Here is a 121,896-nt window from a genome sequence, read left to right as displayed (position 1 = left end):
CAAATTCCTAACCCACATAATTATGAGACAAAATAAATCAATGTTTTAAGACACTAATTTTGTGGTGGCTTTTTGTACATCAATGGATAACTAAAACACTACCTACCTAATATCTAGCTGACAAATATCAAGAATTTTCTACAGAAAACCCACTATCTGCTCAATACTCTAACAAGAAGCTTTTTTTTAGAAAATATGAAAATTAATAATTTAGGTAACCAAAGATATCTCAAAATAAGTTTACTTATCACACTGGCCTTTGTTAGGACTCTCTCTTCCTCACTAGATTATAAACTCTGTAAAGGTGAAAAACATGTCTGTCATAGTCCCAGTACCTAGCACAATGTCTAGCATAGAAGAGAAAGAATATTTGCATTTGCTTATATTCAGAATTGTGAGAAGATCCCAAATAAACCCAAAACTATCATAAACAGCAACATCTAGAAGTTTTAAAAGTGTGGTTAGGAGTTCAAGGTCATAAATTTAATTTCTGCAGATCAAATACCTTAAAAAGAAAAAGCTAGGCCGAGTGTGGTAGTTCATGCCTGTAATGCAGCACTCTGGGAGGCCAAAGCGGGGTCGGGGGGGATCACCTGAGTTCAGGAGTTCAAGACCAGCCTGGCAAACATGGTGAAACCCCATCTCTACTAAAAATACAAAAATTAGCTGGGCATGGTGGTGCACACCTGTAGTCCCAACTACTTGGGAGGCTGAAGCAAGAGAAGTGATTTAACCTGAGCCAAGATCACTCCACCGCACTCTAGCCTGGCGACAGAACATGACTATGTCTCAAAAAAATATATATGCAAAAATTTGCCAGGCATGGTGGCGCACTCCGGCAATCCCAGCAACTCGGGAGGCTAAGGTGGGAGAATTGCTTGAACCCGGGAGGCTGAGGTTGCAGTAAGCTGAGATCGAGCCACTGTACTCCAGCCTGGGTGACAGAGCTCTCACCCTGTCTCAAATAAAGAAAGAAAAAGAAAAGAAAAGGCTTTGCACCATTAGCAACCTAATTTCAGCCAGTCATTTCATTATGCACATGTCATTGATCACAAGAGGGCCAGGAAACAAAGTATGCAAAGGGCTAATCCAGCACTACCGTGACTGTAGATGGGGAAGAAAAAAAAGAAACCCTCAAAAATGGCAGCAAATTTTTTTTATTCTCTTATTTAAAACACAGAATATTAAGAACAAAGTAGGCTGGGCATGGTGGCTCACACCTGTATCCAAGCACTTTGGAGGCCAAGGCAGGGGGATCACCTGAGGTCGGGAGTTCAAGACCAGCCTGACCAACATGGTGAAACCCTGTCTTTAATAAAAGAATTAAAAAAAAGAGAGAAAAAGAAAAAAAGAACAAAGTACAGAGGCAGTGGATACTCTGAGAGCAGAGATAAGAATATGGGCTATTACACCTTTCAAGCTGGAGAATGCTGAATACAAAAACCTCATCCTAATTTATTCCCTAAGAAAGCTGATCCTGCAAACTGGGGATAAAGGGGTTATAAAATTTCAAGACAAGATTACTACTTTTCAAAGTAAAAGCCAAGTTAGAACAATAACCAGAGTATAAGATAAACAGGAGTTCACACAAAGAAGTCTGGCACCTACAGTTCTAAGAGAAAGACTGCAAAGGAAACTACAGTGATAAAGTGGAATCACAGAGTATATTATCTCTAATTAACCACCTGACAAATTGAAAGCAAATAATTCAACAGAATGAAGATCAATACAATTAAAATTATACAAGGTCTCTTTCTTCCTAAGAAGCCAAAATTCCAGAAATAAACTGCCAACAGGCAGAACCTGCACCTCCACTGCACACGTGCAGCGGCATTTGTTTTTTATATATAAACTCAAAATAAGACCAACTTCTATATACAGTATATCACAAATGGGCTAACAATTTTACATGTTTTGAAGATACATGTAAATAAATTCTAATTACTGCTATTATAATAAGGGGGGAGAAGTGAAGAACCAGCTTTCCTGCTACAGATTTTGCTCACTAGAGCTTTCTAAAGTAACTCACAGCGATGCTACCTAATGTCTCACACATGAGAAAGCTTGTGCTCAAAACAAAGTGTGATCAAAACTGGAAATAGAAAGCCTTAAGACTCAAATTTAAGACTGACAATTTTCCTTATTCCCACTTACCTCAGAAGGATGAAGAAAAAAAACAAATTTTATCTGCAAATTATTCTGGAGAAAACAGTGCACTGAGAGCACAAGAACTCCTAAAAACTAAAGGAAGAACAAGGAGGAAAGCACTAAACCAAGAAGAAACTGAAGCTCAATTTTTTGGTTCCAAGCTATCAAAAGACCAAGAAGGCTACTCTTAAATGTACACAAATGGCAAAAGATTTCCTATTGGCAAGCAACAACAACAAAAGAAGAGTAGCTTCTGATGGAAGAAATTTCACAGAGGCAAAAACAGCTTAACCCCAGAAACGGGAACTGAAACCAGCTGCCTCAAACAGACCTCATGACTTTGGCAACAACATACCTTTCATCCACCAACAATATCAGCAGGCTGCAGTAGGGCCGATTTCAAATCAGAAAGGATCGCATCCTTCTATTCACTGCACAGTCTTTGAGAGAGAGTCCAACTCCTTCCCTGGAGCACCACGTTGCCCCCAATACTTCCTGGAAACCCCTGGAGCTACAGCAAGAGTATTGTTTTTGTTTTTGTTTTTTGAGACGGAGTTTCGCTTTTGTTACCCAGGCTGGCATGCAATGGCGCCGTCTCCACTCACCGCAACCTCCGCCTCCTGGGTCCAGGCAATTAAAAAAAAAGAAAAAGAAAAAGCTGGGCCGGGTGCGGTGGCTCACGCCTGTAATCCCACCACTTTGGGAGGCCGAGGTGGGTGGATCGCGAGGTCAAGAGATCGAGACCATGCCGGTCAACATGGAGAAACCCCGTCTCTACTAAAAATACAAAAAATTAGCTGGGCACGCTCGCGCGTGCCTGTAATCCCAGCTACTCAGGAGGTTGAGGCAGGAGAATTGCCTGAACCCAGGAGGCGGAGGTTGCGGTGAGCCGAGATCGTGCCATTGCACTCCAGCCTGGGTAACTAGAGTGAAACTCCGTCTCAAAAAAAGAAAAGCTTTGAGAACTAAAACCCATGAATCTTCACAAGTCCTAGGACAGATGTGATTACTCGTCAGACAAATAAGAAAAACAAAATCTGGAAGAGGTTAAGAAATTCATCTAGATTCACAGATGAGTCAGGAGCCAAAGCAGGATTTGAATTCAGGCTTTTCCTTCAAACTGTATCAGAGCTACACTCCCAGTCCTTGCTTGGCTCAGTAGATACTGTGTTCAGTGTTTTCCAATCTGAAGAGTCAGCCCAGGTCAGGTTCTTGGCAGACTGAAATAGGGAAAGAAAAAATTTCCCTCAAGGCTTCAAGAAAAGAAGTCAAATTATTAAATGCAGAGTTCTTATGCTAAAAGGCCCAGATGCCACTCTACCATGACAATCATATTTCTTAGCCAATCAAAAGAAGGCATTAGATTTAAGAACCTAGTTATTTAAATCTGAGTAGATGCTGGATTCCATTTCCCAAACGTTCCAAATAAAGAACACTTAAGGATGTAGAGGGATGCAAAAGCACTGATACATAACCAACAAGCATTTATTAAACAGATATTATGTACTCGCTGCTGTTCTAGGCACTGAGGATACTCTAGTAAATAAGAACGTTCTTGCTCCCAAAAAGCTTATGTGATTTTTATATAATTAAGTATTAATAATACCTTCAAGTACTGTAAAAGGCTAGAAAGAAAAGGTGAAAGAAAACACACACACACACACACACACACACACACACACACACCATTTTACCTACAGTGGCCAGAGAAAGCCTCTCTGAGATGACATTTGAGTTAAGACCAGCATCTTGAATACAAGCCTTGATTGTTCTGGATAGTGAACATTTGTCTGATTATAAAAAAAAAAAAAAAAAAAAAGAAATACAAGCCTAGAGAACAGTGGCAAGTGAAAAAAATATTTCAAGGAGAATGAAGAGCACCAAGTACTAAGGTCCCTAGAAGGTACACTTAGTACATGTGAAGGCCAGAAATAAGGCCGGCATGGCTGGAGCACTGCTAACAAGGGAGAGAACAGACACAGGCTGGTACCAGCAGACCGTGATAAAATTTGGATTTTATTAAGTGTAATGGGTTACTATTAGAGGATTTTAGCCAAGAAGGTGACAAGATGATGGAAATTTGGGCCAGGGTTTTAACAATGTAAGAGGTGAATAGTCATACTCAGAATACATTTTGGAGAAACAGCTAAGGGAATTACAGATGTACTGTCTGTGAGCTGTGAGAGCGAAATTAAGAGTAATTCCTGTTTTTGGCCTAAGTCCCAAGTGGGTAGTGGAGCCATTCACTGAGAAGGGTTCTACTATATGTGTATGTTTGGGGGTGAGGGAGCAGATTAAAGGGAGAAATCAATAGTCTAGGATTTCTTTCTATTTTTCTATGAATATGAGCCTGAGAAAATATTTATTAATTCAGGAGAAACTTAATTTTTTCCTATAAATTAATATATAATAAATATAGGCTGCACACGGTGGCTCACACCTGTAATCCCAGCACTTTGGGAGGCCGAGGCAGGTGGATCACGAGGTTAGGAGATCAAGACCAGTCTGGCTAACACAGTGAAACCCCGTCTCTACTAAAAATACAAAAAATTAGCCGTGCATGGTAGCATGCGCCTGTAATCCCAGCTATTCGGGAGGCTGATGCAGAACTGCTTGAACCTGGGAGGTGGGAAGTTTCAGTGAGCCAAGATCGTGCCACTGCACTCCAGCCTGGGCAACAGAGTGAGACTATCTCAAAAAAAAAAGGCCAGGCACGGTGGCTCACGCCTGTAATCCCAGCACTTTGGGAGGCCAAGGCGGGTGGATCACGAGGTCAAGAGATCGAGACCATCCTGGTCAACATGGTGAAACTCCATCTCTACTAAAAATACAAAAAATTAGCTGGGCATGGTGGCGTGTGCCTGTAATCCCAGCTACGCAGGGGGCTGAGGCAGGAGAATTGCCTGAACCCAGGAGGTGGAGGTTGCGGTGAGCTGAGATCGCGCCATTGCACTCCAGCGTGGGTAACAAGAGCGAAACTCTGTCTCAAAAAAAAAGAGAATAAGAGCAATCTTAAAGCCTTCTTAAGGACATGGTACATGATAGAAAAATGCCAGTATTTATCCAGTTACATATGAACTGATAAAGACAATTGATAGAATATAACACATATACTTAAAGCAACATTTGCTACACATTTGGTAGTGCTACACACTTTATCTCATTTTTTCCTCACAATGATACTATGATTAGTAGATGGGTACTGTTATTCCCATTTCACAGATCAGAAAACTGGGATTACAGAGGCTGAATGATTTACCTAAGTAAAGGAGTGATTCAAAATCAAATCTGTTGCCAAAAAAGCAGTATTGTACAGTGCTCTAACCATTATACATACTGCTTCTATAAAATATAGAAAAAGAAAAAAACTCTTTTCATGTCCTCACACCTAGAAAGTCAAAATTATAAAGGGCTGATACAAGAGACAAGAATAGGGAGAAAGAATTTGTAAATCTGAATGAATCTGAGTCAGAACACTGTGACTCATGCCATAACCTTGGACAAATTCTTTAACATCCATGCCTCAACCTATCTATCTAGAAAAGGAGCTAACCTCTCCAGAGGTAACCATTATTTGCCTCCGAGTGGGCTATGAATAGTAATTACTATTTATAATAATAATAATATATACACAGATCAGATGAGACAAGGAAAACTATACCATTATTATTATTGCTTTGATACTACAGCAGAGCACCAGAAATCATGGTAAATAAGTTATGTGCAAGAAGACCGGAGAGTGTGAGTACTCTACAAATAAATCACGGACAGATGAGGTGGCTCATGCCTGTACTCCCAGCACTTAGGGAGGCCAAGGTAGGGAGACTGCTTGAGTCCAGGTTTCAAGACCAGCCTGGTCAACATAGCAAAACCTCAACTGTACAAGAAAAAAAAAAAAACCACAAAAATTAGCTCTGCGTGGTGGCATGCATCTGTTGTTCCAGCTACTCAGGAGGCTGAGGTGGGAGAATCACTTGAGCCTGGGAGCTGAAGGATGCAATTGTGCCATTGCACTCCAGCCTGGGAGACAGAGGAAAACCCCCTCTCGAAAAAAAAAAAAAGAAAAAGAAAAGGAACTATGTGTTTTTTTACTTCTGTTTTCCTTTTTCTTTTAATTAAGAAAATCAATATACACCATATGAATTAGTAACTGAATTCTTGGGCATTTACCCAGAAAAAAGATAACTTATGTTCACACAAAAACTTGTGTATCATCTGGGTGCAGTGGCTCGCACCTGTAATCCCAGCAATTTGGGAGCCTATGGCAGGCAGATCACTTGAGCCCAAGAGTCTGAGACCAGCCTGGGCAACACTGCAAAACCTTGTTTCTTTATTAACTAAAAAAATTAGCTGGTGTGGTGGCATGCACCTGTGGTCCCAGTTAATCAGGAGGTAGAGGTGGGAGGATCACTTCAGCCTGAGAGGCAGAGGTTGTAGTGAGCCAAGATCATACCAACCATACTCCAACCTGGGCTCATAGCCAGATTATGTCTCAAAAAAAAAAAAAAAAAAACTTGTATACAAATATTGACAGAAGTTTTATTCATCATAGCCAAAAAAAAATTAGAAGAATTCAGATTTTTTTTCTTCAGAAGAGGTCTCCCTCTGTCGCCCAGGCTAAAGTGGGTGGCATGCCCAATGGCTCACTGCAACTTCCACCTCCCAGACTCAAGTGATCCTCCCACCTCAGCCACCCAAGTAGCTGTGACCATAGGTGTGAGTCACCACACCCAGCTAATTATTTTTTCTGTATTTTTAATAGAGTTAAGAGTTTCTTTCTTTCTTTCTTCTTCTTTTTTTTTTTTTAAATAAAGACGGGGTTTCACCATGTTGGTCAGGCTGGTCTTGAACTCCCAACCTCAGGTGATCCACCCATCTTGACCTCCAAAGTGCTTAGATTACAGGCGTGAGCCACCACACCCGGCCGAGATAAAAGTTTCACCCTGTTGCCCAGGCTGGTCTCAAAGCAATCTGCCCACTTCAGCCTCCCAAAGTCCTGGGAACACAGGTGTGAGCCACCGTGCCCAGCCAGATGTCTTTCAATGGGTAAATGATTAAACAAACTATAGTACATCCAACCCATGAAATACTATTTAGCAATTTTAAAAAGTGGAACTGGCCAGGCATGGTGGCTCACACCTGTAATCCCAGTACTCTGGGAAGCTGAAGCAGGTGGATCCCCTGAGGTCAGAGTTCAAGATCAGCCTGGCCAATAGGGTGAAACCCCATCTCTACTAAAAATACAAACATTAGCTGGGTGTGGTGGCGGGTACCTGTAATCCCAGCTACTTGGGTGGCTAAGGCAGGAGAATCACTTGAACTCGGGGGGTGGAGGTTGCAGTGATCTGAGATCAAGTCATTGTACTCCAGCCTGGGCGACAAGAGCAAGACTCCATCTCAAGAAAAAAAAAAAACTCCCACTGCTTCACTTGACTAGTTTTAAAACAAAGAAAAAAGAAAAGAAGAAAAAAGAGTGGATGGAACTACTGATAATATAACTTGGATGAATCTCAAGAGAATTATGCTGAGTGAAAAAGGCCAATACAAAAGGTTATGTACTATATAATTCCATTTATATAACAGTCTTAAAATGACAATGAGAGACATTAATAGTTGAAACACATTACAGACAGGACCAAGGCGGGTGGGGATTGAGTTACCTATCCCCTGAAGGCATTCTCTCTGGGTTTTCTGGGCAAAGCTTCAATGCAACTTTACTGTGAAACAGCCTTTGCAAAAATTTTAACAGTAAAAAAATCATGACAGTGAAACAGATCTGACCTAACTAACTCCATCTTGCCTTTAACTGCCCTTGGTTAAATGTGTAGGACAAGCTAACTTTGGGAGAAATTTAGTTTGTAGTTGAAATAATAATATCCCTTCTCAAAACTAAACTGCCTTTATAAAACGAATAAAAGGCCACAAGTTTAGGATTATGAGAGGGGCCTGAACTCCACTAAAATGTAAGCATATGAACCCAGGAAGCAGAGATTGCAGTGACTCAAGATCGGGACACTCTATTCCAGCCTGGGCAACAGAGTGAGCCGTATCTCAAGAAAATGAAATTTAAAAAAAAACATAAGCATATTAAATAGTTTTTTTTTGGGGGGCAGGGGGAGGTTGAGACAGAGTCTTGCTCTGTTACCCAGGCTGGAATGCAGTGGTCCCATCTCAGCTTACTGTGGCCTCCGCCTGCTGGGTTCAAGCTATTCTCATGCCTCAGCCTCCCAGGCACCTGGGACTAGAGGTGCACACCACCATGCCCAGTTAATTTTTCTATTTTTAGTAGAAACAGGGTTTCACCGTGGTGGACAGGCTGGTCTCGAACTCCTAACCTCTGGAGATCCACCCGCCTCGGCCTCCCAAAGTGCTGGGATTACAGGTGTGAGCCACTCCGCACAGCTTTATTTATTTTTTGAGAAAGAGTCTTGCTCTGTCTCCCAGGCTGGAGTGCAGTGAAGCAATCTCAGCTCAATGCAACGTCCACCTCCCGGGTTCAAGGGATTCTCCTGCCTGAACCATCCGAATAGCTGGGAGTACATGCAAGCACCACCACACCTGGAAGTAGGGTGGAGGGCAGGGGGTTGAGAAACAATTTTGAAATACAACAGAGCATTCTGTTCTTCATAGCATATTGTACTCTCAGGAGAAGGTATGTAACCAAAGCCTAACTTGCTGGGGGGTTTTATGAGAATCAACTGCCTAAACTGAAGGAAATACCCAACTCCAACCAAATTTAGCATCCCAGGTGACAGCAGAAAAATATCTAACTCCAGCCCCCTCAACTCACCATGTTTCACTTAAAAAGAGGGTATGGTCTATAAAACATACTGGTGCAGTTCACAGTCCAGAGGCACAGGTTCACCAAAATAACAAAACCTAACCATAGGACTGTAAAACAATTCCTACCTCCAACACCTTATCACATTACCAAAGCCCTATTTATAGCAATTTGTTACATACAGCGCATCAAGCAAAAACTGCAAGGCATACTAAAAGGCAACAATCAATCATCAATCAGGTTGAAGGATTATAAGACTGAAAATTTAAAACAACGGTAATTAGGCTGGGTGTGGTGGCTCACACCTGTAATCTCAGTACTTTGGGAGACCAAGGCGGGTGTATCATGAGGTCAGGAGTTCAAGACCAGCCTGGTCAATATGATGAAACCCAGTCTCATTAAAAATACAAAAAATTAGCTGGGTGTGGTGGTGGTATAGTTTCATTAGAATTGATACCAGTTCTCTTTGTATCTGACTGAATTTGGCTGTAAATCGATCCGGTCCAAGGCTTATTTTGGTTGCTATTTTCATTACTGATTCAATTTCAGAACTTGTTATTGTACTTTTCAGGCTTTTAGCTGATGAACTGTGGCAGGAGCAGCAGCAGACAAAACCTCTCGAACACTGAACTGAGAAAGGAGTGGCTTTCTATTTGGCCAGAAGCTGCAGCAGGCTAATGCCTTAATGAGTGAGCTCTCCAAGAAGCAGCTTCTTTCTCTTTTTATAGGCTCACAACTCTAAAGGGGAAACTGAGGCAAAACTGTGTTACTGTCCATTTGCCAAGTGACCTCACAATCTTTGGCTTCACTGATTTGCTAGTTTATATGCAGCGCACACAGAAATAGGCAGGGGAGGGGGCTTACAGAGACAAGACAAAGGCTTTCTTGAAATTATTAGTTGGCAGAGGTATTTCCAGGAGGGGGTCTGGGTTGTGTAAATGTGGAGGACGTGACCCAGTTCCAGGCTTTGGCCAGTAGTTATATTCTTTGCAACACTTTCAAGGCTTATAGATAGCTTAGACGCTGGGAACCAAAAAGTGAGTTATCTTCCCAGTCCTTGGGCCTCAAGGCCTGGTCAGTGGCATCAGCAAGTCACTTGACCATGGATTCCAGTTCTTTGGTATTTTATCTCTCTTTACCCTCCTTCTTATCTGGAGGGAGGAGGGGGAGGCCTGTGAGGAGGGAGATGGGGAGGAGGTCTTTCCTCATAAAACAACTGTAGTAAAGTTTCAGAATACAAAATCAATATACAAAAATTAATAGCATTTCTATATATCAATAATATTTCGGCTGAGAGACAAATGAACACTATACCATTTACAGAAGCTAGACAAAATTGAAGTGCCTAGACATACAGCAAACTGAAGAGGACAGCTGTTAAACACTGCTGAAAGAAATCAGAGATGACAAAAAAAAAAGGAAAAACATTTATGGCTCATGGATTGAAAGAATCAATATCATAAAATGGCCATACTACCTGAGTTAGGCTGTTCTTGCACTGAGTAATTTATGAGAAAAAGATTAAGCTGGCTCACGGTTCTGCAGGCAATACAGGAGGGATAGTCTCATCTGCTTCTGGAGAAGCCTCAGGAAGCGTCCAGCCTTGGTTCAAGGCAAAGTGGGTACAGTCACATCACATAGCAGGAGTGGAAGCAACAGAAAGAGAGAGAGAGAGAGACAGAGTTGGGGTGGGGCACCAAGGACATTAAAATGACCAGATCTCACAAGAAGTCTATCACAAAGACATCAAGCGATGAGAAATCTGCCTTCATGATCCAAACACCTCCCACCATTTACAATTTGGGATGTTGCTTATATACAAAGAACACACACAATGTTACTGTGGGAAACCCTGGAGAGCAGCACACAGTAGCATGGCAGACGGCAGCCATGCTGGCCCCACCCAGGTGCTGCCTGCTGCTTTCCACTTGTGCTGCTCACTCCCCCTGCCTGGGCAGTAGCTGGAGGCTTTGGGTGGAGCTTTCCTGCCGGAGTCTTTTTTCCCCCCTTCTTTTCTTTTGCTTGGCCACAGCTCTGTCCTTTTCTTACTCCTTTTATAAACACACACCTGATTGCCTTGCCAATTATTAATTACTGGGCAGGCAAAAAATTTTTTCTGTAATGCTGTTTGTTTAAGTCAAATTCCTATAGCTGTAGTATTTTCTTTGTCCTTTTTCCTATTTATTAGAGGCTTTTGTGCATGATTCCTCCCCATTTGTTCCCAAAGCTTTACATCCAGTGTGTTCCTTACCGAGTACTATGGGCCTTGAGAAACAGCAGCTTGAATTACATTCTGTACTTTTATCTGTTGAGCTGATAACTGCTGTCCCGTGATGAATCCCTAGCCTGAAACAATGCCTCACTAAGCTTGGCAATCCCCAGTGGGTACATGACTTACTGACTTCTTGACCTGACCGCACAGTCCTCTGTACTTTCTGGTCTCAGGAGGTCTGCTGTTCCTTCTTTGCAGCAGTGATCACATTAATCTGTTCCTTGTTTGAGCTCCTGCTGCGATGGCTATCACATCAGGGTCACCATCTAAGATGTCATCTACCACCTGCGGAAGTCTGGCCTGCAGAAGTCTGGCCTGCAGACCTTGACTTAATGACAGATGAATGAATGTACTCTCACACCATTACAGTGATGAGTGGGCTAGGGATGGCCATTGGCTGCTTTCAGAGGGTGAAATGCAACCCATCAACCATGATTCCCTCTCCATCATTGCATTTATTCAGTATGAATTGTACAGCAGAGGGTCTAAGTCAACACTCTTGTGGATAATTAACATGGTTAAAAGAGTGGTTTTATGAATAAAAGCTTTAGGTTCTGGGCCCAGAGTAAACACTATTAACAGTTAATTCCCCTTTGATCTCCCCCTGAGAGGACCACCCAGCAGAAAATTTACATGAGTAAACAGACTGGAGACAAAGGGATGTGGGGTAAGCAGACTTAAATTGGAAAAGCCTGGTCCCCATTTTCTCCCTAACTAATGGGCCTGCCACCTTCAGCCTGTCTCAATAAAAACTTTTAGCCTTCTAAAAGGCTTGAGACTAATCTATAACTTCCTAATATATCTTTAATATTTTGCCAGCCACCCTGAGTGAATATCAACATGCCATGGTGAGAATGCAAGGGGAAAGAGAAAGAGAGAGAGAGAGAGAGAGAGAGAGAGAGAGAGAGAGAGAGAGAGAGAGTCAGAGAGAGAGAGAGAGGGAGATGTGGGGAAGGTGCCAAACGCCTTTAAATGATCAGCTCTCATAAGAACTTACTTTATGAAGACAGCATCCAGCTATGAGAGATCCACCTTCATGGTTCAAACACCTTCTGCCAGGACCCACCTCCAGCATTGGGATCTGTAACTCAACATGAGATCTGGGCAGAAACAAATATCCCAACTCTATCATTACCCAAGCAATTTATTGATTCAATATTACTCCTTTCAAAGTACCAATATAATATTTTGCCAAATTAGAGAAAACCATTCTGAAATTCATATTAAAGCAAAAATGAACGAGGATAGTGAAAGCAATCCTAAGCATAAAGAGCGAAGCTGAAGTCATCACACTACTTGATTTCTCACTACTCTATAAGGCTACAGTAACCGAGACAGCATGGTACTGGTACAAAAGCAAACATGTAAACTACCAGAAAAAAATGGAGAACTCGAAAAGGAAGCTGCACATCTACAATCATCTGATCTTTGGCAAAGCTGACAAATACAAGCAACAGGGAAAGGATCCCCTGTTCAATAAACGGTTCTGGGCTGAAGCTAGACCCTGACCTTTCACAATATAGAATTATTTACTCAAGGCTGGGCATGGTGTCTCACACCTATAATCCCAGCACTTTGGGAGGCCAAGACAGGTGGATCCCTTGAGGTCAGGAGTTCGAGACCAGCCTGGCCAATGTGGTGAAACTCTGTCTCTACCAAAAATCCAAAAATTAGCTGGGCATGGTAGCACAAGCCTATAATCCCAGCTACTCCAAAGGCTGAGGCAGGAGAATCTCTTGAACCTGGGATGCGGAGGTTGTAGTGAGCCTAAATTGTGCCACTGAATACTAGCCAGGGTGACAAAGTGAGAGAGACTCCATCTCAAAATAATTAAATAAGTAAAATGATTTATTCAAAATGGATTAAAAATTTAAATCTAAGAACTCAAACTGTAAAAATTCTTCAAGAAAACCTAGGAAATATCCTTGATATTAACTTTGGCAAATAATTTTTGGCTAAGTCCACAAAAGCTATTACAATAAAACCAAAAATGGACAAGTAAGACCTAATAAAATTAGAGCTTCTGCATAGCACCCTGAACTATGAATAGAGAAAACAGACAACATACAGAATGGTATAAAACATTTACCCCAACTCTGCAGCTGACAAAGTTCTAATGTTTAGAATCTGTATGGAACTTAACAATAAAAAAAACAAATAATCCCACTAAAAATAGGAAAAGGACACGAACAGACACTTCTCAAGAAAAATTATACAAGTAGCCCACAAACATGAAAACATGTTTATCATCACTAATTATCAGAGAAATGCAAATCAGAACCACAATGAGATACCATCCCACACCAATCAGAATGGTTGTTACTAAAAAGTCAAGAAACAGCAGACCCTGGTGAGGCTGTAGAGAAAAAGTAACACTAATACACTACTGGTGGAAATATAGATTAGCTCAGGCACTGTGGAAAGCAGTCTGAAGATTTTGTAAAAAGCAGTCTGGAGATTTCTCAAAAAACTTAAAACAGAGCTACTACTGAACTAAGCAATTCCCTACTGGGTGTATACCCAACACAAAATACTTCATCCTACCAAAAAGCCACATGCTCGTGGACATTTATCACAGCATTATTCACAATAGCAAAGACATGGAAATGACATAAAGAAAGAAAATACAATAAAGACAGATTATTTGAAAAAATAAAAGCACTGATTTTTTCCTATTCTTGAATGATCTAACATATAACAGTTTGTTCAAAGGGACAGCAATGTATTTGATTATGTATGCTTATGTGTGTTGTAAACCAAGAGTATCTGGGACAAGTCTCAATCATTAGGATGGTACTTTGCTAAGGCTAAGGATCACCTGTGACACAGCCTCGGGAGGTCTTGACATGTGTTCAAGGTGGTTCTAGACATTTCAGGGAGACATGGAACATCTACCAATATATGTAAAATGTACACTGGTTCCATACAAAAAGGCAGGACAATTCAAACTGCTGAGGAGGCTTCGAGGTCATAGGTAGATAAGAGACAAACAGTTGCATTCTTTAGAGATTCTGATTAGCCTTTCCAAAAAAGTATCAGATATGGATTTCTATCAGCGAGCAGAGGGATGATCTTGAGTTCTCTGTCCTTTGTCCACAAGGAGTTTCCTTAATAATATATACTACTATAAACAATATGATTAATAATGTATATTAATATTAAACAATATATACTATGTATAATATATAAGGATACATATTACATCTATAAGGATATATAAAATATTATAAAGAATACAGTGCATATAAATATAAGAATATATAAAATATGGATATATAATGAGAATATATATGTAAGAATACACAATATATCTAAGACATATATAATATACAATATATAAGAATATATAATATATTTATGTATATATGTTCTTTTATAAAATACACTCACACAGTAAAAGGAAAGTGTAAAACTTAAAATCCAACAATCACCAAGCCAAAGGGAAAAGTCAAGCTGGGAACTGCTTACAGAAAACCTGTTTCCCATTTTAGTACATAATAATGAAGTATATATAATATATATTATATATATCCTTATATATATTATTCTTATACATTATATAGTCACACAATATATATTACATATGATATATATTACATAATATGTGTATATTATACATATATATGTATAACATAATATATATAATCACAATTAAAAGATACATAATACATAATGTGTATTATGTATAATATGTATAGTATAACATGTATTGTACATATATTATAATTACATAATAATTACATTTGGAGCTTCTGCACACCAAAAGCTCTTGATTCACCAGGAGAAGAACACACATTTCATCTCAAATTCACAAGGAACTGCTTAGGGAAAACCTGCCTCCCATTCTAATATACAATGAAGTGTATAAAATGAAGCATATAAGAATATATATGGACATATAATGACATATAAAAAAAGATGTAGACATTCTTTTATATATATAAATATATATGGATGTAAATATATATCCAAGAATATATATATGGGTATATATATCTGCATATATATATATGAGCTATACTGTACAATTTTTATCACATAATATAATGTAATATATATTTATAGATAATATATATTCATATAGTAACAATATATAAATATAATAAAAAATTTCTCTACTCCATTATAATATATAGTTATATATTATAAATATATACTTATGATTATATAATATATAATACATATATATAATACATTATAGAATACACCATTTTATATTTATAAACATATACACATATAATTATATACATGTTACATAATTATGTACATATATAACATACATATAATTATGAAATTATATAATATATACAATTTATATATTATATTATACATTATTAATATATATTTTATATTTATTACAATATATTTTATAGTATATAAATAAAATATATAAAATGTATAGTAATATATAATACATATATTAATAAATTTTATATTTTATAAACAACGTGATATATACATATTATACATTTATATACAATCTATAACATATATAAATTGGTAGTAGTGAACCTAAATAATGTAATAAAAATTACATATAAAATATATAATTTTACACATATTATATATATAAAATATGTAATTTTATATATTCATATCATATATATTTTATACATGATATAAATTATATAAAATATGTAAAAATATATTTTACGTTATATATTTATATAAAAATACATAATATATATATTTTATAGTATATATAATTACATAATAGATATATTAATACAATCTTATATATTTTTTATATATAATCATATACACTTCTAAAATATACTATTAATCTCTATTACATGATTATATTATATGTAACATATAACATATACATTATTCAATATATTATATAATGTATATAATATAGAGTTGAAATTCTTGTAAAAATATATGGAAATCCTTAGGGCAACCACTTAAACTAATGAAGTATATGGCATACTTTATATAGAATAATACATATTATCATTATGATTATATATTTTAATGTTATATTATTACAATATGTATGTTATATTGTCATATATGATATGTAACATATAACACTATTATATATATTATATATATTCTATTATACCCCAGTATATCTACATATACACATAATTGTATTAATATATACATATATTACACACACATATAACTACATTATATATAATTATATTATAGACATATAAAAAATTATACTTATATAACATATTATGCATCGTTATATATTTTATATTTTATGATATATACTTTATATTATATATTATATATTTTATTCTTATATATTTTATTAAAATATTATATATTTTATTATATGAATATAATATATTAATATATAATATATAATGAAGTACATATTAAATATAAAATATATACATATTATAAAACATAAAATGTATATCATAAATATATATTACACTGTATATATAATATATATTTTATATGATATATATTTTACTTAATATATTATATATTATAAAATTACATAGGATATATAAATTATAGCTGTATTATATATTGATATATATATGTATATATGTGCATATGTATATATCATTACATATAAGTATGTATATCATTATATATAACTATATTGTATATATAATATATACATATGTATATATGCTTATACAGATGAAATATAAAATGTATATATCATAAGTATATATTATACATATAATTTATTTTATATGTATATATTATATAAAACTATATTTTATATATATGCATATATACATATGAAATATATCATAAACATATATATATCATATAAAAATATATAAATATATATACATATGCATATACATAGCATGAAATATAAAATGATATATATTATAAATATATATTACATAGTATATATAATATTTATTATATATAAATATATATAATTTAATAATTATTTTATATGTATATATTTTATATTTTATGACAGTTTATATTATATATAATAAAGTATTCAGTATAATATATAAAATATATGCATATAATTATGTATAATTTAATTATATGATGTGTAATATATGTATATAATATGTAGATAAATATACTGGTGTATATTATATAAGACAATATATAATATATATAATTGTGGTGTGTTATATATCATATATGACAATATAATTATAACATATTACAATATATAATCATAATTATAATAGTTTATATATAAAGTATAATATATACTTCATTACTTTAAGTGGTTGCCCTAAGGGTTTTCATATATATTTACAACAATTTCAACTCTATTATATATATTATACAATAACTAATATATATGTTATATATAATTATGTAATAGATATATTAGTATATTTTATATTATATAAATTATGTATATTATATAAATATAAGATTGTAATATATCTGTATATAATTATATATATGTATATATTATATTAATGATATATATACTTAAATATATACCTATATATAATGATATATACAATTATATATAATATATATCATTATATAATATTCTTATATTGTATTACTGTATGTATAAATATTATATATAAGTGTATATATAATATATATAGTCATATCTATACCTTATATAATATATATAATTATGTATAATATACAATTATATATAATATTTTTATATATAAATATGTATTATATATAATTATATATGGCATATATAATATGGATATATAAGGAGATATGCATAATTTTATATATATTACTACTATATTATATGTAATTATATATATCTCCTCATGCATCCATATTCTTACATATGCCATTATATAAACTTCATTATATACTAGAATGGGAGACAGGTTTTCCCTAAGCAGTTTCCAGCTTGACTTTTCCCTTTGGCTTAGTGATTCTGGGGTCCCAATATTTATTTTCCTTTTACTGTTTGAGTGTATTTTTAACAGGAACATATATACATATATATTAAATATCCTTATATATATTATATATTCTCATATGTATTTCTTATATACCTTATATATTCTTATATATAATATATATATTCTTATATATACATATCCTTATATATATTATATTATATATAATTGAAGGATATATATATTCTTACACATATAATATATATTATATACTTCATTACTTTAAGTGTTTGCCCTAAGGTTTTTCCATATATATTTACAACAATTCAACTCTACTTTCAAATAATGCGATACTACTTCATGGTAGTGTGAGAACCTCATAAAACATGATCCTAAATCCTCATCCCTGTCTCTTGTAGCACTGCTATCTTTCAACAGAATTATACATAAGAATATATATATTATATCACATTATATATTTTTACATCTTTTATATTATGTAATATATAGTATACATTATAAAATGTTATATATTGTTATAAATGTATATTATGTATTATAATGTTATATATTTTATTATCTATATGATATATAACATTATGTATATATTTATATATTACATATATATACTTATTCATAATTCAATTGAAAGATAGCAGTGATACAAGAGACAGGGATGAGGATTTAGGATTATGTTTTTATGAGGTACTCACACTCCATGAAGTGCTATAGTATTATTTGAAAGCAGAGTTGAATTTGTTGTAAATGTATATTGAGAACCTTGGGCCAACCCTTAAAAAAGTAAATGAAATAGAACTAATATGCTAAGAAAGGAGAGAAAATGTAGTCATAAAGAGTGCTCAATCAAAACCACAGAAGGCAGAAAGGATGAAGGAGAAAAATAGAAACAAATAACAAGGGGAAAAAGTTTTTTAAGTAACAATTTGTTAGACAAGAGATATTAATCCCACTATATCCATAACCACTTTGAATATGAATGGTCTAAATGCATTAATAAAAACACAGATATGGTCAGAGTGGTTCTAAAACACGAATCGACTATACATTCTCTATAAGTAACCCTCTTCAATATAAAGACACATATAGATTAAAAGTAAATGAATGGTGAGAAACATACGTTGTGCTAACACTAATCCAAAAAGGAGCAGAAGTAGGTATTAGTTTTAGACAGAGACAACTTCATAGCAAGGAAAGTTATCTGGGAAAAAGAGGGGCATTAGATCGTGATGGAGGGGTCAATTCTCTAACAAGACACAACAATTCTCCGTGGATTTATACCTAATACAGTATGAAAATATGTGAGAAAAATGTTAGCAAGAACTGCCAGGAGAAGTAGAGGAATCCACCATTAGAGTGGAGACTTCAACACCCCTCTAGCAGAAGTGAATAGATCCAGCAGGCAGATAGTCAGTAAGCACATAGTCGAACTCAACAAAACACCATCAATCAAAGAAAAGAATGGACATCTACAGACCAATTCATTCACCACCAGAAGAACACACATTTCTTCTCAAATTCACAAGGAACACATCAAGATAGACCACATTCTGGGCTATAAAACACACCTAAACAAATTTTAAGGAATATAAATCGTATCACGTCTGCTCTCAGACCTAAACTAGAAACCAGTAACAGGAAGGTAACTAGAAAAAATCCCCAAATACTTAGACACTCAGCAATACACTTCCAAATAACACATGGGTGAAAGAAGAGATCTCAAGAGACATTTAAAAATATTCTTAGCTACATGAAAGCAAAACACAACTTTTCAAAATTTGTGGGAGGATGCAATAGTACTTTGAGGAAAATTTATAGCACTGAATGCATATATAAGACAAAAAGAAAGTTCTTAAATCAGCCATTATAATTTCCACTTTAGAAAATAGGAAAAGAAGAGGAAATAAAATCCAAAGCAAGCAAAATAAAAGAAATAATGAAAATAAGAGACATCACTAATTGAAATCACTAATCCTCATTTCAATCACTTTGTTGATTGAAAACAGGAAATCAACAGAGAAAATCAACAAAACCAAAAGCTAGTTATGTGAGAAGATCAATAAAACCAATAAGCTATCTAAGGAAAAGGAGGGGGGACACAAATATCTAATCTCAGAAATGAAAAAGGGAAATCACTGCATCACCTATACCCCTACTCCATGGACATTAGGTCAGTTCTGGAGATTTTTTCCTTTGATTGGTCCATGTTCCCCTGTTTCTTTGTATGCCAAGATATGCTTTGGCTGAGATTTGTCATTTAAAAAAATCAACTTTTTTCCTGATTGGCTTCATACAAGGTTAAGACCTTGTCTGGACAGATCTTCGAGACAGAAAATCAACCCGGAAACATCAGACTGAAACCTCACTGTAAAGCAAATGAGTCTAATAGATAATTCACAGTGAGCCTGGCTATGTATTTCAGAAGCTTCTCTAAACTTCCTTGGGATGCATCTTCTCTGGACGTGTGCACATATTTTTCCAATCAGTGATGTTTGCTTGTTTCTTTTTCAGCAGCTCATAATCTCTTGCTCTTTCTGGTGTCTGTATGCAGTCCTGCGGGTTTTCTGGTGCTGCTACAGGCTGCTGAGTTCTCCTTTATTCTCAGTGGCCTCCACTTATTCAAAGTAGGTGGATTCTCCTTTAGCACTCCAAGTCATGCAAGACAGAAATCAGGCACTCAGGTAGAACCCTGAAAAGCCAGATTGTCAAACTTCTGCTCCCTCTTCTTTCTACTCCCAAGGGAGAAGCCAAGAGTTGAACATTTTCTCCTGGTTACACGAAACAGTGCCCACTTGGAGAAAGAGCTGAAATTCAACAGCTTTTCTTACCCATTCCAAGGCAGCTGTTTTTGGTTTTGCACTTGCCTGGGGTGCTGATGATTTCTGGATTTTTCATAAAGCCATTTAGGTTGCAGTCAAGATGTCAGCCAGAGAGGACTGCAGTCATCTGACAGTTTGACTTGGGCTGAAGGGTCCACTTCTAAGATGACCCAGTCACATGGTCATTAGCTAAAAGCCTCTCAGTTCCTTGCTATGTGGATGTCCCCGCAAAGCTGCTTCAAAGTCCTCACCACATAGCAGTTGGCTTTTCCTAGAGCAGCTTATTCCACAGGAGGTGGAAGGAGAAAAGTGTGGTACCTTTCCTTACCTCATCTCCTAACTCACAAACTGTCACATCCACTTTTTTCTATTCATTAGAAATGTGCCCCTAAATCTAGAGAAGATTTAAGCTCCACCTCTTAAAGAAAAAAAATATTCAAATAAGGGTTAACATATTTTAAAACATACATAAAAGTCACCACAAATATTAAACTTTAGTCATAAACACGATCCAATCTACTGTTAACCTTATATATTATCAAATGATTTACAGATCAAGAGAATATCCAAATGCATTGGATTTTATATAGGCATTTATTTTATTACTTTAACATTTATAAAGATAATCTAAAATATGTACTTAAAAAATTAGGCAGTTTTTGGATTCCTGCCTTCTTTCTAGTTTTCTCTGTGTCAGAAGAAAACAGTTTATAATTTTCATTAAAGCCAGTAATTAATAAAAAGACTACAGTTGGCATAAGTCAATCTGAGGTCCACATTAAAAAATAAGCAATTATAAATAAAAAGACTACAGTTAGTATAGTAATTAGAAAAGATGAATATGTATACTGGCAAAGATAATGGTAAGGGAAGTTAATTCACAAAAATGGTAACTTAACATAAAATAGTCCATGTAACGTACATACTTTAAATTCAGGTATGATTAACTATACCTCAAAATTAAGGTTTTAATTTTATTATGCATTTACCTAATTTTCAACTTATGGATGTCTAAACATATAAAAATATACTGCCATTAATTTTAAAAGTCTGTATATGCTAAATAAGAATATTAATGAATTTATTCACTTTTTAAAAAGCCCATAAATGCAATAAAAGTTTTTATATAAATTATATACAAAGAGTAAAGTTATATTTTGAAATTTTTTTTATTGCATTTTAGGTTTTGGGGTACATGTGCAGAACATGCAAGATAGTTGCATAGGTACACACGTGGCAGTGTGATTTGCTGTCTTCCTCCCCTTCACCCACATCTGGCATTTCTCCCCATGCTATCCCTCCCCAGCTCCCCACCCCCCGCTGTCCCTCCCCTATTCCCTGCAATAGACCCCAGTGTGTTATATTATGACAAAATTATTCTGTGTTCAGATAAGAGAGATTCCCTTTTAACAACAAAATCGTGTGGGAACTCTGTATTTCTGTTAAACTCTTGATAGTTTTTGAATTTTTAAACAATATTCTAAGGTGAGTATTTAAAGATCATGGCTGCTGATTATTTAAAAATATTGTTCAGCATAAGGGACCTCTTCAAGGAAAACTACAAACCACTGCTCAACGAAATAAGAGAGGACACAAACAGATGGAGAAACATTCCATGTTCATGGTTAGAAAGAATCAATATCATTAAAATGGCTATACTGCCCAAAGTAATTTACAGAATCAATGCTATCTCCATCAAGCTACCATTAACTTTCTTCACAGAACTGGAAAAAACCACCATGAACTTCATATGGAACCAAAAGAGAGCCCGCATAGCCAAGTCAATTCTAAGCAAAAAGAACACAGCAGGAGGCGTCACACTACTGGACTTCAAACTATACTACAAGGCTACAGTAATCAAAACAGCATGGTACTGGTACCAAAACAGAGATATAGACCAATGGAACAGAACAGAGGCACCGGAGGCAACACAACATATCTACTACCATACAATCTTTGATAAACCTGACAAAAACAAGCAATGGGGAAAGGATTCCCTGTTTAATAAATGGTGTTGGGAAAACTGGCTAGCCATGTGCAGAAAGCAGAAACTGGACCCCTTCCTGACACCTTACACTAAAATTAACTCCAAATGGATTAAGGACTTAAACATAAGACCTGGCACCATAAAAACCCTAGAATAAAATATAGGCAAAACCATTCAGGACATAGGAGTAGGCAAGGGCTTCATGAACAAAACACCGAAAGCAATGGCAACGAAAGCCAAAATAGACAAATGGGACCTAATCAAACTCCACAGCTTCTGCACGGCAAAAGAAACAGTCACTAGAGTGAATCGGCAACCAACAGAATGGGAAAAAATTTTTGCAGTTTACCCATCTGACAAAGGGCCAATATCCAGAATTTACAAAGAACTCAAACAGATTTACAAGAAAAAACCAAACAAGCCCATTCAAAAATGGGCAAAGGATATGAACAGACACTTTACAAAAGAAGACATACATGAGGCCAACAAACATATGAAAAAATGCTCATCATTACTGGTCATCAGAGAGATGCAAATCAAAAACACATTGAGATACCATCTCATGCCAGTTAGAATGGCGATCATTAAAAAATCTGGAGACAACAGATGCTGGAGAGGATGTGGAGAAATAGGAACACTTTTACACTGTTGGAAGGAGCGTAAATTAGTTCAACCATTGTGGAAGACAGTGTGGTGATTCCTCAAGGCCTTAGAAATAGAAATTCCATTTGACCCAGCAATCCCATTACTGGGTATATATCCAAAGGACTATAAATCGTTCTACTATAAGGACACATGCACATGAATGTTCACTGCAGTACTGTTTACAATAGCAAAGACCTGGAACCAACCCAAATGCCCATCGATGATAGACTGGACTGGGAAAATGTGGCACATATACACCATGGAATATTATGCAGCAATCAGAAATGATGAGTTCGTGTCCTTTGTAGGGACATGGATGAATCCGGAGAACATCATTCTCAGCAAACTGACACAAGAACAGAAAATGAAATACCGCATATTCTCACTCATAGGCGGGTGATGAAAAATGAGAACACGTGGACACAGGGAAGGGAGTACTACACACTGGGGTCTATTGGGGGGAATAGCGGAGGGACAGCGGTGGGGGGGCAGCTTGGGAGGGACAGCCTGGGGAGAAATGCCAAATGTGGGTGAAGGGGAGAATGGCAGCAAAACACACTGCCATGTGTGTACCTATGCAACTATCTTGCATGTTCTGCACATGTACCCCAAAACCTATAATGCAATTTAAAAAATATTGTTCAGAATAATTGTATTTTCTTTATGGAACTGTGACTTACATTCATGTCTTGCTTCATCGAATTACTATTCTTGATGTTGTCTTTGCTTTACCTGGCCCTAAATATGCAATAATAAAATTGCTCCTATGTATTTCATGCCTATACTATCACAGCATTTCCAAGAATAACTCTGACTTATAAGAAAATAATGAGGCTTGTTTTGGCACCCTCCAAATTTAATTAACTCAAAAATGTTGTGAAAACTTTTATCCAATTTAAGACAGAGCCCAGAGAAGAACACCAAGGTCATTTCATTTTATGCCTGTGTTCTACCAGACTTCAAAAAAGAAATCATATGTGACTTAAAAATTTAAGAGCAAAAAAAAAGAGAAAACATTTAAAAACTCATATACGGAGGCTAACATCATCATGACTGGATACAAGGTAACTACTGAAAAAAGTTAATGTCTTTCTTTGATATATGCTATAAACAAATAGAAAAAAGAAAACTAGATAATCACAATGGGAAAAATTAGCTACTGAAGTCACAAAAATGAAGCAAGAAACGTAGAAGATACACTTGAAGTAGTCTAGAAAACTTTCATCAGTCTAAACCTAAACCTAAAACCTGAATTAGAAAACTTAAAAGATACAGATGACCTTTGTCCCAAAGTCTGTATCTAAAAAGACTGAAATTTTAATCAGATGGCAATTTGTGTGTGATTTGATAAAATGTTTCAAAGTTTATATAAAAAATAAGCCCATGTGAGAATAGCTAGCTTTGGCCAAAAGAAAATAAAGAGAATGACAGGGAGTGGAGGCCTGCTTCTACTGGTTATCAGAGGATAAATCCTAGAGTACTGTGCTGATACAAAACACATTCATGGCAGTAGTGGGACAGTCAGACATGACTTATACGTAAGAATTTCAAAGATAACAAACGGAGCATTTGAAATCAGTAGAGAATGGAATTGCTATGAGAAAGTTAGGTATGTGGAATTTGAGAAAACCAGTAATAAGCTTCAACTAACATAAAGACTTTGATATAAAATCATTACTACAAGAAAGTAATTCTTTATATCCTTGCAGTAAGCAATGCCTTTTACTTATGACATGAAATACAAATATCCTGAAGTTTAAAAATGAACTAATTTTGCTACCTAAAAAGTAAAACCTCCCTTTAAACAAAATATTGATAAATAATGTTAAAAGGCAAGTGACACACTGGAAGTATTTGCAATGTATGTATTAAAAATAATATTTAGAATATATGTAGTTCATTCAAATTACTAAGAACTTGTAAAACATAGTGGGAAAATGGGCAAGAATATAAATAGGAACTGTACAAAAGAAAAAGCACAAATCATGTATTCACCAATGCAAAGGTGCTTCATCTGTCTAACGGCCAAGATGTGTGTTATAATATAACACAAAATTGCCCCATCTCATTGGTATAATTTAAAAAACACATATCCAATACAGATATTTATATGTCACTTCAGTATTTTTATGATTATTACTTTTGTTATTCTACAAACAAATAAGTCTAAAAATGGAATAAGAAAACATATTGCAAATATTTATATGATATGGGTAGGAGAAACCTAAATAAGACCCCAAAGGCAGAAGTTTAAAGGGAAGACTAATAGGTTTATCCCTATGAGAATTTCAAAGTATTCTGTACGTTAAAAGGAATACTCAATTAGGAAGTGGACAAAGATGGAGGAAGAGAAAGCTTCACTGGTGGTAACCCCTAAGAGCAAGGACACCAACTTAACAACTATCTATGCAGGAAAAAACCCATCTTTGTAAGAACCAAAACCCAGGTAACAAAACTGCCTCAAGGGGTTGGAGCACCAAGCGAGCTTCAGGACTTGACCCTTGGATGGCATTTCTGGACCTGCCCTGGGCCAGGGGAGCCCACTGCTCTGAAGTATGAATCCCAGGCCAGGCAGCATTCACCACAAGCTAACTTAAGAGACCATGGACCTTAAGGAAATATCAGTGTCTGGCAGTTACTCCTTGTGGCTGGTGGTGGCTACAGATGAGGCTCCCCTGCCTTTGGAAAGGGAGGAAGGGCAGGAAGGACTGTGACTTGCAGTTTGAGGGCTAGCTCAGCCACAGTATAACAGAAAGCAGGTAGAGCTCTAACTGTTTTGACTCCAGTCCCTGACCCCCAGACAGCACTTCTGGACCTACCCAGGGTCTGGGAGAATATGCCACCTGGAAGGGAAGGATACAGGCCTAGATGGCTTTGCTACCTGCTTGTTGTAGAGCCCCAGGGCCCTGAGCAAACATATACAGTAGCCAAATAGTTAAGGCAGGCCTTGGGCAAGACCCAGCACCGAGCTGGCTTCAGGTCTGACCCAATGCAGTGAAAGTGGTGGTGGCCACAGGGGTGCTTGTGTCACTTTACCCCCAGGCTTTAGGTGGCTCGGAACAGAGACCATGACTCTGTATGTTTGGAAAAAAGTAAGGGAAGAGTACAAGAGTCTCTGCTTGGCAATAAAGAGAATTATTCTGGATCTTTCCCAAGACGATCAAGGTGGTACCACTATGAGTCTACATGAATCCACAACATTACTGGGCTTGGGGTGCCTTGTAAAGATTGTGACACCCAAGACATATAAACATATAAAGAGTCTTCCCAAGAAGGATGGCTACAAATAAGCCCAGATAGTAAAGATTACGATAAATTCTGAACTCAATGTGCAGACACAGATGAACACCTACAAGTAAGAAACCATGCAGGAAAACATGACCTCACCAAATGAACTAAATAAGGCACCAGAGACTCATTCTGGAGAAACAGAGATATGTGACCTTTCAGACACAGTATTCAAAATAGCTGTGTTAAAGAAACTCAAGATAACACAGAGAAATAATTCAAAATTCTATCAGATAAATTTAATAGAGAGACCGAAATAATATTTAAAAATCAAGAAAATAATAAGCAGCATCCAAAGAGGAAAGAAAGAAGTCAAATGGGGAAACAATTTCTTGCCACTCGGCGCGCCACAGCCCTACACGCCGCAGTGGAGGTGAGACTGGGGGGGGGAGTGGGGGGGGCGGGGCAGCGGGAGGACACGCGGCGCCCCCGGCGGACACCACAAGTCCCATGGCGTGCCGCGACCCCCGTGTCCCTGCCGCCCGTGCGCCTGCGAAAGTTTTTCGGCTCCCGCTGAAGGGCAGCGGAGCCCCCCACGCCCCTGCGCCCCACTCCGGCCGGGAGCCTTCACGTAAATGGGTCCAGTCCTGCCTCCCAGTAAGAAGTCAGAAAGCTCAGGAATTAGTGTCTCCAGTCGACTGAGTCAGTGTTACTGGGGCAGCGGTTTCTCCAAGGCCCTTCAAGAAGACGATGCCCTCGACTTTCCTCTGCCTGACACCCGATTAGAAGAGGGGACCATGGAAGATGAAGAGCTGACCAACCTGAACTGGCAGCACAAGAGCAAGAACTTGTTGAAGGGCTTTGGGGAGTCGGTCCTCAGGAGTGTCAACCCCGTCCAGGACCTGGATGATGACAGCCCTGTGTCCCCTGCCCACTCTGACATGCCCTACAATGCCAGGCAGAACCCAAACTGCAAACCCCCCTACTCTTTCAGCTGCCTCAAATTTATGGCCATCAAGGACTCTCCAACCAAGCGCCTGCCAGTGAAGGATATCTACAACTGGATCTTGGACCATTTTCCATGTTTTGCAAATGCACCTACTGGGTGGAAAGCCCAGGACCTGACAAATTCACTGCTGAATTCCACCAAACATGTAAAAAAGAATGGGTGGAAAAACTCAGTGAGACACAATTTGTCATTGAATAAGTGTCTTAAGAAAGTGGACAAGGAGAGGAGTCAAGAGTATTGGGCACATATACACCATGGAATATTATGCAGCCATCAAAATGATGAGTTCGTGTCCTTTGTAGGGACATGGATGAACCTGGAGACCATCATTGTCAGCAAACTGACACAAGAACACAGAATGAAATACAGCATGTTCTCACTCATAGGTGGGTGCTGAACAACGAGAACACATGGACACAGGGAGGAAAGCACTACACACTGGGGTCTGTTGTGGGGAATAGGGGAGGGACAGTGCGGGGTGGGGAGTTGGGGAGAGATAGTATGGGGAGAAATGCCAGCTATAGGTGAATGGGAGGAAGGCAGCAAATCACACTGCCACGTGTGGACTTATGCAACTATCTTGCATGTTCTTTACATGTACCCCAAAACCTAAAATGCAATTAAAAACAAAAACAACGTGAATGTACCCAATGTTGCTGAACCATATACTTAAAATGGTTAAGATGGTAAATCTTATATTATGCATATTTGCCACAAAAAAAATTAAGTTAAAAAAAAGGAAACAAAATATGTGAACAGCCCAGAAATAAAATTGCCTTATCTTTCAGATCCTGTATTTTCTGCATAAAACCTGTGCGTATTCTTCTACTGCTGCCTCAACTAATCCTATCTTCGCATTTGTGACATGTGCAAATTCAGATTCTAATTCAATAGCAGCTGAAAAGAAAAAGCAAGAACTATATTATTATTATTATTTATTTTAAGACAAGGTCTTGCTCTTTCACCTGTGCTGGAGTGCCCTGGTGTGATCACAGGTCACTGCAGTCTCTTCCTCCCAGGCTTAAGGAATTTTCTTACCTCAACCCCAAGTACTTGGAACTACAGGCATATGCCACAGCACCTTGCAAGTTTTTGTATTTTATGTACAGTCAGGGTTTTGTCATGTTGCCCAGGTTGCTCTCAAACTTCTGGGCACCAGTGATCTGCCCGCCTCAGCCTCCCAAAGTGCTGTGACTGCAGGTGTGAGCCAACATTCCTGGCCAAAGAATTACATTCTATATATTTCATAGGTAGCTAACTGTTAAGTCAGTAAAAAAAGAGTTGAGAACTTTTTCAGTGTTAATAAAAATAAAACATATATATGACTACAATGCTAAGTTATTATTAGATAATAATTTGCCAATAGTTGCCCACTGAATTAATGATCATTGAGGTTGAGTATCACAGTTTCCGGTTTTCTCATTCTTCACTCATTTATTCAGCAACCATGTGCTAAGGTACTAGACTATGACAAGCCCTGGAGTTACAAGATCAAGATGATACAGCCCAGCCCTGAGCAATCGTATGCTATAACCTGAAAAAGTAGACAAATAGGCAGTTTCCATGCCAAGCCATTGACACCCTGACACGTATAAAACAGGGCACTATTAGAACATAGGAGGGACACCTATCCCAGTTTTATCTCGATATTGTAGGCTTTTTGGTTGGAGGCATGGTTAGTGAGCGCCTGAAGGACATGAAAAAAAGATTGGCAGATAGAGCCAAGAAGCAAGCGCAAACAGCGGGAGGTAAAGGAAGAGCACTGGGGAGTTCTGTGCAGTCCAGTTTGGCTGGATGCTAGAACAAAGGGGCAGAATACAGTAAGTGGTGAGAGATATGCCTGAGGAACTTGACAAGAACCAAATGAACATGGGTGTGTATATTCCATGAAAAGGAATTTGGAACTTTTCCTGAGGGCAAAAGTAAACCAATGACACTGTAAATGACTGGGGATTTAAAGTGTTAACAGCTCAAGTGACTGCTTACAAACTATAACTGCCTCAGGTTACTAGATGAGACTGGGGTGTATTGGCCTTAAAAATCACTACCAATGGCTGTGCACGGTAGCTCATGCCTGTAATCCTAGCACTTTGGAAGGCCGAGGCCGGCCGGTCACCTGAGGTCAGGAGCTTGAGACCAGCCTGACCAACATAGAGAAACACCATCTCTACTAAACATACAAAATTAGCCGGGGTGGTGGTGTATTCCTATAATCCCAGCTACTTGGGAGGCTGAGGCAGGAGAATCGCTTGAACCCTGGAGGCAGAGGTTGCGGTGAGCCAAGATTGCACTCCAGCCTGGCAACAAGAGCAAAACTCCATATACTAAATAAGTAAATAAATGCATTTCTGAGTTGGCTGTGGGTTTGGGGTGCTCCCTGAGCCGTCTGTCCTGTTCCAAGATGCTCCAAATAATTATGAAAAATATGTGGCTCCCCATGAAGCCCACTATACCCAAGTTTACCAGGAGATTTGGGTAGGAAAGGGGCTGATGGGCTTCATCATTTATAAAATCCTGGCCGCTGATAAAAGAAGTAAGTCTGCAAAAGCTTCAGCTGCTGCTCATGGTCATCACTAACCAGCTTTACTTGGAGTACATGTGAAAGAAAATGTCAGTCTGCCTGGAAATTTGAGCAAGCTGTGTTAGATGCAGAGCGTGGAACATCACTGTACACTTCAACCGTTTACTTCATGGCATGAATGAATGCATCTGTGAGATGCATAAAAAAAAGAGAAGTGGGGAAAGATCTAAAATATACACCCTATTGTCAAAATTAAAAGAGCTAGAGGAGGGCTGGGCGCGGTGGCTCAAGCCTGTAATCCCAGCACTTTGGGAGGCCGAGGCGGGTGGATCACGAGGTCAAGAGATCAAGACCATCCTGGTCAACATGGTGAAACCCCGTCTCTACTAAAAATGCAAAAAAAATTAGCTGGGCACAGTGGCGTATGCCTGTAATCCCAGCTACTCAGGAGGCTGAGGCAGGAGAATTGCCAGAACCCAGGAGGCGGAGGTTGCAGTGATCCGAGGTCGCGCCATTGCACTCCAGCCTGTGTAACAAGAGTGAAACTCCGTTTCAAAAAAAAAAAGAGCTAGAAGAGTAAGATCAAATTCAAAAGCTAGCAGAAGACAAGAAATAACTAAGTTCAGAGAAGAACTGAAGGAGATAGCGACACAAAAAAACCCTTCAAAAAATCAGTAAATCCAGCAGCTGGTTTTTTTGAAAAGATCAACAAAATAGATAGAATGCCAGTCAAACTAATTAAAAAAAAAGAGAGAGGAGAATCAAATAGATGCAATTAAAAATGATAAAGGGGATATCACCATTGATTCCACAGAAATACAAACTACCATCAGCGATTACTACAAACACCTCTATGCACATAACAGTAAATCCAGAAGATTTGGATAAATTTCTAGACACTTACACCCTCCCAAGACTAAACCAGGAAGAAGTTGAATTCCTGAATAGACTAATAACAAGGTCTGATGCTGAGGCAGCAATTATTAGCCTACCAACCACAAACACCCAGGTCCAGATGGGTTCACAGCTACATTCTACCACACGTACGAAGAGGAGCTGGTACCATTCCTGTTGAAACTATTCCAAACAATACAAAAAGAGGGAATCCTCCCTAACTCATTTTATGAGACCAACATCATCTTCATACCAAAACCTGGCAGAGACACAACTAAAAAAGAAAATTTCAGGCCAATATCCATGATGAACATCGATGCAAAAATCTTCAATAAAATACTGGCAAACTGAATGCAACAGCACATCAAAAAGCTTATCCATCATGATCGAGTAGGCTTCATCCTGGAGATGCAAGGCTGGTTCAATATATACAAATCTATAAATGTAATGAATCACATAAACAGAACCAAAGACAAAAACCACATGATTATCTCAATAGATGCAGAGAAGGCCTTCCATAAAATTCAACAGCCCTTTATGCTAAAAACTCTTAATAAACTAGGTATCGATGGAATGTATCTCAAAATAATAAAAGCTATTTATGACAAACCCATAACCAATATTATACTGAATGGGCAAAAACTGAAAGCATCCCCTTTGAAAAATGGCACTACACAAGGGTGCCCTCTCTCACCATTCCGATTCAACATAGTATTGGAAGTTCTAGCCAGAGCATTCAGGCAAGAAAGAGAAATAAAGGGTATTCAATTAGGAAACGAGGAAGTCAAATTGTCTCTATTGGCAGATGACATGACTGTATATTTAGAAGACCCCATCGTCTCAGCCCAAAATCTCCTGAAACTGATAAGCAACTTCAGCAAAGTCTCAGGATACAAAATCAACGTGAAAAATCACAAGCATTCCTATACACCAATAACAGACTTAAAGAGAGCCAAATCATGAGCAAACTCCCATTCACAATTGCTACGAGAATAAAATACCTAGGAATACAACTAACAAAGGATGTGAAGGACCTCTTCAAGGAGAACTACAAACCACTGCTCAAGGAAATAAGAGAGAACACAAACAGATGGAGAAACATTCTATGCTCATGGTTAGGAAGAATCAATATCATGAAAATGGCCATACTGCCCAAAGTAATTTATAGATTCAATGCTATCCCCATCAAGCTATAGTGACCTTCAAAGAACAGGAAAAAAATCACCTTAAACTTCATATGGAACCAAAAAAGAGCCTGCATAGGCAAGACAATCCTAAGCAAAAAGAACAAAGCTGGAGGCCTCATGCTACCTGACTTCAAACTATACCACAAGGCTACAGTAATCAAAACAGCATAGTACTGGTACCAAAACAAAGATATAGACCGGGAACAGAACAGCGGCCTTGGAAGTAATGCCACACATCTACAACCATCTGATCTTTGACAAACCAGACAAAAACAAGCAATGGGGAAAGGATTCCCTATTTAATAAGTGATGTTGGGAAAACTGGCTAGCCATGTGCAGAAGGCTAAAACTAAACCCCTTCCTTACACCTTATACAACAATTAACTCCAGATGGATTAAAGAGTTAAACTAACTAACTCTCTAGAGTTAGTTGTTAACTCTTTAAAAACTAACACTATAAAGAACCTAGAAGAAAACCTAGGCAATATCATTCAGGACATAGCCATAGGCAAGGACGTCATGACTAAAACACCAAAAGCAATGGCAACAAAAGCCAAAACTGACAAATGAGATCTAATTAAACTTAAGAGTTTCTGCACAGCAAAAGAAATAATCATTAGAGTGAACCAGCAATCAACAAAATGGGAAAAAATTTCAGCAAGCTACCCCTCTGATGAAGGGTTAATATCCAGAATCTACAAAGAACTAAAACAGATATACAACAAAAAATACCAACCCATCAAAAAGTGGGCAAAAGATATGAACAGACACTTTTCAAAAGAAGACATTTATGTGGCCAACAAACACATGAAAAAATGCTCATCATCACTGGTCTTTAGAGAAATGAAAATCAAAACCACATTAAGATACCATCTCATGCCAGTTAGAATGGCGATCATTAAAAAAATCTGGAGACACATGCTGGAGAGGATATGGAGAAATAGGAACACTTTTACACTGTTGGTGGGAGTGTAAATAGTTTAACCATTGTGGAAGACAGTGTGGTGATTCCTCAAGATCTAAAAATAGAAATTCCATTTGACCCAGCAATCCCATTACTGGATATATACCGAAAGGATTATAAATCTTTCTATTATAAAGACACATGTACATGTATGTTCATTGTGGCACTGTTTACAATAACAAAGACTTGGAACCAACCCAAATGCCCATCAATGATAGACTGAGTAAAGAAAATGTGGCACATATACACCATGGAATACCATGCAGTCATAAGAAATGATGAGTTCATGTCATTGCAGGGACACAGACGAATCTTGAAACCATCATTCTCAGCAAACTGACACAAGAGCAGAAAACCAAACACCAAATGTTCACTCATAAGTGGGAATTGAACAATGAGAACACATGGACACAGAGAGGTGAAGATCACACACCAGGGCCCATTGTGGAACAGGGGACTCAGGGAAGTATAGTGGCAGGTGGGGAGATTGGGGAGCGATAACATTAGGAGAAATACCTAATTAGGTGATGGGTGGGATGGAGGCAGCAAACCACCATGCGTGTGTATACCTATGTAACAATCCTGCAAGATATGCACATGTACCCGAGAACTTAAAGTAAAATTAAAAAAAGAAAAAAAAAATCACTACAATAACCCTGAGAACCTGATGAGGCCTTTGTTTTCTGAGGACAGTTTCTGTGTGCTGGCTGACAGTCTCATAGGGATGGCAAAAGTCAAGTGTAGAGCCTGACTTCTTGAGCTTTTTTTTCAAGCTATGGAAGGTGATAATTCATGAGGCATAAGTATGCTCTTCGTTATACATGTTCGAGTTTTCACATCTTTCATTAGATGTGTGTAAGAGGGAATATTTAATGTAGTACCTATTAACCAAAGAATGAAAAGGGATGTCATTTGCAGTTTATTTCACACATATATTACTTAATCTAAATTTAATTTATAAATTTTGGTAATGGCCAGCTGTGGTGGCTCATGGCTGTAATCCCAGCACTTTCGGACGCCAAGGCCAGTGGATCACAAAGTCAGGAGTTCAAGACCAGCCTGGCCAAGATGGTGAAACCCTGTCTCTACTAAAAATACAAAAACTGGCCGGGCATAGTGGCAGGTACCTGTAATCCCAGCTACTTGGGAGGCTGAGGCAAGAGAATTGCTTGAACCCAGGCAGCAGAGTTTGCAGTGAGCTGAGATTGTGCCATTGCACTCCAGCCTGGGCGATAGGGTGAGTTTTTTTTTCTTGGTAACATACCTGTTACTCTTGCTCAACGTATATCTTTTTCCAGCTTCTGCTGCATCTGAAATAAGTCAAATATTATTTATAATGTCTAAGAAGAGACCTTATTAAGAAGTATCAATTACAAAATGTGGCCTTTATATAATACTTTAAGAGACTAAACCTAACTTGAAGATTGCTTTTAAAAAAATCACATATCGGGGTCCAAAGTGGCTCCCGCCGGAGGTCACGGCGCTTGCGAAGGCGAGGTCATCAGTTCAAGGCTAACCTGAGCAACCTCATAAGCTCAAACTGATTGGCAAAAAAAAAAAAAATCACATAAATTCATATTTTAAGTTTAGATAAAGGGGAACATATATGTGTTGTGCTGTTTAATCTCATAAAAGCAGAATTAATATTGGTCTGTTGAACAATGTCATTTCAAAAGTATGAGGTTTTCCCTTATTAGTACAAAGGTTAAACAATTCAACTCATATTTTACAATGAGTGCATTACTTTCCCATTCTTATCAAAACTCTGCACCTCATAAAAGTCTAATCAGTTTTTCACTTTAATGAATAGTTCCTTAAAATGAACTCTCCATTCTCCACTTGTATAAAATAATAATTTTAACGTATGTCCTTTACTATCGATTCGGCACAGAATCTTTAATACACACTTGAAGAAAGCAGTGTCGTTGTGATGGCATGTGAATTATTCCACTGGCAAAAGATTGAAAATATTATACTATTATGGTTAACATTTCTTTATTCATATGGACACAAAGATTTCAGAAAATTTACATGAAAACAAGAATAAAAATAGGTTAGAGCCAGTTTTCAATCTTAGTTTCATTAACTGATTCGTGTCTAGAATTAGAAACTAGGAAAACAATTTAACTGCACCTTTGATTTTGCAACTTTGATTTCTTTTCAGAAATTAGTATCCATTTTTGAAGGATCTGACAAGTTATAGTTATCTACTTAATTATGAAAGGTGTGGGAATATTTCAAACTTATTGTCAGTGTCTCTATCTAGAGTGCTCTCATTTAAATCTTTTGTAGAATAGGCACTCTCTCACTAAAGGCCCAGAAAGGGTCTGAGATGGTTTGTGGCGAGAATGATAATGATATCTAATGCCTTTATAAATTTTAGGTGTCAATTTTTTTTTGACTAACAGGTTAACCAATATTTTGAGCCTCCTTTCCGTAACATTTCTGTGACAAAAACATTATAAACAGGCTTTACAGAGTAAGTAACATTGTGACATGGTAAAAGCCCCATAAAACCGCATACCTCAACTATACCTCAGCTTTCTGTTGAAACTGCTCCCTGTAACCCTGATGTGACAGGCGAGCAGTCCAAACCCACACCATGTTGGCCCCTGCAACTTGTAATAAGTAACTAAGGTCTGTCATTTCCACCCTACCCAGACAATGTGTAAACTAATGCTTAACTTCCATGAACCACTTAAGTAACAATCGGAATGTCCAAAGCCCCTCACCCTCACCCTCAACCTCACCCTCACCCCCGCCCAGGAGGTGGTTTATGGGCATAAAAGGTCTTGACACCCTCCTTTCAGGGCCACGGGTTGAAGAGACGTGAGTCCTCCGTGGCCGCCAGCAATAAAGACCCTGCAATTTGGCATACTTTTGTCTTGGTGTTAACTTTCTGTTGTCGCTCTGGTATAACAACATGACAACAGCATTACCAGCCAGGCCTTATAAAAGAAGTAACTCAATACCAGATAAAGGGGGAAGCCTTTCTTCAAAGAACCCCTAGATATTGCCACCCATAAGCACTATGTAAAAGTACATTTTTACATAACTCAAACTAAAACACTCTACTGTAAAGTTATCTTTTCTCCCAAAAACTCTTCTGCTAAATCTTACCAGTGTAATAGATTGTATTATTTCTTTCTACCCCATTCACAAATACTTTCATACTACCTCAATTTTGTTAACATAAAAATGAGATACTCTCCTTAACAAATTGCTTACTTTTATACTGAAGAAATCCTAACTCTGTAGAGAGAGAATACTTTTGTATAACAACTTTAAATAAAGGTCATTTTATCTTCAAACTCAGAAATAGGTACATGGTAGAAGTCTCTGCCCCTTTCCACTCCCGGAGTGGTTTCCCCCTGCACCAATTCTCTTCCAGCCTTTCCCTGACCCTTGACTATTTCACCACATAAATGACAGTGGAGGGCAACAGCCTTTGGGAAAGAGATCCCAGGTCAGATGTGAAAGCAGAGAGAAAAGGGACAGACCCAGGACACAGGGAGGGAGTGCCTCTGGGACCCAAAAGCTTAGGAAAGGGGTCTTGAGTGTTAATGACTCCAGTTTTTTCCTGGCCAGTGAAAGGCCCAGAATATTGAGAAAAAATAGTTCCTAAAAAATCTTCCCTTGCATCAGATCTGCTTTTTATACTCTCTCATCACCATCTTGTAAAATAATACATTACCTCACTTTTCTGGTAAGTACTGTGAACAGAAAAAATATCTTGGGCCCCAAAATAACTAAGCTAAAAGGAAAACTCAAGCTGGAAATTGCTTAGCGAAAACCTGCCTCCCATTCTATTCAAAGTTATCTCTCAGCTCACTGAGATAAATGCGTATCTGACTGTCTCCTTCGGAAAGGCAAATCAGAAACTCAAAAGAATGCCACTGTTTGTCTCTCACCTATCTGGAAGGAAGCCCCCTCCCAACTTCCAGTCTTCCTCCCTTTGCTTCAAGTTGTCCCACTTTTCCAGACTGAACCAATGTACTTCTTACATATATTAATTGATGCCCCCTGTCTCCCTAAAATGTATAAAACCAAGATGTGCCCCGACCACCTTGATGTCATCAGGATTTCCTGAGGCTGTGTCATGGCATGTGTCCTCAACTTTGGCAAAAAAAACTTTCTCAATTAACTGAGGCCTGTCTCAAATTTTGAAGGTTCACAGTACTAATGAGAACATTATATTTGTATCATGCTTAACAATTTACAGATTTATTTAACATTCATTTTCCTTTTGTACCCAGTGGTACAATTTCATGACTGAAGCATTTGGATGCTAATCATCTTATTTTTTTTTCAGAAAAAGAAAACCTAAGCAAACAATATGATTAAAAATCTCAGCTAGCTGGGCTTTTGAAATCTATGTATTAAAACAATAATTTAATTCACTGCCTTTTAAGCTATTTGGCTGCAATGCTGTCTAAGAAACCACAGATTTGCTCTTCTGTGATATGTTAGAACATGAAATAGCCAGGTAAACACAACAAGGTCGAGGCCTCATTCCATGTGGGCCTATGCTAATTTTCTATGCATTTAGGAGATCATAAAAACACCAAAACTAAGCCAGGCCATGGTGGCTCAGATCTGTAATCCCTGGACTTTGGGAGGCTGAGGCTGGCAGATCATGAGGTCAGGAGTTCAAGACCAACCTGGTCAATATAATGAAACCCCATCTCCACTAAAAATACAAAAATTAGCTGGGTGTGGTGGTGTATGCCTATAATCCCAGCTGCTTGGGAGGCTGAGGCAGGAGAATCGCTTGAACCCAGGAGGCAGAGGTTCCAGTGAGCCAAGATTGCACCACTGCACTCCACCCTGGACAACAGAGCAAGACTCCATCTCAAAAAAAAAAAAAACCCAACAGGCTGGACGTAGTGGCTCACACCTGTAATCCAAGCACTTTGGAGGCCAAGGCGGGTGGATCACCTGAGATCAGGAGTTCAAGACCAGCCTGACCAACATGGTGAAACCCTGTCTTATAAAAAAACAAAAACCAATAAACAAAATAACAACAACAAAACCACTGAAACTATAAGCCAATGTGCATTGACTGAAATTTAAAAAAATAAAAATATACACAAAGAAAACTATTTTTGTTCATACAAATATTTTATGGATTTTGTAATTTTTATAAGAGGCAGAATCTTGCTATGTTGCCCAGGCTGGAGTGCTACAGTGTTACAGAACAATCATTACACACTGAAGACTTGAACTCCTGGGCTCAAGTGATCTTTCTGCCCTCAGACTCAGGTGTAGCTGGGACTACAGGTGTGTGCCACTGTGCTCAGCTTTTATAATTTTCCTCCAGTTGAAAAATAGACAAATGTAAGACAAATACCTTAATCTGAGTTAAGCATAGCTGAACTCCTTTTTTTTTCTTTACCAATTCTATAATTGACACAGCTTGTCATTCTTGGATCTATTTGGAAATCCTCAGAAATAGACTTACTCTGAGTGAAACTGTTGTAGTCGAGTGAGCATAGAAAGTCAACACCAAGACAAAAGCATGCCAGATTGCAGGGTCTGTATTGCCGGCGGCCACGGAGGACTCACGTCTCTCCAATCCGTGGCCCCGAAAGGAGGGTGTCAAGACCTTTTATACCTGTACAACCACCTCGGAAGTGAGGGTGAGGAGCGTGGGTGGAAGTGAGGGGCTTCGGACATTCTGAGGGCTAGTAGATTCTGTAAATCACCTCCTGGGTGGAGATGAGGGTGAGGGGCTCCGGACACTCCGAGGGCCAGGGGACTTCTGACATTCTGATTGTTACTTAAGCAGTTCACAAAAGTCAAGATAAGCATTTGTTAACACATTGTCTGCGTAGCATGGAGATTACAAGTCACAGGGGCCAAGATGGCATGGGTTTGGACTGCTTGCCTGTCACATTTAAGTTACAGAGAGCAGTTTCAATGGAAAGCTGAGGTTTGGTTGAGGTATGCAGTTTTATAGGGCTTTACCATGTCACAAAACCACATAGTTGAACTAAAAGGTTCCTGTTACTGGTCCATGGCAGATGTCCATGTGCAGCTTTAGATGGCATTTGGGGTAGAAAGAATAGAATTGATTCTCTTTGGTCACATTTGCTACTGAAGGACTCTTGACATCACTGCCATCTTGGTCGTCAAGTTATGGCTAGGTAGAGAGACATAACTGAGCTTTACTTTAAAAATTCAGTTATTTGTTTATTTCAGAATCACTATACAATTGCATAGCAATAGACACATTTTACAAAAATGGAGATTAAAACGCTGTAAGAGCAATAGCAATGACAGGTGTACTCGTGAGAAAATCACAAAACTTTTAACTTAAAGAACAGAGATTAATCAAGCGTTGCAGGTTTATACAACGTATTAAAAGTATTCACGCTGGATCTGTTTAAATAATAAACATCCATGTGTGGTTAGTGTGTGGATACCAATCATTCACATATGATGAGGGGTAGAAAACCTGAGACTGAAGCAGAAGTGGCCTGGAGAAACAGACCTCTCTCAAACACCGAACTGCGAAGGAAGAGGTGTTTATTATTATTATTACGGCCGGGAGCCAGGCGACAATTTGTCTAAATGACTACACTCTCCTAACAAAGAGAAGCTCTGCCTTTATATAGGCATATTCTCCAGATATTACACATGAAAGAATCTTAGGTTTACACCTTAGAAATTACAAGTGAAAGGGTCTTGGGTTTACAGCTTTAGAAATCACATATGAAAGGGTCTTGGGTTTACAGTTTTAGAAAGCACATGTGAAAGGGTCTTGATCATGGAGGAGTGGGATGGGGTTTTGATCTTGTTTAAGTAAAAGCAATGTCTTCTGGAGAGATTCCCCCACACCATGCCTGCTATTTACAGGAACCTGATTTAGTAGGCCAGTCAGCCATCCTTTTTTTCTAATGAAATGCAGTGTGGAGCTCATGGGGAAGGGGATCCTAGATGCCTGGGTCTCCTTGTCATGATGATGTAGAAAAACTTTCAAAGTGACCCCAGGCACACTAAACCCTTTAAAAGTGAACCCCAGGCAAACATAAAATCAATTAGTAAGACACGCACATCAAAGTATACCTTTGTTAAAATCTAACTTAATTGTGGTTTTTAAAGACATGTAAAATGTGTCAGTTTGGTTACCTTTATTGAATCAAGTTAACAAAGGAGTAATCTCCTGTGAATGAGAGCTCCGGGGATTCAAAAATCACTACAATTTCTGTCTCCTCTTTATGAACAGAGATAATGATTACCTTTGCTTACCACACACAACACAATTAAACAACTGAGTATTTCAGCAAGTAACATACCAGAATTATATCAGAAATCTAAACAGCAAAGGAAAAAGATAATATAACTAACCCTCGACATGAAGCTCTCCATGCTCTCATGTGAAGACCTGCTTTTTCCTTCAATATGTCTTCTGTTGAGACATTCACTAAGATTTCCAACAGAAGGTGACACTAGAACTGGCCTTGCAGTAGAAGCAGTTGCTGGATATCTGGTCTTCTCTTTCTCCACAGTAAGCTGGGGACTGACCTCTGCTGTCATCTCCATGGTTCTATGAAGATTACAAAAGACAAATGATTAGTATTTCATTTTTTCCTAAATGACTTCAAGTCTTCTAAAAGTTGCCATAAAAGTAAATGGAATATACTGTAAGCCATATTTTAACTCTGAAAATGTGTTAGAGCACACCTACAGTTACAGTTTTAACATAGTTCTAAAGAAGTACATATATTTCTAGGGGGAACAACTAGTCTGTTGGAAATGCCCCTAGAAATCATGTTGTACTCCTTAAATATATACAATAAATCATGTTGTACTCTTTAAATATATACAATTAAAAAGCTAAAAGAAAAAAATAAAAGCTAGAAATACTTGTATTTAGTAAACTAGTTAGAGATTTTTAAAAAACTATCAGTCAAAGACATTTTCAAACAACTGTTTTTACTGCCCTTGTACATTTCACCCAGTATCTGGAAAAAATTGAGCATTTGGCATTGAGGAATCATTCAAGGGGACTTTTCCTAGGGGAGAATAAGACAGCTGAGATCAATGAGAGCTAAAGCAGCATCAACGAAAATCAGCTCCTAACATTGTGGCCCATGCATCAGAGGTGGGGCCTGCCCTTTCTGTCTTCCACACACCCCCTCAGGCTGACCGAGGTGCTTTTTTTTTTTTTAATCACTTAGTAAGTGATACGTCCCTCCAACCCTATGTTAATCATTCTGTACTTCACAAGTGTGTCTTGACGTGGAGCGGAAGAACTATACAGGACACTTCTTCTCAAGGCGCCCTCTAATGATCACAGTCAAGCAAAGGGAATTTACTCAGTGCCAGAAGGTGCCCAGAGTTGTCGTACTTGACCCAAGGTTTTCAGCTGCCATCTTCCAAAAATTAATTAAATTCATTAATATTTTGAATTAAGGGAATACTGACAATTTTCATCATGATATCACTGTCTAAATTACGAAGCTTCACAAATATTTAGCAGAAACCCTAATAGATCGGGTTAACTATACAAGAATATTAAGGGGCTGGGGGAAGCCACGTAAAACCAAAAACAGCGGTGACATGAACTGTCCTGGACTAAGATTTTAAAGGTTAAGTTCATTTACTATTTATAATTTACAATGTTCAAAAACTGTACAGTCTAGTTAGCTTTCACTTCCCGCAAATCTCATGAACCTGTCTCACTGGAAGTTATGCTCTGGATGGCAAATTAATGAGCTTACCTTATTCGCTATGATTCTGTACACTGACTTACCTTCTCAGTTCATTTGACAAGGATTTTACAACTTGTAATTTTTCTTGGTAGAGTTTCTCATACATTTCCAATTCGATTTTATTTTCAGCTTCCGAAGTTTTTACTCTGGAGTGTTCAGATTGCAGATCTTTGATTGTGAGTTCCAGCCGAGTTTTCTCTGCAGGAATATCATTCACCCTTTGCACTAACTGTTCTTCAGATGCTGCTTGAGTCTAAAATAATTAAAAGGGAACATTTTGAAAGTAATTATTACCTGAATAATTACTGTGCATTTGTTTCCTTTTCTTTGGAGCCAGTTATTCAGAGAACAATTTTAAGTATGTGAAGAAAGAAAGAAGCTCAAGCTTCACATATTTATCATCAGTATCAACTGAATTAATAATTGAGTCTGAGTTGTACAACAATCCTCCAAACAATGACAGAAACAAGTTAAAATTTTAAAAATGGAACAATGTAACTTAAAAGCAGTTCAAGAGTATGGTATAATTTCTCAATCACAATTTTTTCTTTTTTACTTTTTCTATTAGTCTTCTTGTATGCATACTAGCCTTAGTAATCAACGATTTTCTAGTGAGAATTTTTATTATGGAAGATCAATTTAGTTATAAGAATGTTGGAAAAGAAAATATTTAAAGGGAGAAACAGATATCACCTTCCTTCTAGAAGTCTGCCAAACAAATTGCTGTAAGAAAAGTACAGAAAACATATACGATGGATATATGCACAATGGAATGTGCAGTGAAACGAATGAAAGCACATTACAGACAAATGAACCAACGTGCAAGAGGAGACTGATTTCCTTTAACTCTTCCACTATCTTCCGTCTTGATCTTTCTTCAATCGGCACTTCATACTGTTCAGCTTCACCACGTTCTAACATTTTTCTCTCCATATAACTTTTGAGATTTACTATTACCTGTTTCAGCTGCTGCATCTCCTCCTCTAGTGTTTGACATTTCTTTTCTAATGCTTTTGTAGAGAATAATATCTGCTGAAGAACTTCATTCTCTGCGTCCAGATCTGGACATTGTGAAGGTGCAGTTTCCTGTGGTTCTGTAAGGTCATCCTGCATGAGTCAAAAAACAATATACTTTGGTAATGAAGGAGGCAGACAGAGGCCGGGTGTGGTGGCTCACACCTGTAATCCCAGCACTTTGGGAAAACGAGGTGGATGGATCAACTAAGGTCAGGAGTTTGAGACAAGCCTGGCCAACATGGCAAAACCCCGTCTCTACTAAAAGCACAAAAATGAGCTGGGTGCGGCGGTGGGTGCCTGTAATCCCAGCTACTCAGGAGGTCCAGGCAGGAGAATGGCTTGAATTGGGGCGGTGGAGGTTGCAGTGATCAGAGACAGTGCCACTGCACTCTAGTGTGGGCAGGAAGAAAATAAGATAAAAGAAAGTAGACAGAGAATGGTCGAACACAAAACTAATCATTTTTTAAACGAATTCAGTTGCAATAAAATATTACCTATACTGTTGTAGATTCATAAAAAAACAGACCCTTGGATTACTCGGAAAATTAAAAACAAGTTAAACCACCAGAATTCACAAAAATATATCCTTTACTCTCATCATTTTTTCCACATAACATTTGGATTTGATCTTAGACTTCTGTTTTTCTATGATCATTTCATGGCTTTCCTCCTTAAAATGGCTCTAAGTCACCCCCTTAGCACAAGTCTCTTACTCCTTTAACCCCCTGTCATCCTCCGTAATGGGAGCCATGTCTTGACTGAGGCCCAATAGTTTAATATGGAAGGTTTAGGGGCGTCATATTAAATTATTTGAGCCTCAGTCAAGACATGGCTCCCATAATAAGACTCTGAAAATAAGACTCTAATAAATCTTGAAAAAAAGTGGATTCCAGCACCACAAGCCTCTTGCTGAACTGCAAGTGCCTTAAGTTAATTTGAATTACATTTCAAGGAGTAATGACACTTGGAGTGAAGAAGCAATCACATCTCCCAGTATAAAAGTTGAATGACAGGATCCGTCCGCTTTTCTGAATAAAAATGCCTAATTTAGTAGCACGGTCTTGTAATTCGTTGCTGCTTTACATGAAATAAAAGAGCACATTAAACGATGACAACAAAAAATCTCGCTGAAATTTCCGTGGTGCTGAGTTGGAAAGAACTGCTTTCCTTTAGAGGAAATGACTAGGACTTTTTTATTTTAAAAACGTAAGTGAAGTGGTGGTTTTGAAACATCTGCAAATTGCTTGCCACTTCTCCCGTGACATTCCCTCTCCTGAATACAAGCTGGCATTAATAACTGGCTTCTCGTGAACATAATGTGGCAGAACTGCTGTGTGACTGCTAAGGTTGGGTTATAAAATGTCATACAGCTTCCACCTGACTCTCTTCCTCTAGGGACTCTAGTCCTTCAAATGTAGCCAACACGCTGTGCGAAAGCCCAAACTACATGGTGAATCCTCACGTAGGTGGGTGTTTGAGTTGTCTTCCCTACCTAATGTCCGCCAAAAGCAGCTTCAAATGCCACAAAGGTGAATGAACAAGCCTTTAGATGATTCTAGTCCGCAGCTTTAAGTCACCTCAGCTGATGCCAAGTAAAGAAAAAGTGAGCTGGCCCCACTGAGCCTTGCTTATAACTGCAGCTTATGAACAAAATAGATGTTGTTTTGAGACACGACATTTTGTTACATACCAAGAAGTAACTGATACAGATATGGACACTACATATAGACTGCATAACAACAAAAACTACTCAACACGTAGGATTACCACTGGACCAGGAGCTCAGCAGAAGTTAAAAGGACCTACAGAAGAATAAGCATGAAAACAAAAAGAGTCTTAAAGTGACTGTGAGTGGAAGCCTGATGGTCCTCAAAGAGGCGGGTAGGGAGGTTTTAAGGATAGTGAAGAAAATGATACTGGAACCCGAAGGCAAGGACACTTACTACACAGCTGCAAATGGAAACCAAAAGCATGCAGGAGCAGCTGTATTTCTATCAGACAAAATAGATCGTAAGTCAAAAAAAAAACATAAAAGAGAAAAAGAAGGTCATTACATAATAACAGGATCAATTCAGCAAGTATACAACCATCATAAAGGTATATGTACTTAACACCTGAGCACACAGATATATAAGGCAAACATCACTGAAACTAAAGAGACAGACAGTCCCCAGTACAAGAGTAGATGAGGACTCCATCACCTGACTTTCAGCGCTGTAAAGATCATCTAAACGGAAAATCGACAAAGAAACATCAAAATTAACTGCACTGTAGACCATAGGGACCTAGCAGACACTTACAGAACATTTCATTAAAAAGCTGCAGAATACACATTCTTCTCATTAGCACATAGAAAATTCTAGAGAATAGACCATATACTGAGTTTAAAAACTCCTAGGAATCAAGTATCTTCTCAAACCACAATAGAATAAATATAGAAATCAATAACAAGGACAAAAATTTTGGAAACTCTACAAACACATGGAAATTAAACAGCATGCTCCTGAATGAACAACTGGGCCAATCAATAAATTAAGAAAAAAATTTTTAAAAATCTTGAAACAAATGAAAATGGAAAAAACCAACCCCTATAGAAAGTGACAAAAGAAGCACTAAGAGGGCAATTTATAGCAATTAACAGCTACATCTACAAAAGGAAAAGACTTCAAACAAGCAACCTAACAATGCACCTTGAGAAACCAAAACAGCAAGAACAGACCGGAAACTCAAATGTAGTAGAAGGAAAGGAATGATAAAGGCAGGGCAGGACCGAATGAGGTAGAGTAAGAAAACAAAACCAACAATACATCCTTCAAACTAGAAGATGGTTTTGGGAAAAGACAAACACAACTGATACACTGCTAACTATATTAAACAAGAAAAAAGAGAAACAGAGAAGGAGATATTAAAACTGACACCAAAGAAATACATGGGGTCATGAGAGACTATCGTGCACAACTACGTGCCAACAAACTGAAAAGCCTAGAGAAAGTGGATACATTCCTGGAAGTGCATAGCCAGCAAGAACGAACCAAGAAGAAATGGAAACCTGAACAGACCAAGGAAAGGTTACGCAATTGAATCGGCAGTAAAGTTTCCCAACAAAGAAGTGTAAAGCTGGATAACTTGACTGCTGAATTCTATTAAACTTTTAAGGAAAAACTAACAGCAGTGTTTTGCAAATTATTCCAAAATCTTCCTAGTTTATTCTAAAGGTCAGTATTACTCTAAGGCCAAACCCAGACAAGGACACAGACAACAGAAGGAAACTACATGCCAATATCCCTGAAGGATACAGACACAAATTGTCAAATAAATAAAGGGGATCCAAATTGGAAAACAGAAAGTCACACTGTCTGTGCACATAAAAGAATTCAGCAGGCCGGGTGTGGTGGCTCTCGCCTATAATCCCAGCACTTCGGGAAACCGAGGTGGGTGGATCACAAGGTCAAGAGATCGAGACCATCCTGGTCAACATGGTGAAACCCGTCTCTACTAAAAATACAAAAATTAGCTGGGCATGGTGGTGCGTGCCTGTAGTCCCAGCTATTCAGGAGGCTGAGGCAGGAGAATTGCCTGAACCCAGGAGGCGGAGGTTCCAGTGAGCCGAGGTCGCGCCATTGCACTCCAGCCTGGGTAAGGAGAGCGAAACTCCATCTCAAAAAAAAAAAAAAAAAAAAAAAAAAAAATTAGCTCGGCATGGTGGCCTGTGCCTGTAATCCCAGCTCCTTAGGAGGCTCAGGCAGGAGAATTGCCTGAACCCAGGAGGCGGATGTTGCAGAGAGCAGAGATCACGCCATTGCAGTCCAGCCTGGGTAACAAGAGCAAAACTCCATCTTAAACAAAAAAAAAGGATTGCTATTTTTGTACTCATCTCCAGAGTAGAGTTTCTTCTCCTGTCCGCTACAAAGTAAAAGATTGCTATTTTCGTACACATCTCCAGAATACCGACTCCTCCCCTATTCGCTGCAAAGTAAAAGATTGCTATTTTTGTACTCATCTCCGGAATACCGACTCCTCCCTGTCCGCTACAAAGTAAAAGATTGCTATTGCCTTACTCACCTCGGAGATACTCCAGGGTCTGCGGGAGTTTCCTCCCCTAATCATTTCAACTTTTTTGGATTCTCGCTCTTCCATGCCTCCCTCTTCCTTTTTCTGTTGCCAGTTCCCTGATGACAGTTACTGGCTTTCCTGAATGGAATCCTGGGCCTATCCCTCACCCCCACCTTCACTTTCAGCCAGTTTGAAACCATTTGGCTCCTTTTTTTGGCAGAACAGTCACTGTCATTGTAAAGTTTTTAGATCAATAAAGTCAGTGGCTTTCACGGAAAAAAAAAAAAAAGGAAAACTACAGCCCAATATTTCCGATGAATGTAGACACAAAAGTCTCAACAAAATATTAGCAAATGAAACCCAGCAACACATCAAAAATTTACTTCATCACAATCAAGTCGGGTTTATTCTTGTGATGCAAGGTTGGTTCAAAGTACACAAATCAATAAATGTTTCACCACATAAACAGAATGGAAAAAAAAAAACATATGATCATCATAAAACATGCAAAAAAGCTTTCAATAACACCCATAATCCCTTCATGAAAAAAAAAAAATCAACACATTAGGCATCGAAAAAATAGACCTCCAAATAATAAGGGCCACTTTGTAACAAACCTGCAGCTGAAATCACAGAATGGGCAAAAGCTGGAAGTGGGCGCTGAGTGCAGTGGCTCATGCTTGTAACTCCAGCATGTTGGGAGGTGAAGACAGGAGTATCACTTGAGGCCAGGAGTCTGAGACCAACCTGGCAACACAGTGAGACCTTGTCTCTATAACATAATAAAGAAAAAAATTAAAGAAAAAAGAACAAAAAATGTTGGAAGCATTCCCCTTGACAGCTGGAACAAGACAAGGATGCCCCATCTCACCACATCTATTCAACACAGGACTGGAACTCCCACCTAGCCAGAGCAATCAGACAAAAGAAAGAAAGAAAAGGCATCCAAAAAGGAAAAGAAGCCAAACTATCTCTCTTTGCTGATGATCTGATACTATACGTAGAAAACTCTAGAGTCTGCCTGTTTATCCTGGAACTGATAAATGACTTCAGTCAGAATGCAAATCAATGCAAAAATATCAGTAGCATTTCTATAGACCAATAAAGTTCAAGCTGAGAGACAAATCCAGAATGTAATTGCATTTACAATAGCCATACACAAAAAAGCAAAATACTTAGGAATGCATCTAACCACAGAGATGAAACGTGTCTAAAAGGAGAACTACAGAACACTGCTGAAAAGTCATGACACCAAATAGCAGACACCAAAAAAATGCAAAAACATTCCATGCTCACAGATTGGAGCAATCAGTATCAGTAAAATGGCCATACTGCCCAAAGCAATCTACAAATTCAATACTATTCCTTATCAAACTACAAAGGTTATTTTTCATAGCATTAGAAAAAACTATTCTAAAATTTCATACGGAACCAGAAAAGAGCCCAAACACCCACAGCCATCCTAAGCAAAAAGAGCAAAACCTGACACATCACACTGCCCAACTTCAAACTATACTACAGTAAACAAAGGCTACAGTGAACAGAACAGCATGGTACTGGCACAAAAACAGACACACAGACCAATGGAACAGAATAGAGAGCCAGAAATAAAGCCACAAGCCTATAACCATTTGATCTTTGATAAAGCGCAACGGGGAAAGGACTCCCTGTTCAATAAATGGTGCTGGGATGACTCGCTATCCATACACAGAAATATGAAACTTGACCCCTAGCTATCACCACATATAAAATGAATGAAAGCTGAATTACATTCTTAAAAGAAAGACCTCTAACTATAAAAATCCTACAAGAATACCAAAGAAACATACTATTTGAAATCAGCCTCTGAACATAATTTATGAATAAGGCATCAAAAGCAACTGCAACAAAAGTCAAAATGAAAAATTGGGACCTAGTTAAACAAAGGAGCTTCTGCATAGAAAAAGGAACCATTCAAGAGACTAAATAGGCAACCTAAATCATGAAAGAAAGTATTTACAAGCTATGCATTAAACAAAGTTCTAATATCCAGAACCGATAAGAAACTTAAATCAACAAGCAAGAATTTAAAAAAATATATAAAAGCAGGCAAAATACATAAAGAGACATTTCCCAAAAAAAGACAGAAAAGCAGAGGGCAAACATGAAAAAAAAGCTCATCTCACTAATCATCAGAGAAAAGCAAATCAAAGCCACAATGAAATGCCATCTCACACCAAACATAATGGCCATCGCTAAAAAGGCAAAAAATAAGCAACATTGACCCAGATTTTGGCAGAGCTGCTACAGCGAAAAGGGAATTCGAATACACTGCTGGAGAAAATGGTAAATTCATTTAGCCACTGTGGGAAGCAGTTTGGAGATTTCTGTCATGGAACTAAAAATAGAACTGCCTTCAACCCAGCAATCCCATTAGTGAGTTAAATACCCACTCCCTCCCAGAAATCATTCTACCAAAAAGACACATGCACCCATATGTTGGCTGCAGCACTATTCACAATAGCAAAGATATGGAATCAATCCAGAAGCCCATCAATAGTGCACTGGATAAGAAAATGTAGCACACATAAAATATGTAATACTATGCAGCTATAACAAGAACAAAATAATGTTCTCTGCAAGAACATGGATGTAGCTGGAGGCCATTATCCTAAGCAAACTGATGTGGAAACAGAAAACCAAATACTACATGTCTCACTTGTCAGTGGCACCTAAACATTGGGTCCACATGGACATAAAGAGGGGAGCAACAGACACTGGGGACTACAAGAAGAGGGATTGGGTTGGGACAACGGTTGAAAAATGACATGCCAGGTACATGTTCACTACCTTGGAGATAGGTTCAATTGTACCCTAAACCTAACCATTATGCAATATACCATTGTAACAAACCTGCACATATACCCCCTAAATCTAACATAAAAGTCAGAGGTGGTGGCTCACACCCGTAATCCCAGCACTTTGGGAGGCCGAGGCGGGCAGATCACGAGGTCAAGAGATTGAGACCATCCTGGCCAACATGGTGAAACCGTCTCTACTAAAAAATACAAAAATTAGCTGGGAGTGGTGGCGCACGCCTGTAGTTTCCAGCTACTCGGGAGGCTGAGGCAGGAGAATTGCTTGAACCCAGGAGGCAGAGATTGCAATGAGCCGAGATTGTGCCACTACACTTCAGCCTGGGACCCGAAGACAGAGCAAGACTCTGTCTCAAAAAAAAAAAAAAAAAAAAGAAAGAAAGAAAAGAGAGAAAGAAAGAGAAAAAATAAATAAGATGAAAATTACAACTTGCAATGAAAAACACCAATAACATTCTTCACAGAAATGGAAAAAACAATCCTAAAATTTATATGGAACCACAAAAATGCTAGACTAGACAAGCCAAGAGTGAGGGAAAAGGACAAAGCTGGAAGCATCACTCTACCTCCTTGAAATCTACCTGACTTCAAATATATTATAAGCTTATGGTAACCAAAAAAGCAAGGTCTTGGTATAAAAAACAGAAAATTAAACTCTATTCAGTGGAACAGAATAGCGAACCCAGAAATAAAAGCACATATTTATAGACACTGGATTTTCAACAAAGGTGTCAAGAACATACATTGGGGAAAGAACCCTCTCTTTGACAAATGGAGCCAGGGAAACCCGATATTTATAAAAAGAAGAATAAAACCAGGTCCTTATTTTTCACCATGTACAAAAATCAACTCAAAATGGATTAAAGACTTAAACATGAAATCCAAAATTATAAAACTACAACAAGAAAATACAGGAAAAATGCTTCATGACACAGGTCAAGGCAAAGATTTTAAAGCTAAGTTATCACAGGAATATGCAAAAAAAGCACAGGCATAAAAACAAAAATAGACAAGTAAGGCTATTTTAAAGTTAAGTTTCTTCACAGCAAATCCTTTGTTGAACAACCAACAATCTGTAATATGGGAGACAATATTTACAAATCTATTCATCTGAGAAAGGTCTAATATCTAGAATATACTAGGAACTTAACACAACAGTTACTAATCCCCCTAATGTGGACAAAGAATTTAAATAGACATTTCTAAAAAGAAGAGGTGCAAATGGCCAACAAATATATGGAAAAGTACTCAACATCACTGACAGCAGGAACACGGAAATAAAATTCCAAATGAGACATCGTCTCACCACGGTTAGAATGGCTACTATATATATATTTTTTAAAAAGTTAAAAATCCTGGTGAGGTTGGAGAGAAAAAGAAAACTCTAAACTAGTATAGCCATTATGGAAAACTGTGGAAGTTTCTTTAAAAACTAAAAATACAAGTGTCATATAATCCAGTAATCCCACTACAATTTATCCAAAAGAAAGACATTCAGTATATCAAAGGGATACCAGTATCCCCATGTTTACTGCAGCACTATTCACAATAACCAAACTACAGAACCAACCTAAATGTTCATCAATAGATGACTGTGGTTGTGAGTAAAGAAAATGTGATACACTGGGGTCTGTTGGGGGAACAGGGGAGGGACAGCGGTGGGTGGGGAGTTCGGGAGAGACAGCATGGGGAGAAATGCCAGATATAGGTGAAGGGGAGGAAGGCAGCAAACCACACTGCAACGTGTGTACCTATGCAACTATGTTGCATGTTCTTCACATGTACCCCAAAACCTAAAATGCAATTAAAAAAAAATATATATATATAAAATAAAATAGAGAAGAAAAAAAGAAAGAAAATGTGATATATGTACACAGTGGAATACTATTTAGCCATAAAAAAGAATAAAATCATGAATTGACAGCAACATGGATGAAAACATTAAGTGACATTAAGTGAAATAATTCAGGCACAGAAAAATAACTACTGTATGTTCTCACTCATATGGAAGCTAAAATTAAAAAAAAAGTTTTTGGAAGTAGAGAGTAGAATTGTGGGTAACAGAGGCTGAGACAGGTAAGGGGGAGTGGAAGATGGGAGAGGTTGTTTAATGGATACGAAATGATAGCTAGATAGGGGGAATGAATTCTAGTGTTCTTCTGCATTGTAGGGTGAATATGGTTAACTTTTCTTTTCTTTTTTTTTTTTTTTTGAGACAGAGTCTCACTCTGTCACTCAAGCTGGAGTACAGTGATGCAATCTCAGCTCACTGCAACCTTTGCCTCCGCGGTTCAAGCCATTCTGCCTCAGCCTCCCTAGAAGCTAGGATTACAGGTGTGCACCACCACACCTGGTTTGGTCAACTAATAGTTTTTAAAAGCTAGAGGATTGGATTTTCAGAGTTCACAGCACAAAGAAATGGTAAATGTTTGAGGTGATGGATATGTTAATTAGTCTTATTTGACCATTACACATTGTTTACACATATCGAAATATCACTGTGTATACCATAAATATGTACAGTTATACAAGTCCACAAAAAATAAAAGGAAGCCAGGTGTGGTGTCACAGGCCTGTGATCTCAGCTACTTGGAAGACTGAGACGGAAAGAATTCCTGAGCCACGGTGGTCAAGGCCAGCCTGGGCAACATAGCAAGACACCATGTCTAAAAAAAGATACATAAATAAAAGTAAAAGCAAAATAATTCATCCAATACATAGACTATGGGTGAAACTTAATGGCTTGCTTCTAATGAACAGAATGTGTTAAAAGTGATAACACGATGTTGCTTCCTACATTAGGTTTGAAGAGGCTCTCTATCGCAGACTGCTCGCCTTGAAACCCAGCCCCCATGTTGTGAGGAAACTTAGCCACAAAGAGAGCCTAGGAGTTCCAGTGTAGAATATTTGGGTATCCTGCCCCAACTAAAGTTCCAACCAATAGCTGCCGTAAGCAACAGACATCTTAGTGAACAAATCTTCAGATGATTCTAGTCCCTCAGCCTTTGATTTATCCCAAGTGAAGCTGAAGGGAGCAGAGGCAAGCTGCCCTGGCCAAGGTTTTCCCAAACCACAGATTGGTGAACTAAACAAACGTTCTAAGCCACTCAATTTTGGGTAATTTGTTAGGAAAAAATAACCAGAAAAATAAATTTAAACAAGGAGATAATAAGCAATAGAATAACAGACCCAGTAGAAATTAGTCTCCTTTAAAGTAAGAGCTAACAAATGTTGAGGTTAATTTATTAATGACAAACAACTCTAATGGGAGGCAGAACTTTTCTAATTGTATGAATTAGAAAAGCAAATTTATATGATAAATACATATAATTTATATGATAAACTTCCTCCTCAGTAGTTCTTATGTCTTAAGACATAAGAACCAGGTGCCGGGTCTTTCTCATAAGAAAGACATAAGAACTACTGAGGAGGAAGTTTAGAAAAAGTTCCCATTGATTACAAATTCCAGTGACTAAGCCCGTGAGGCTTTTAGAAATTGTCCCCCGAGTTATGAAATAAGGAAGATGAGGAAGGAAGAAGATATATAATTTGAAGTATAAAGTTGAAAAAACTAGAAATATTGGATTAATAACCAAAAATCAGACATTGTACCTGATTTCAAGGAACTGAAATTTTAAAAGTGATAAGCAGGTTTGGATATTTATTCATCAATCTAGGATTCAATCTTCATTTTCATTTCCTCAATGAGGAAATTTTAAAAATTATGGAATCAGTTTTAACAATCTCAAAAGTAAAACAAATGCAGTGTCCTTTGAGTGTTAAGCTATTCAATGCAATTTCCCCTTTACCTCATTTGTATGGAGAAGAAAAGAGCAGCTCATCTTTATGTTGTACCAAAATGCTTCTCCATGTCATATAAATTGGCTCTGAAATTTTGAAATTCATACAACTAATTCGACTCTTTGTTTCTGATAAATGCCTGGACATTACCTGATTTCCAGGTGCTGCACTCCTGGAAGTTGTTCTTTGAATAGGTTGAAGCATTTATTCAATGAATTATGTACTGAGCTAGAAAAGCATAGCTGCACATCTCCATTTAAGCAAAAGGAGGTAAATGCAGGGAACTCTGGTTTCTGAGAATGTAGGATCTGTGCCAAGAATAGGATTTAGCCCCGGGGTTGTATAAGAGAACCAGGTGCTGGGTCAAAAGAGGATCTAACTGTGAACTGCAACATGATAAATGAGCTCAGTTTCCAATGAGGAAAGATGACAGCCCAGACTTAACCTTGAGCTTCATAGATAGTTCAAATCTACACATGACTCCATGACTTATAACGAGCTAATGAAACATAATGCAATAAATAGTAGACGCAGTCAGCAGATCCTGTTGCCAAGAATTGACAGAAATGGGAGTGAAGAGAGAGGCACTGGGTGAGAGACAAAAGGTGAGACTGGAGAAAAAAAATTAATGGGATCTGTCTTTGCAAGCTTGACTCTCATCATGTCATGGTGTCAGCAAGGCATACACTCCTTCAAGAAGCATAAAGTGAAATTAAAGACATTCTACTATTTGAATTTCTATTCTTACATAAGACAACTCGTAATAAGCAACAGGACTGAAAATGAATTCTCCTAAAATGTGATTCGGTACTGGCTAAACATATTAGAATTGAGAATCCAAAAACAAACCTACATTTTTATGGTCAACTGATTTTCAACAAGGGTATAAAAAAAATGAGAAACGAATAGATTTTTCAACAAATGGTGCTGGGACAACTGTATATCCACGTGCAAGAGAATAAAGGTGGATTTCCACCAAATGTCATATATAAAACTAACAAAATAGAACCACCGAATGTAAGAACTAAAATTATAAAATTCCTAGGAGAAAACATAGCCATAGATCTTTGTGACTGCAGAAAAATTGATTAACTGGACTTCATTAAAATGCAAAACTTCTGTGCTTGAACGGAGACCATTAAGAAAGGGAAAAGAGGTTGGGCATGGTGGCTTACACCTGTAATCCCAACATTTTGGGAGGCTGAGGTGGGAGGATTGCTAGAGCTCAGTTCAAGATCAGCCTGGGCAACTTGGTGAGACCTTCTCTGTACAACTTAAAATTATATAACTTTTAAAAACATAATAAATCATAAGAAAGAAAGTAAAAAGGAAAGCCATTGAAAATATTTGGAAACAATATATCTGATAAGAGACTTACACCTCGAGTATATAAACAACTCTTAAAATTCATCAATTTAAAATAACCCAATTTTAGAGTGGGCAAATGATTCGAATAGACATTTCCCAAAGAAGATATACAAATGGCTCATAAGCACATGAAAAGAGGCTTAAAGTCATTCACCATTAGGGAAATGTGAATCAAAGCAACAATGACATGATACCACTTTATACCTCTGGGTTGGAATCCTTTTTAAATAAAAAATATGAAAAGTGCTGGCGAAGATGTGGAGAAGTTAGAACCTTCATACAATGCTGATGAGAATGTAAAATGGTGCAACCACTTTGAAAAGCAGACTGTCAGCTCCTCAAAAGCTTAAGCATAGAGTTACTATAGGACCCAGAAATTCAACTCCTAAGTATATACCCAAGAGAAGAACACATACGCAAACACAAAAACTTGTACATAAAATTTCATAGCAGGATGATTAATAGCCAAAACATGGAAACAACCCAAAGGTCCATCAGCTGATAAATGGCTAAATAAAATGAGTGGTACGTCCATACAGTGGAACAATACTCAGCAGAAAGATGAAATTAAGTACTGATACATGTTACAACACAATGAACCTTTAAAATGTTATACTAAGTAGAGGAAGCCAGACACAAAAGACCACCACATATTGTGTGATCCAGTCGATATGTGGTGTCCAGAATGGGCTAATCGATGGAAACAAAATAGATTGCTGGTTCTTTTCAGGGTCATGAAAATGTCCTACAATTGATGATGGTGATGGTTACACAACTCTGTGACTATACTGAGAGACCATGAATTGTACACGTTCAATGGGTAAACTGCGGTATACGAATTTTGTCTCAGTAAATTTTTAAAAAAAATTCAGTGGTAGGATCTAGATACATCTCTTAATTCTCTACTTTGGATGTACATACTATAGGTGATTTGTAAAAAAGTACAATATATTTAAAATGAAAGGTAAATGAAGGAAGGGCCTAACATTTCAAGTGGTTTTTAAATTAAAACATTTGCATTTTGGAGAACAGTACTGTGGCCTTTCTGTACAAGTTATCCTGAAATTCATGAAATAAATATACACAGATTCTGTACCCATTTACAAAAGTAAAGATAAGAAATAAGACAATTTCTGAAACATTCCATTAAACATTATCCTACGATTTAATCTGGCTTGCCTAACCATGGCAATAGAGAAATCACTAAAAAATACTTCACAGAAAAAAAAAAAAAAAAAGCCTCTCAACTTCTGTGACGAATACTAATAATTTGCAACTTTCCTAAGGATCTTTGGAAATGATCCTTATTTTAAGTATGTACTTATCAGGAGAAAAGGACAGAATGAAAGCCAGAGGTTAAGAAAAAAGTACATTATAAAGATAATAAAATTATCATAAAACTACAAAAGAAAGCCATCCACTTCAATCAGTATCCTAAAGCATTTGACACTATTTCACCACCTATAGATTAACTGTAGACATGTTAGGTTTCATACATACTTCACTGCTGCTTTGACCCAATTTCTTCTTTGAATCCTGTGTCTCATCTAAATTAAATGATGTAGTCTCTGCTGTAGGTTGTTGTTTTAGGGGATCAGTCCATTCTAGTTGGTGTTGTCTCATAACTACCTGTGAAAGTATTTTTGTTACTGATTTTATCAATCACCTTATTATTAAATTATGGTAATAATATTTAGCTCTAACATATACACTTTGAAAAACATCAACACATATATGGATTCACCTTTTCCTCGTGTGCACACATTCTTGTTTATTACTGAATTCAGTTAAGGACACAGAAGGTGCTATCTTTCTGCCAAATCAGTTTTCTGTTAACTTAGACAATAGATTCAGCCCACTATTCACTCATCCCTGAAACATCTGCAATGCTTAACAACCTACTGAAGTCCCAAAAAGAAATCGAGTGGGGCTGCTGGTGGTACATCCCACACTGTGAAATGTTTTTCCCTCTTTTTTACTAGAAGCTCTAATCAACTTCAGAGTTCCTGGCATATTCAGTTGCCTCCTCAGATCCTTCCAAAAGATTCCTATCTCAGAATACAAGTAAAATTCCAATGGCCTTTGAGGCCCTGGGTAACCTGGCCTCTACCTCCCTCCTGACCTCAGCTTCTGTAAGTGTCTCCCCTACTCAGTCCATTCTCACTATACGTGAATCCTGTCACCTCTCATTAGTTTAAAAATGGGGACTCAATGCCAAACAAATAAATCACAGATAAACAAAGTTACTTTTGTACTGGTCAAAGTTATATCTGAATGACAGGCAGTGAGCCTTGAAATAAAAATTATGAGCAAACTGTTTGTAAAAACATTCAAAGAAATTATAAATACAAGTGGTAAGATTACATCTAACATAGCTTTGCTGAAATTCACATCTGCCCCAAATTATGATTTATTAAAAAGTAAATGCCTTTAAAGAATTGAGAGGTCATAACAAGTAATTCGAGACTGAAATCATCTCAGATTTAAGTCAAATTGATATGAATAAAAATAAAATTATACCAACTTAAATATGTTGCAAAACTACTGAAGGAAAAGTATTGTGGAAATATATACTGAAGTATAGTAGTATACTTCAGTTCACCTGGAAAGTCTGGAATTAATGGTCAAAGTAACCCTCCTAACTGAATCTTAAATTCAAAATATTCATGTCAGGTATAAGCATTTCTGTTTATCTGCTTCACCATGGTCTTCAAACATGGCCATATAAAGGCATTGCAATGATCATTTCAGCAGCGTAAGACAACATTATGAATGTTAATCTGTACCTATTAACACTGTAACTGAACTTAAAATTTCATAGGTGACACAATTTCCTCACTCAAAGTAAAGTATCTTTCAGTTTTAATAGCAAATACATTTATGATCTATATATTTTTATATTCAACTAGATAAAACATTTAGCCATAATCAAATATTACTTTAAATTTTCTTTTAGGAAGGTTGAAAAATATTTATCTTTCTTAATACTTACTTTTCTTCCTGCTTTTTCTTTCTCACATTGATCCATTCTTTTTTCAAAATAATTACATTCATCCAGCAATTCTTCGTTCTTCTCTTGTAGTAGAAGACTCTGCTTTTCATGCTCAGATCGAGTATTACTGGCAAGAGCCTGAATCTGGTCATGGAGAGAACTGATTGTCTTTTCTTGATTGTTCACTTTCTTGTGAGCATCATCCAGTTGCTGTTGAAGCAACGTATTTTCATTTTGTAATTGAAATAATCTCTCTTCTACAGATCCCTGCTTTGCAATGTATTTCTTCAGTTTTCTTTGTTGAGTTTGGTGCATTTGTTCAATTTCTTTCTTCTGACACTGTGTTTGGCCGAGGTCTCTTAGCACACGTTCCAAAATCAAATTCTGTTCTCCAACAGCATCTCTTGCATTATGGAGCTGAATTTGTAGGATGTTGATTTCATTTTCAGCATTAGCAAGTGTTTCAGAAAGAATCTCATTCCTAGCTTGTAGATCAGACATATCAGCCTTCATTTTGTCCTGTAGGCCACAAAAAGTTACAAAGAGCAGAGGAGCAAGTAAACCACCCCCTCAGCCTAAATTGCCTGAAGTTAGCTAAAGGAGACCCAGCATAGCCTCCTCCTTCCAAGATAAGGTACCCAAGCATATCTTTGTACCCACAGCTCACAAGCATATTTCTGCCAAAAAAAAGCCCAAAAAACAAAAAACCTGTTCTCTTCCCCAGCTACCAGCCGTGGGAGCGAGACAGGCATGGGAGCGAGATAACCACATAGAAAATATACGTATTCTCAAGGTTGTAAACTTGTCACAAGTCAATGACTAACTGTCTTTGTTTAAACCTATTTTTTCTCCTGCCTTATCTTCCCATGCCAAAACTAATATAAGCAAGGAATTTTCCTTTTGTGGGGCTGGCAGGTATTACAGGCAGTAAGGCCACTGTCAGCTGGAGCTCCAATAAAGAGGTTCTCCTGTGTCTCTTGGTCTCTCTGTTCTTCTCGGCTTGAATTTCCACAATAGACAGAGGAAATTTCCCAATGTTCCTTAAGTTCTTTTTTTTTTTTCCTGAGAATATCCTGTAGCTATTTTATTTTTCTACCATTTTTATTGTAAGTTATATAAGAATTACATTTATTCATAAATGCTAAATCTAAGCATTATATTAGTTGCTTTTTTTTGAGACAGGGTCTCACTCCATGACTCAGATTAGAGGGCAGTGGCACAATCAAGACTCACTGCAGCCTTGGCCTTCTGGGCTCAGGTGATCCTCCCACTTCAGCCTCCTGAGTAGATGAAACTAGAGGCACACATCCCCATACCCTGCTAAATTAATTTGTAATTTTTGTGGAGATAGGGTTTTGCCATGTTGCCCAGGCTGTTCTGGAACTCCTGGACTCAAGTGACCCACCCACCTCGGCCTCCCAAAGCGATGGGATTACAGGTGTGAGCCACTGCACCTGGCCTTGTACCGAGCACTTCTACATACATCACTGAGCTCATTTATATCATAATTCTGAAAGGAGAGGTCAAAAATATGCAAGCTGCAGGATTTTCCCCAGGTCCTCTTACGTTACTTCTAGTGCTCATCCACCAAATCATGGTTACTTCTGTGTTGTAAATACGTAAATATAAAAGAAGCTTTTTATTTCAAAACACCAGTGGTAAAAAAGAAGTTATAGAGCTTTTCTTAGAAAATCCTCAGATTATCTGCTATTGCAATAACTTCTGTTTCCTCTTTACAGTGTTTGAAACAGAAATAAGCATGAAACAGGGGAAAATACACTGAAGTCGTTTTCTAAGAACAAAATAGTTATCAACAAATCATCACTAAGTTTCTGTTTCGGCATATCATTGTTTTCAAAGCTCTTTGTGCTGAAATGAGATGCTACTTGGAGCAAACTGTGACGTCCCCAAAAGTAAGGGGTATGGCATCTGGAGTATGGCCTCTGAACTGGCTATACATTTCATCCTTACTACCAGTAGAAATAAGCATCTAACCTCTCCATTAATATATTAGAAAGATGAAATCAAGTCTGAAAGCTGGAATGTTTGATGTTAGCAAGGGTTTTGAGATTGTGGAAAGATCATTAATTCCTATGAATAATAACAAATGTTTCTCCTTTGGATAAGGCCCCTGTGAAAGTCACTGCTTGACCCTTGCAGACAAATGAAGTTGAATTAAGAAAATGATGTTATACAATGGGCCAAAAATTCCAGAACCACTGTCACCACCCCCAAATGTGTGTGTGTGTGTGTGTGTGTGTGTGTGTGTGAGAGGGATTCAAAAATCCATTAGAATTCCAAGTTGCATAGAGTTGTTTTTAAAAAATATATTCACCTACAAAAACATATCTGAAAATGGCCAAAGAAAATACCTCAGAATCCATTTTCTTTTGAGCCATTTCTAGCTCCTTTGGTTTACTGGTCAGAATCTGATCTTGTACTATTCTGGCATTCTGTTCTTCGGAAAGTTGCTGCTGGGCATCCTTTTGCTGCTGCTTGACCTAGAGATAACATGGAGGTGTTTGTCTAATAGCCCTGAAAAAAAAAAAACACTAAAAGGTTAATTAAGAGCAGAGCCTCTCTTGGCTGAGCATGGTGGTTCACGCCTGTAATCCCAGCATTTTGGGAGGCCGAGGTCTATGGATCACGAGGTCAGGAGATGGATACCATCCTGGCCAACATAGTGAAACCCCATCTCTACTAAAAATAAAAAAATTAGGCATGGTGGCACACGCCTGTAGTCCCAGCTACTTCGGAGGCTGAGGGAGAACAATTGCTTGAACCCAGGAGGCGGAGGTTGCAGTGAGCCGAGATCCCACCACTGCACTGCAGCCTGGGTAACAGAGTGAGACTCTGTCTTAAAAAAAAAAGAAAGAAAAAAGATAAAAGAAAAAAAGAGCAGAGCCTCTCTTATAAAATGGTTAAAAGAAAGTAGCCTGTTAACACACAAGAACTTTTATCCCTCAAGAATCACTCAAATCTTAATTGCATACATAACAATTACATTTGTCAAAGAGGAAAAACAGTTCTTAAATACGGGAAGATACAGCATTTTAAACTAAAATTTCTTTCAAAACATTTAACTAGTGTCATTATAGTTTCAAAGCTATTTAGCCTGTATTTTAACATAAAAATGTGTAAACTCATTTAGTGATTAAACTCATCTTCCATTCTGAAAACACAGACTGAGCATCTATTTAGATGCCAAGGTTTATAATAAATAATTTTAGCTATAAATGTCATAGTTCATTTTTAAGAGGAGATAACAGTTTTGGTTTGTTTTAAACCTAAATGATATACATGAAGCCAAAAAAAAATAAGCAATACTGATGAAACATTAAGTTAGAAATATGAAGTTTTCACCAAAGATTAATTTACCAGATCCAAGTTGTCTCTTACCATCCTCAATTCCTTAATGAGTTTTCTCAGACTCCGTTTAAGTCCTTGCGTCATTTCAGCCTTTTCCGTACTTTCCTCTTCTTTTATTCTTAACTGTTCACTAACTTTATTACACAACATTTCGGCATTTTCTTTCTTCTCTTTTTCTTGTTTTAAGGCAAGTCTGCAGTTAAATGTGGATATTAAAATGTGTTTTGTTAGAAAATAAAAAAGTTTATTTTGTCATCTGGCTCTTCCATGTGGGTTTATAATCCTCATAAAAACTCCTATGTTCTTGTTTCCTTTCTAGTTCTCATGTTTTTAGTTTCTCACTTCACTCTCTTCCAAGGGCCATATATATTTGAGAAGTAGCGAGGAAAGAAACATTCTGTTAACTGGTAAGTTTCTGTTACTAGTAAACCTGAGAAGAGCATATCTGAAATTTCTCAGTAAAGTTACAAGTTGAAAATTACTTCTTTTTCATGTTATGCAAATTGAAAATTAGTTAATTAGATCATTTAGAGTTAGCTAATTTAAAAGAAGTTACTATTTACGAACAAGTTTAGAAATTCACTAGAAATACATTTTCATCTTTGTGAAATATTGTATGTGTAGCCCAAAATAATGATTTACAGTGTAAGATAACACCTTCAGATGTCATTCACACAACATGTATCCGCAGACTACTATAATCCAAGACTAGGCTAAGCTGTTTAATAACTCTTACCTCTATACTTTTCAGGTCTCTCTTTTTGGTAACACTTTCAACTTATCTTCTTGATTCTTATGCATTTTACAAACAATGTTTAAATCCCTTTTGGAACAAGACAGGATCTAATATTTAATTTAAAAGTAAAGGATAATGTGTGTTTCAACATCAAATTTGGAATTAATTTTATCTGCCTATGAAAGATGTGGAATAAACTAATCATCAATTACTTTCCATTTTACTTTTTATTTCATGCATATTGAGAATGAAACTGGGAAGTCCTAGCCAGAGCAATCAGTCAAGAAAAAGAAAGAAAGAAAGGACATCCAAATTGGAAAAGAGAAAGTCAACCTATCTGTTTGCCCAAGACATAATCTTTTAGCTTTAAACACCCTAAACACTCCTGGATTTGATCAATGAAATCAGTAAAAGTCTCAGGTTACAAAATCAATGTACACAAATCAGTAGCACTAGTATACATCAAGAATGGCCAAGGTGAGAATCAAATCAAGAACCTAATCCCTTTTATGATAGTGACGGCAACAACAACAAAAACAACCTTTTAGGATCTTTCACGTCCTTGGTAACCAAGATGAAAGATCTCTAAAAGGAGAACTAGAAAGCACTGCTGAAGACATCTTTCATAGGAAAAAAGGAAATCACAGATGACACAAACAAATGGAAATATGCCCTATGTTCATAGATTAGAAGAATCAATGTATTGAAAACGACCATATTAACCAAAGCAATCTACAGATTCAATGCAATTCCTATCGAAATACTACTTTCATTCTTTATAAAATTAGAGAAAGTACTTCTAAAATTTACAGGGAATAAAAAAAGAGCCTGACTAGCCAAAGCAATCTCAAGCAAAAAGAATGAAGCCAGAGGCATCACAATACCAGATTTCAAACCACACAACAAGCCTAAAGTAACCAAAACAGCATAGTATTGGTATAAAAGTAGATACATAGACCAGTGGAACAGAATACAGAACCTAGAAATAAAGCCAAATATGTATAACCAACTGACCTTTCACAAAGTGTACAAAGACATAAACTGGGCAAAGGACACCCTATTCAATAAACAGTGTTGGGAAAATTGAATAGCCACGTGTAGAAGAATGAAAGTGGATCCCTATCTCTCACCATATATAAATGTTAACTCAAGATGGATTAGGCCCTAACATGGTGGCTTCTGTCTGTAATCCCAGCACTTTGGGAGGCCAAGGCAGGAGAATGGCTTGAACCCAGGAATTCAAGACCAGCCTGGGCAACATAGTGAGATCTTGTCTCTACCAAAAAATATTTTTTAATTAAAAAAGAGATGAATTAAAAACTTAAATCTATAACCTGAAACCACAAAAAAAATCTGGAAGAAAGTGTAGGAGAAAACTCTTCTGGACACTGGCCTAGGCAAATTATTTATGACAAAGACCTCAGAACTAAAAGCAACAAAAACAAAAATAAATACATGGGACCTAATTAAATGAAGAGGCTTCTGCACAGCAAAAGAAATAATCATCATAGTAAACAGACAACCTACAGAATAGGAGAAAATATTTGCAAACTATGCATCTGACAAGGGACAAACAAATCAGCAAGAAAAATACAAATAATCCCATCCAAAAGTGCACAAATGACATGAACAGACATTTCTCAAAAGAAGATGCACTAACGGCCAACAAACACAGCTAAAAATTCCCAATATCACTAATATTCAGGGAAATGCAAACTAAAACAACAAGGAGATATCACCGTATTCCAGCCAGCATCCTCATTATTAAAAGGTTGAAAAACAATAGAAAGATGTTGGTGCAGATGTGGTGAAAAGGGAATGCCTGCTCATACATCGCTGATGGGAATGTAAATTAGTACAACCTCTAAGAAAAACAGTAGGGAGATTTCTCAAAGAGCTAAAATAGAGCTACCACGCACTCCAACAATCCCCTATTGGGTATCTACCCAAAGGAAAATAAATCATTACATCAAAAAGACACTGGCAAATGTATGTTTGTTTATTGCAGCACATTTTGCAATTGCAAAGATATGAAATCAACCTAAGTGTCCGTCAACCAGTGAATGGAATAAATAATATGTGGTATATATACACCGTGGAGTACTACTCAGCCGTAAGAAGAATGAAATAATGTCTTTTGCAGCAACTTGGAAGGGACTAGAGGCCATTATTCTAAGTGAAGTAACTCAGGAATGGAAAGCCAAATAAAAACATGTTCTCATTCATAATAGGGAGTTAAGCTATTCATCCATGTAACCAAAAACCACTTGTATCCCCTAAAGCTATGAAATATACCAAAATTCTGAAAAAGAATAAAACTGTAGAAATTTTTTAAAAATTACTTTGGTTTAAGAAAAGTGGCCAGTTCATGCTCTATTGGTTGGACTGTAAATTAACACAAACATTCTTCAGAAAAATTAATATTGATCAAAGATCCTGTATTTCAACCTAATAATTCTATATTGGATAATTTATTCAAAGCAAACAGTTTAGGGATGTGAGATTTATATAAAAAATGTTATGGTCTGGGCATGACGGCTCATGCCTGTTAATATTAATGACTTGGGAGGCCAAGGCAGAAGGAATGCTTGAGGTTGGGAGTTGGAGATCATCTTGAGCAATGTAGTGAGATCCTGTCTCTACAAAAAACTTTAAAAGTTAGCCAGGCATGGGAACAGGCACCTGTAGTCCCAGCTACTTAGGATGCTGGGGCAGAAGGATGAAGTTCGAGGCTGCAGGGAGGTATGATCACACCACTGAACTCCAGCCTCAGGCACAGAGTGAGACCCTGTGTCTATAAATAATAATAATGAGAAAAGATGCTCCTTATATCATTAATTATAAATACAAGATAATTTCAAAACTCAAATTGCAATTCGTTAAATGAATAACAAGATTTCATATGGTGGACTTCTACATGGCCATTAAGACTGCAAAGAATATGCATTTATTTATTAGCAGAAGAGTTCACAGTTAAAATAATTTATTATTTCCAAGAATTTCATGTTCCACAAGACCAAGAAGGTTTCTCCCATTAATCCCCAGAAGGCAAGTCAGAAATTATAAAAATTCTAATATATTATCTTTAGTATAAATATTTCTTTAAAACTAGAATGTGGCACATATATACCATGGAATACTATGCAGCCATAAATAATGAGTTCATGTCCTTTGCAGGGACATGGATGAAGCTGGAAACCATCATTCTCAGCAAACTGACACAAGAACAGAAAGCCAAACACCTCATGTTCTCACTCATTAAGTGGGTGTTGAACAATCGGAACACATGGACACAGGGAGGAGAACAGCACACATTGGGGCCTATTTGGGGGCTTGGGGTCTACGGGAGGGATATCAGGAGGTTGGGAGGCTAGGGGAGGGATAACATTAGGAGAAATATCCAATGTAGATGATGCGGGGATGGATGCAGCAAACCAATATGGCACGTGTATACCTATGTAACAAACCTGCATGTTCTGCACGTGTACCCCAGAATTTAAGTATAATAATAAACAAAACAAACAAAAACTAGAGTGTCATACCTCAACCTGCGCAGCTTTCGTTCCCATTCGATCTTCTGATGCTCTAACTGTAATTTTGTCTCTTTTGTTTCAGAGAGCTCCTTTTGTAGGACACTAACCATATTTCCCATTTGTTTAATTTCTGCTATAAGTCGTTCATGCTCACTATTCTTAAGTTCCAGGAAGTTTTCATATAAATGAAATGCATCCTCAATTCTTGATAGGCTAACAGACTCTGTGTCAGGGAGAAAACAAGGTGGAAATAAAATATGTGAGTACTTTTTAGGTAAAAAGGACTGTGCATTTTTAAACACTGTCTCCTTCATACACAGAACAAATATGCACTGAGTGCCTACAGTGTGGCAGACATTCCACTAAGCTCTGCAGGTAAAACATTTAGTCTTAAGTGTAGTGGGCAACGAAGACAACAAAAGTGACAATTATAAATTCAGACAGATGGTGTAAGAAAACAGAGTTCCATGATCACATAGGAGAATTTGATCTATACTGGGCCCATGAGAGATTTCCCTGTGGAAGAGATGACTACACCAAGAAATGAAGGGTGAGAAGGAAACACTTAAGCAAAGGGGTAGAAAAGCATTCTAGCAGTCGACAGCAGGTGCCGACGCTCTGCTGCAATCTGCTTCTGGCCACGATGGACAGCAAGTACTGATTTACCTTCTTGCCTGAAATAACCAAAAGGAAAACAGAAAAAATATATTATACAATGATTTACCAGGCATTGGACTTCAATGAAGACCATGATCCCAAAAGACAGGAAACAAATGGAATTCATACCAACGCTCCAGCTTCCTGCCTTCTCAGAGTTCCCAGGCTATCACACAGAGAGAAAAAGGTGACATAGAGTCTACCCGATTCCCTGAGATGAGACGATGAAGCTGAGAGTCTGGTAAAGCCAAGGCAGGCAGAGGTCACAAAACAGAATACGGAAAAGGAGACAGAGTACAGGGAGAGAACACTGAAGATCTGCAAAAATACCTCCTGGCTATCTAGCAGAGTACTGAACAGCGCATGTGTGCCAGAAAACTGCCCCAGACCAAGGGGAAGAAACATCTAAAAAAAACTGGAAAGAAACATGCCTGCTGCTCACAAGGTGCCAAAAAGAGTGTCCATTCCCATGAGTGATGCTGGGAAAACTCAGACTTCACATGGGAATGAATAGAGCCATTACAAAGATCTTGCCTCAGGAGTGGGAAATTCGACCCAATCATAAAGGGAAGACCGGAAAGATCAAGCTGTTCATGTGGAACTCAGCTGTATATCAAAATTAAGCTCAAGCAGATTGGCAGAGGCATGGAAGATACATATTTTTTTAAAGCAAAATACTCTTGTAGAGATTCAAATCCACAATGTCAGGAATGAAAACTACAATGGATGGAAGTGAACACAGATTAGACATCACCAAAGAGAAGTTTCATAAATTTGAGACATCAGTGAACTATGAGAAAACTTCAAGCAGGAATAAGTCCCAAAAGAGGGAAAAAGAGAGACAGGAAAATATAAAGAGAATGGCCAAAACTTTTTAAGTTTAAAGAAAACTATAACCCTACAAATCCAGAAGTGTCTTCTGGCTGGGAGAGAGAAAATAAAAGTATATTATTCTAATTTTCCTTTTTAAAAAAATGTCAATTGGTTTTTGGGGAACAGATGGTCTTTGGTTACATGAATAAATTTTTTAGTGGTGGTTTAAGATTTTGGTGCACTCAAGCATCACACAAGCAGCATACACAATATCCAATCCATAGCCTTTTATCCCTCACCCCCCCACACACTTTGCCCCCAAGTCCCCAACCTCCATGTGTCATTCTTATGTCCTTACCTCCTCATAGCATAGTTCCCGCTTACGAGTAAGAACGTATGATGTTTGGTTTTTCATTTGTAATTTTCTTATGCCATATGTGACAAGGCATAATATTTTTGAAGATGGACTGTGATCAGTTAAAATCATATACTATATAAAATCATATACTGTAGTGCAATCACTGAGATAGAAAAAAATAGTTATTGCTAATAAGCCATAAAAGGGAGATTAAAAATAAATCACAAAAATTACTAGACTAATTGAGAAGAAAGCAGAAAAAGAAGAGAACAAAGAACTGCAGGGACCAATGGAAATCAAAAAGCATGATGACAGATAAACCTAACTGCATCAATAAGCACATTATAAATGAAACTGGCCTAAAAATCTCATTTAAAAGGCAGATTATCAGATTGGATAAAAATGCAAGAACCTATTACATGCTTCCTATAAAAAAAAAAAAAAAAAACTTTAGGCTGGGTGCAGTGGCCCACGCCTATAATCCTAGTACATTGGGAGGCTGAGACAGGAGGATCACAAGGTCAGGAGTTCAAGACCAGCCTGGCCAACATGGTGAAACCCTGTCTCTACTAAAAATACAAAAAATTAGCTGGGTGTGGTGGCATGCAACTGTAACCCCCAGCTACTTGGGAGGCTGAGGCAGGAGAATCGCTTGAACCCAGGAGGCAGAGGTTGCAGTAAGCCGAGGTTGCGCCACTGCACTCCAGCCCGGGCAACAGAGTGAGACTCTGTTTCAAAAAAAAAAAAAAAAAAAAAGGAAAGAAAGAAAGAAAAGAAAAACACTTTAAATTTAAAAAGACAAATTGTTCAGAAAGACGTTAAAAGATATACCAGGTTAAGAGTTGACAAAAGAAGCCTGAGAAGAAATGGCTATGTTAACGCCGAAGTAAATTTCACAGCAAAAATATTTACCAGCTACAAACAGTTATTTCCTCATGACTTTTGAAAGTTCAGTTAATCAGGAACATATAATCTTAAGTGACTGAGTACCTAATAACAGCTTCAAAATATATGAGGCAAAAATTGATAGAACAAATAGACAAATTCACAAGTACAGTCTGACATTTGAATATTACTCAGTAAGTGATAAAACAAGGGAGCAGCAAATCAGCAAGAAGCGGGTAGACTTGAACAACACCATGCTTCTCTAGTACCCGGGGAGCACGTTCCAAAACACACCACATTCTAGGTTCTGCAATCAAGCTTAGCAAAAGAACTAAGTCAGAAGGACTTAACTCATACGAAGTATGTTCTCTGACCACAAAGCAATCAAATCAGAAATCAATAACAAAATATCTCATCAAAATACTCAAATATTTTAAAACAAAGTAACACACATCTAAACAACCCTAGGTCAAAGACACGATGCAAAGAGAAATTAAGTGTATTGTGAATGGAATGAAAATGAAAATACTACCTATCAACATCTGTGGAACACAGCTACGACAGTACTTAAAATTTTTTTAGCACTTAATGTCTATATTAGAAGCTCGAGCTGGTAATCCCAGCACTTTGGGAGGCCGAGGCGGGTGGATCACGAGGTCAAGAGATCGAGACCATCCTGGTCAACATGGTGAAAACCCGTCTCTACTAAAAATACAAAAAATTAGCTGGGCATGGTGGCGCGTGCCTGTAATCCCAGCGACTCAGGAGGCTGAGGCAGGAGAATTGCCTGAACCCAGGAGGCGGAGGTTGTGGTGAGCCGAGATCGCGCCATTGCACTCGAGCCTGAGTAACAAGAGCGAAACTCCGTCTCAATAAAAAAAAAAAAAGACTTTCAAGTCAATGGTCTTGACTTCTGTCTTAAGCAACCAAAAAAAAAAAAAAAAAAAGAAGAAGAAGAGGAGGAAACTAAAAAAAAGAACAAATTAAACCTAAAGCAAGCAGAGGAAATGACATAATAAACATACGCGGACTCCGGCGCGCCAGGCCCAACCACAGCTTCTCGGCTTAAGCACCTCCACTTGCAGCACCGACTCCGAGGCCACCTCCAGCAATGGCCTTTGCAAATCTGCAGAAAGTGCTCATCGATGACAGCGTGGACCCTTGCTGCCGGAGGATCTTGCAAGACTGAGGGCTGCAGGTGGTGGAGAAGCAGAACCTTAGCAAAGACGAGCTGATAGCCGAGCTGCAGTTCATGGGAACAGAGCTGAACGGGAAGATCCTGGGAATTCTGGGCCTGGGCGGGATTGGGAGGGAGGTGGCTACCCGGATGCAGTCCTTTGGGATGAAGACGATAGGGTATGACCCCATCATTTCCCCAGAGGTCTCGGCCTCCTTTGGTGTTCAGCTGCTGCCCCTGGAGGAGATCTGGCCTCTCTGTGATTTCATCACTGTCCACACTCCTCTCCTGCCCTCCACCACAGGCTTATTGAACAATAGCACCTTTGTCCAGTGCAAGAAGCGGGTACGTGTGGTGAACTGCGCCCGCGGAGGGATCGTGGACGATGGCGCCCTGCTCTGGGCCCTGCAGTCGGGCCAGTGTGCCGGGGCTGCGCTGGACGTGTTTACGGAAGAGCCACCACAGGACCGAACCTTGGTGGACCATGAGAATGTCATCAGCTGTCCCCACCTGGGCGCCAGCACTAAGGATGCGCAGAGCCGCTGTGGGGAGGAAATTGCTGTTCCGTTCATGGACATGGTGAAGGGGAAATCTCTCACAGGGGTTGTAAATGCCCAGGCCCTTATCAGCGCCTTCTCTCCACACACCAAGCCTTGGATTGGTCTGGCAGAAGCCCAGGTCTGATGCGAGCCTGGGCTGGATCTCCCAAAAGGACCATCCAGGTGATAACACCAGGAACATCCCTGAAGAATGCTGGGAACTGCCTAAGCCCTGCAGTCATCATCGGCCTCTTGAAGGAGGCTTCCAAGCAGGCGGATGTGAACTTGGTGAACGCCAAGCTGCTGGTGAAAGAGGCTGGCCTCAGTGTCACCACCTCCCACAGCCCGGCAGCACCAGGGGAGCAGGGCTTCGGGGAATGCCTCCTGGCTGTGGCCCTGGCAGGCGCCCCTTACCAGGCTGCGGGTTTGGTCCAGGGCACCATACCTGTGCTGCAGGGGCTCAATGGAGCTGTCTTCAGGCCGGAAGTGCCTCTGCAGGGGCCTGCCCCTGCTCCTATTCCAGACTCAGGCTTCCGACCCTGCAATGCTGCCTACCATGATTGGCCTCCAGGCAGAGGCTTTCCTACCAGACTTCACTGGTGTCAGAGGGGGAGACCTGGCATGTCATGGGCATCTCCTCCTTGCTGCCCAGCCTGGAAGCATGGAAGCAGCATGTGACTGAGGCCTTCCACTTTCACTTCTAACCTTGGGGCTCATGGGTCCCTGCCTCTGGGGCTTTTCTGAAGAAACCTACCCACTGTAATCAACAGAGAGAGAAGATCCACATTCTTGAGCTGAACACACAGGCCTCTGATACTGCTTAAACAGCGCTCATCTGACCCTACAGTACAGCAATAACCATCTAATAAAGACCCTACCAGCAAAAAATAAAAAATAAACATATGCCATGGTTGACATTTGCATCTTCCCAGAACTTAAGTTTATGTTAAGTTTATGCTGAAACTTAATCACAGAGGTGATGTTTTCAGAAGGTGGGGCTTTGTGGAGGTAATTAGTGCTGGGAACCAAGCCCTAATGAATGCAAGTAGTGCTCTTATATAATAGACTGCAGAGGGCTCATTTACCCATCCTGCCATGTGAGGACACAGGGGGCAAAAAGGGATCTATGAACCCGGAATTGGTCCCTCACCAGACACCAAATCTGCCATCACCTGGGTGTTGGACTTCTGTGAGAAATCTATTCTGTTGTTTATAAGCCACCCAGCCTATAGTATTTTGTTACAGCGGCCGAACAGACCATAACATCAAAGATGAAACCAATAAAACAGAAACACAATAGGAAAAAATCAATTACAACCAAACACTTTGAGGAGGTCAAAAAAAGTGATGAAACTCTCTAGTCAGGTGGTCATAGAAAAGAAGATGCAAATGACTAACTTCAGAAACATAGTAATACGGCATTGTACAGATTCGACAGACACTCAAAGAATAGCAGTATAATAAGGTCAGCTTTATGTGACTAAACATGACAACTCTGATGAAACGGACACTTTCCTTGAAAAATAAAAACTACGACAGTTCAATCAAGAAGGAATAACCTGAACTGTTCTGTATCTATAAAAGAAAATAAAGCATAAGTAAAGCCTTCCTAGAAAGAAAACTCCAGGCCAGATATCTATGTTCTGGTGAATTCTACCAAATATTTAATAAGTAATACAACAATTTTACATGGCTTCTCCCCTAGCCCTCAAAAAAAAAAAAAATGCAACTCATCCTGTCACTCTAGCATTACCCTGAACCAAAATCTGACAATGATATTACAAAAAAGGAAAACTTCCTCATGAACGTGGACATAAAAATTTAACCAATTTCTGAAGAAACCAAGATACCCAACTTTAGGTGACAGAACCACCTCTGGTACAGTCATGCAATAATGAGCTATCATGTCATGAGAAGACATGAAGGAACCACAAAGGCATATTACCAAGTGAAATATGCAGTCTAAAGGCTGCACATTGTATAATACCAACTATATGACATTTTAGAAAAGGCAAAACTATAGAGACAGTAAAAAAAAATCAGTGGTAGCCAGGAGTTGGGGAGGGTGGGAAAAGATGAACAGATGAAGCACAAAGGAGTTTTAAAACCCTGAAACTACTTTGGATAATACTACAATGATACATACATGTCCTTATACCTTTGTCTAAATTCACAGCAGTTAAGACACCAAGACTGAACTCTAATATAAACTATGGACTTCGGGTGATTATGACATGTCAATTCACGATCATCAATGAGATCAACTGTACCACTCTGGTGAGGGACTGATAATTGTGGAGGCTATGAACGTGTTGGGGGCAGGTAGTACAGTGATAATCTTTGTGCCTTACTTTCAGTTTTCCTGTGAAGCAAAAACTACTCTAAAAGATGGTCCTCTAAAAATTTCTAAATAAAATTTTGGCAAATCTAATATACTAGAAGGATAATACATCATTAACAAGTGAGGTTGATCCCAAAACACGGGGTTGGTTTGCCATCAGTTACTCACCACCTTAACAAACTTTTTAGATGGTCAGAAGAACCATCTGACCATCTCAGTAGATTTGGCATTTGATAAAATACAACATTCATTCCTGATTTAAAAGAAATTCCTCTTAGTAACTAAAGAATACAAGGGAAGGCCATCAGCATGATAAAGAGCATCTCTGATAAAGCTACAACTAACACGCATCATGATGAAAAACTGAACGCTTTCCCTGTAAGATCAGGAACACAGGAATGTCTCCTTTCAGTATTTGAGCAGCAGTGTACTGAAGCCAGTGCAGTTAGGCAAGAAAAGGAAATAAAAGCTATCTGGGTTGAAAGGAAGAAGTAAAACTGTCTTTATTCACAATCATGATCACATAATAGGGACAGGTAAAATCCAACCTGTGGGGAAGCTTCTTATTTTTACAAATAAAGTTTTATTGGAATGCAGCTGTGTTTTTTTAAATATGTTTTATTGCACTTTAGGTTCTGGGGTACATGTGCAGAACATGCAGGATTGTTACACAGGTACACATATGGCAATGTGGTCTGCTGTCTCCATCCCCTTGTCACCTACATCTGGCATTTCTCCCCAGGTTATCCATCCCCAACCTCTCTACTGTCCCTCCCCTATTCCCCCACAACAGACCCCAGAATGTGATGCTCCCCTCCCTGTGTCCATGTGTTCTCATTGTTCAACATCTGCCTATGACAACATGTGGCGTTTGATTTTCTGTTCTTGTGTCAGTTTGCTGAGAATGATGCTTTCCAGATTCATCCACGTCCCTACAAAGGACACAAGCTCATAATTTTTTATGGCTGTATAGTATTCCATGGTGTATATGTGCCACATTTTCCTTGTCCCATCTATCACTGATGGACATTTGGGTTGGTTCCAGGTCTTTGCTATCGTAAACAGTGCTGCAATGAACATTCATGTGCATGTGTCTTTACAACAGGATGATTTAGAATCCTTTGGATATATACCCAATAATGGTATTGCTGGGTCAAATGGAATTTTTGTTTCTAGGTCCTTGAGGAAGCGCCACACTGTCTTCCCCAATGGTTGAACTAATTTACGCTCCCGCCAACAGTGTTCCTGTTGTGTTCCTATTTCTCCACATCCTTTCCAGCATCTGTTGTCTCCAGATTTTTTAATGATCGTCATTCTAAGTAGCATGAGATGGTATCTCCACATGGTTTTGATTTGCATTTCTCTAATGACCAGTGATGATGAGCATTTTTTCATAGGTTTATTTGCCTCATATATGTCTTCTTTCGAAAAAGGTCTGTTCATATCCTTTCCCCACTTTTAAATGTTTTTTTTTTTCCTTGTAAATCTGTTTTAGTTCTTTGTAGATTCTGGATATTGGCACTTTGTCAGATGGGTAGATTGCAAAAATTTTTCCCATTCTGTTGGTGGCTGGTTCACTCTAATGATTGTTTCTTTTGCTGTGTAGAAGCTCTGGAGTTTAATTAGATCCCATTTGTCTATTTTGGCTTTTGTTTATTTTGGCTTTTTGTTGTCTATTTCGGCTTTTGGTATTTTAGACATGAAGTCCTTGCCTATGCCTATGTACTGAATGGTTTTGCCTAGATTTTCTTCTAGGGTTTTTATGGTGTCAGGTCTTATGTTTAAGTTTTTAATCCATCTGGAGTTAATTTTAGTGTAAAGTATCAGGAAAGGATCCCGTTTCTGCTTTCTGCACATGGCTAGCCAGTTTTCCCAACACCATTTATTAAACAGGGAATCCTTTCCCCATTGCTTGCTTTTGTTAGGTTTGTCAAAGAGCAGATGGTTGTAGATGTGTGGCTCTGCCTCCAAGGCCTCTGTTCTGTTCCATTAGTCTATATCTCTGTTTCGGTACCAGTACCATGCTGTTTTGATTACTGTAGCCTTGTAGTATAATTTGAAGTCAGGTAGCATGATGCCTCCAGCTTTGTTCTTTTTGCTTAGAACTGACTTGGCTATGCAGGCTCTCTTTTGGTTCCATATGAAGTTTAAGGTGGTTTTTTCCAGTTCTGTGAAGTGGCTGTCATAGGTAGCTTGATGGAGATAGTGTTAAATCTATAAATTACTTTGGGCAGTATGGCCATTTTCACAATATTGATTCTTCCTAACCATAAGCATGGAATGTTTTTCCATCTGTTTGTGTCCTCTCTTATTTCCTTGAGCAGTGGTTTGTAGTTCTCCTTGAAGAGATCTTTTACAACCTTTGTTAGTTGTATTCCTAGGTATTTGATTCTCTTTGTAGCAATTGTGAATGATAGTTCATTCTTGATTTGGCTCTCTGCTTCTCTGTTATTGGTGTATAGGAATGCTTGTGATTTCTGCACATTGATTTTGTAACCTGAGACTTTGCTGAAGAAGCTTATCAGTAAAAAGATTTTGGGCTGAGACAATGCGGTCTTCTAAATATACAATCACATCATCTGCAAATAGAGACAATATGACTTCCTTTTTTCCTATTTGAATATCCTTTATTTCTTTTTCTTGCCTGATTTCTCTGGCTAGAACTTCCAATACTCTATTGAATAGGAGTGGTGAGAGAGGGTATCCTTGTCTAGTGCTAGACTTCGAAGAGAATGCTTCCAGTTTTGCTCATTCAGTATGATATTGGCTGTGGGTTTGTCATAAATAGCTTTTATTATTTTGAGATATGTTCTGTTGATACCTAGTTTATTCAGAGTTTTTACATTAAGGACTGTTGAATTTTGTTGAAGGCCTTCTCTGCACCTATTGAGATGATCATGTGGTTTCTGTCTTTGGTTCTGTTTATGTGGTGAATTATGTTTATAGATTTGAGTATGTTGAACCAGACTTGCATCCCCGGGATGAAGCCTACTTGATCATGGTGATATGCTTTTTGATGTGCTGTTACAATCAGTTTGCCAGTATTTTATTGAAGATTTTTGCTTCTATGTTAATCATGGATATTGGCCTGAAGTTTTCTTTTCATGCTAAGTCTCTGCCAGGTTTTGGTATCAGGATGATGTTGGTCTCATAAAATGATTTGGGAAGGATTCCTTCTTTTTGGATTGTTTGGAATAATTTCAGAAGTGGTACCAGCTCCTCTTTGTATGTCTGGTAGAATTCAGCTGTGAACCCATCTGGACCTGGGCTTTTTTTTGTTGGTAGGCTATTAATTGCTACCTCAACTTTAGACCATGTTATTTGGTCTATTCAGGGTTTTGACTTCTTCCTGGTTTAGGTCTGGGAGGGTGCAAGTGTCCAGGAATTTACCCATTTCTTCTAGGTTTACTGGTTTATGTGCATAGAGTTGTTTGCAGTAATCTCTGATGGTAGTTTGTATTTCTGTGGAATTGGTGGTGATATCCCCTTTTTTGTTTTTTGTTGCATCTATTTGATTCTTCTCTTTTTTTTATTAATCTGGCTAGTGATCCATCTATTTTGTTGATCTTTTCAAAAAACTAGCTCCTGGATTTATTAATTTTTGAAGGGTTTTTGTGTCTCTCTATCTCTTTCAGTTATGCTCTGATCTTAGTTATTTCTTGTCTTCTGCTAGCTTTTGAGTTTTTTGATCTTGCTCCTCTAGCTCTTTCAATTTTGATGACAGGGTGTCAATTTTAGATCTTTTCTTGATTCTCATATGGGCATTTATTGCTAAAAATTTTCCTCTAGATACTGCTTTAAATGTGTCCCAGAGATTCTAGTATGTTGTGTCTTCATTCTTGTTGGTTTTGAAGATCTTTATTTCTGCCTTCATTTTTTATCCAGTTCACATTCAAAAGCCAATTGTTTGGTTTCCATGAAGTTGTCCAGTTCTGAGTTAGTTTCTCAATCCTGAGTTCTAATTTGATTGCACTGTGGTCTGAAAGACTGTTATGATTTCCCTTCTTTTGCATTTGCTAAGGACTGACTGACTTCCAATTATGTGGTCAGTTTTAGAGGTGTGATGTGGTGCTGAGAAGAATGTATATTCTATGGATTTGGGGTAGAGAGTTCTGTAAATGTCTGTTAGATTTTCTTGGTCCAGATCTGAGTTCAAGTCCTGGATATCCTTGTTAATTTTCTGTCTCTTTGATCTCTCTAATATTGACAGTGGAGTCTAAGTCTCTGTAGGCCATTAAGAACTTGCTTTATGTATCTAGGTGCATATATATTTATGTATTGTGTATATTGCTTTATGTATTAGGTGCGTATATATTTAGGATCATTAGCTCTTCTTGTGGCATTGATCCTTTTACCATTATGTAATGCCCTTCTTTGTCTCTTTTGATCTTTGTTGGTTTAAAGTCTATTTTATCAGACACTAGAATTGCAACTCCTTTTTTTTTTCTCCTCCATTTGCTTGGTAAATCTTCCTCCATCCCTTTATTTTGAGCCTATGTGTATCCTTACACATGAGATGGGTTTCCTGGATACAGCACACCAATGGTTTTTGACTTTTGATCCAATTTGCCAGTCTGCGTCTTTTGATTGGGCCTTTAGTTCATTTACATTTAAGGTTAATATTGTTATGTGTGAATTCCATCCTGCCATTTTGATGCTAACTGGCTGTTTTGCCCATTAGTTGATGCAGTTTCTTCATTGCATCAATGCTCTTTGCCATTTGGTATGTCTTTGGAGTAGCTGGTACTGGTTGTTTCTTTCTATGTTTAGTGCTTCTTCCAGGAGCTCTTGTAAGGCAGGCCTGGTGATGATGAAATCTCTGAGCAATTGCTCGTTCTTAAAGGATTTTATTTCTCCATCGCTTATGAAGCTTAGTTTGGCTGGATCTGAAATTCTAGGTTGAAAGTTCTTTTCTTGAACTTTCTTAAACGATGTTGACTATTGGCCCCCACTCTCTTCTGGCTTGTAGGGTTTCTACTGAGAGATCTGCTATGAGTCTGATGGGCTTCCCTTTGTGGGTAACCTGACCTTTCTCTCTGGCTGCCCATAGCATTTTTTCCTTCATTTCAACCGTGGTGAATCTGATGATTATGTGCCTTGGGGTTGCTCTTCTTGAGGAATATCTTTGTGGTGTTCTCTGTATTTCCTGGACTTGAATGTTGGCCTGCCTTGCTAAGTTGGGGAAGTTCTCCTGGATAATATCCTGAAGAGTGTTTTCCAGCTTGGATTCACTCTCTCCATCACATTCAGGTACACCTATCAAACGTCAATTAGGTCTTTTCACATAATCCCATATTTCTTGGAGGCTTTGTTCATTTCTTTTTACTCTTTTTTCTCTAATCTTGCCTTCTCATTTTATTTCATTGAGTTGATCTTCAATCTCTGATATCTTTTCTTCTGCTTGGTTGATTGGGCTATTGAAACTTGTGTATGCCTCATGAAATTCTTGTGTGGTGTTTTTCAGCTCCATCAAGTCATTTATGTTCTCTAAGCTGTTTATTCTCGTGAGTATTTCATCTAACATTTTTTCAAAGTTCTTAGTTTCTTTGCATTGGGTTAGAACATGTTCTTTTAGCTCAAAGGAGTTTGTTATTACCTACTTTCTGAAGCCTGTTTCTGTCAATTCATCAGACTCATTCTCTATCCAGCTTTGTTCCCTTGCTGGTGAGCAGTTGTGATCCCTTGGAGGAGGAGAGGGGTTCTGATTTTGGATATTTTCATCCTTTTTGCATTTGTTTCTTCCCATCTTTGTGGATTTATCTACCTGTGGTCTTTGTAGTTGGTGACTTTCAGATGGGGGTCTCTGAGTGGACATCCTTTTTGTTGATGATGAAGTTATTTCTTTCTGTTTTTTAGTTTTCCTTCTAACAGGGCCCTCTGCTATAGGACTGCTGGAGGTCCACTCCAGACCCTGCTTGCCTGAGGATCACCTGTGGCAGCCTCTGCGTTCTCGCTGGGAACTGCATTCCAGAGCTGTTCCTATTTGTCCATCTTGAAGAACAGTCATAGCTGTGCTTTTTAACATATGTTTACGGCTGGTCTCATACTACAATGGCAGAGTTGATTGGCTGTGACAGAGACCATTTTGCCACAAGTTAGTTTCAAAATGGAAAGGTATGACAACCTTTGGAGTATGTATAAAAGCTGATTGACTCAAATCTCAATTTTAAATGTTCAAAAGCTACCCCAATTGGAAAATACAGTTCACCAAAGAAGATATACAGGTAGCAAATAAGCCCATACAGGATGTTCAACATTATTAGTCCTTAGAGTAATGCGCATTAAAACCATAATGATATGAATACATATCCATTATAATGGCTGAAATTTCAAAATTAAAAAAACAGCAATAATGTTGAGATGCTACAGAACAACAGGAAATGTCATATACCTCTGGTTGGAATGGAAAATCAATTCAAATACCTTGGGAAATAATTCAGCAGTTTTTTTTTTTAATTTTTTATTGCATTTTAGGTTTTGGGGTACATGTGCAGAACATGCAAGACAGTTGCATAGGTACACACATGGCAGTGTGTTTTGCTTCCTTTCTCCCCTTCACCCACATTTGGCATTTCTCCCCAGGCTATTTCTCCCCAGCTCCCCCCCCGCTGGCCCTCCTCTTTTCCCCCCAGTAGACCCCAGTGTTTAGTACTCCCCTCCCTGTGTCCATGTGTTCTCATTTTTCATCACCCGCCTATGAGTGAGAATATGCAGTATTTCATTTTCTGTTCTTGTGTCAGTTTGCTGAGAAGGATGTTCTCCAGATTCATCCATGTCCCTACAAACGACACGAACTCATCATTTCTGATTGCTGCATAATATTCCATGGTGTATATGTGCCACATTTTCCCAATCCAGTCTATTATCAATGGGCATTTGGGTTGATTCCAGGTCTTTGCTATTGTAAACAGTGCTGCAATGAACATTTGTGTGCATGTGTCCTTATAGTAGAACGATTTATAGTCCTTTGGATATATACCCAGTAATGGGATTGCTGGGTCAAATGGAATTTCTATTTCTAAGGCTTTGAGGAATCACCACACTGCCTTCCACAATGGTTGAACTAATTTACACTCCCACCAACATCAGCAGTTTCTTAATAAAGGAATACCAAGGGACAGGAAAAGACTTTGATGGATGATCAACATGCTAACTCTCGATTATGGTGACAGTTTCTCATGTCCATGCAACTGCGCATTTTATATATGTGCAGTCTATAGTGTGTCAGTTATACCTCACTGAAACTATCGACTGCTGGAACAATAATCTAAGACACTGGGTGGGACACAGAGAAAGAGAAGGGTAAAAGCGATGCAGGATAAAGCTAGAGGATTCAGATCTCTAACCTTACAGCAATGAGTAGTAGCAGCTGAGTTATAAGCAAAGGAATCACATGATCAGATCCGAATCTTTAAAAACATATCATTATGATTGCAGAGTAGACCATGGTTTTAGGAGGTAGGGCATTAGGGAAAAGAGTTCTAGGATTCCTAAGATTCCTGCAGCATTCCAGGTGGGAAAAAATGGTAACCTGACATTGGGGGAAGGCATAGGAGAGAAACAGAGCCCACAAAATGACTGGGAGTGCCATTCACACCGAGAAAAGTACAGTGGAGTTATCATAGCTCTTTGGTGTACAGTATACATTTGTTCTCTTTTTACTTTAACACTGAGCATATTTCTGAGATGAGCTTCACTATCATGCATCAGTTCTCAGCAATGTATACACACATTACTGCAGGACACATTAAAAGGCCTTGCATTTATGCAATGGTCCTACCTTTACACTTCATTCTAAGTTGTTCAATCCACAACAAAAAATTCTCATAAGTAGAGTCAGACAACTTGCATTCTGAGTCTGTTTCAGATGGTCGCACTGAGTCAGCAAAGTCAGCCCCAGGATGTATTTGGTTTTTGACCTATGAGATAAATAATACTGTTTCACAATGTCCTAGAAAGATTTATAACATGTGCTAAATGTACAGAAGTGGTATTTCTCCACTGTTTTTTTGTATGAGCAAAAACACAGTTACTTCTTAAAGAAACAGATTGTTCTTAGAAGGTACAGTTATCAATGGCTGTTTTTAAATTACTTTTTCTAAGCAAACAGCTTTATAACAAAACATTCTTTTTTTCCACCTTACTTTTAAATGTTTTTTTAAATAATATTTTAGATCATTTACTTTTTTTACAATACCTGGCTCTTTTCAGTAGATGTTTTATTTTCAGCCCTGAAAAAAGAAACAATTCCTATTAGAAAAATAGCAAAGATGTAAAATATAAAGCATATCTAATACTATTGTTTTATCATATAAAATATCTGCATTTGTATTACTTCTGCTATTCATCAAGTGCACAGGTAATTTTTTTTACAGTTAATGCAAAATACAGTAATTTTCTACAACGGACATTAAATTATAAACAGAAACATTGACATTAAGGGATAAAAAAATTTAGCACACCACAAATAATTAAATTTAGGTCCAGCTTTCTGAGAGTAAAACCAAAAGAAAAAAACATGTTACCTGCATTATGTGATAAAAAGATATACATCAGGTTCTTCTCATTGTTGTCCTTTTCAATAAAAACAGTGTGTACAGGCCCTAAAACCTATTTGGAAAATATTACTCACATTCTTATATAAGAGAAATCCCTTTTTTAATGATGATATGTTAGCTTTTTCTGGACTTACTATGCAGGTACTATGCATCATTCTAAGCACTGTCCATGTGTCAAGCTCATACAATCCTTTTAACAATGTGAGGTTGGTAATACTGTGAGGTTGGTAACATATTAGGTATTTTATAAAGAAAGAAAATAGGCACAGAAAGGCCCCATGACTCTCCTCAGCCGATACAGCTGGCCAGTAGCAGACCCAGCACTCAAACCCAAGAATTCTACCTCAAAAACATGTTTCATGAGATGCTGTAAAGGTAACCTTTATTTTCAAGTGTTTTAAAGAGATATGACAGCAGATTAATCCACACTGTCATTCCATTTCTAACTACAACTATAAATAATAATTTCAGAATCTTGCAATTTTTTTCTAATAAAAAAATTGTATACAGAGGCAAGTTTGGAAACCTACTTTCAAAAAAACTAAAAATCATTTTTAATGAAATTCATCAATAGGCATTCCTTCATGTATTCACCCATTAATTTGCACATTTAACAAATAAATACTAACTGAGCACACAATACATCCTGATGTCAATGCTGGTCCAGGGAAACATGGTGTTTTGATACTTTAGAACTTTAGAATCCACTTTGGGTCAACTTGATTAAATGTTTTTTAAACTCTATAATCAAGAAGTAATAATCTGTGATAGACTGTCAACAATTAGCTTTTCTAAAGTACTTGAACAAAACCCTCCCCTTCTCCCCAGAAACTAAACAACTCTAAAGTTGATACACCTGACATTTTAGAGTACCTTAGCAAATCATACCTATTCATCAAGGGATGTTGAAATTCTGTTCAGTATGGCCTAAGTGTTCGCATGTTTATAATTTCACAATTTAAAAAAATTTATATATAACAGTTTGAATTTTAGTTCACATTTACACGCTCAGTTAGACTAATGATACATTTCTGAAGCAATGCTGAAAGAACAAACTCTTACCATAAAACTCTACATGAATAAACATTTTAAGGACAATTAGTTGCTAAAAGCCTATAAAAGATAATGAGTCAAGCTTTCAAGCACTGAGACATGCAAACAAAACTAAATCTCATAAACATGCTCTTCTTTCATGATCATTACCAGCATCATACAAACACACTCTCAAAGCTTCTATTTTTAAAGAAAAAAGAAAGAAAAGTCCCTGAATTCCATATTCTTCTTCAGTTATCACCCATTTCTCTACTGTCTTTCCCAGGAAACATTCCCTCAAGGTGTGTCTATGCTTATCCACGATAGTCAGGGTTCCACAGCAATTATTTATTGAAACTGCTCCTTGTCAAAGTCACCAGCCCTCAGAATAATCGGTCTTTCAGCGTTGATATAGTTGAGTATCCTCTAGCTTTGGCAGTCTACACTATTCCATTTCCAGAAAAAGTAACCACTGCAAATGTTCCTTCTCAGAGAAATAAAGAACGTTTAAATTTTACCTCCTTTCATCCTCATCTATTTCACTTAAACCACTGTCATCATCTACTTGCAGCAGACCATGAGTTACTAAATTAGCCTTCTCAAACATTGGTGTAATCACATTATTGTGAGGTCCATTTTTTATTTTCATTTTTCTTTACTTCCTTCATATGTAAGGCAGAACCACAACTTTTAAAAAAATCTGGCCAGGTGCAGTGGCTCACGCCTATAATCCCAGCACTTTGGGAGGTCGAGGCAAGTAGATTATAAGGTCAGGAGATTGACCCATCCTAGCCATGGTGAAACCCCGTCTCAACTAAAATACAAAATCATTAGCCAGGCATGGTGGCATGCACCTGTGGTCCCAGCTACTCAGAAGGCTGAGGCAGGGGAATCACTTGAATCCAGGAGACAGAGGCTGCAGTGAGCCAAGATTGGGCCACTGCACTCCAGCCTGGCAAAAGAGCAAGACTCTGTCTCAAAAAAAAAAAAAAAAAAATCTATAAAAAGCCAATGTTTTATAATAATTCTACTGATAACACATAAAAAACAATTTTGCAAAATTTCAACTCTTCCCTATCTCAAGTCATTAATTTAAAAAACACAGTTATAAATTACCAACATAAATAGAAATATATATTTCCTGCCTCAGAAAACAAGTAATATACAATTACGATACAATGTGTCATTTACGAGTTGATAAATGAAAAGTTATATTTTAGCACAAGAAAGGCTTTACAGAAGAGGCAAAATAGGAGCTCACCAAGGAAAAATAGAGAAAATGACTCCACTCGGAGAACAGAATGACAGCACAAAGATTAGTCCCATGGAGTCTAGGTGTTTCCTAGGAACTTGCAAAGAAGAGTGTAAAACACAAGGAAACTAAGACTGGAAGATGAATGCTACATCAGACAGCTGGAGCATACAGACAATGACTCTTAGACATGAAACTCGTAATTAGATCTGTTCTATGTTTTGGGTTTTGTTTTTAAATAGAATAATATTTAAACAGTTTAAACAAGGTTTTAAAAATAACAGGTACATATTACATTAAAGAAATCAGGAAAATGTCTTGGGAAGAAAAAAACTTACTGATAAAATTCTTAAATGTCAGTACCCCAAAACCTAAAATCCAATTAAAAAAAAAATTCTTAAATGTCAGTGTATAACAGTTCAAAAGTAGCAATATTTTTATTAGTTACAGAAGTTTGTTTGAAAATAATTTGGTAAATTTTCCATATGTTTAGTCTAGTTTTTAGTCTTAACACAGAAAGCTGAATTTGCCAGCAGAAAATTGTAATGACTTTTTAATGAAGTAAACACATGGCATCACTACCGCTGCATGGAACAGAAAGTGAACAACAAAATAGATGAAGGAATAAAGAAAGTGTCACTATCATACAGCTACACACATTAACAAAGAGACAAACATTTACCACTGGAGATTATGTTAGGAGTTTAGCAGAAGCCTCTGAAAATACCAAAACTGAAACAGAATAATAATTGCTGTTTGCTTTTAACTATGTAGAGAACTCTCTGGTTAAGACTAAACATCAAAAAAAAAAAAAAAAGAGAGAGAGATCTTGCTGAGACCAATTATTAAACAATTCCTCTTGACCCATACATCCAAATTAATTACATAGTTCTGGAATATGAAATCATTTTCATTTCGATCATAGTTGATGGAAGGCAACTTTTAAATAGAAAACTGCAGTTTAAAGTTGCCTCAGACTTAGGAAAGAACTGACCTGTAGCATGGTAGTAACAAGCAACCACCCACAGCCAGTTCTAAATCCAGTCAATCAATCAACCAGCATCAATGTGGGCCACTTGCTTCTGAAAGACAGGCAATCAAACACAAACTTACTCCAATCCACAAGCCTGGGAGTGCTGACCAACCCACAGCAGCCTCGCTCACATAGCCATGTTTCTCCAGATCATGTCAACCCTCTTATGCCCTGAGAGTCTGCCAATCCTTCAAGTCCCCTCCTCCCACCACCCTTTGTAAGAGCCACAGCTGCTCAGAGGGCCTGATCAGCACAGCTCTCTGAGGGTAGAAAGCAATACATTCCGACCTGGTCTTTTAACTTCAAATACTGAAGGTTCATAATTGCTTGGAAGCAATTTTTAAGTCCATTAAATTTACCACCCTTATATTTTTTCTTTATAAATTACCAGCAAAGTTTGTAATTCCTTTGATCCATTTTATCATAAGTAAAACTATCATGATTATTACTAAAACAGTAAATACTGAGTAACCACAATATTGAGCTTTACTCTCTAAATAAAAAACTATTAATATAAAGAATGCAGCCTATTATAAAGAGCTAAAAAAAATCCAAAAAGGCATATAATTGCCAAGCAAAAGTGTTAGAATGAACCCACGTCAAACCTTTTTTAATTTCTTTTCTTTTTTTTTTCTTTTCAGACAGACTCTCACTCTGTCACCAGGCGCCAGGCTGGAGTGCAGTGGCACAACCTCGGCTCACCACAACCTTCGCCTCCTGGGTTCAAGCAATTCTCCTGCCTCAGCCTCCTGAGTAGCTGGGACTACAGGTGCACACTACCACGCCCAGCTAATTTTTTGGATTTTTAGTAGAAGACGGGGTTTCACCATGTTGGCCAGGATGGTCTCGATCTCTTGACCTTGTGATCCACCCACCTTGGTCTCCCAAAGTGCTGGAATTACAGGCACGATCCACTGTGCCCGGCCTTTCTTTCTTTTTTTTCTTTTTTTACATGAGATCAGTCTAATGTTTTTAAAATACACCAAAGGGTAAACTTCACTTGCTCATTTAGTAAGTATTTGTTGAGTAGCTACTTATTGCATGCTAGGCCCTTTTCTAGGCACACAGGATATGGTAGTGAACAAAAATCCTTCTCATGAGAGTGAAATAAACACACAATGACAGTAGATAGATTAGGCAAATATATGTTAGAGGGAAAAACTGAAGCAGGAAAACGAAATGTTTACAGGTTTGAGAGGAGAAGTGGTGAGAATTTTAGGATGGCCAGAAATGTCCTGACTGAGAAAGGGGCTTTTAAGTAGAGAACGGAAGGAATGGAAGGAGAAAGCCAGGAGGCTAACTGAGGAAAAGGCATCCCAGACACAGGGAACTGCCCAGTACAGAGGTATGCCTGGAGTGTTTAAGCAACAGTGATATATAAGGAAGAGCAAGAAGTTCAGTGTGGCTGAAGCAGAGCAAAGGGAGTAAGAAACAGATATTTAAGTTGAGAGAGGGGTATTAGGAGGAACCCTGACACATACTCAGAGTGAAATGGGAGGCAATCAGATGGGTCTGAGCAGAGGAATGACATCATCTGACTTAGGTTTTAAAGACGGCCACTGAGTTAAGGATTGATGAAAAGAAGATTCTTTTAAGAAAACAGAAAGACCAATTAACAGTCTATTACATGCATCTACACAGCAGATGGTGGTGGCTTGGACATGGAAGATACAACTGGCTCCTGGATATATTCTTCAGGTACTCCTGACAAGATCTGCTGACAGATTAGACATGAGGTGTCAGAGAGAGAGCTAAGTCAAGGATGACACTTTGGTTTCTAGCAGAGCAACTGCAAGAGTGCCATAAATGCAAGTAGGAAAGACTATGTGAGGGTAGGTATGAGAAAGAACACTGGTACCCCAAACTTGGACCTGGTAAGTTTGTGATACCCAACAGTTTGTGATCAACCAAACAGAGATGCCAGGCTAGTATAGAAGTCTGGAATTAAGGAGAGAGATTGAGGCAGGAGACACGCATTTGGAAATCTTAGTACACTCAAGGTAGTAAGCCATGAGAAAGAAGATTGAGGACTGAGCCCTGGGACACATCAATGTGTAAAATGTGGGATATGAGAAGAAACCAAAACAGATTATGACAGATAGACTAGAAAGGCAGGAAGAAAAGCCAGGTCAGTGAGGAAGATCCTGCAAGCCAAGTGAAGACACTGCTATGGAGGAGAGAGAGGTTTCCATCGGGTCCGATATTGCTGACAGGTTAAATAAAATGAGGTCTAAGAAACAATGTCTAGATTTGCTGAAGTGAAAATCAGTGGTAAACTTGAGAACAACAATCTTGGAAGAGTGGTGGGAGTGAAAATGACTGGTGTCAGCTCAAGAGTGAATGGACAGGAAATCTGAATCCATGAGTATAAACCATTCTTTCAAGGCCAACATACCTAGGGACATGATGCAGATGACCCGATTTTCTTCTTGTTTAGCTGTACTTTTCAATTCTTATATTACTATATAGTATATTTTTACCCTTTAAAAGTTTTTAAAATTATGTCTATATGGTATTTTTGCAATGCCAGATCAAGGTATTGAATAAAAAATTCATGAAGTTTAGAACCAAAAGATTGAACTTTTCTAGATGATATCCGCTGATTATCATTGTGCTCATGCTTATACATAAAGATCAAGGAAGACTAAAAGTTTCAGAAGAAGTATTTCTTGCTTGATAAAAATCATCCAACTCTAGAATATGTTATATTCATCAAATATACAAAAACAATAGTCAAAATATGGAATTCTATTAACAGGAATAAAAGGGGACAAATGCAGAAAACAATCTTATTTTGTAAACCAAATTTGTTGAAATTATATGAAGCCACTGTTGAAAAATACAGTGTGCTGCCTACTGAAATATATTATCTTTTAAAAGGAAGGATAATGGCATGCATGTAGGGCACCTTTAAAAAGAGGATTCACTGGCCGGGTGCGGTGGCTCATTCCTATAATCCCAGCACTTTGGGAGGCTGAGGTGGGTAGATCACGAGATCAAGAGATCCAGACCATCCTGGTCAACAAGGTGAAATCCCGTCTCTACTGAAAATACAAAAATTAGCTGGGCATGGTGGTGCACACCTGTAGTCCCAGCTACTCGGGAGGCTGAGGCAGGAGAATTGCCTGAACCCAGGAGACTGAGGTTGCGGTGAGCCGAGATCGCAACACTGCACTCCAGTCTGGGTAACAAGAGCGAAAAACTCCGTCTCAAAAAAAAAAAAAGAAAGAAAAAAAGAGGACTCACTGCATAAGAGCACCTTGGTTTTAGCACAAGGGCCAGCAAATTGGCGCTTGTGGGCCAAATCCAGACCACTGCCCGTTTTCACGAGGAAATTTCCTTGAAACTTTACAGCCGCACTTACTCACTTTATAATCCACAAAGCCTGCAATATTTACTAACTGGCTCTTTACAAAAAGGGCTGCCTAACTCTTGGTTCAGTACATCTAAGATCCTCTGATGTATTTTAGCAAGTTTTACCCGATATACTGAAACGCTTATGTGGAATATGAATCCCTTTGTGCAATCCCTTGGCAATATACAGATTAATTTGAGGGTCTGGTATTTTAGCACTCACACTGAGAACAAAAACCAAAAATTTAATAACTAGCAGTTCTGTTGCTAACAAGGTACAGTGTCAGTGTAGCATGTAGCTAGCTTCCTTTTGTAACTGAGCAGATATTATGAGAATTTCAGCAAAACTGGCTTAAGATGTGTCACCATTCAACATACGCAAGTCTATAAACATAATTCACCACATAAACAGAACCAAAAACAAAAACCACATGATTATCTCAATTGACGCAGAGAAGGCATTTGAGAAAATACAACAGCCCTTTATGCTAAAAACCCTCAATAAACTCGGTATCGATGGAACGTATCTCAAAGTAATAAAAGCTATTTATGACAAACCAACAGCCAATATCATACTGAATGGGCAAAAACTGGAAGCATTCCCTTTGAAATCCGGCACTAGACAAGGATGCCCTCTCTCACCACTCCTATTCAATATAGTACTGGAAGTTCTAGCCAGAGCAATCAGGCAAGAAAAAGAAATAAAGGTATTCAAATAGGAAAGGTGGAAGCCAAATTGTCTCTATTTGCAGACGACATGATAGTATACCTAGAAGACCCCATTGCCTCAGCCCAAAAACTCCTGAAACTGATAAGCAACTTCAGCAAAGTCTCAGGATATAAAATCAATGTGCAAAAATCACATGCATTCGTCTACACCAATAACAGACTTAAAGAAAGCCAAATCAAGAACGAACTGCCATTCACAATTGCTACAAAAAGAATAAAATACCTTGGAATACAACTCACAAGGAACATAAGAGACCTCTTCAAGGAGAACTACAAGCCACTGCTCAATAAAATCAGAGAGGACACAAACATATAGAGAAACATTCCATGTTCATGGTTAGGAAGAATTAATATCGTGAAAATGGCTATACTGCCCAAAGCAATTTACAGAATCAATGCTATCCCCATCAAGCTACCATTGACTTTCTTCACAGAACTGGAAAAAACCACCATGAACTTCATATGAAACCAAAAGAGAGCCCGCATAACCAAATCAATTCTAAGCAAAAAGAACACAGCGGGGGGCATCACACTACCGGATTTCAAACTATACTACAAGGCTACAGTAATCAAAACAGCATGGTACTGGTACCAAAACAGAGATATAGACCAATGGAACAAAACAGAGGCACCGGTGGAAACACAACATATCTACAACTATACAATCTTTGATAAACCTGACAAAAACAAGCAATGGGGAAAGGATTCCCTATTTAACAAATGGTGTTGGGAAAACTGGCTAGCCATGTGCAGAAAGCAGAAACTGGACCCCTTCCTGACACCTTACACTAAAATTAACTCCAGATGGATTAAAGACTTAAACATAAGACCTGGCACAATAAAAACCCTAGAAGGAAATCTAGGCAAAACCATTCAGGACATAGGAGTAGGCAAGGACTTCATGAACAAAACACCAAAAGCATTGGCAACAAAAGCCAAAATAGACAAATGGGACCTAATCAAACTCCACAGCTTGTGCACAGCAAAAGAAACAGTCACTAGAGTGAATCGGCAACCAACAGAATGGGAAAAAATTTTTGCAGTTTACCCATCTGACAAAGGGCTGATATCCAGAATTTACAAAGAACTCAAACAGATTTACAAGAAAAAAACAAACAAGCCCATTCAAAAGTGGGCAAAGGATATGAACCGACACTTTACGAAAGAAGACATATATGAGGCCAACAATCATATGAAAAAATTCTCATCGTCACTGGTCATCAGAGAGATGCAAATCAAAACCACATTGAGATACCATCTCACGCCAGTTAGAATGGCGATCATTAAAAAATCTGGAGACAACAGATGCTGGAGAGGATGTGGAGAAAAAGGAACAGTTTTACACTGTTGGTGGGAGTGTAAATTAGTCCAACCATTGTGGAAGACAGTGTGGCGATTCCTCAAGGCCTTAGAAATAGAAATTCCATTTGACCCAGCAATCCCATTACTGGGTATATACCCAAAGGACTATAAATCATTCTACTATAAGGACACATGCACACGAATGTTCATTGCAGCACTGTTTACAATAGCAAAGACCTGGAATCAACCCAAATGCCCATTGATAATAGACTGGATTGGGAAAATGTGGCACATATACACCATGGAATATTATGCAGCAATCAGAAATGATGAGTTCATGTTGTTTGTAGGGACATGGATGAATCTGGAGAACATCATTCTCAGCAAACTGACACAAGAACAGAAAATGAAACACCGCATATTCTCACTCATAGACGGGTGATGAAAAATGAGAACACATGGACACAGAGAGGGGAGTACTAAACACTGGGGTCTATTGGGGGGAAAAGGGGAGGGCCAGTGGGAGGGGGAGGTGGGGAGGGATAGCCTGGGGAGAAACACCAAATGTGGGTGAAGGGGTGAAAGCAAACAGAACACACTGCCATGTGTGTACCTATGAAACTGTATTGCATGCTCTGCACATGTACCCCAAAACCTAAAATGCAATAAAAAAATAAGGAAAAAAAAAAAGATGTGTCACCAAACTAAATGCACACTTTGTGAAATAATCAGGACACTCTAGATCTAACACCCTCGTTTATTAAAATGACTGCATACAACATGATTTTCTAGGTATGACAATTGTACTATTTCCTTATTGCTAAGGATTTAGCCTATCTCCAACTTTTTGATATTACAATGCTATAATAAATATCTTTATACATAAGTACATATGTAACACATATAAATAACCTTAATGTACATATGTCATACTTACTATATATTTACCCATTCACCTGCTGTATATTATATACTTCATGTAATAAATGTCCTTAACGCATATGTGTATGTGTTTACACAAGTAATATTTTCCTCTGGGCTCTCATCCCAAAGGAGAAGCCGTTAAAGGAGTGACGTGTTTGGAATTCTGATGCACGCTACTGAACTACCCTGCAAAAGGAGTTCCCAATTTCATTTAACAACTGTATGAAAATGCCTTTTTCCTCATATTTCCCAATGCTTCCTATTTTTTTTAAATAAAAAATATGATTGGAAAACTGGCATCTCATTGTTAATTTGCATTTTTCTGATAACCAAAAAAGGCTAATATCCTAGTAAAAGCATAAAATTTGTTCATCATGAATATTAGCCAAAATTAGAATTCATTTCCTAGCACATAATTGTCTCTCTCTTTTTTTTTATGGAGTTTTGCTTTTGTTGCCCAGGCTGGAGTGCAATGGCGCAATCTTGGCTCACTGCAACCTCCACCTTCTGGGTTCGAGTGATGCTCCTGCCTCAGCCTCCCGAGTAGCTGGGACTACAGGTACGCACCACCACACTCAGCTAATTTTGTATTTTTATTAGAGATGGGGTTTCTCTGTGTTGGTCAGGCTGGTCTCAAACTCCCAACCTCAGGTGATTCGCCCACCTCAGCCTCCTAAAATGCTGGGATTCCAGGCCTGAGCTACCACACCCATCCAGTTGTCTCCTGTTAAGTGTTGCTGTACCTGTCATGCACTTCATTCTCCTTCCTAGGAAATTGCTGATTAAGTCCATCATCATCACTGCCAGCAGCGGCACCACCAGGTAGGCTTCCGGATAATTCCACGTTATTACTCGTGTGCTGCTTCATTTCTTCTTCGACCTTGAGTGAGAGTTTGATGTTAAGGATGATTGTTATTACTTTATTCAATACAAAGAATTTTGTTCTGTTTTCATTGATTTCATCACTTCACTCAGTTTACTTATCATAATTTTAGTCATTAAAATACTTTGTGGTTACTTTAATTTTATCATATCTAAAACTATAATAGAATTATAATTATTATAATTGTATCATCAACAGTTTTGTAAAGTCAGCTTTATTTCTGTTTCAATCAATGAGACAGAATTTTCCAAAATTTCAACAAGTGCCCTTCTTAATTTTGTGCTTTTATTCCCAACCACCCTTCACCATGTATTATGAATTTTTACCTCATTTGACTGGCACAAAGACATAAATAAGAAGACAAAGACACAAAGCATGTCTTCTTCTGTCTTTACCACTTGGCTTCAACATTAGCAGCCAGACTGAGAGGATGTGACACTGTAGGGCTTCAGGAACAGAAAGGAAGCTTCTCTTTTCTGCACTAAGCTATTCTTTTCCCCCATTAACTTTTGTCATTTTTTTTTTCATTTGAATCCTGGGATGTCAAAGCTCACTGAAATACAAGTCTGCCTCAACACAAAAAGCAGAGTGAAACTGCTAAGCTGCTAGTGTGGAATTATGGAAATGAGATGCTTCCCGAATTTCACATTCAACAGCCATAAAAGTTTGTGGCTGGAGGATATATAGTATAAGAATCTACTTTAGCCCACTATCTATTGATAACTGGAACAAAGCCAAAAAAGATTTGGGCTATCTTAAATTACTAAAGCAAAGCAAACAGTATTAAACCAGAAATTTAGATTTAATTTAAATGTTTACACACCTGTGGCTGCTTATTTTCACATCCTTTAAGTCTTCCTTCCTCTTCCTCCGAGGGCAGCTCCAAGTCTTGTTCTTCTGCAAAATCCAAATGTTTAGTTAAACGACTTAGAAGTTAGATAAAAGAGAGAGTCTTTACAAAAATAGATTCTAAATTATGTTTCATTTTAAGACGGAGTCTCACTCTGTCACCCAGGCTAGAGTGCAGTGGCACGATATTGGCTCACTGCAACCTCCGCCTCCTGGGTTCAAGCAATTCTCCTGCCTCAGCCTCCTGAGTAACTGGGATCATAGGTGCATGCCACCACTCCTGGGTAATATTTGTATTTTTAGTATAGACGGGGTTTCACCATGTTGGTCAGGCTGGTCTTGAACTCCTGACCTCATAATCTACCTGCCTCAGTCTCCCAAAGTGCTGGGATTATAGGCGTGACCACAGAAACAGTCCCACATCCTGATGTCTCCCATAAACACACTATGCATTCAGGGCTTATTATATTTTATATGTTCTATGCTTGCAATTCATTGAGATAACTTTAATTAACTACCATCTCTCACTTTTCTACATATTTTTTTTAAAGCAGACAAGTTAGGACAAACATTTTATTATTAAAATAAACACTTTTGTATAAAAGCATTACAGATCAACAGCTGTATTTACACTTACGGATTCAAAGTCCAATCACGCATCAAACACTGATTGGGTCAGCAATGGTTTACTCATGCAAGTAAATTGGACACACAAACACTTAGATTCCTCCTCTACCAAATAACCTGATTAATGCAAAGAGGCAGGGGAATACCGACACGGGAAACCTGTCCAGAAACTAGACTGGCAGAGATGTCAGGTTAACAAACTACTGAAAGTTACATCTCCAAAAAGGCACTTCTCATTCTTACAAAAGTGCTTAAAATCTAAACTTGAACCCTGAGCCTAGGTTTATAAATTTTCAAGAAACTGTAAAGAACCACAGACCAGTTTTTAATATCAAGTTTCCAGGCAAAGTTGTCCAAGAATTTATTTGCAGTACCTTACATGTAAACTGAAATAAACTTGGCAAACTACAATCATACTAAAGTTTTATACCGAAAATTCAAATCGGCCTACTGGTAATTTCTAGATAGCTTTTCTATCACAATTTTAAGTATTACTTGCCCACCAACCTTTGAATCATGATTGGGTAAGCTAGACGCACCACTTACCCTTCAGGCACCAGAAATTAAGTCTCAACTGTGGCAACAACTTGTAACATAAGCACAATACATGGGTTTGAGAGGCATCTGAAGTAATGTACTCCAATCTGCAGTAATCACCTAATTTCTCCACATGGTTTTAAGACTTCTGTGCCTTGATTCTATTAAAAATTTCAACTAGTATGAATGCTATATCATACTTGTTTTTATGTAAACAAGTTAGAAGGCTGTTCTCTGAAATTCTCTAGTTAGTTAATTCTATTACTGTGTTTCTAAATGCTTAGCTTTTATGAGGGCTATTTCAACACCAAGTAAATAAAATACGCTTTCATAAAACTATAAAGGAAATTATAAAACTAAGAGGCTAGAGAGGACCACTGGAAATGGAGGGCGATGCTATGAGGTGGGGGTTGGGAGCAGAGAAGAAACTGCAGGAAGGCAAAGTGTAACTAGTAATATACCTTCCCCGTGATGCTCCAGAAACAAGTCGACTGAGATTACCTTGATTGGAGTTTCTTATAAAACAGGCTGATCATCAAGACCCTTGACTCAGGTTTCAGTGAAAAAATTGGAAACTTTAACAAGAAAGATTTAAGAAGCAGAAGGCAGGCCGTGAGTTTTCCAGATATTATGCTTGCATTTCAAATTCCTGTTTCAGACTTTTCAAGTAGGCATGCACATTCCCAAAGCCATGATATTTGGCTAAATACACAAGGACCCCAGTTGCACGCCATCCTTCTCACTGCCGGCAGAAACTGCAGTTGCAGACTCCTCGACAAGGTGGGCAATGCCAGTTCGGATCCAGCAGAGCATTCCTGACCTCTTCACCAAAACAGTTTCGATGGCAGGGGCCACAGAACTGTCCTCAAATGCCACAGCAGTCTGGGTTTCTGCAGTTTCTTCTGGTATCAAGTCTTCTGACGGTGTTGATGACAAGTGGAGCCCAGTGAACGGTCATATATCTTCTCTCCAGAGTTGCTGCAGATGTTCTCCAAATCTTCCTCTAATTTCTTCCACTGGGCGAATTACATGTGGAAGGGTCAGGGATGACCTGGAGCGACGACTTCTGGGCATGTCATCTTCGTTCATGTAGCTGTCCATGGTCTTCCTCTTTCTCACCAACATGTACTTATCCTCTTCCTCCTCCATGGGTAGGGTGTCAACGGACCCGATGATCCAGGACCTTGACCTGGTAAGAGGATGAGCTCTCCGTTCAGGGTTCCTCCTGGATGCAACACCTGGGAATCTACGCCTTCGAGGTCTCCTGGATTGTGAGTTGGAGCCTGGGAGGGAATGTCTTCCAGGGAACGGGCCAGGGAAGCTTTCTAATTCAGACATGAGTTTTGCAAGCATTGCTTTGTTTCGCTTTATATTTAAAGCCCCTTTCTCCAAAAAATTCATCCCACTTTTATCTTCTGAATCGGAGTTGGAATCAGTCACAGAATTCTCGGAGGACTGTGGGAGCTCTGCTTTTTTGTTGGTTGCTCCTCTGGTACTTCGAGCTGGACACTCCATCGCCACCCTGAGAGGTCCAGAGTGCCTGCACTGGCTGCGGGTCCTACAGCCTTCCCGAACTGACTGCAGCCTCGTGTTTGCAAAATTATCAGAAGCAAAGCTGTCACAACCGTCATCAGAGGATGATGAGGTTTCCATGGAAATTAACTTCACATTATCTGAATTTCTTTAAGTTCTTTACTCTGAGATCCTTCTGCAGGACGCCATGAGCGTCCATGCTGGCGGTGGGTGCCCAGGCCCGTACGTGGAGCGGAAAGTGAAGTAGCCTTGCACTCAGCGGTCCCACAGCAGGAGGAACAGCAGCCGCACGGCCGGCAGACAGGGCGCGCCGACCCCACTTTTCTATGTTTTTACGTTTACTATTACTTACTTTGATTCACCCAACAGTCTCTATTACATATTTTGCTTTCCATTAAGATTCTTCATGGATATAAATTTTTTATAAACAGAATTTATGTCTAACCATTTTAAACTCAAATATACATGAAGGCATCGTGTGTATGTATTCTAGGTTCTTTGTTACCTTCTTTGCTCCCTTTGTTTTCTGGCAGCTGTGACTGGCACACGTCATGGAGAGTATCATTCCCTGAGAGAAGTTCAACTCCAATGTTCATCTTTTCTTGTTCTATTAATAAAAAACAGACTCACAGGATTTACAAAAAGTCATAATAAATATACTTTAAAAACTATTTTAATTATAATAACATAGTCTTTCCCGAATGTACCACTATCTTCAGCATTTACTTTCAAATACTTGGTTATACTTCATACATTTCTATGCAAAATGAGAGCCTTAAGGGACCTAACTGTTCCCATATAAAAACAGGATTAGTCTAGGACCACATTAGATCCAAAGAGCATGCAGTACCATGAGACAGGAAAGGAATATATAACAAAAATATTTTCCTTTTTTCTTGTATGGAAACAACAACTTTTTAAAAATTGTTATATTTTACGTTCTGGGCTACATGTGCAGATCGTGCAGGTTTGTTATTGCTACACAGGTATACACGTGCCATGGTGGTTTGCTGTGTCCATCCCCCTGTCATCTACATTAGGTATTTCTCCTAATGTTATTCCTCCCCTATCCTCCCACCCCCTGCTATCCTTCCCCACCCTCCTCACCTCCCAACAGGCCCTGGTGTGTGATGTTCCCCTCCCTGTGTCCATGAGCTCTCACTGTTCAACACCCACTTACGAGTGAGAACATGAGGTGTTTGGTTTCCTGTTCTTGTGTCAGTTTGCTGAGGATGACAGTTTCCAGCTTCATTCACGTCCCTGCGAAGGACATGTACTCATCCTTTTTTATGGATGTATAGTATTCCATGGCATATATGTGCCACATTTTCTTTATCTAGTCTATCATTAACGGGCATTGGGGTTGGTTCCAAGTCTTTGCTATTGTGAACTGTGCTGCAATAAACATACATGTGCATGTGTCTTTATAACTGAATGTTTTATAATCCTTTGGGTATATACCCAGTTACGGGATTGCTGAGTCAAATGGTATTCCTAGGTCTAGATTCTTGAAGAATCACTACACTGTCTTCCACAATGGTTGAACTAATTTACATTCCCACCAGCAGTGTAAAAGTGTTCTCATTTCTCCACATCCTTTCCAACATCTGTTGTCTCCTGATTTCTTAATGATCGCCATTCTAACTGGCATGAGATGGTATCTTAATGTGGTTTTGATTTGCATTTCTCTAATGACCAGTGATGATGAGCTTTTTTCATATGTTTTTTCTATCTAAACAAAATTGTTGGGATTTAAATTTCTTAAGACAAGTTAAAGAAAAAAAGCAAAAAAAAAACCACAGAAGTGAAACTTTAAAAGCCATTTCATCATCAAGGGCCCATTTATCCACAACCATATTCAAACCACATATGTATGTGGTTTAAAATGTTGGCTCTAAATTGCAATCTGAGAATCCCTGGAGTTCAAGATCCAGGCGGGGGTCTAAGAGGTCAAATAACACAAAATGTTATTTGCCATTTTCACTCTCATTCTCTTTCAAATGTACAGTGGAGCTTTACATAGACATGATGTGTCATAACAGCATAGTTCTAATGTCTATTGGAATGTATGGTTGTGCATGCTTGTTTTTTAAATATTTTAGTTTTTATTTCTAAAATAGCAAATATCAATAGATACAACCAACTAAAAAGCTCTTTGGAATCTGCAATCATTTTATTTATCTATCATTATGAAGAGGGCTTAACTGAGATCCAGTAATTTGATAGAAAACCAGAACTTCCTGGGTCAATAAGGACTGACCTCAATAATGTAATGTGACCAGACAAAAGAAAGTTGCAAAATATGTAGAGTGTACAACAATTTATATACACTTTTAGGACATAAAAACAAATTCTACATTTTATTTATGACCATACACATATGTAATAAAATGTTTTAAAAGAGAATGGAAATAATAATTCGGGGTGTCAGTTATCTTTAGGCAATAATATTTAATCATGTAAAAGAAACTTCAGAAAGTTTCAGAACCAGTGTTTTAAAAGACTATGTCCATCACATGCTCATTAAAGAGTGATTACTTTCCTCATTCTTGATAATCAAAGATACCCTCCCCTCAAAACACACACACACACACACACACACACACACACACACACACACACAGGGTCTGCTAACTAGAATATCTGACTGGCTTAAAATCATCAGTATAGCCACAGTATGAAGCAATGATTAAACTTAAAGCACAGCTCACATGTTGGTAAGTAAAGTTTGTCTTATCTGGTAAGTTTTGGTGCTACACATTGACCTTACATTCTTTCCACCTTCCTAATACCCACTCTTCCTTTTTCTGAGGTATTATCTCATTGTACCACCCTCCATCATATGCACCTGCTTCTTTTCCCTTCATTTGCTCCCTACACTCTCTGATTCCTCGTTCTTTATTCCCCCTTTTACTCTTATCCTCTTCCTTCTAATCTGACATTGCATATCTAGGGTTCAATACTATCCACAGTTCCAGGCATTCACTGGGGGTCTTGGAACATAACCCCCATGGATACGGTGGGGAAACTGTACATTTTGTTGTGTCACAGCCTAACTCCAGATCTTTAGTTAAAATTGTTCAGTTTAGGAAAAAACACCCCAGCACAAGGAAGCTAGGTCTATGGGTACTGTGCTGTGTCATATGGCAAAACATAGGAAACAGACCACGGACAAGGATCTTTGCAAAGACTTTTCACTGCCAGTGGAGAAGAGCTCAAGGGACATCAATGTATTCACTCTCATTAATCCTCTTCTGGGGCAGATGCTGGTTATGTTTACTTACTTCTAGCTCTTTTCTCTGGCACAAACAAGGCTCAAATTCACTCCCATTTTACCTCCTATGGAAAGAACCACTGGAAAGATCACTCCCTTAAAGAGCTTATTCATTCTGAGCTATACCACTCATTCAGAGAGAAGCTTAAGAAGAAACACTACCACAGTGGTGGCAGGTTGCCAGGGAGTGCGATCTGATACGAAAAATATGTACGAACACAACTATCAACTCACTCACACTACCAGAATGTGCCAACAGTTGTTGTTCTTGCTGGAGAAAACAAAATTATTTTTCAGTTCTTGTAAAGCAAAACACTGGCATTTCCTATGACAGGGAATCTAACTGTAGATGAGCCATGTTATAATAATATAGACTGTTTTCAAACTCATCCCTAAAACGAAGAGAATCAGTGAGGAACATATTTATTTTCACCTGTCATATTCACTGCCCGATCTTTTTAAATGCAAGGTAAGTATGTGAGACTTTGTGATTCCAGTTTTATAAAGTCCAGCTCTTGAGATTATCCTGTCCCATTGCTAGAGTCTATCTGGACCCGTCTCCTGCTGTGGAGTACCGCATGATGCCATTTTTCCCCTCTCTCCCCATTACATGGCAAATGTCTATAGAAATCACGCTTTCTCAGCACATCAAGTCATATGTCATCAGATCCTATGCTGATGAATAAGACATGAGGAAAACAAAGGCAAGGACAAAGAACATCTAAAATGACAGAATGAAATTACCATAGAACTTTATTTTTTAAATGTTCAAAAAGATATCCACTCTTTCATTCCAACTATATGACAAGTCTGGAAAAAGCAAAACTATGGAGACACCAAAAAGACCAACGGTTGCCAGAAGCCAGCGAAGAAAAAGAGATCAAAAGGCAGAGGACGGAGGATATTTCGGGCTGGGAAACTATTTTGTCTATGATGCTACAAGGATATATACATGCAATTACACATTTGTCCAACAGCAGAGAATTTACAACGCCAAGAGTGAACGCTAACATAAACTGTGGACCTTGGGGGTGATGTGTCTGTCCAGGTAGGTTCCTCAACTGTAACTCTGATGAACTATGACGGGGGGTACTGATAATGAGGAGGCTACTCATATGTCTGGGGTCATGGGGAATATGGAAAATCTCTATACCTTCCCAATTTTGCTGTGAATCTAAAACTGCTTGGAAAATAATGTTATGAATTTTAAAAAACATACTGAACTTGCTATTACCCTAAATCATAAAAAGACAATTTTCAAGGTGAAAATTGTGAATCACTAAAGATCAAGGTAACAGAATATGAGTATAAGCTCCCAAATTGAAGCATATAAAAACACATAAAGCAATTAATTTAACTGCATACATAGGCAAAAAATTGATAAAAATGATTGAATATCTAATCATTATTTCATAATAATAAACAGGGATTTAATACAATATGAATCAAAACTGGTCCATCCATGTACATAAAATGAAAGACAACTTTTACTCTAATTTTAAATCAGAACTTATTATTCCCATTTTATCCACAGTTTTACTGAAAGTTTAATCAGATAAGGACAGATTATAATTAGTTAATATTGCCATAGTAACTTATGTACAAATACCTGTTAAGTATTCACCAAGTGTCAAAACTTAAGTAGCATTGCTACTTAATATGAATGATGCAACTGAAACCAGTACCATGTTATGGTCTATCATTCTGTTATTTGCTATCATATTACATCAAATTTTATGATAACACCAAAAATTTAGTCAGGGCCATAGCTGCTGGGCAGCAAAGATTTCATATAGCAGGTGCGAGACAGCCATCCTTAGAAAGCTTGCTTGCAAGGCTGGTCCTTGGCTGGTGTTCGGGACCTTGAATTTGGGAGGGCTCCCACCATTCCCTAACTTAGAAGAAGGGAATGGCTCACCGTGCCTAAACTGTTTGTGCAAATGCAAATGTGGTTTGCTATGAACAGTTCATTTCCTCCTAGGAGTCTGGCATTTTGGTCCATGTGAGGGAGAGTAGAGGATGCCTATGTGACTAGCCTCCATCTAAAACATGGGTGCTGAGCCTCTAAAGAAACTCTGGTAAGGTAGACAACATTGTACGTGTGTTTTCAAAATCTGAGGCTGGCGGAATTAAGTACATCCTGGTAACTACACAGGAGATGACTCTGGTAGCTTGTGTCTGGCTTCCTCCAGACTTTGACACATGCACCTTTTCCCTTCTCAAATTTTGCTTTGTGTCTTTTCACTGTAATAAATCAAAGCTCCCAGAATGACTGTCTGCTGAGTCCTGTGAGTCCTTCTCAGTAAATTACCAAACCTAGGGAGGTCTTGGGAACCCCTGATACAATTGCAGCATATAATTTTTTTATTTTTTAAGTTGATGTGTTACATGTGACTACAATCAGAAGCTTGTTTCACAGAATACCTTTCTCTAATATACTTATTTTTTAGTTTTTGACATTTGCCTTGGAGATTCCTGTACATCCGTATCCAATGAACTAAAGGCATTAAAAATGCATCAATGATGTCAGAAAGTAATTTTTAAAAGCAACAATCCTATATTAACCCAATTAAAAAAATAGAAAATCTTGATGATTGACAGTATGTTCTATAGTATAAAAGTTTCTGACACAAAAAATTAAAAGATCATAGTAAATTTTCTCCAACTCGGTAGGGTTTAATTCACTTTCATAGTAATTATGCAGCAGGCCAGGTGCAGTGGCACACATCTGTAGCTGCACCTATTCAGGAGGCTGCGGCAGAAGGATTGCTTGAGGCTGGAAACTAAAGCTACGGTGTGCTATAATCACACCTGTTCAAAAAAAAAAAAAAAAAGACTTCATCCAAAATGTATGAATTATCCATTTCTCCCTCCAAATAGTGGAACTGATCAGTAAGGATCAACAGGACTTTTAGCTTATCTGGCCAGGAGAAGAGACTTATCTTATACATAGATAGTTAAAAGTCTGATAATTCATTAGACCACATATTCTAGTTAAATCACAGATTACCAATTTCTGAAGAAATGCAATTACCAGAAAAGCACTTCACATTTAAACTATGTCAGCTAAAACAATTTGTATTTGACAACCAGAAGACACTTAAAATCTTGGCAGACCATCAACATTGTGTCATTGTGGTGCACATATAAAGAAGTGTATTTGAAATGTGTTTTAATAGTATTTTTTTAGGAATAAAATTCCAAAGGAAGCAGTAAAAGCAGAAGTATCACAAGGGTAAATGAAAAGGGAACTGCACTAAAAAAGAGTCAGGCATTGACTTTTCTACTGATGTGACCAGTGTTCCCCAAATACAGAACCACTATATTCAGCATTTCACTGTACATTTTTCTCCAGGATATTATGTTAGTTTCCTGCAATATTTTTTAAATATTGGTTCCACTAAAGTGCTGGTCTGTAAACTATTTCTAATTAAAACTTGAAATTTTGTCAAAACGTTGCTATATTATGATTCCATGTCAGAGGAGGGTATATATGTGCGTCTCATAGCAGCTTCCAGTTGCTGCTGTCAGATGTTTGTTTGGGAATGCGTCCAGAAGACCTTATCAAGGATTTGAGTATAAAACAAGCATTTCCACAAAACAACAGGTAAGAAAGACTACACTCTTCCTCACATAGGACCTTTAGGTTTAGACAACTCTAGGAAAGTGGTGGTACATGAACTCACCAGTCTTGACCATTTCCCCTGATCCTGTATAGGGAGCTGCTGCAGTTACAAAGTCAGATAGGACCTTGGTAGGTGTATTCTTCCACATTTGAACCCCAGAAGTACTGATTATGTCATCAGTCAACCCTGCAACTCTATGATTGTTCTTTAGAAGAGAGTATAACTGAAAAGCTTTTCTCTCTGTTTTGTTTTTGTTTTGAGACAGAGTCTTACTCTGTTGTCAGGCTGGAATGCAGTGGCAGGGTCTTTGCTCACTGTAACCTCCACCCCCTGGGTTCAAGTGCTTTTCCTGCCTTAGCTGCCTGAGTACCTGGGACTACAGGCATGTGCCACCATACACAGCTAATTTTTGTATTTTTACTAGAGACAGGTTTCACCATGTTTGCCAGAATGGTCTCCATCTCGGCCCTGACCGCCCACCTTGGACTCCCGAAGTGCTGGGATTACAGGCATGAGCCACCACGACCGGCCCACTGAAGAGCTTTTAAAAGGTTAACTTGACTTTTTAGTAATCTTACCGGTTAGAATTTATACTCCCTCCCTGAAATTCTCACCTTTGTAAGTTTTTACAACATCCCTTTGATTCCTCTCCTCTTTCTCTTTAGCCACTGCTCAGGCTTCTTTCTTAACTCCTCTGGGAAATGCTGATATTCCTAGGGTTCTGTCACTGGCCCTCTGCTCAATCTATACCTTTTCCATCATGGATAAACTCACTCAGATCTATGATTTTGCCTGTTATTCCAAGTCTGCATCTCCAACCTCAGAGTTCCATCTCCAGCCATAAATGCCTATTATCCAATTACTTACTAAAAATATCCTACATGGACATTCCAGTAAACATAACAATGCTGAGAGAAATGCTAGTCATGCCTGTTGACCTGCTGCTCTCCTTTACACACCTGAAAACTGCCTACTCCTTCATGTCCCGGTTAGGGGCGAGGGCACAAGCCAGAAACCTGAGAATCATCTGAGATTTCTCCTTATCCCCTATCTTTTTACAGTCAATAATCACTAAATAATTTTAACTGTTGCTCTTTTCTGCATCTGCTTTATATTTCCACTGCCACACGTTTGTTTTATGCTTATATTTCCTAGTTAAACATGGCTTTTATAGGGAAAAAACAACTATTAATGTTATTTCTTAAACGGAAAAAAAAAAGAGTTTAAGTAAAATAAATTAAAAAGGCATCATGCCGGCAGTTTCCCAGCTTGGCGCGCAGAGCCCGCGGAGGAACCGAGTCCGTGGAAACCAGGACCCGCTCCAAGTGAGCCTCGTGGTAGTCATTCATTCCCAGTGTCCGGAGCGTCCTTCCAGCGGCGAGCTGCGCTTAGCTAGTGGCACCAGCAGTCCTGGCACTGCGTGTTAAGGCGCGGTGTCTTCGTGAGCTCGAGCAGGTAGAGACGGGAGAGACCCTGGAGCTCGGGTCCCCAGACCAGCTCGGCCCTGACCGCCAGGTCGAATCCGCTCGGGTCGCTCGCAGCCCTGCCCACCGCGGAGCCGGATCCCGGGACTGAGCTACACCACTTCCTCCTCCTTCCGCTCCCTTCCTCCTCCTCTTCCTCCTCCCACCGCCGTGGGCGGGAGCCCGGCTGCGGAGCGCCAGGCGCGGGCGTCTGGGCCGCGGGGAGGATTCTGCTCGCAGCACCCGCATCCTCACCGTCCTCCCCTGCAGCCTGCTGGGGCTTTGTTGTGGCCCGGGCGCCGCGGCTGGCCCCTGAAGTCGCCTGCGGCCGCCGCTGCACCTAGTAGACGAGCGGTTGGGCGCGCGTGCGTCCGGGAGTGCGCGCCTGTTGCGGTGGTGGGTGCAGACGCAACCAGCGGGCCCATTGTGCGCCGGCCCGCGGCGGCCAAGATCATGTGGGTGAACCCCGAGGTGGTGTTACTGGCCTACGCGCTGTGGATCACCGAGATAGCCAACCCATACTTCATCCTGCAGCGGAGGAAGGGGCACGCCTGTGATGGAGGCGGCGGCGGCGGACTGGCGGGTAAGGACCCCGGCTGACCCCTGCAGCGCCGCCTGCGGCCCTGGGCTGCAGGCTCGGGAGACGCCGCCCGGTCCCCTGGGTCTGGGCGACCCGCTCTGCCTCGTGTGCCAGGCTTCGAGAGTTGGACAGAGATGCTTCTGTTTTGACTCTGTCAGGCTTTTGGGCCCTTAGCATACTGAGCGCTCCCTAAGTGGATGAAGTTGAGGAGAATGGAAAAGAGTGAGTCTGGGGTGGCGGGAGTATTATTTCCTATAAATTGAATGCAGCATTCCCTTTCCCTTCCCCTTCCCCCAACTTAAAAATATCGTTTTCCAAATGAAGAGGGATGGAAGAAGGTTAATTTTTACTCCGCTCTTTTTAGTGGCAACAGCAGGATCAGGTATAAAATGCTCTTTTGTTTCCAGAGAAGCGATCAGTAAGGAACTGATGTGGTCATTTCCTATATTAGTTATGACTGAAGAAAATGAATAAGGAAACAGGAATTCTTTTGTTTCACCTAATTAGACATAAAGCAAAGCAGGTTATCTGGTTCTAGTTGTAGAAATAATTGGCTGTATAACTGCATTTGAACTGTTTTTGCTCAATCACTTCTTCCCTAACCCCCCTCCCGGGGGTATTATTGTGATTGTTGTTGAAGCCGCGTCTTATCATTCAGGATGACAAGATCAGTCAGACCCATATCCAAAGAAGTGCCATAGCAGAAATAATCTTGAAGGCCTACCATACTAGAGAAATTGGACCTTTTCCCTCTCTGTGTTATTTAGAATGAACAGAACTGGAATACTTTTTACGGTGATAAAGTTAGCAGAAGAAATAGTAGAGGTTTCACCAGGAAGGAGACTGCAAAAAAAGAGATGAACTTTGACCTCTTCAGAGTAAGCATATATCAGTTTCATATATCACCTGGAATTTGCACACTAGATAAATTGTTGCTTTCAAATACTGTGCTATGGAATCAAAATTCTCGATATATGTATTTACTTATGACTATATTTATAAACTAATTTTATCAAGATAAAAAAAAAAAAGCATCATGCCAAGAATGAGACCAACATTTTTAAATGAATAACTGAGCTCCTTAATCTTCTTGATTTCACCAGGGCTGGGTGAAAACCTCACAACAGACTGCTACTAGACTGAGGACAGGACAAGGAAACTATAGCTCTGATAACTGTAAATGCTTCTTTTGTTTCCCTGTCTCTTTATATGGTTATCTTCTAGCTGCCTTCTATATGAGGGGGTCAGCAAACTACAGGCCATGGGCCAAATCCAGTCTGCCTTATAGTTTTGTAAATAAAGTTTTACTGGAGCTCAGTTATCCGTATTTGCTTACCTGTTATTTATGACTGTTTTCATACTTCAATGGCAGGGTTGAGTAGGAATGACAGAGACCACAAAAAAGCCCTGTACAGAAAAAGCTTCCAATCCCTGCTTTATACCATAACCAGAATGCCCTAATACTCCAATCTAATTGTGTGACTCCCAGCTCACAATTCTCCAATGAACCCCTACAGTAAACATTGCTGTCTCCCTACCCGATTCCCTACTCTGTGTTGCTGGAGAAACACACGTCTATTTGGATATTTATCAGGCCAATAGCCCTCCCAACTCCAAAGAAGAAATGATTATTCTAAGCTTATCACAGTAATTACATTTGCTTTCCCAGTGCCTGGCTTAGGAATGAGCATGTAGTAGCCAATAAAATGTTACAGGAAGTCCACTGCATGCTTCCCAGTCTTCTCTCTAATTGAAAGAAACATGTAAACAAAAGCCACCCTTTCAGCCTTCAGATATTGTCAGTAAGGGCATGATGTTTGGAGCTGCTGCTAATTAGCCAGCTATGAAAAGAGACATGAACAAAACACTGTGATGTCACTGAACACTCAAAACAACTCTGGTCCGTACTGTTTTAGCCACTGTTAGGTCTGGTATTTGCAGCCCAAAGCATTCCACCTGGTAAATTTCCCACGGCCTAGAGGAAAAGATCTACTCATTTCTACAGTATTAAAAAGTCTGGGCAGGGAGTGGTGGCTCATCTCTAATCCCAGCACTTGGGAGGCCAAGGGGGATGGATCACTTGAGGCGAGGAGTTCAAGACCAGCCTGTCCAACATGCCAATATCCTCTCTCTACTAAAAATATAAAAATTAGCTGGGCATGGTGGCTCACACCTGTAATCCCAGCTACTTGGGAGGCTGAGGCATGAGAATCACTTGAACCTGGGGGCCACCTCCCAGGTTCAGTGAGCTGAGAGAATGCCACTGCACTCCAGCTTGGATGACAGGGTGAGACTGTCTCAAAAAAAGAAAAAGATGTCTGTCGTAAGCTTGCCTTAGGTATTCACTGCATTCCCAACCATTCACATCTTACATGACTTGCACTAGCAAAACTGAACCGCTCATAAACCCTGCAAAGTTCATTCAAGCATTTGACTTTTGCACTTGCTGCTCCTTCTGCCAAACACACAATCTTGTTAGATGTTCCTTCTGCCCACATCATCCTTCTGCCTCTTTGCCTAGTAAAGTTCTACTTTCTCTGCATGCTTACCTTAAATCCTACCCACTGTTTTACAGCTTTCACTCCTCACCACATAAAGTGTTGGCACATATTTAACACAATAAATGATCATTATACGCTTCAGAGGGCATCTAGCCCACAGTAGTAGGCACTGAATAAATAATTCAGCAAATAAATAAAATGACAGTGATAACAAGCTCCTGGGTTTTTGTTTGTTTTTTTTTTCCTTTTTTGAGACAGGGTCTTACTCTCTTACCCAGACAGGAGTGCAGTGGCATGATCATAGCTCACTGTAACCTCAAACACCCAGGCTCAAGAAATCCTCCCACCTCAGCCTCCCAAGTAGCTAGAAACACAAGCACCTATCACTGTGCCCAGCTCATGTTTTATTATTAAAAAAAAAATTTAGTAGCGATGAGGTCTTGTCATGTTGCCCAGGCTGGTCTCAAACTCCTGGGCTAAAGTGATCCTCTCATCTCACCCTCCCAAATTGCTGAGATTAGAGGCACACACCACTGAGCTGGTCCTGGCTATATTTTTAAATGTTTGTATTGTGTAACATTAGAAAAAAATGCTTAGTATCTAACAGACATTTGATAATTATTTGTTAAGTGGACAAGTGAATGATTTTCTTGAAAATTCTGTTGAAAAAAAAAAACACAGAAATTAAATAGAGAAAGTTCTATTATGACCACCTATGTCTAGTTCATGTTTGTCTCCAATAACTTGCAAAACCTAACTTATAGAAGTTCTTCGATTAATATATACTAAAATAAAGGTGTCCTCTTACAATTCAGATTGTCCAATGCATGAGGCATCACATCTCAGTAGCACAGTAGCATTCTTGTTATTGTGAAACATTTTTATACTTTTATTATAATTTGTTGAGCCTAGAGTTGGGCTACTTGAATATTTATTATGATAATCTTTTGGCTAATGGTAACAGGATATCTTGTGCTAACAAAATTCTTGTTATCATAACTAACCAGCAGGTAGAAGAACACATCTTGTTCTAATGAAGTAAATATACCTCATTCGATTTCAGATTAGGGGGAAAGTCAATAATAGTGAGACCTTGTTGGTTTATAAGTATGTAACATGACCTGTACTTCTCAACAAGGAATTGCTTTTCTGACTTCTGCACTCAGTAGATATCTTTAAAAATAATTTTCTATTAGTATGCACACTGGATATGTTTTGCAGGTTTTTTTCTTTTTTTGGAGACAGGGTCTCACTCTGTCATCTAGGTTGGATTGGAGTGCAGTGGCATGATCACAATCATAGTTCACTGCGGCCTCGACTCCCAGGCTCAAGTGATCCTCCCATCTCAGCCTCTCAAGTAGCTGGGATTACAGGTGTGCACCAAAACACCCAGCTAATTTTTTACTTGCTTTTGTAGAGATGTGGTCTCACTATGTTGCCCAGGCTGGTCTGGAGCTTCCCGATGCAAGCAATCCTCCCGCCTAGGCCTCCCAATGTATGGGACTACAGCTGTGGGCCAGCACACCTGGCCGTTTTGCAGTTCTTATTGCTATTTGTTTATGGTGCCAGAAAGGCATTGTTGATTTTCCAGTTTTGAAACTACTTTGTGTTACTTTAGTGACACTTTATAGGCAAATTTTCTCCCACCTCAGATAGCAAAGACCAATCATTCTCCTCCTCCTTAGCCTACTCAACTTGAAGACTATGATTAAGAGTTATATAATGATCCACTTGCATTTAATGAATAGTAAACTTACTTTTTCTTATCATTTTCTTAACAGTTTATTTCTCTAGCTTCCTTTATTGTAAGAATACAGCATATTAATACATACACCACACCAAACACAGCTTAATTGACTGTTTATGTTATCAATAAGCTGCTGGTCACCTTCTTGGGGGAGTCAAAAGTTATACACAGATTTCTGAATGCAGAGGGGATCGAGCATCCCTAAATCCCATGTTATTAAGGGTCGACTGTGATTGATATTCATTTACTAAACACAAGCCATTTATTTAAAACATTAAGTAGAAGTTCCAATTTAATAACAAGTCTAATTCATTATAATGTGACCATAAAGAAAACATACAACTTACTAACTTAAAAATATCTTTTTCTTATTTATACAAATATAGCATATAGGATTTTAGGGACCATAATTAATTTTTTTTCAGACAAGATTGTTTGAGATAATAAATCACCTGCAATTAACTTTTTAAATAATTGTGAAATCTAACCTACCAAGAAAGAAATTAAGAGAAAAATATACAAGCAACTTACACACACAGGGCTTTTAAAAAACTGCTTTTCATGATCAAAACTTCCTTACTCTTACTTTTTTATCTATAGGACAACCAAAAATAATTCACTATCAGAAGTCTTACCTTGATTGTTATTTTGAGGAAGACTTTCAGGTGTCTGTTTTTCCTTATATTCAGCAATTAGTTGCTGAATGCTATAGATAAAAATGTAATAAATGAAATTACTGTTTTAAAACAAATGAAAAATACCAAATATATTAAATTTTTAGAGTATTTCAAACAATATCAGAGTTAATATCAGAACTTTATCCTATATACTAATTTGCGAGTTCTACCAACTTTTCTTTAAGCTTTTAAAGAAAAAAAACAGATGAAGTACTCCTAAATTGAAGGGAGTATAGCTCAGTATAAATTAACTCACATTCGCTTGACATAATGGAAAGTGTCCTAGCTCTATTACCAGAAGCTACTTGTTCTCTGACAAGTCGCTTCTCTTAGGCTCAATGTATTCTTCTAAAAAGCAAGGATTTTACTGGCTTATTTCACTAGGTTGTTAAAGATTTAATGAAATAATGTTTTGAAAATGCTCAAATAAACAGTGAAGCAATAAAATAATTTGTTCTTGAACTTAATTGCTAAAACTATTTCCCAATGTGTATTTTTTCAGAGGATCTAAAATTCCCATTGCAGTTTTCTGAAACTGTTATTAAGTCCTAGTTTTGCTTATCAGTTGTTCCATTCTTTGTGGCTTATAATTCAGGGCATCACAACTATTTAATAGTTTGTAACTAAATTTTTTTTTTTTTTTTTTTGAGACGGAGTTTCGCTCGTTACCCAGGCTGGAGTGCAATGGCGCAATCTCGGCTCACTGCAACCTCCGCCTCCTGGGTTCAGGCAATTCTCCTGCCTCAGCCTCCTGAGTAGCTGGGATTACAGGCACATGCCACCGTGCCCAGCTAATTTTTTGTATTTTTAGTAGAGACGGGGTTTCACCATGTTGACCAGGATGGTCTCGATCTCTTGACCTCGTGATTTACCCGCCTCGGCCTCCCAAAGTGCTGGGATTACAGGCATGAGCCACTGCACCTAGCCTAAATTTTCTTATAAATATATTATTTCATCAAACTAGATAACATCCCTGTCCACTATGACTGAACTCATCAATCACACTAAGGGCAGAAAGCTAACAGATGTCAAGACCTAGCTTGGCCAGACTCAAACTCTGAATTGGCAGATCTTTGTTAGAATGATGCTCAATCCCCATGTTAACCTCCAACTGACATGGAAAACAAAATTCTACTTTTATTTTTTCAGTTCCACGAAAGAGATGCAAGTTGACATTCTCTCATTTCTGTGATACATACTAACAATATATTTGCACACACATCCCACATGTTACTCAGCTTGATTCTCATTCCATAGACCACCTTATTTCATATTTTGTAGTGAAAAATCACAATTTTAATATTAGGTTACACCCAATTTGCTTTAACTCACACCGTTTCTTTGGAGCTAGTCAGCAAATAGTCAAATGAACTTCCAGTGATGGTGCAAAATATGGACCACTTCACAGATCTGTGCATCATCCTTATGCAGGGGCCATGCTAATTTTCTCTGCATTTTGTTTTGATTTTAGTATATGTTTGCTGCTGAAGCAAGTACAAAACTCTCCTTTTATACATGGATACTCATGAGTCATGAATGAGGCTTAGCTCTGTTAAATCCAACTAACATACTTGAGACTCCGAATTCTGGTGATGGCTTCCTGCCACAACTCTTGGGAAGGATAATATGGGACCTTCCACAATCTAAGAAAAGGTACTATACTGGATATACAGGGCCCTCAGTGTACAGATCTGGTAGCAATGAAAAAAGGAAACTCATCTTTTTCTGCAACATTATTTGAACTGAACCCGAGGGCCTAAAGGGTAACTTAACATAAAGGTCTTGGCTAAGTCTAAGCTAAGATGTTGGCTCCACCTAGGTTCTGAGTGAGGGGTGAAGGGTCAGTTGGCTCATTATGTGTGTGGATAATGCTAGGAGGCTCAGCTGCCAGAGCAGGATGCTGGGAACAATGCCTCAGCATATAAACATATGTATGTGAAGCAAAAAAAGTTTAACTTTGAAATCTATGTATGGATCACCATGAAGACTTGAGGGCATCCTGGTGGCAAAGGTCAACCATTACTGGACTGCAGGACCAGTTTCAATGCAATGACACAGCAACAGAAACAACAGCGGAAACAACAGGATGATTACAGTGAACTTTTTCTTCCCTCCTTCTGACTTGCAAAAGAGGGCTGTCCTCTGAAACTTAAAGAACCCCATAGGTTCTGAAAAAATTCAAGGAAGAGGGTAGAGGAGACAGTTCCCAGAAGACAGTACAAAATTTTCTGCTAAACTGGACATTTCAAGACCCAAATACCTAATTAGAAAACCCTAAGCTGTGACACTATTTTTTATCTCATGCATAGGGGTTACACTTGGAATGAAATGGACAATGCTGGGATCCCTAAGGATAAAGGTCTTAAAAGTCCTGAGATAAAGAAGCCTGTACCCTTTGCTACTTTTAACTAGTTTGGCCTTTTGCTGGATTTCAGGCTAATGACGTGGACTGATTCATTGCCACTCCAAAACTACCTGAACCAAACTATAAAATCTCACCTGATGTATACAATGCAATTATTATAATTATTTTAAACCTCAATTTGGTGTTAACTAGCCTTTTAATGTAAACACTTACCCAGTAAACCGATTAAAAATTGCATAGTCTTCCGCAGTCCTCCCAAACATATCTTGAGAAAAGATGTCAATTTTTTGCTGCAGAAGAAGGCTAACTATGTTTGCTGATCCACATTGCACGGCGAGAATGAGGGCTGTTCTAAAATGACAGAGCGATAACTTCTCCCTTAGGAACTGTAAAAAGCTATTTAAAAAGCTTATTCAATATACTTTACCAACTTCATAGTTTGCCCATCCATGTAGAATTAAACATTTACTTGTACTAACAGACACTAGCATCTTGAGTGCTCAAGTGTTCATCTTTGTAAATACCACCAAGGCTAAAAGGAAGGGACAAAGAGGAAGTCTCTTGTCCCAATGGGGTATGTCACAGTAGAAGTTACTAACTTGCAGTCCCCTGATGAGCAAGAAACTATGCTGAGGTCACTTATCTAAAGTAGGCAAAGATTTAAGTGAAGATTTCACCACTGCTTCCCTAGCCTGATAGGCTGTGATTCAAAATCAGCCAGGGGTCAGATAAGAGAGCTATCTGCAGGCTGAAAAACAAAAATATCAATAAAAATGGTAATATTAGTAGTCACAGTGGTTTCAGTTACTGATACTGATAGGCATGTGCTAGGCACTGAATTAAATGCTGCACACACAATCTTTCTTACATACACAACCCTGGAAGGATATATTAGTATCCTCTTTTTAATACAGAAAAACATATTTGGTGATGAGTAATGTTCCCAAGGTCACACACCTACAAATGGGAAAGCTAGAAATTTAAACTCAGTTTTGTGTGAATCTGAAGCCTAACTCTTTTCTCTTTATCATCCACCTATAAGTTGTCTTCGTGAAAGAAAAAGTTTATCCACTGAAAACTGTATTTTCTCCCTCTGTCCATACCAATTTAAAAAACATCAAAATATATTAGAAGTGAAAAAGGAAACCCACATATCTGGTAATGGCAATTAACAGTCATGTAGAGATAATCTAACATTAATATTCTTCAAAGGAATAAAGCAAAGAGTTATCCAAAAGACAGAATTATTTTTAACTCTATTCATGTTTACTTAACATAGCATGTTTAAAAGAAAATCATGTAAGGAGAGATTAAAAACTACAATAAAAGGGTTAAGAAATTCAGTATCGAGTCATAAAGTAAAAATTATAAAGTCCACACTCCATAAAACTAATAAATAGGAGACCTCTGTAGCTAATACAAGATCATATGACCCAAAATATTAAATTACAAACACCAGTCAGTATAAGAAGAGAAGATGAATCCCACTATACACTGTTCATGTCGCCCAGTCCAAATAGTTTTCCACCAGATGATTTGTGTTTATATTTTTTACTATATCCCAATAATTTTATTAATCTTTTTATTAATTTAATATTTCTGACTTGACTGTTTTCACTCCAGAACAACACTGGGGGTTTAAAAAAGAACATACCTTTGACACTTATCAACTGCAAGTAAATTTGCTCCTCTCTCCAGTAAAAGTTCTACCATTTGCTGTCTTTTTAGGCTTATGGCAAATAGAAGTGGTGTGAGGTCATCCTGTAATACACCAACAACAATTTACAATTCACAAAATTCTTATTTCTCAATGGACTGGCAACCTCACATAAGATCCTATAGACTTAAATGTATAACACAGAAAGTAAATTAAAAATAGCCTCTTCCTTCTCACTCCTCTGTGTTTTCCCATCTGCTGCTCCTTCCCTTAGAGGCCACCCTCCTCTGCCTCACCACATCAACTCTAATCTCCAAAACTCCCTTCAAATATTACTGGTTCCAAAAATCTTTGCTTCTATCACAGCATTTAGCATGGAATATTGGAATGGTGGTATTGCTTCCCATGTAAACAAGAGCTTCTTGGAGGGCAGGCTCTTTATCACTATATATGTCTCTGTATTTATCTCCATATTTCCAATCCCTGAGACATACCAGTAAATGCTTCGAGTATTTTTACTAAATTAATGATCTAACGTGTTTGCCTTTAGATCAGTGTTTCTTAAACTTCATTCCAAAGAATATTTACTTTACCAGAAGTTATAGACTGTACCCCAACAGGAAGATTCCATGATCATCTACATTTGGGAAATATTATTAAACATCACATTATATATCCAGTATTCAAGAAATCTCTTGAATTTTGCCTAATTCCTATTTGGCAATACTTTTCTTTGTGGCAAACGTTAACATTTGAGGATTTAGAGTTTCGGGAATACAGTGGTGAGAGCGTTCCAGTAAAGGTGGGTGTTTCCTCCAGGTTATACAAACTTGCTTAATTCTCTTCTATCAATGGTGTCAGGATCCCAGATGCCCAATGTCAGTGCCCAGCATCAGGCCCTTCTACTACAAATGGGTCACTAAGAAAATGGTCTGTGAATTACAGAAATCAGCTTCAAATGAACTTCCATTGCTTATTAATAAAAGACTCACGGGTTTTCTCCTACTACAAGAAGAGAGATTTTTATCTTAGATGTCAGAAAGCACAGTATAAAATTCTGTTCTTAATTATAATCCTAAGGCCCTAATGCACATCTACTGTTAAAATTCTTTGTTAATTTTGTTTCCATATTTATTGCCTCTTAAAACTATCTTTCATTTTAGGCAAAATGCAAATCAGAAATACAAATACAATGGCTTATCAATAAAACTATCTAATACCGATCTATCTGGATTGTTTCTATAATAATGAAAGCCACTAAGTCACCTGCATTTCTAAGGGACAATGCTGAGGAGAAAAATGTAATTTTTTTTGCAATATGAATAGCCCAGCCACCTATAGCCAGGAATAACCCAAACAGGCTTACAGGCATGCTAATGGGAAGGCGACTCTTTGTGGTAGCTATAAGGCAAAAGAGTTTTTAAAAAACAACTTCCACACCCTAAAGTTCAACCCCATTGCTAAGGGATATCTATAAAATATAGACTATATGTTATAAACAAATATAAACTATTTTGAAAAACTTCAAATTTTTATCAAAATATGCCATGACAGGAGCCGTAAACTCAAATCTTACCAAGGCAAAGGAAGTGACCTGAGTGAGTACCTAGGTGGGCGCAGCAGCAAACCAGAGAACATATACCTCATACAAAGGGGCAACCTAGTCGCAGCACACCGAACAGTGACATGGGCTCAAGGGACAACAGGCTTGATTCTTAAAGAGAAGCCTGAAATCCAGATTTGTGCATGAGTCTCCTAAATTTTACACATTGACACAATTTGTGGAGGCAAATTAAACATATCTGTGGTCCACATTTTGACTACAGCCCTTGTGTTTTTATACTTGTTATAGACGTGTTTCAAAATGGTTGTGTGTAAAGTATTTACATGTAAAATAGTTCCTTTAATTTCAGATGTTTTACCAAAACAAATCAGCCCCCAACATGTAATAAAAATTGCTATTAAAACTCACAGTTGCTCACACCTGCAAGTCCAGCACTCTGGGAGGCCAAGGCAAGAGGATCACGTGAACCCAGGAGTCTGAGACCAGCCTGAGCAACTCAGTGAGACCCTGTTTCTTCAAAATTAAAAAAGAAAAAAAAAAAAAATGCTCACAGGCTCAAAATACTCACACTGCAAGAATTTTTCCAATATTTATTCAATTAAAATCTACTTGTATTTATTTTTCCTAGATTGTTAACCAAATGGATAATTAGTCCACATGACTGCTGAAACTAAATTATTAAAAGAATCAATATTTGTACTCTTACTAATTTCATGGTTTTCAGTGCTTAAAACTGTCATCTTGATTATTTCAAAACTCTGTGAACTTGAACAGAGATACTGAGATAGTCCATAACAGAGCTTCAATTAAAAAAAAAAAAAGGCTGAGTGTTTGCCAGCTCTAATCGAGAAAACTCTGCTTGTAATAAAGATTAAGCTGTTTGTAATAAACAATAATCACCTGGATGATAACAAAGACAAAATCCTAAAGCAGTCAGCCTCTGCTTACTGAAGGGCTATGATGTTGGGAAGGAAAAGATATTCTGTAAGCTGAGAGATATTACCAATAATATTCCTTTTAACTTCCCAACCCAGAGGTAAAGAAAGATAAAGTCAGGATAATAGTATTGAAAAGAGACAGATTTCAAGGAAGTAGCACTATCAAACTCCAACTCCTCTAGAGACTTCTTAAGTTTCTGAGAATGGGCATTTACATATTACACCTATCTATTCACTGGCTCTTAACCAGGACTGTATCTGAAGTTTTAGGAATTTACTGCTGTTCTTAGAGACAGGGTCTCACTATGTTGCCCAGGCTAGACTCAAACTCTGGGGCTCAAGCAGTCCTCCCAATTCAGTCTCCCAACTAGCAGGGACTTCAGCCAAGTACCACTACACCTGGCTTCAAGGAAATATTTTAAAACATAAACTTGTTCAGGCTTCATTAGACTTATTATATCAAAAGTATTCAGGGAAGAGCTTAGACTTGTAGATTTGTTTTAATTTCCTCAGGTTACTGTGATGCACAATTCTAGCTGAGAACTAGAACAACAATTACTTCAGTCTCCTCTCTCACCCACATGACCAGTTCCCTTTATCATTTGAGGATTTTGTCAAAAAGGGGAAAGAATAAGAGACAGTCATTTACTAAAAACTCCATTTAGTTTTCCTAGGTAGGAGTAGCACAGGGACTAGTAAACTCAAAATCCAACTTGATTTTGCTATTTCTAAACTCCGCCTCGCCCACCTTCCCGTCAGGGCGTTCTAGATTTGAGGGCTGAGTGCAGACGCTTATCTAAGTGGCTGTTTCCTACTCATCACCACCGAGTCACAGCTAATCGTGTTTCCTCAGAGTCCTCCTAGATTGGCAAGTTCACAACCCACTCTCTTCCAAACTGAAAACGATGATCCGATTATCCCCAAAACTGAAGAAAACCTTGTCTAAACATATAAACTAGAAAAAAAGAAATAGTAATAACAACAACAAAACACATTAAAAAAAAGGTCGCCTTGGCATTTTCCCTCAATTACTTAACCTCCAAGCTGGCCTCCATATTTCTGGCTTTTTTTGCCCTTTCCATTTTGCCCTCCTAAGCTTTGCCACTGAGAGCTAAACTGCTTGAATGTTTTTTTTTTTTTTTTAGAACCTGTCAATAGCAGCAAGATTTCTATTTATTGAAAAATGTTTTTTCTTGGAGTTTTAAGATAAAGTCTATTTCCAGGGCAAATTTTGCTTTTCACAGATTAGAAAAAACAAAATAGGAAAGAAAAAAAAATTTTAACTTTTACAAATTCAGTGTTTTCAAAAATATTTACCACCTGTGCATGAAAGAAAGCTGTGCCCTCTCCTGCTGCTTTAAAAGTATCAAGATTTGAAATATTAGATAATTATTTCAAAATATTCTCATTCAGGGGGTTCTTGAGCTTCCAAATATGGAAAACTGACAGCTACATATGTCAGTGTTAAAACAAATGCATTTCGAATAGTTTGAAAATAAAGTTGGTTGGTCTATACCTCATTGTTTGCCTCCATATTTGTACTGTATAAAAGCAGTTTTTCTGCCAGTGATTCGTCTTCATTATGCACAGCATAGTGCAGAGCGGTGTTGCCGTAGATATCTGGAAGGTCTGGATCAGCACCCCGTTCCAGCAAAATAGTTGCGCATTCCTCTTTTTTGCATTGTACGGCCTGTCATTATTAGACCAAGAAATAGATTACAAATGCTAGGAATTCAAAATAGAGGTTTTGCTAATGAGTTACATTTAAATGAGATGAATTCATTTTTATTCTGTTGAGAAATGTGAAGTTCATGAATATTGGTGAATGCTAAGTGTATGATAGAATATATTGTTTGCTAGGAAGAACAATGGCAAGGAAAACCTAGCAGCTCCCCGCCCCCCCCTCCCCCGCAGTAGAAAACCACTTGGGGCATTCCAAAGTGGCAGGACAATATGTAAATATCATACACCTGTTAAAACAATTCTTTAAGCTATCTGACCCTGCCCCAGTGGCTCCCTCATGGAGAATACATTTTAGGTTGTTTGATCAGTGGTAAGCGGGCACCAGCTGCCTACTTGGTGTGTTTTGTGTTATGAGAAAATACTGAACACCTGTTTGTTAATAATGATCACCTGTTCAGAGAGATTAAATTGCGTGGGTCAGAGTCTCCCTGGGGCCTTCAGCCTGGAATGCTGTCAGCCCCTGAGCCTCTCAGTTTGGAAGGCTGCTGGCCCCCACAGATAGACCCACTTTGCTGTTCTATCTGGGCGTCTGCCTCTCATTTCCTTCAGTGCTGCCTGGGTGGGAGTCTCTATGGCCGAGCTGGTTCTCAGTAATTCCACGTAATCAGATCCATCTCATGCTGAAATACTTGGTCACTATATACCTTTATCAGAGCTGTCCTCTTATTGCTGTCAAAACAATTAAGTTGACATTTTCTGTCCACCAGGAGAGCTACCACTGCTGGATGTCCACAGGCACATGCGAAATGCAGAGCCGTCCTATGACAGTAAAAACGCTTTTTAGGAAATTGTACTGTACTATCTGAAAACATACAATGATTCACATATATCCATAGCACTGGATAGAATGTTAGTCCTCTGTCTTTAAAACAAGTATTTAATTTTCCTGAGAAGAAAGCACAGTATTTACCAGCTCTTATTATTCACTACGTTAATGAAATGTAGCTTATTTGAATAGAAAATGCTTCGCCTCTGGATTCAGTTCACCTCGAGGTGAAATCCTACTTTAAGATCTGTCACTTCCTGTTGGCCTTTTTGGGCCTCAGTTTCCTAATCAATAAAATGGGAATTAAAATAGCAGCGGTCCACAGTGATGTTCTGGGCATCACTGTGATGCTTAAAAGAGAATCTGTGCAAAGCATTTAGAACAGTTCCTAGCACAAATAGCCGCCCCAGTAACTGTTAGATATTATAATTTTTATAATACTACTACTTAACAACATAAACAATTTGATTAAGTAAAATAATACGATTACACACACTTCTGAGGTATGTTTAAAGATTAAAAGTAACACTGTATTATCATTCGAAGATGTTCCTTTTCTCACATTTTAACAACTCTGACATTGGGATTCTCCTTGCAATTCATAATTTATCACAACTATAATTGGCAGCATCTAAATAATTCTTACTGACACATAAAATAATGGGCATCAGGCTGGGCGCGGTGGCTCACGTCTGTAATCCCAGAATTTTGGAAGGCCGAGGAAGGCGGATCACGAGGTCAAGAGATCGAGACCATCCTGGTCAACATGGTGAAACCCCGTCTCTACCAAAAATACAAAAAATTAGCTGGGCATGGTGGTGCACGCCTGTAGTCCCAGCTATTTGGGAGGCTGACGCAGGAGAATTGCCTAAACCCAGGAGGCGGAGGTTGCGGTGAGCCGAGATCTTGCCATTGCACTCCAGCCTGGGTAACAAGAGCAAAATTCCATCTAAAAATAATAATAATAATAATAATAATAATAGGCATCAAACAATCCACGGTGCCTTACGTTAAGTAGAATATGGTGTATACAACAGGTCCAGAGCAGTTGGGCAGTTCTAATCATATGATTGGTGTTTAAGTACATTTTAGTTCTTAAAAGCACTATGGAATAAAGAGGGCTGAGATTAAAAAGCATAACAAATTTTTAAAACAAAATAATTCTTACTTTGATTTTCAAAAAAACTTTAAGCCAAAGGAAGAAACTCAGGGTTCAAATGAACAGACATGGCTCATTTTATTCGATACTTAGATTTATATAATGCATGTAAATCAGGCATTCCCAATGATTAATATTAGTACATAAGACTGTTATATATTTTCAAAAGGGCAGTTAAAGTTTACCTTTTACTATTTTCTACCTCCAGAAATGCTTTTCTTTGAAAGGGGGGAGAAAAAGCTTCCATTGAGATCAAGTCCTAATACTCCAATTTTAAATCTCTCAGGCTTACTCAGGCTGGGCAGCTAAATATGAAGTTTTTCAGGACGGAAGAAACCTGAGCGGTATAATATGTATAATAGCTATTCAGCTTGTGTTTGACGAATACATTGATTAAATGGACAAACATAGTTGAGAAGTGTAATATTTTTAAAGAAAACTCCTGTAAAGTAGAGCAACACTTTTTTTTTTTTTTCCCAGAGAGTTTCGCTCTTGTTACCCAGGCTGGAGTGCAATGGCACGATCTCACCTGGCCGCAACCTCCGCCTCCTGGGTTCAGGCAATTCTCCTGCCTCAGCTTCCTTGAGTAGCTGGGATTACAGGCACGCGCCACCGTACCCAGCTAATTTTTTGTATTTTTAGTAGAGACGGGGTTTCACCTTGTTGACCAGGATGGTCTCGATCTCTTGACCTCGTGATCCGCCCGTCTCGGCCTCCCAAAGTGCTGGGATTACAGGCGTGAGCCACCGCGCCCGGCCTGCAACACTTCTGCAATAGTAATAACCATTTATATTTGCTCCTGGCTCACGGAGAGGCCTGGGCCCCCGACCCTTCCAAGGTTCCCCCATCCGGGGTGCCATGGAGCCTGTGGGCACCAGAAAGCCCGGGTCCCCGACAGGACCGCCTCCTTCGCCTGGCCATTACCTATTCTCATTGTCCCTCTCGTCCACGCCAGGGCCTCCGGGCACCAGGACGCGCTCCAGCCCGGGGACGTCACCCCGCCAGGCAGCTCTGTGGAGCTCCTCGAGATCTTCCGGGTCGACGCGGTACCGAGGCGGGGCGAAGATTTCCGCTTCACGCTTCCTTCTGCTGAGCGAGCTGTCTGGCCGCCAGCTGGTGAGGGAGCCCGAGGGCCATTGGTCCTCAGGGCGCCCACCTCTAAATGTCCTCCTCATGGCGGAGACTGCAGTCTTCCGAGACCCCTCGGCCCCTCCCCGCCCCTCCCCGCTTTTCTCCACCCCCGGAGGCCAACAGTAGCGAGTTACTGCAGTGACCACAACCTCCCAGGAGGAAAGCCCGCGGTTTCCAATCGGTGAAAGCAGCACCGCTGAGCCAAGTAAGAACTGTCAAGCCAAGCGACCACCGCCAAGCCTCACTGGTAACGGCAAGGCACGAGGCTAACGGCCAAGCCCTCGCGTGTGACGTCACCGCACTTGCTCAGGCTCTAGTGACATCACTGCACCTGTGCACACAGGCCCCCGCCTCCCGGAGAAAACTCCTTGGCCTACAGGTGGCGCTGCAGCTCCGGCGCCGGCCTGGGCTGGCGGGTCCTTCCGGGTGGCGGCGTCCAGCCTGCCTGTCGTCGGTGAGTGCTGCCTCACAGCGCCGCCGCGCACCTGCTCCGGCCTGGGCTGGCGGGTCCTTCCAGGTGGCGGCGTCCAGTCGGCCTGTCATCGGGGAGTGCCGCCTCACAGCGCCGCCACGCGCCTGCTCCTCGGCTTGTTAAGTTCACGCGTGCGGACCAGTTCCCGCCCCTGTGCCACCATCGCTTGGCATACCCCGGGCTAGCCACCGCAGCGGAGTTGCCCCAGAGTCATCGCTGCCAGGACACAAGCAGAGTCAGGCGGTTGGGTCAAAGCGAGCTGCCCGCCCCGCGGGAAGGGCCTGCCCGATGCCACTGCCCGTCCAGCTCCTACTCGGCTGATGCCCAAGCCAGGGGACCAGTTCTGGGCATTCCACTGCCTGGGGAGGGCCGAGCAGCGGCTCCCCGCTCTGAGCCGCAGCCGCCGCGCGCATCTGCCCAGGGGCCGTGCGGCTGGCGACCCGGTTGCGTCGGGGAATGCCAGGTGCTGCTGGGGTCACTCACCTCTAGTCCGTCCTGTCCCTGCAGCCCGCGAGCACTAGTGTCGGTCGGGCGCAGTGGCTCATGCCTGTAATCCCAGCACTTTGGGAGGCCAAGGCGAGGGGATCACTTGAGGTTAGGAGTTTGGGGCCAGCCTGCCCAACAAGGTGAAACCCCATCTCTACTAAAAATAGAAATATTAGTTGGGCATGGCGCACCTGTAATCATAGCTACTTGGGAGGCTGAGACAGGAGAATCACTTCAACCCAGTAGGTGGGGGGTCGAAGTGAGTCAAGATTGCACCACTGCACTTCAGCCCAGGTGACAGAGCAAGACTCCCTCTCAAAGAAAAGTGACAAAGGAGACTCTAGAAAGTACTCAAATACTAATTCTTGAGGACAGTGAAGATAGATAAAGCATTATGAAAAACAGATTTTTGTCACCGAAGCCTCGGGGCATTAGCCTAGGTCCTGCATTGCTCACCCACAGAAAGCCAATCACAGAAATGAGTATTGCCAAAGAAGAAGGCTTTAATCATGTGTTGCAGCCATGGAGATGGGAACTCAGTCTCAAATCCATCTCTGACCAACTAAAATTAGGGATTTGTAGTATAGCAAGGAAGAAATGTAATTACGTATAAGAAAACATGAACTAGGGAGGGGTAAGGAAGCAATCATTTAAAAACTATCTTCACCTTGCCTCCT

The 121,896-nt window shown here is 38.7% G+C and overlaps 1 protein-coding gene, 1 long non-coding RNA gene, 1 other non-coding gene and 4 pseudogenes across 12 annotated transcripts; 4 read left to right on the top strand and 3 right to left on the bottom strand.

The window, feature by feature from the left end:
• Positions 1–3,105: 3,105 nt before the first annotated feature.
• Positions 3,106–120,510, bottom strand: LOC100395099 (coiled-coil domain-containing protein 144A). Of its 10 annotated transcripts, XR_013535931.1 has the most exons (24): positions 120,055–120,510; positions 117,850–117,964; positions 116,979–117,152; positions 114,945–115,037; positions 112,958–113,064; positions 111,517–111,654; positions 108,897–108,967; positions 95,576–95,677; positions 92,348–92,421; positions 91,385–91,521; positions 80,655–80,688; positions 80,238–80,376; positions 65,697–65,910; positions 61,449–61,611; positions 60,422–60,550; positions 58,050–58,568; positions 56,558–56,686; positions 42,921–43,070; positions 42,005–42,216; positions 40,597–40,795; positions 34,511–34,556; positions 11,328–12,301; positions 10,407–10,531; positions 3,106–3,368 (listed from the first exon to the last, which is right to left on the bottom strand). XR_013535931.1 is itself a non-coding variant. In XM_078374367.1 (22 exons), the coding sequence occupies exons 1-21, from the start codon at positions 120,303–120,305 to the stop codon at positions 34,524–34,526; spliced, it is 3,183 nt and encodes a 1,060-aa protein (XP_078230493.1). In that variant the 5' UTR covers positions 120,306–120,510; the 3' UTR covers positions 3,106–12,301; positions 34,511–34,523. The 10 variants fall into 10 exon arrangements, 5 of the variants coding, with proteins under 5 accessions (XP_078230493.1, XP_078230497.1, XP_078230496.1 ...); XR_013535930.1 differs by having other exon boundaries at positions 10,407–12,301; XR_013535928.1 differs by having other exon boundaries at positions 3,106–10,531.
• Positions 27,209–29,218, top strand: LOC100390628 (forkhead box protein N3 pseudogene; annotated as a pseudogene).
• Positions 30,082–30,319, top strand: LOC100390268 (ATP synthase F(0) complex subunit j, mitochondrial pseudogene; annotated as a pseudogene).
• LOC103790563 (D-3-phosphoglycerate dehydrogenase pseudogene) lies at positions 69,421–71,737 on the top strand (annotated as a pseudogene).
• LOC100409729 (cell division cycle-associated protein 7 pseudogene) lies at positions 92,429–95,569 on the bottom strand (annotated as a pseudogene).
• Positions 103,602–108,764, top strand: LOC144582690 (uncharacterized). The gene is made up of 2 exons (XR_013535938.1): positions 103,602–104,016; positions 104,781–108,764. It is a non-coding gene; the product is annotated as an uncharacterized LOC144582690 (long non-coding RNA).
• LOC118154255 (U6 spliceosomal RNA) lies at positions 110,325–110,429 on the bottom strand. Its single transcript, XR_004744141.1, has one exon. It is a non-coding gene; the product is annotated as a U6 spliceosomal RNA (small nuclear RNA).
• Positions 120,511–121,896: the final 1,386 nt, after the last annotated feature.

The sequence above is a fragment of the Callithrix jacchus genome, chromosome 5 (genome assembly GCF_049354715.1).
Source record: "Callithrix jacchus isolate 240 chromosome 5, calJac240_pri, whole genome shotgun sequence".
Classification (NCBI taxonomy): domain Eukaryota; kingdom Metazoa; phylum Chordata; class Mammalia; order Primates; family Cebidae; genus Callithrix; species Callithrix jacchus.
Note: the sequence above shows the minus strand (reverse complement) of the source record. Positions and strands in the feature narration are given on the sequence as shown.

Excerpts from the sequence above, each read along its gene's own strand:
- LOC100395099 (XM_078374367.1), bottom strand. The coding sequence starts at position 120,305 with ATGAGGAGGACATTTAGAGGTGGGCGCCCTGAGGACCAATGGCCCTCG. Across the intron at positions 115,038-116,978 it reads ATATGGAGGCAAACAATGAG|AAACAGGGTCTCACTGAGTT; the intron begins GTATAGACCAAC and ends TTAATTTTGAAG. Across the intron at positions 40,796-42,004 it reads TTGTCAAATGAACTGAGAAG|AACCATGGAGATGACAGCAG; the intron begins GTAAGTCAGTGT and ends TAATCTTCATAG.